Source organism: Oreochromis aureus, linkage group 14, assembly GCF_013358895.1.
Source record: "Oreochromis aureus strain Israel breed Guangdong linkage group 14, ZZ_aureus, whole genome shotgun sequence".
Lineage (NCBI taxonomy): Eukaryota > Metazoa > Chordata > Actinopteri > Cichliformes > Cichlidae > Oreochromis > Oreochromis aureus.
In genome coordinates this window covers 14,620,739-14,748,349 of record NC_052955.1, presented here as the reverse complement: position 1 = coordinate 14,748,349, position 127,611 = coordinate 14,620,739, and the positions used below count along the sequence as shown (strand labels likewise).

At 39.1% G+C, this 127,611-nt stretch overlaps 6 protein-coding genes across 8 annotated transcripts; 1 reads left to right on the top strand and 5 right to left on the bottom strand.

Moving 5' to 3' along the window:
- Positions 1–763: 763 nt before the first annotated feature.
- Positions 764–4,835, bottom strand: LOC116336401 (extracellular calcium-sensing receptor-like). Its single transcript, XM_031760272.2, has 9 exons — positions 4,696–4,835; positions 4,128–4,422; positions 3,879–3,965; positions 3,378–3,647; positions 2,955–3,161; positions 2,592–2,867; positions 1,979–2,206; positions 1,761–1,884; positions 764–1,674 (listed from the first exon to the last, which is right to left on the bottom strand). Exons 1-9 carry the CDS (start codon positions 4,803–4,805, stop codon positions 764–766), a joined length of 2,508 nt encoding a protein of 835 aa, XP_031616132.2. The 5' UTR covers positions 4,806–4,835.
- Positions 4,836–10,106: 5,271 nt separating this feature from the next.
- On the bottom strand, positions 10,107–14,265 carry LOC116336390 (extracellular calcium-sensing receptor-like). Its single transcript, XM_031760260.2, has 11 exons — positions 14,000–14,265; positions 13,489–13,721; positions 13,321–13,412; positions 12,794–12,973; positions 12,514–12,702; positions 11,956–12,414; positions 11,581–11,790; positions 11,371–11,494; positions 11,035–11,228; positions 10,620–10,901; positions 10,107–10,529 (listed from the first exon to the last, which is right to left on the bottom strand). Exons 1-11 carry the CDS (start codon positions 14,263–14,265, stop codon positions 10,107–10,109), a joined length of 2,652 nt encoding a protein of 883 aa, XP_031616120.2.
- A 4,339-nt stretch (positions 14,266–18,604) lies between these two features.
- LOC116336383 (extracellular calcium-sensing receptor-like) lies at positions 18,605–22,534 on the bottom strand. Its single transcript, XM_039622345.1, has 12 exons — positions 22,350–22,534; positions 21,977–22,215; positions 21,767–21,858; positions 21,478–21,657; positions 21,190–21,378; positions 20,848–21,069; positions 20,587–20,772; positions 20,264–20,473; positions 20,030–20,153; positions 19,718–19,911; positions 19,354–19,635; positions 18,605–19,027 (listed from the first exon to the last, which is right to left on the bottom strand). The coding sequence occupies exons 1-12, from the start codon at positions 22,532–22,534 to the stop codon at positions 18,605–18,607; spliced, it is 2,526 nt and encodes an 841-aa protein (XP_039478279.1).
- A 2,459-nt stretch (positions 22,535–24,993) lies between these two features.
- On the bottom strand, positions 24,994–96,340 carry plch1 (phospholipase C, eta 1). Of its 2 annotated transcripts, none has more exons than XM_039598071.1 (23): positions 96,207–96,340; positions 84,282–84,392; positions 61,673–61,819; positions 57,312–57,555; positions 56,816–56,945; positions 54,198–54,368; positions 53,542–53,635; positions 51,873–52,076; positions 51,124–51,244; positions 47,038–47,209; positions 43,815–43,922; positions 41,181–41,336; positions 40,387–40,449; positions 37,684–37,778; positions 36,052–36,149; positions 35,777–35,956; positions 33,177–33,284; positions 32,404–32,528; positions 32,106–32,190; positions 31,281–31,427; positions 30,818–30,897; positions 29,737–30,127; positions 24,994–28,841 (listed from the first exon to the last, which is right to left on the bottom strand). In XM_039598071.1, the coding sequence occupies exons 2-23, from the start codon at positions 84,358–84,360 to the stop codon at positions 26,155–26,157; spliced, it is 5,685 nt and encodes a 1,894-aa protein (XP_039454005.1). In that variant the 5' UTR covers positions 84,361–84,392; positions 96,207–96,340; the 3' UTR covers positions 24,994–26,154. The 2 variants fall into 2 exon arrangements, with proteins under 2 accessions (XP_039454005.1, XP_039454004.1); XM_039598070.1 differs by lacking the exon at positions 96,207–96,340 and adding an exon at positions 94,153–95,802.
- c18h3orf33 (c18h3orf33 homolog (H. sapiens)) lies at positions 95,945–98,089 on the bottom strand. The gene is made up of 5 exons (XM_031759762.2): positions 97,908–98,089; positions 97,572–97,631; positions 97,268–97,427; positions 96,556–96,716; positions 95,945–96,472 (listed from the first exon to the last, which is right to left on the bottom strand). The coding sequence occupies exons 1-5, from the start codon at positions 98,067–98,069 to the stop codon at positions 96,215–96,217; spliced, it is 801 nt and encodes a 266-aa protein (XP_031615622.2). The 5' UTR covers positions 98,070–98,089; the 3' UTR covers positions 95,945–96,214.
- Positions 98,090–99,236: 1,147 nt separating this feature from the next.
- On the top strand, positions 99,237–121,696 carry LOC116336276 (mediator of RNA polymerase II transcription subunit 13-like). 2 transcript variants are annotated; one of them, XM_031760128.2, is made up of 30 exons: positions 99,237–100,084; positions 100,954–101,188; positions 102,224–102,392; positions 105,117–105,262; positions 105,360–105,557; positions 109,323–109,517; positions 109,629–109,785; positions 109,877–109,984; positions 110,069–110,788; positions 110,905–111,121; positions 111,832–111,862; positions 111,959–112,080; positions 112,191–112,281; positions 112,376–112,572; positions 112,659–112,858; positions 113,269–114,158; positions 114,260–114,427; positions 114,533–114,756; positions 114,911–115,106; positions 115,211–115,592; positions 116,769–116,985; positions 118,083–118,274; positions 118,407–118,630; positions 118,917–119,059; positions 119,161–119,319; positions 119,414–119,599; positions 119,685–119,818; positions 120,101–120,265; positions 120,559–120,659; positions 120,759–120,891. In XM_031760128.2, exons 1-30 carry the CDS (start codon positions 100,019–100,021, stop codon positions 120,889–120,891), a joined length of 6,366 nt encoding a protein of 2,121 aa, XP_031615988.1. In that variant the 5' UTR covers positions 99,237–100,018. The 2 variants fall into 2 exon arrangements, with proteins under 2 accessions (XP_031615988.1, XP_031615979.1); XM_031760119.2 differs by having other exon boundaries at positions 111,832–112,080; positions 120,759–121,696.
- The last annotated feature ends 5,915 nt before the right edge of the window (positions 121,697–127,611 follow it).

The following is a 127,611-nucleotide window of genomic DNA, read 5'->3' as shown; positions in this document are numbered from 1 at the left end:
AAAAATGTTAAAAATGTAATTGTGGTTGTAAGGTGTAGGATTCTATATGATCTCTCTGGGAAGGCAAAATATGAAGCTGAAGAACCCTCTAGTAAAATGTTCAGATTGTGGAAGCAAAAGATACTCCACAGGTTGAATTTCCTTTTTACCCATTACCATCAGTATTTGCAGCTTCACAAACATAGCTACAGATCTCGTTTAGTAAATGTGTGTCTATGTTTAGGGAATTCTTAATTTGTGATAATTATTTCATACTCTCAGTACTCCAACTTGCCAGAATACCATTCAGAGAATTATTTAAGCTTCATGTCTAATTCACAAGAGACTAACGTAATCATTGAAACATCCATTCATATTACTGTAAAGATCGCAGTAAGCAATATTACCACAGAAGATGGTGTGTAAACCTGGAAGACATCTGTACAGAACTTCCTTGCACAATGCTTCATGTGTTACTGTGTTTTACATCATATACCACAAAAATGGCTGAAGCACAAAATTAAAGCTTAGTTTATCAAAGGAATTATAATTACATTTAACTTACATAATAGATAAATTTTGACAATGAAGTGTAACACAGTCAGTGCTTATATTTGAAAAGATTTATTTAAAAGAAAGACAAGAGGAAAAAGAGTAAATAACTCTATTATTTAGATTTCTCAAGTGGTTTTTAATATTTGCATTTATTGTTTTTATTAATATATTTTATTTTCAGATTTACTGCACAAAAAATAAATATGTTTTTAACATAAATTAAAACATTTTATGACACAATCCCACGGCCCATAATAGCTTTCTTTGTGTTCATCTCTGGTCTCAGCAGGATTATGTAACATTTGGGTCCAAACAGTGTGATCAAGAGTCCAAAACTTGAAGCAAGAATGGCGAATACCTCCACTGCATCTGCAAGATTTCCTGGTGAGCTGACATAAGCAGGAACAAAGGCCACCCACACAGCACAGAAGATCAGCATGCTGAATGTGATGAGCTTGGCCTCATTGAAACTATCAGGGAGATTCCTCACCAGGAATGCAATTAGAAAACTGAGGAAAGCCAGTATGCCAATATAACCCAATAACACTGCAAAACCAACAGTGGACCCAAATGAACACTCATACACTATCTTGTCATTGTGGTATTGGGTGTTCTTATGTGGAGTTGGAGAGGAAGAGACAAGCCAGGTAGTGCAGATGGCTGCCTGAATAGCTGTTAGAAACAGAACTGTTCCTCTCTGCTGCATAGCACCAAACCACTTCAGACTGGCTCCCCCTCCTGGCTTGGAGGCTTTGAACACAGCCAGAACAACCATGGTTTTCACCAGGATACATGAGACACAAAGCACAAAACTGATGCCAAATGCTGCATGCCTCATTTGGCATGTCCACAGCCTGGGTCGTCCAATGAACAAAAGTGAACACAGGAAACACAACTTAAGCGACATTAATAGCTGGAAACTAAGTTCTGAATTGCTGGCACGTACTATAGGTGTTGTGCGATGGCAGATAAAGATCCCCAGAACAACAACACATATAAATGTTCCCAGTAAGGAGGTTGCTGTCAAACAAATACCCAAAGGGTCATGATAGGAAAGAAACTCTGTCTTCTTAGGAACACAGTGGTCACGCTGTGGGTTTGACCAAAAATCCTCTGGACAACTGGTGCACTCCAAGGAGTCTGACAAAAAGGGGTTGATGTTGAAATGCATCCTATATTTCACAGAAATTAAATCAAATATGTCATACAGAAAGACAAAGACCTACTGCTCTTGTTAGTGATCTTTCCCTCAGAACAAGGGATGCAGTCAAAACAGCATTCGGGCTCCCTCTTCCTTCTCACCATGTGGGTACCAGGAGGACATCCCTCACTGCATACTGATCGAGGTGGCTATTGAACATAAAAATAAACATTTATTGCCTGCTACAATTCTATATACTCTAAATGTCATAAAAGGTACTTGTGAAATAAAAACATATCTAACCTTTTTGGATTCAAAGTTCCAGAAGATTTTGTCTTCATCAAGTATGAGTTCTTCACCTTTGAAAGCTGTCCTTTTAACCTCACCCACTTTCTGAAGTTTCGTACTTCCATCAGGGAGCCACAATGAGTTAATAACATCATAAATTGGTATCACATCACCATTCTCATCAAATGACACTTGATCACCAAATGGAGTGGTGAAGTTCACTCTTTCCATGTAATAAACAAGCTGTTTGAAAGAAATGTATAATAAGTAAATTACTTTTTTGCTCCGAAACTAATTATAGAACAAATGATTTATTCATAGATGGAGTATAAAATGATATTATATCTGCCATGGCTCCAGTACCTTTACAGTGCAAACAGTGGCAATTTTTCAGTTCAGTAATCAAATATAATATTATATCTATGGTACCTACATATATAAAGTGATTTATATCTAAGTCTTAATCAACAAAGGTGCATTACTAATAATCCTGTATAGAAGTTAATGACCTCCATGACTAAAATACCTTAACTACTTTTGCTCACAAGTATGGCAAATCCCTTTTCAGAAATTCTGAAAGCAAGCAAAAACAATGTGTTCAAAGGTGGAGTGTACAATGATACCGCACCTGCCAAGGCTCCAGTGACTGCAAAGAGGCACAGCTATGCCCACAAAAAGGCCCTCTTCCTGGCTTGCACCGCAGCATGTCATCAAGGGAATATGCCAGTGCATAAACAGCTTTGTACACATTATACTCAGGCCGCAGGTTGGAAATGTCCAAGTACTCAGTGCCCACATTTTCTAGATCTTCCTGTCCAGTGCATAGTGCACCTCCACCTTCCAGCCAGCCTGCTGGAGCTGGAGCAAACCTGCACTGAAATGTAAATTCCCAAAACTGATTCACCTGAAATATTTTGAAAAATGTTTGTTACACATTATGAAAATATATAACTGTTGTGACACACACACAGTAATAATGTTCAACTCTCACCAAGCTATTTCCGTAGCTAGTGTTGTGATGTAGCTCAGGATGTATTTGCAACAGAAATTCCCTGAGCCCTGGTATTTCTCCTTGACGAATGGTGATGCCCAGTGTACCACCCAGGTATGGCATAAAGTGAGGTGTTTGGAGCACAGCAGATTCTGTCCAGGCCTCGCTGGCTATCCACTGTAGGCCTGTCACATTTTGCCTTACTACCTGTGAATTAGATTAGACCAAATCTATTAAGTAATATTGAACCTCCATCTTCTTTACTGAAACAGTTTTTGATCTTTAAAATGAATTCTGAATGATTATTTTTCTGTATTCATTTTTGTACTCACAATGATACGTAATACGTGTTTTAAATAATTATGAAATATAATTACGAAGACCTCTGTAACTAGTAATTATTAAAGTGTTTTAAAGTGAAACCTCATCCATAAGGTGTATCATGCGACTAGGATCTTCAAAGACAATGACAACTCGAGCTGTAGAGGTTTTCATCACATCAACAATCCTCCGGAGTTCATCTGTGTCTTTGTCCCAGGGTAAAACCTCTGTGTAGGCCAGGCAACATTCACCAGACACACTCAGCTCAGACTGAAAGGATCTGGCTGCATGAAGTCCATAATCATTATTACTGACAAGCAGACCTGCCCAAGTCCAGCCGAAATGCTTTAGAATCTGGATCATTGCACGTACCTAAGTGAATACAGATTAAAGTGTAAGGGCATTGAAAAGAAAAAAATCTTTAAATATAATTGCAATTTAGCTTTATTCTTTGACACAATACAGAAACGAAATAGAGCATAATTCTCAAACCTAATTATATTCTTATTTCTAATATTTTCATATCTGTCTGTGTTCTTCTTTTACACAGATATTGAAGCATACTTTTGTTTTTCCATTTTAATTTTGATGACAAATTTTCACCTGGAAAGCATCACTTGGGATCGTTCTAAAGAAGGATGGATACTTTTGACGGTCACTCAGGCAGGAACATGTGGCAAAATAACTCACCTGTGAAAGATACAGACTGTATATTGTAGAGCTATCCACGTAGAGATATCTTAACTTTGTCATCATGACTGCATTATTTTTTATTTCACAAAATGGTTTTACATTTTCAATAAAATCAACGCAATCCAAGACAACTGTTACATGGTCAAGCAGAAAACTTACCATAGGTACTCTGTACAAACCTAAAACGTTGGAGATTGCAATAGAAATTGTAGAGGATGGATCACCCACAATCCCTACGACTGGAGGATTTCCAACACATGTATCATCTACTACAATTTGATCCTCTTGACCACTGGCTAATGACAATGCTCCACGGAATCCAATTCCAAGTTCAAAGCAGTTATCATAAAGAGTGTATCCCAGAGTCACATTTGGTAGCAGGTTGGAGTTTCTGTTGATCTCATCAATAGCAAAGGCCATGGTTTGTGCGAGCTTAAATCCTAGGACATACATACTAAGACAAGAGAAATTTAATTACTAATATATATAATACAATACAGATTTTAAATTACAAGAAAAGAGTGCCTTTTGAAAAAGTTGCAAAAGTAGAAATACTATAAACAATTAAGGAAACTGAATAACAATTAAAGACATATATTAAGGAAAAAAATAAAAAAGAAGATGCATTGTGTAGTTATTTCAGATATAAAATACATATTTATACTGGCACCAAGTTTGACGGTTTTCTTATTCTGTGTTTTTCATTCTGTTTCCCTGTCTTTGTTACCTATGGCAAGTCGGCTGTTGTGGCTGCGAGGTAAAAGACCGATCAGGAACACTTGAAAAGAAATGGACTTGAAACAGTCCACCCAGAACCACATCTCCAGTTTTGTGCATCTCATTTAGATGAAACTGTCCCTGCAGCTGACAGGACAAAGAAAACTGAGGAGTGGATAGAGTTGAAGAAACACAGGAACACAGTAAAACAACCACGACTAAATTGTTTCGCAAAGATGAGCACATGACAGCTTTCTGAATTGTTGAGATCAGTCATTAAGGTTTATTCTTTGCCATTCCCTTTTATTGACTTACTGTGTTGTTTAATCTTGCACACCACCCATTAGGGAAGGAGGAGTATACTTTTCATTTGAGATTGCTTTGTATCCAGGCAACCTCAGGGAACACTCTGTGAGTAAAGTAGTCATCAGTAATAACATACTTAAGAATTGTCAGAGTAACAGGTGTTTCTGTGTACATATCAAGTGACACAAAAGAAGAATAGCAAAAATAACATATCATTATTCATGTTCAGCAAAGTTAATGTGGAATGTCTCAACAGCACCATATTAAAAACTCCAGTCCATATTTGAGTTAAAAGAGAGAGACAACAACTTACTTAGTTGATCACTACCCAGAGTTCGTGGCCACAGTTGAATAGTAGTAATCTAAATCTAAGTTGTAATCTAAATTGACCTGTAAATTAAAAATTTAGCTCAGACTGTACAGTGCCTGTATCATTGCACATGTTTCCCAAATCCGTCAGTGAATCTCATGCTCCACTTTCCCCAAACTCGTGAACAAGACCCTAAGACATTTAAATTCCTTCACTTGGGGTAGTAATTTGTCCCAGATGGAGTTGGCATTCCACCTTTTCCAGCTGAGAACTATGGTCTCTGACTTGGGGGTGCTGATTCTCACACTTAGCCGCAAACCACTCCAATGCAAGTTGGAAGTCACCATCTGATTAAGAAAACAGTACCACATCATCTGCAAAAAGCAAAGATGAAATCCTGAGGCCATCATAGTGGAGAACATCCACCAGCCTGGACAGACCAAGATATTCTGTCCACACTTGCCCACTTTCTCAAACATCCTTGAGAGGATAAAGAGCTTGTCCAGTTCCACAGCCTGGATGAAAACCTCATTGTTCCTCCTGAATCAGAGGTTCAGCTAACAGATAGACCCTCCAGTATGCTGGTACAGACTTTCCCAGTGTCATGATCCCTCAGCTAAGTTTCATCCACACATGAAGCAAAAGGCCTAAAATCCAGCCTTTGTGGGTGTAATGTAACACAATCCTATGACAGGGTTTAATGCAGGGGTGTTCAAACTTTTTGCAAAGAGGGCCAGATTTGGGAAGGTGAGAATGTGTGGGGGCCAACCATTCAGCCTGAAATATTTTGAATCCTTAACATTAAATGCAAATGAATGACTTTATTTTTTTTTCCTTTTTTCACACAGATATTTTATTATAAATATTTTATTATGAATTATTTATTATTAAATATTTTTACCAAAGGAATGTATTTGAAAAACACAAAATGAAGAAAAATTAAACATCTAAATTGAAAACATGCGAACAGGAAAAAAACATTAAGAGTTAACTTATTCAAAAGTACAAAACATTGAGGGCCATATAAATCCGTACATCACTCGTTCTTTAGTTGTTGGGGGGTTTTTTGACCATCATTTTTTTTTTTTTTTTGACTTTGTTACAGAGTTGGGTTGTTAATCCATTTCTCTCCCCAGCCATGGCAGGTGCGCCATCCGTAATAATACCAGTGACTTTATTCCACGGTAGTTTCATGTCATCTACAGAGGAACAAACAGCAGTAAATAAATCTGTTCCTCTTGTTTGGTCCTTAAGGCTCTGGAGGTCAAGTAGCTCTTCACTCACGTTCATTTTATTGTCCACTCTTCTCAAAAAAATCAGTAACTGAGTGGTGTCAGATGCATCCGTGCTTTTGTCGCAAGCTAACGAAAAAAAGTCAAACTCCACTCTTTTTGCATCCAACTGATATTAGGTGAAACTTCTTCAGTTCTTCGTACCACAGTATTACGAGCAGTGTTGGGCAAGTTACTTTTAAGTTACTTTTAATTAATTATAGTTACTAATTACTTTTTCAAAAAAGTAAGTGAGTTAGTAACTGAGTTACAAGATTCTAAAAGTAATTAATTACTTGAAAAGTAACTATTGCGTTACTCGTAGCATTGAAATCTGCTGCAATGACCCTGTTACTGCGTTCACCAGATATCAGCACAATTTCGATCCACTCCTCACGTGTTAACCTCTTCGACATGTCAATGGCTGTGAACAAAGAGAAACTTGTAAATAACTCATGAAAGAATAAAGTTACGTTGAAACCAAGCACACCATTGTTTTTCTTGTGACATTACCAATAAGTTTGATGTGTCACATGGCCCTCTTCCTATTGAAAAAACAAAAGTTGTATCCAAGATGGCCGACTTCTAAATGGCTTCTTGAGGAGTTTGCCCCCTCACATATACTAATGTGCCACAAACAGGACTTTAATATCACCAACCATTCCCATTTTATTACGGTGTATCCATATAAATGGCCCACCCTGTAGTTTCACAGCAGTACTTGTTTGTTTTCATTTGTTTACTGGTTTGCGTCCACTTTAAGATTTTTCTAAAAAAAAAAAATTGATAACCACCACGGCAGACCCGATGCCATTTTCATGCTTCGCAGCATTATTTATTCTTACAATAATCACACAGTGTCTGTAACAGCACATTCAATGGGTGCAGTTCTCCCGCTGCCAGCCGTACACATCACCACCAACAACAACAATACAAGCACTGCACAGGTTTTAAGATGGTGAGGCGTGATTGCATCGCAGGCCACGCCCGCCACAATAATAAAGCATTTTTTATTTAATTATAAACTTGGTTCTAATTATGTCTTGGGCTTTAACTATTTATTGATAAAAAAGGAAAAATCACAAAAAACACTTAAGGTCATAAAAATTAATTGAGATTTACCAATTCAATGACGATTCCACCTTATTTATTGAAAAGTATTGGTATCGGTAATACTGGCCGGTATTTACTTGGTATCAGATCGATACCAAAATACGCAGTATCGCACACCACTACTGGGAGGGAAAGAATAAACAGGTGTGAAGTTTCTGTTTTTCTGGAAAGACAGAAAATTTTGTCTTTTGTCTTTTTTAGTGCCATTTTCCAGTGCCTTCATCATTTCAATTGTTATTTTGGCTCTTATGTAGAATTACAACTTAAGAATGAACAAAAAGCACAGAGCATACATTTAATTTATTCAAAACCCAATGTCGGGATTTGGATTGTGAGACCCACCCAAGCTCTGGGGCGGGTTTGGGGGCGTTGGGTTCTGGGGGTGCTCTGACTCCAGTCTTGGGATCTGGCCGGGCCTTGGGGGCTTGGGTCCTGATTGGTGTGTCGCAGGGGTTGTTGCGGGGTGCATGCACGGGGGGGGCCAGTTCTGGCACGGGGTGCCTCTTCAGCTTGTGGGGAGGTTGTTACATCCGTGCAGGAGGTCTCTGCTCTCCAGTAGTTCACTCTGCAGGTGGGAAAGAAATCTAGCAGAGGTGAAGAACGAAGTCAACCTGGGTGTCTATTGTCTTATGTAGTCTGGGAGATGATTGAATGATGGAGTGGGTGTAGTTTTCTCTGTGGTGGCATCAGGGGGGCTCTGTGGGGCCTAGCAATGCTGCTACTGTGGGCCCGGTCCGGATGGGCGTGGGTCCCCCAGCTCCAATGAACCTGGGGAATGGGGGTGTCCACTGGGGTCAGTGGGGGAGCCACTACATAGCATCCAGAAGACTGTCTGTGTATTCAACCTCACCTCTGGCGCCAGTGCCCACCTCTCAATTTTAAATACATGTAGACATTGAGGGTTCTCGGGAGGGGCTGTGCTGACACCTGCTGTTTTCTGGCAGAAAGCACCATGGCCCTACCGTGTTTTAAATGCACTTTAGAACAGCATGCAGCAACACCACATATGAGCAAGTGGAGAGAGGTATGGGGTCTTCACACCCCCTTTCTCTGTTCGCCATCAGGGGCAGGGGGCCAGGCGGAGGAGTTGGCTGGGCTCTGGGATCCTGGGTCCCCCTGCTGCTGCAGGACCGGGGGCGGTCCGCTTGTCTCCACCCCAGGGCAAAGGGCAACATCTCCTGGGTCTGGGGGAGGGCTTTCCAAACCAGCAGGCAATGGCTATACTGACAAGTCAGATGTAATAATCCTGTGCCGACCGGAGCTCCGCCAGACCCTTAAGTAGAGTGCTCCTGATGAGGCCATCAGCTGCAACTGATGACAACTGACGAGCGGCAGGTGTGGCAGCCCACACACACGTCACACTCCTCTTCAATAACTCCACATTCCTCTTGAGACACTCACACTCTTGTTCCACACACATCTCGCCACTCAACCACTCGCAGGTAATCCAAGGACAGGAAACGGGAACAGGTCCAGGGGTATCTATAAACAGGAGAACACGGTCAGAAAACAAGCTAGAGATTCACATGGGGAAAAACGGGTTTGCCAAGGTTGCACTAACACAGGTTACTCAACGATCCAGCGATGAGAAGCACTGAACCACCATCTTAAATAATGGTAATCAGGCAGATCAGCAGCAGGAGAGTAATCAGGCCAGGAGCGTGGATTAAAGTCATGAGCCCAAGATGAGCTCCACCCAGGGAGACAGAGGAGGCACGAAGATCATGACACAAATGTTGCTCATAATAAAGACTGCATGCATGTAAGTGTTCTGTCTCTCCAGATGCCATTTTACATATGAAATGTGAGTCAATTATTTATTTACTAGACAAAAATTTCATAAAACAGTATGGAACACTGAAATCCCATCTGTACTCCGATCGTATTAATCTTTTCTGTATAACAATTAACTTCTATTAAACTGCATATCTCAATAGAAGACTAAAGGCATTTAAAATTCTTATTTCTCAACATTAATGAAACATTTGTACCACAAAAAAAGTAAAAACAACACAACATTGGACTTCTTTTATAATGGTGTTTTTATTTTATGAATGTGTTTGTTACCTAAGCAATTTTTATAAAATAGATGCAATGCAGATTTTTTTCAAAAAGAGTAAAATTTAAAAGAAATTAAGAAATTTGTCAATTTTTTTCTTTGACAACCTGACATATTTTGTCAATTCATGTCTGAGTGAATATTTCTGATTTCATATAGCTTAGTAAACACTGATAATAGCTAGCAGACAGTGATGGAAATGCAGCTCTGTCATAAAATTTTAGGATATGTCACAATTTAATAAGACAATAAACAATCATATTTTTTAAATGATATATGACCAGATAAATAAAATGACTGTATTCCAGCTGTTAACATTTATAAAAAGGTGAATTACAGTGGCAATGGTTACATTTGCTTTCCTATCTACCCATCAGATGTTTTTTAGTGTTTTTCTCAGGCCTCAAAAGAATGATGAAGCACTTTGGAGCAAATATGCAGAACAGCAAACCATAGCTAGAGGCAAGGATGGCAAAAATCTCAACAGCAACTGCATATTTTCCAGGAGAACTGACATAGGCAGGAACAAAAGCCACCCAAACAGCACAGAAAATCAGCATGCTGAAGGTGATCAGTTTGGCCTCGTTAAAGTTGTCTGGAAGTTTTCTGGCAAGAAAAGCCAAGAGGAAACTGGTGCAGCCCAGTAGTCCAATGTAGCCAAGTACCAGAGAGAAACCCACCACAGAGGCAGTGGCACACTTCAGAGTAACTTTTAGCCCTGGGACATCCAGGTCAGATTTGGGAACAGGGGGGCTGATTGATAGCCAAATAATGCAGATGATAACCTTTATGGAGAAGCATTGTACAAAATCAAGTTAATTTCTGTAATCCCATTAAGAGTAATAGTTTATGGTTTCAAAAAGTGCATGTCACACCTGCACACAGGTGAAGAAGAAGACACTTCCTCTCTGTTGGCCTGGACCAAACCACTTCATCAAGGCTTCAGCACCAGGCCGAGCTGAGCGAAACGCTGCCAGAACCACAATGGTCTTGACTTTGAGGCAGGAAACACAAAGCACAAAGCTGATCCCGAAAGCTGCCTGCTGGAAACGACAAGACCAGTCTGATGGACGACCAATGAACACGAGCGAGCACAGGAAGCAGAGCTTGATTGACACAAGAAGCAGAAAGCTCAACTCTGAGTTGTTGGCCCGGACCTTAACATGAGATTTGGAATATCATTATTATCAGTTTCTGTGTATTTTTTCAAACGATTCCTATATGCTTAATGTTTTGGAAACTTTTCTCAAAACTGTACAGTGTCTCTGTTACACAGATATGCATTCTCACCATAGGTGTTTGACGATAGTGAAGGAATACCACAAACACAGCTGTTGTCACAGTGAGACCAGAAACAGCTACTGCAGTCAGGGTAATTCCTAAGGTTTCATTGAAAGAAAGAAAATCCAGCTGGCGGGGGATGCAGGCAGTTCTTTCAGCATTAGACCAGAACTCGGATGGACATCGGTCACAGTGAGGGGAACCTGGGAGAAGAAAATACATACAGTAAAGCGTAGATGTGCTGAAACTATTAAAGCCAGGATTATGATATAATAAAAGACTGATGAATTAAAATTGGAGTACTGAATAGATTAAATGCTTGTGAGGAAATTATATCTTCCTCACCAGTTGTATTGCTAATCTCCCCATCAGCACATGGGATACAGTCAAAACAGCAGACAGGTTGACCTTTTCTGGTTGCCATCCGTGTACCTGGGGGGCATCTTTCACTGCACACTGAAACGGGGACCTAAACAACAGCAAAATAAAATCCTATTCTCATGTATACAATGTATTATGGCCCACAAAACATTTTAATTCTCCTATTTTAGCTACCTGATTGGATCCTGTTGTCCACTGAACAGCTGACTCATTAAGGTGGAGGTCAAACCCATCCACACGACCAATCAAAACAAATTTTGCTGGGCCCTCACCAGTGTTCTGCCAGTTAAGAAGGTCATACTTTGCATGGATGTCAGCGCCTTGGAAATAAAGCTGTTCACCCTGTGGTGTGGTGAAGTTTACTTTGGCCACATGCTGCAAGAGCTGGAAATGTTGAAAGAGTAAATATTCAGTAACTATTCAGTGTTTTAGTAGAAAGTACTAGTCTGATTTTATGTGGAATTGTAAATTCTTAATGTCCCGACTGCAAATGTAGCTTTTGAAAAACGGTGTACATGGAAATTTTGGAGTGAAAGCAATGTTACTAACCTCTATGGGTTTAATATCTGTTGGAAAGGAGCAAGTGGAGTTTTCATTTTCAGAATTGCTGTCTGTGTATGGGCAGGAGAGTAAGCTGTGAAGGGCGTGTGCTGCAGCATAAACTGCAAGGTAGACATTGTATGTCACTCTTAGCTGGGAGGTGTCAGTAAAGTGATTCTGTACTTTTTCCAGGGTTTCTGTACCACTGCAGGGTTTAGAAGCATATGAAGAGACAGATGTGAAACCAGGACTACATTTAAACTCCTTTTCCCAAAATTCTCTTAAGAACTCATCATGAGGACGATGAGATGGATTCAAACTTCTGATATAATTTCCAAATCCAGGTATAGTTAAACTTCGAATGGCCACACCAAAAACACCAGCTGCCACTTTGCTTGTAACTGGATTTTGGAGCAGATCCCCACTGGTGCTCCAAGCCTCACTGGCCAGAAACTGCCTGTTAGTAACCTAGTGAGCAAAAGGACAAAGTCAGAATAAAAGGAAAAAAATATTCTGTTACAAAACTCAGTTCTGTCTTGCATTATGAATTTTATTATAGTTTCTCACATTTAACTTGTCAAGCTGCAGGAATAATTCCAACACATCTGTATACCACGTGAAGATCAAAATCACCCTTGCAGCTGAGGCCTGAATTGTGAGTGCTGCTCGTCTGGCATCATTCACAATACTTTCCCTTTGAAGAGTCTCTACAAATGCCAGACACACCTCAGCTCCCTGAATCGCTTCCTCAAATATCTGAAATGTACATTAAAAAGCATAGAACCTTTAGATTTGTGTCAAACAGTTGTGAAGATTTCTTGCAAAGATAAAATCGCAGATAAACCACCTTTAATGCAACATGCCCATAATCATTATCTACTATCACTGCTCCAATCCAGGTCCAATTGAAATGTATGGCAAGTTGGGCAAAAGCCCTGGCTTGGTAAATATCACTGGCCATGGTCCTGAAGAAATTAGGATATTGACTTCTATCACTCAGACAGGGACAGCTAGCTGTATAACTAATCTGAAAGACAAAAAAAAATCATACTCACCCATAAATATATATACATATAAATATACTGAAATATATAGTAAATTTAACACAGGGTTCTACTATATAGCTGTGTTGCTAGAGTCTTCGTAGTTTTGTTTTTTCAGCAAGAGTAAATTAATGCATTACTCGTGCACTATGATCAGTCAGAGTAAGAGTAAGTAAGTTGTATCACGTTCATTTATAGATTTGTGGGTGAAAAAAAACATGTACATTGTACATATATATATATATATATATATATATATATATATATATATATATATATATATATATATATATATATATATATATATATATATATATGTAGTACAACTCACTAAAGGTACAGAGAGAGGCCCCAGGATTCTGGCGACTGTCTGAGTTGTTGCAGATGAGGAGCAGCCAATGATCAAAGGAATGGGCTTATCACCTGATGACATTGGAAAATACAGTCAGATAAAGTTAGAGTTTAAAGAAAATTAATAATACTTGATTTACTGGAAAACTAGATTTATTACCTCTTTCTTGTCCATAACCAGACTGCAGGGCTGTTGTGTTACAGTTAGTGCTGTCTCCACCAACCAGCGACAGTGCTGCCTGCGAAGCCCACTGTGGGAGGCCACAGTTATCACGGATGTGGTAGCCCAGTTTTATACCTGGTAACAAGTTTGTACTATGATTTATTTCCTCCACTGCAAACACCATAGCATAGATGTACTGCAATGGAAGATTTTGCACCCTGGGAACCCAGGATAAAAGAAAAAAGTACAACATTAGGAACAATTATGAAGTTTTTTTATGAAACTGTTGCACTGTAACAGTTTGTAGATTAATTACTAGGTGATATTCATATATCATGATATTATTAACAAGAATGGAAAGAAAATAATTGACTGCATTTGGAATAGAAAAGACAGAAATAAAAATAATAGAGTTCATCTTCTGTTTTTTTCCTGTTTTTCCAAAATGCATTGAAATTGTACAGTTATAAGAGTAAAAAAATGCATATAGATTTACCCAGTACAGGTTTTGTTGTAGGGCAGCTGAGTGAAGTCATAGTTTATAGCTGGAGGATTGTAATGAAGATTAAAGAGCCCACCAATAACTACATCTCCATCTTCAAATAAACCCTGGTCTCCAGGTGTACCCCACCGAGAACAGGTCACCGTCTGAACCACCTGCACCCCCACCTGGAGCCCCAGCTGCCTGCCCACAAGCCCTACAAGGAGCAGGGATGGAGCAGTGCAGGACCAAAGAATGAAGATCCATTTGGCCCAGGACATGGACAGAGCTGTTCTGGATATTTCAAATATGCATATCATATTAAAATAACTTCTCAATGGTGTATCATACATTTATAAAATTTGCAAAAAAAAAAAAATCTGTATTGCTAAGGTTAAACAGTTCCCGAAATACCTAATTGTATTATATTTTTCTTTATAAAGTAAGAAAAATACTTGTTCCTGGATGTTTACTGCTGAAGGAAAACATTTCAAGACAATATGACAACAAAGATAGCTTCCACTAAAAGCTGGCAAGATATCTGAACTGACATACCTGTCTCTTGCTCTGCAAAACAAAGATGTTGTTCTAGGTATTTATAAGAGCTATAAGGCTGATATTTAAAGCAGTAAACAAGATGAGCAAAACATCACTGAGGGTGACTGCTGTGTGCTGCAGAAACTGGAGTATTTACCTGGAGGGCGGTGACTACGTAGACCAATAGATTTTCCTTGGAAACATTTTGTTGACCAGGTTTAGAAGATTTAATTTGAACTCAATAACAACGGAAAAAAAAACACACAGACCACACCCATTCAAAAGGTTGTTTTTATAATAGAAATGTTTTGTAATAGAAATGGAGCTATTTCACTGTATTATTTAGGTTGATGAAAATATTGCAAATAATAGCCAACAGTGTTAATGGAAACCACGTGGTGATGAAAGCCTGAAAATCTTCAGAGATTTTTGCAGCAACAGTTTTACAAGCTACATTTGACTCTAACTCAACATTTGGCACTTAAGCCGGGATGCCCAATGCTTTGCAGAGGCACCCCCATGTCTCCGGGGAATAAGAAACAGCATATTTGACCTGCTAAAATATCAAATTTGCACTAGACTGAAAACCTGACAGATGTTAACAAATATAACCAAGCAATGAGTTCAGGTCTTCCCCTACACCTGGAGCTGAGAGAGCCAGATCTGGTATCTTGTATTTTGGAAGGAGGCCATAGTGTTGACACTTAATCGCTACCAGCTGACGGTGAGATTTGCAGCTACATCTGTCACAAGACTGCTGCAGCTCTGGTGAGTTTTGCATCCATGAGTTCACACAACAGTGACAAAGACAGGGATGCCTATTCAGTGACTATTCCTGACTGTGTACAGATGTGAGCTGTTCACATAAATCTAATCAGTTATGATTAGATAAGTTAACATGTGATTTGACTCCAAAATAGGAAACAATAGTAATACAAAAATGCAATAAGCTGTACCACCAGGAGCAATAAAACATTATAAATCCATGCAACTTGGTCATGCTCAGTGACAAGTATGTGTAAAAAATATCCCTGTATTTACCCTGGGAGATCTATTGTGTTAAATTGGGTTTGGGCTGTTTTAAATTAAATTTCAATCCACATATTCAAGTGTGAACCACCAATGATTTGTCCTTCAGAATAGATACTTTTATATCTACATGCAGGCAAGTGTGCAAACAGTGCAGGTTGTGTCATAGCAGTGTGAGTTGTCAGTATGACTAGAAAAGTTTTATATAGTTGTCAGTCCATTTTATTCAGTTATATAGGTGCTTGTTCACATGTACCACACATATGATTATCATAATCCAAATGAGCTTGCACTTCTTATTTGAAAAGAATTATACAATGCAAAACAAAAAAGGATTCACAAAGGAAAAACGTTTGATTAAATTGTTTGAATCTGATCTATAGTTGAAGCTTTAATCCTTTTCTTTTTTCACTGACAGATTGCACCAGCAAACCATGTTTTGCGTGTTATTTCCCATGGAGTTAAGTCCTATTAAAAGGGTCATGTACAGAGTGCCAAGGAAGCTGTGAGGTAATTTTTATTGCATTGTGCTGTGTTTTATGGTTTTTCAGAAAACATGGCACATTATTCATATACAGGGTCATGAATAATCAGGGCCATTCTTATACTTCTTTGCCCTCAGACTGCTGATTTATTTGTCATTCCTAGGGTATTTAAACGTAAAATGGTAAGCAGAGCCTTCAGCTTTCAGGCCCCTCTTTGAAACCACCTTCAGGTTTTGCTTCAGGTAAACAGATACCCTCTGCACTTTTAAGATTAGGCTTAAAACTTTGCTTTATAACAGGTGTAGATCAGGTGACCCTTAATTCTCTTGTGCTGCAACAGGTCTTTGATGGGGGTTTCCCGTAATAAATATTTCTTCTTCAGTCACGTCTTTTCATTCTCTCTGTTTATACCTACTTTGCGCTTAATCATTATTATTATCTGGCTCTCTTCCTCTTGTCTTTTGTCTTGTCCCCCTCTCCTCACCCCCAGCTAGTAGTGGCAGATGGCTGCCCCTCCCTGATCCTGGTTCTGCCAGAGGTTTCTTCCTGCTAAAAGGAGATTTTTTTTCTTCCCACTGTTGACAAATGGTTGTTCAAAAGGGTCATCTGATCACTAAGATTTTCTTTTTTTTTCTTTTTGTAGCTTTTTCACCTCATAATATAAAGTGTCTTGAAATAGAAGTTGAGTAGAAGTAGAAATGAATTGAAAAAAAATCATGTAGGACACTTAAAAAAATAAAAAATAAAAAATAGAATAGTTTGGCTGAAAATCAGCATTTCGAAGAGCATTTTGGTCACTCATATAGGAGGACATCGTAATTTGAGATATTTATACATTAGTGGAAAAAGGAAGAGAAGCTCCAAACAATTTGTACTCCAGGTCACTATGACCCTTTCATTAGGTTTCACTGCTGGCAATCATCTGCACTAAGGTGTAAACAGCCTGCAGTATGTATAGGAATTTCACAATTAAATAAAAGAAAGTGGAACATGGCTTAAACATGGCAAGAAATGACACGGCCTCTACTTCTATTTGGCCTCTAAATGATTAATGTAAATGGATGCAGTAACAATAGATTAAAATATTATTACGGTTTTGCTTATTTATTATTATTATAAATGGACAAAGTGATATTCAGAATTCCTTATTATTATTAAACAGACTTGTTTTCTTTTCTTTAAGTATAAAAGCATAGAGTAGTTTCATATAACACGTTCAAGGTCATGGCAACAAATTCAAACGGAAATTACATCCAGCTTTTCAGCTTTACATGCAAATGAAAAATTGTTGATTGGGAAGGAACCTGTTCATGAAAAAGCCCCTGCAGATTGCCCCTGTCTCAGAAATGGCACTGTAAAGAATCCACTCAGAGAGGAAATTATCTGAAAATGACCTGCAGAGAGTGCCCTTACGCCAATATACATGAACGGCGTAGGCTCTCGTCTAAAACACGGCTGTGAATAGTTGTAGGGTGGTTAATGTACCAACCTCAAATCATTATTCTGTGCCACACATAAAACATACTGTCTATTCAAAATGGTTTACAGGAAGTGGCAGATGTCAGTGACTAAAATACACAGAGTCAAAAGTGACATACGGTGATGAGAGAGAGATGCGAGTAGAAACACAGTTAACCCCAAAATTACCTTTAAAAATAAAACATGGACTAACAGTGCAATCCATTAACTTTGTTGTATTGTTATTGCAAATTGTATTTGGACTGAGACAAATTTCTTTGGGTCAAAGAAAAGCCTGTTTGCACTGTGATAAGAGTGCTGTATGTAAGCCAAAGGCGAGTTATTGTACATTACTTTCAAAGCAACCAGAGGAAGGATCAGAGTACCAATAAATGGTATGACACTACCATCTGCTGGCCATTACTTGGTACATGCAGTTTTAGCAAAACCTACATATTACTCCATCTTTAAAGTTACTTGTGTATGTGACATCTACCTATTTATCATGAACTTTGATTGTGGTATATATTTATAATATATAAGATATTGAGATATGTGATCTGCCTGACAGATCAGTCCTCTCTGTATGGAGTGTGTATCTTCCATTATCAAAGTCCAATGCCATTTTATTTATTTACTACCGAATGATATCATAAGTTGCCTCAGCACATCTTTGAGTATTTGATATCTATAAGTGTTTTGGGTTGGCCTGTTGTCTTTAAACTGGTGTATAATGGTTGTGATAAGTTGTCCTGAACTCTCAATTTATTATTAACATAACATATTAGTAAGTTACAAAAGCAATCAGTTCTCACTGAATTTAAATCAGTTTATGTGGATGGCATAATGAAAAAACAAAAAAACTAAAAATGGCCAGGAACAAACAAAGTGGAGCATTTTACTTGGTTTTGGTGCAGGTTTTAATCAAAACTCGGCAAAAAAGAACCACTAAATACATTGATACAGAACACATAATTGCATTTATATTGGATTCTCTCCTCTATTATTTACTAACAGTAGAACACCACTACTTTTTCTAATTCAATTCAGTTATTAATAAAAGACAAATGTAAAAAGAATTCTACACTCACATTCGAATAAGAAAAAAAAACTATCGAGCCATAAGATGTTTCTTTGTGTTCTTCTCAGGCCTCAAAAGAATAATGAAACATTTGGGGGCAAAAATGCAAAGCAGTAAACCATAGCTAGAGGCAAGTATTGCAAAAACTTCCACAGCAACAACATACTTCCCTGGAGAGCTAATGTAAGCAGGCACAAAGGCCACCCAAACAGCGCAGAAAATCAGCATGCTGAAGGTGATGAGTTTGGCCTCATTGAAGTTGTCTGGAAGTTTACGAGCAAGAAACGCCAAGAGGAGGCAAGTACAGGCCAGCAGGCCAATGTAGCCTAGGACAAGTGAGAAGCCCACAACAGACTCCATGGTGCACTCCAAGGTGACCTTTGACCCTTGAAAACCAAGATCACTTTGAGGCCTGGGGGGACTGAGAGACAGCCATATAACGCAGATGATAACCTGTATGGAGAACAAACAAACCTCAAAGTTATTATTATTTAAAAAATTATTATTATAATGAAGCATGGGATTTCCAGTGAAATTTTACTGTAAAAATCATGCCCAAAAGTAATATTTAAATGTTCTTACTCCACTGTTGTTGCCCACATTTTTTAATGTACCTTATTTGTACATTAATGTCCTTTATTTGTACATTAATTTACTTTATTTGTACATTAATTTACTTTATTTGTAGATGAGACAGCTAACAGATTGTGAGCCACTATAGAGAACGGACACTATTAGCAAACATTCTCATTATGTCATCAATACAGGAATATGTGCACCTGTATACAGGTAAAGAAGCAGACACTTCCTCTCTGTTGCCCAGGGCCAAACCACTTCATTAAAGTTTCAGCACCAGGCCGAGCTGAGCGGAAAACAGCCAGAACCACAATGGTTTTTACCAGGAGGCAAGAAACACAAAGCACAAAGCTGATCCCAAATGCAGCTTGCTGGAACCGGCAGGACCAGACTGACGGGCGGCCAATGAACACAAGCGAGCACAGGAAGCAGAGCTTGAGCGACAGAAGAAGGAGGAAGCTCAGCTCTGAATTGTTGGCTCGTACCTGGATATGAGAAAAAATAAATAAATATGAAACAATGAATCAATACTTTAAACTCTATTTCACATTTTGTCAAAGACCTCACCATAGGTGTTTGACGGTAGAAAAGAAACACGACAAAGACAGCGGTTGTCACAGTGACACCAGACACAGCTGCTGTCGTGAGAGTAATGCCCAAAGTTTCATTAAAGGAAAGAAAGTCCAGCTGGCGAGGGATGCAGGCAATTCTTTCAGCATTAGACCAGAACTCAGACGGACACTGCTCACACTGAAGTGAATCTGGTAAAGAAGTGAGGAATAGCAGATTGACAACAGGAAAATAAAAAGTGCAGATGAACTAAAAGTAGACAAGGGTCAGGGTAAACACTACCCCAGAACTCTGCTTACATTTTCTTACCAGTTTTATTGCTAATCTCCCCTTCAGCACATGGGAAACAGTCAAAACAACAGACAGGTTCCCCTTTCCTATCTGCCATCCATGTACCTGGGGGACAGCTTTTACTGCACACTGAATCAGGCACCTAAATAAAAACCACAAGACACATGCCATAATCTTATAAAAATTGACAAGAACACTACTTTCTGCAGCAAATTTATCAGTAACCTTATGGCAGTTTGTTAATCTGACTACCTGATTTGATCCTGTGCTCCACTGAATAGCTGACTCATTAAGGTGGAGGTCAAAACCATCTACATGACCGACAACAACAAGTTTTAGCGTCCCCTTGGGTGTGTTCTGCCAGTTCACAAGGTCATACTTTGCTGGGGGGTCACCTCCTTGGAAATAAAGCACTTCTCCTTGTGGTGTTGTGAGATTCACTGTGTTTAAGTGTTGCAATAACTGAAAGCACAGTATTGAGAATATAAAAAGCCTTAATGAAAGTGCTTTATAGTATTCAATCTTTAAGTCCAGCACTCGTGTTTAATAGCTCACACAGTGATAATTATGATCACCTCTACAGTTCTGATGTGTTTTGGAGAGGAACAAGAAGAGAGGTTGTTTTGAGGGGGGATGTTTCCACTGGGGCAGGAGAGTAGGCTGTGAAGGGCGTGGGCTGCAGCATAAACAGCAAGGTAGACATTATACGCCACTCTTAGCTGGGTGATGTCGCTAAAGAAATGCTGCACTTCATTTATGGACTCTATCCCACTGCAGGGTGGTAGAGAAGCTTTTTTCACATGGGATGAAGTAGAAATATTGTGTGAGGCATTCACAACACTGCATCCAAACTCCTTTTCCCAAAATTCTCTCAAAAAGTCATCATTAGGATAATGAGATGGGCTCAACTTTTTTAGATAATTTTCAAATCCAGGTATTGTTGAACTCCGAATGGCAACACCAAGAACCCCACTTGCCACCTTAGAGATGGTAATATCTTGGAGAAGATCGTCACTGGTACTCCAGGCCTCACTGGCCAGAAACTGTCTGCCAGTCACCTAAGGAAATATCAAAATAAGGAAAGTTTGCAATAAAAAACTGTGGTTTTATTTTTCAGAACACAAGTTTGTGTTTACTGATGAACTCCTGTTCTACTAGTGTCAATATATTTTGCTCACATTTCTCTTGGCAAGTTCCACAAATATTTTCTGTACATCTGTATACCAGCAAAAGATCAGAATCACAGTTGCAGTTGAAGACTGGATCGTAAGCGCCACCCGTCTGGCATCACTCACAATAGTTTCTCTGTGGACAGTCTCAATGAATTCTAAACACACCCTTTTCCCCTTAATCTCTTCCTGAAATACCTGAAATAGGTCAAAACAACCACTATGTTATCTTTTATTATATAAGATGGACACAAAGATTTTATTCAGCAATTTACAGCATAATAGCAAAACATACACCTGTATTGCCATTTGACCATAATCATTGTTCGCAAGCACAGCTCCAATCCAAGTCCAGTTGAGGCGTATGGCCAGCTGTGCCATGGTTCGAGCTTGGTAAATATCACTGGGGATTGTTCTGAAGAAGTTAGGAAAGTTGGACCTGTCACTAAGACAGGGGCAGCTAGCCAAGTAGCTGATCTGTGAGCCACACAAATATCAGTTTTTTACAACTTACGAAACATATTAGCTGTTCAAAGATGACTATACAATATTATCATCAGTTGTTTTTCCCATTATAAAAACTTACCACTGGTACAGAGAGAGGCCCTAGGATCCTGGACAGTATCACTCCTGTTGTAGATGCATGACCTCCAATGAGTAAAGGAACAGGCTGAACACCTGATGATTAGATAAATAAATAAATAAAAACAGCATCTTTACACAGTCATAGGATCATATTACTTGTTGTTTTACATGAACTTTGCAAATTTTAACTTCATGACACTTCAAATCAAACCTGCTGTCTCTCCAGGTTGTTCATAAGCTTCAGAATAAAGTGTAGAGGCTGTTAAATTGCAGTTGTGTCTGTCTCCTCCAACCAGTGAGAGAGCACTTTGCAGAGCCCAGGGGTACCGGCCACAGCTATCAAGTATATGATAACCTAGTTTTATTCCTGGTAGCAGAGCGCTGTTTTGATTTACTTCCTCCACAGCAAATGCCATAGCATACATATATTTTAGTGCTTGTAATTCTAAACTGAGACCACAGGAGGAAAAAAAATCATAGTGAATTAAACAACCTGTGAAAGGTAAGGTTACAGGATATGATTTCATAATATGAAATGATACATATTGCAGCAAACAAACAAACATGCTTTGAGTAAGTTTTACCCAGTACAAGGTTCATAATGTGGCAGTCTGGTGTAGACCTGTTCTACAGCTGAAGGTATGTAATGCAAACTAAAGAGTCCACCGATAATCACATCTCCATCCTGGAAGACACCCCTGTTGCTTGGCGCACCCAACTGGGAGCACACCGTCACCTGCACCCCCTGCAGTCCCACTGGTTTACCCATTATGCTGACAAGCAGCAGGGAGAGGGCTGAGGAGAGCCACTTAGTGGGATGCAAGGGGAGCCAAAATGTGGAAGCAGCCATTCTGGATATGTCACACATGAATGTCAGAAAATTCATGAATCATAATTACAGTAAATCTAGTAAATGTAAAACACAATTCAGCACAAAACAGTTTCATCAAACCTGTAAACTAAGTCAAATACACTTTTACTAAATAAAAAAATTAAATTAAATCCTTTAGGGCTTCATCTGGGTTCTTCAAGAAGAAAGGGCATTTTAAACAAAAACATGATTTCACCTGGTTACAAAGTCCCCACTATCTCGACCAACACATATCTTCCTCCCTCTCTGCACATGTCAGGTGTTGATGTGGGTATTTATAACAGGTGGGAAGCATTTTGAAAGGAAGTAAAACTGATGACTCAAGCAGGAGCTAAAATAAAATGACTTCTCTCCAGAGTAATAGTGGAAAAACACTTGAATGATAACAAGTAATTAGCATGCGTGAAGTTGGCAGTGGTGGGTGTGTGTATGAGAGTACAGTATGGTTCCTGGTCCATGGTTTTGTCAAGATTGCTACTATTACTACAATTACTATTAAAATACTATTCCCCTGCTATTTGCAGGTTCAAAATAATATTTTAGAAATGCTGTATCATTTTTGCTTACAGGAACAGAAATGTATTTAGTGTACAAGGTTCATCCAGACTTGTTCACATCTGAACTATTTTATTTTATTTTATTTATCTGCAGTATCAGATGGCTCAAAAGTATTGGTGTTTGCAGAACTGTCAATGCAACACAAAATATCAAAATACTGTAATAATAATAATAATAATAATAATAATAATAATAATAATAATAATAATAATAATAATAATAATAATAATAAGTAGAGCTTTTAAATACAAGGAATGAACATCTGCAAATTCTTGTGAAAACCTTATTTGTCAGAAAGATTTCCAGTTATTTCCAGAATTCCAGTGCAACACCTTAACTTGTTTAATAGTTGTTTTATTATGTGTTCTCAAATTCTCAACATTACATTATTATAGATGATTCAAACTCAAGTGAAATTACAGTAAAGTGTAAAATAAGATGGGTGAATATTTTTTCTATATAATCTGTGGTCAGTGTAGCGCAGGAGTTAACCAAAAAAATAACTAGAAAACTATTTATCCTCGTTTGGATCGAGTTCCCAGCTGCCCTTAAAATCTTTCATCTGGTGATTTTTCTAATTGAGTCTTAATTCTTTTTACTTTTTCTTTACTTTTTGATGTATGTAGCTGGCAAAACCAGCTACTGACCAGAATTCTATAGACTATGTACATATACACTCACCAGCCACTTCATTAGGTATGGCTGTTCAACTACTTGTTAATAAAAATATCCAACTAGCCAAGCACATACATTTAAGGCAGTCTGCTGAAGTTCAAAAAGTGATTTAAGAAACTTGCCATGGTTGTAAGCATTGGAGAGGATAGTATGAGAAACTGCTGATCTACTACAATCTGCACACAATCATCTGTAGGGTTTACAAAGAATGATCTGAAAAAGAGAAACTATCCAGTAAGCAGCAGTTCCTTTGGGAAAATTGAATTACAAAATGTAAATAATGTTGTTCTGATGACTCGATATCAGCTGCAGTAATAACAACTTGACATAAACGACATGAAAGCATGGCTTCATTGTGCCTTCTGTCAGGTGTTCAGGCTGCTGCTGGTGGTTTAATGGTGTGGGGAATATTGTCCTAGCACACCTTTGGTCCCTTAGCACCAACTAAGCATCATTTCAACGCCACAGTTTACCTTTTATTGCTAACCATGTCCATCCTTTTATGACAGTGTATCCATCCTCTGAGGCTGGTGCTAGCAAGGTGTACCTAAAGAGTAGATCATGTGTATTATGCTGACATAAGAAAAATAACATAACGTCTCATAGCATTTCTAAAACCCTTAAATTAGCTTTATAATTAAGGCAATTTTCACTGTCTCTTGCTTTTAGGTGGCTTGTAACTTTAATATTCCATTTGGAAAGCAAAGTTTACAGCCACTGTTATAGATGTTGTGATGTTTGGTATTGTGTGGATGAACTAAGGCGACCAAGATACTGAGCCTTAGGGTAGAAAAGCAAAGTCTTGGCTCCAATCTTATCTTAATGAGCCTAAAGTTGAATTAATCAAAAAACATTCAAACTATCCAGCTGTATGCCTCTTTTCTCTCATATTTTCCTGGACGTCTGTACTGTGGGAGTTGTGTACCCAGAGCAACAGGTGTATCATTTGTCAGCTGTATTACACAGTCATTTCATGAGCAATTACATCCCATTATGTTTTAGGTGGCATATGGGGAAAGAAGAAGCTGTTTATGTCTTACAATGAATCGATTTTGAGCTTCAGCCGCATTCTTGATTGATTATCTGTTACTATGCAGAAAAAAAAACGTGTCATTTGTTGAAACCAAATATCTCATAATTTTATTGCATTGATAAGAAAATGCTCATAGTTCTTCAGTGAGCAGCCATACAAAGAAAAAAGATGGTGCAACACTGAAACAAAAAAGAAAAAACCCACCAAAACTGCAGTCTTACTACGCTCCTCTCCTCTGCTTGGCCCGGTGTAGTTGTCACTCTGCCTTTTCAGTCCATCACGTTATACAAAATAAAAATGAACAGAACTAAAAGATCATTTTTGCAGTCTGTATCAAAGCAATTATAAAAATAAAAACCTTTAAACTCAATTTTTTCTTAATTTGCAATCACATTTTCAAATTCTACAAATCAAAAAGAGCAACAAGTCCAAGCAAAGAAGTCTATGTACTGTATTGCACCCAATACAAACAAGCCTATGCCCTCTGTTGTATCCAATACAACCGTTTGTTCTGTGCAAATAAGGTTGGTCAATGCAACACCTATTTTATAAATTGGTGCATAGTCATGCTTGACATGTTCACAAGTAACATGCACAAACATAAATGTACAGTTAGAACTGATTCTCAACTAAAACTCATCTGAGATGAAAAATCATGTCAGGAATATTTACACACAACACAAATAAAGAAATACCGCTGGAAAGAGAAGGAAGACTTACATTTGATATGAAGATGAAACCCATCAATTCAAAGTAGCTGTTTGATACTACTACACATTCAAATGATACAAAGAAAGACATTCCCTCTCTGCTTAACAGCCAATACTTCTTTTTTTTTGCTTCATAGTCAGTGTACATATTTTGGACAGTACATCACAGAGACAAAGATAACAAGTATCTGTACAATCAGTCTAGGAAGCCGTTTGGAGGGACTCAAAGTTCCCAAGTACATTTACACATTAAGCAGAATACAGACGATACATAGCCGACTAGAAAGACCATTCACTATTGAAATAGTGGACATTTCATACAGGCAATTCATGCTGTCAGATCCAACCATGGATTATATGAGATGCTTCACTTTTATCTTTTCTAAAAACAGCCCAGAATAAACATTTATTCAACTTGGGGTTAACAAATATGAGAACAAGCAAGGGCAAGTGCTTATTTCATTGATCCCCAGACTTTTGGTATAACTGAAGTTAATCAAGAATCACTGGCAGATTCTTAATTTCATGTAAAGTTATCAGAATTAGAGTCTGAGCAGAAAGTAGACCTCGGGCTCAGACACTGAGTGGCTTGTGTTTGCAGGTGGAAGAGAGTCATCAGTATAGTATCGATCTCCATAATGGTCACCATTTCCGTAACGTAATGATGTGCAAGCTCCTTCGGGAAGTCCCCTGTCCTCCAGCTGACCAAGATAACCTGCTATGTAAGAACCAGTAGAGTGTCTGTTCGTTGGAGGATTCTGTGAGGCTGGTTTATTCCTTAATACTACCCCACCAATGCCGGCAGTGCTATTGATGACCACCCCTGAACGAGGTTTTAGAGCTTCTTGCTGTCTTTCCCGAGCCCGGCTATTGATGTGACGTACACGGCTTTGACTACGGGAGGATAGGCGACGTGTTAGGGGTGGAGGGGAATCATCTGTATCCCTGGACACAACAGGAGCTAAACTTGGTGCCTGTGGCTGTGACAGTGGGGATTTTGCTTGCAACTGAGGAGACTGGGGCCTATCAATATCACTGTCATCCCCCTCCAAACTGACCAGCTTACGTAGCTGTTCGGTAAGAGGATCACAAGACTGTGACTGGAAAGTTACTCCCTCTATGGTGCCCGACTTCTTTTGCTTCCTCATATGGGGCGTGATGAAACTGCGACTAATAATGTGGTATTTGCTCTGAAAGTTGCATGATATGTCTTCAGAGGTTAAGTCTCCCAGGGATTTGGATTTGCATGGGCTGGGGGCTGTGGAGTCTATAGTATCAGACTGAGAAAGAGGTGATAACGGCTTTAAACTAGACTGTCGTGTAGTTCTGGTTTCAGCCTGTGGCTGGTGCCTATAATTAATCTGAGAAACCTTTTGGTTCCATGACTGCTGTTGGTCAAATGATTGTGTTTGACTTTGGTTGTGTAGCTGGCTGTTCTGTGGAGCTGGAGAGGACATAATGCAGTCATAGTCCAGATGGCTGTATACTGCTTCAAAGTCTGAAGAGGGGGAATAAAGGCCTCTGTCTCTACAGCTGTTTACAGATGTAGCAGATTGATCATGGAGGCTTTCCGAAGAGCAAATACCATTTTGGTAACATCCTGCTTGCTCCCTCTCCAGCTGTTCATACCCCAGCCTGTCTTGATGAGACATGTTTAGGATACGATTCCCACTGTAGCTCCTCTGCTGGTAGGAAGTGCTGAAGTCTCTGGTGTGGTTAAGGGCCTCGGAATTTCTCTGAGGTATGGGGTAGCTGTTTTGACGCACTGGACTGGGATTAGAGGGTCTAGAGTTAAAAAGTCTATAGTGGAGGGAAGTCTGGGAATTGTCATGGTGTTCATCGTGACTGAACTGCTGATAAGAAGGTTGATTCATGGGGGAATGATGCTGTGAAAATGCAACGTGAGAGGAACGTGATGAGTACTGCTGTTGGGAATCATAATATGAAGAAGGCTGTTTTTGTAGGAAGCAGCTAGGAGTGGACTCATGGTTTTCATAAATAGCCTGGCGTTTGATAGGACTCATAAGCCCAAGCTCATAATGTCTTGGGGAAGTCAGCATCGTCTCCAGTGGATCCTCATCAACATTTAACTCCACTTCTGTAAAAACCTTTCCAGATGAATCGTGGGCAATGTGAAAACTGTGACCGTTTACAGAAGAGCCTATGTACCTTTTAGAAGTATTTTGTTCTGTTTCACTCATTGGTCCTGGGGGATCAGTCACCTCTTCATACACCCTCTCCTCTATCTCCTCATCTCTTTTTCTTTCCACACAATCCCAGCCTATATTATGACTTTTCCCCAGTCCTTGAACCACCTTTGCTGGAGATGACCCCAAACTGCTTGAGGGTGTGCTCTTTAAAGTGTCTGCCTGAACATGGACTGTCTGTTTCTTCAGGTTGTACACTGATACTGGCGACAAAACCTCCTCATCTAGAATGGTATAGACCTCCTCGAGCTCAGTGGTTTCTGGGCTGGAGATGAGGGCTGGTGCAGGTTGGGTAGTTTTGTGAGGTGAACAGATTTCCCAATTTACATTATTCGCTTTATGAACTGCCTTCTGGGGACTTGTGGGATTTTTCTTGTAGGGGGAATCTGCACTGGTTTTCAGAGGAGATCTGAACTCTTCCAGTGTTTTAGGGGTAGTAGGCCTCAAGTTTGAGTGATGGGACGGGATCATATCACGAGATGTGAAACTGTTTTGGTCAACAGTGCTTTCAAACTGACCAATAAGAGCTGAAACAGAGCCACATGTGTCTTCCTCATTGCCTAAGGATACAGCATCAATAATTCTGGAAATTGTGCTGTCATGCATAAAGCTGGGGCTCTTTAAATCACAGTACCTGTTGACAGGGGAAAGAGGGGCCACAGATGAGGGGACAGAGGAGGAGGATGAAGACACTGAAGGTGCAGCTGTGAATGTTGTGCTACTTGATGATGTTTCTGGTTTATCCAGTTGCATCTGGCTATTCATTGCAGGCAATACAAGAGAGTTTTTCTCTGTTCCTGTGGAGATGATCTTGGACTTGTTGTCTTCTGGCTGGTAATTCGCATAGTCTTCTTCCTTCCTCACTTCTCCAACACCAACAACCAGATAAGAAGTCTCTGACTGGTGAAATTCTTTGTTTCTGTATGTCTTAGAGGGAGAAGGGGCGTTTGATTCTGTGGCAAGTGATGATTCGATGAGTAGGTCAACAGAGGAAGACCTGGGCCTGTCAAAAAGGCAGGATCCTGTGGACACAGATAAATGAACAAAGGGATTAATAAAGAGATGCTTATATACAATAACTGATTTTGAATACCAAGCAGACCAACACTGACAACAATTAACAATCCAGCCAATACAAGGCAACAGCAAAACACAGACGAATGGTTCACCAAGTACAACTGTGAAAGGAGAAGATGGTGGAGGTTTTAAATAAAGAAAGAATCCATGTTTGCAAAGATCAGATCAGGAGGGAGATGGTCAAATGGGATAACATGGCACAGTAATATATTTCTCAGACCACTTTCCAACAAAATACACTGGGTGGACGCAATACTGGTATGTTTTTGAACGATGCAACCTTTAGACAATAGGTATTTTAGATTACCTGTAGGCATATCCTAGTCAGTTCTCTACTACAAGGAAACACACAAATGAAGATGGGACAGAAAAGGCACGTTAAGGTATTATGAAGAATAGGCTGTAGTCTGTCAGTTCACATGGTTACTGTACATGAGTTTTGTAGCATGAAGTAAAGCAAGGGAGAGAAATCAGCAAACATTTTACATTCATTAATCTGCAAAGCAAATCAAGGCAACTCCATGTAAAATTCACAAAAATATAATAGTTTAGAAATATGCTGTAGTTCTTAAAAAAGGCATTAAAAAGTTAAATGATTCACATTTTGACTCTGTTGTTGTTGCCACAGATTGCTGTGGCCTGATATGTGTTAGTATCCGATATTACATCACGAATCTTACAAATATATTTAATTCAGTTAAATTTTAATTCAATAGTGCCAAGTCACAAAAACAGTCTTTCAAGGCTCTTCATATGATGGTATTTAAACCATCTCAATAATTTATATAATTCCTGTTTTTATTTTCATCTTGGACTGCAGGATGAATGGAAAATACCCACCAATAACAGTGTCTGCACCCATGTCATGCTGTTCTTTGTCTGGGGAGCAGATGGAAAGCTGCCCTTGCAGAAGTCTGTCTAAGGGCATGGAGATCGGCCTGTGAATAAGTGGGGCTCGGGGCTGGAGACGTTTCTCCATCCCTCCTTCCTTCCCAGACACACCCTCTCCTCCTGCAGCAGCTGCACCTGTGCCATTCTTTTGGTCTGATATTGAAGCCACTGACTCTGACAGCATCATCTTTGTCTTCTTCCGTCCCTTTGCCGGGGCACTTGCCGTGCGTCGCAGGAGGTGATCACTGATGGAGCGTTTTCGAGGACCACTGGAATTTGTATCAACGGAGGACTTGGAAGAACGGTTAAAGAAACCTCGGATACCTCGTAGCTGATTACTCTGAGGACAAGAGCCAAACAAGAAGAAAAATGTATAAGTAATGCCTGATCAGCCAGTGTGTCGACCTAAAATAATCTAAATTCATTACAACATTTCAGTTTGAAGTTAAAATGATGATGTGGAATTTTACATAAACGATGAGAGGTTTGGCATGTACTGGATATGAGCAGTTAACAACTACCTGCTTTAATGAACATTGTCTATAGATGGCACCCTTACTCCTTAGTCACCACAGCAAACAAAATGCAAAAAGCTGTTGTTTGGTTGTGCACACATGCTTACATTCAAAATAATTACATGTACACTCATAATAAGACAACAACAGGTAAAAATAAAATCTGAATGAAAACTTAATTTGTAAGTAAACTGCATGACTCAGTCATTGAAATATCACAGACAAAAAGTCACTGAAGATAAGCCAGACTGCACATTTGCATCATGCATTGCTTTTCCATGCAGCACCACACAGACCCTAGTAAATGGGTATACCTTATTAGATCCTAGAAAGTGCATTATGGTAAAGCTGGGGTTCAGCACTAGAGGGCTCCACTAGAAAGAAAAGGTATTGAGCATAGCTTAAATGGACTGGTGTGTTGAGGAAAAAAAAGCAATTTCCTGTTTACCTGTTAAAAAAAATCACTTGATGAAAAAGGCTAACAAGGGGATTCCCCAGGCGTATAGGGCACTTACCTTCCCATAGACATCATGCACTGACACGTGCACAAAAATGGAAGCTTCAGTTAGCCCTTCCAAGTAAACATGTCTGTAACCTGTGGTTAGAGATGAAGGGAGAAAGCATGTGAGCTAAACAGTGTGTTTAATACAGATAACAGCTATTATCAAATGATGCAAGGTGATCTTCAGGATTTCAAAACAAATTTAAATGGATTCAAATTTAGAAATGAATAAAAAGATAACCTGACAAATAACTTTTTTTTCACTATATAGTTACATGAAATCATGGTTTACCTAATACAACCAGGAGATGATATATCCTTTAGCAATATCACCATCTAATCTACAAAGGAAAATGATCCTAGTACTGTAGTGATTCTAGCCATCAGTGACAAACAGTGTCCCCTCTTATGTTTATGTCATTCATGCGCAGTAAGTAAATTTTTTTAACAATATGTAAAGCAAAGTCTTTACAAACCAGGCATCAGGCTGGTGAAAGCAACAGTCCGTTGACCAATAAAGTCCCTTCCAATCGGGTCATGGTCCCAGACAAGAAAACGCACCAATGCCACCTCAGCCATATGAAGTGTAAAGGTCAGAGTCTCCTCCCATACTGGGTTAAAACCTGAAGAAAATACACATATATATACAGTAAGCTTATTATCATTATTATCATCCATTTCATTAGTATGCTGTTAAAGCACACACCCACACACCACAAGACTTCCGTCGAGAAAAGGTAGGATTTCACACTAATCTTATAATACTGTTGAGCTCCCAGGCTCCATAACCTTTCCCAGAGGACGCATTCTCCCTGCCCCTGCAGAGTGCTCTCATCTGTGGAGTCACGTTTGAGGTGATACCCGAAGATCACGCCTTTCTGCTTCCATTGTTTCTGTAATTAATTAATTTGATTTTTTATCCTGGCTGTGCTTCACAGCCCAGAGTAAAATCTAACATCTGTGGCATTATTTCATTGGTTTGCTCTGTTTTTAACAACAATGCCATTGATTACTAGAATATGACAGAGGTGAAAAGAGCTGTGACTATCTGCTTTTTTGCATGCCATACATGCATTTTGTTCTATAGTATGAACACTGTAAAACAGAAAATATATGCAAACAAAACTCACAAATACACAAATATTCCACATTCATCCCTTTTACACAACTTCAAAGTAAAATACAAAAGCATGTAAAACAGTTATGAGAAAATATTATAATACATAATTTATACTCGTTGTATATAGTTCAGGTTAGGTCAGTGTACAGAAATGTGCAATAATGGTCTGTGTGTGTCTAACCATTGTCATCAACAACTCGGGTCTGTTCCTTGCAGCAGTCAACTGGCAAACCGATTATTTCCACTTCAACAAAAGGATCAATAATCTGATGGAGGAGAAAAAGCAATAAAATGAATTGTATTTCATTTTATGACCCTGGCTATATTAAGAAAGAGAGCAACTGGAATATCTCTAAACAGTCAAATATAATTGTCCAAATGTGTGCAATAGCATGTAAGAACAAGAGACAGAGAGGGGGAGAGAAGAGATGACAGATGGAGAATGTGGAAACAGTGCATGTGTTTTGGTATGTTTTTACCTCTCCACGGTCCCCCAGCATGGAATCTGGCGGTTTGGGCAACTGCTGTCCACTAATGATCTTGAGAATGAGCTGTTTCTTGGGATAAGCTGGAAGGGGATCATCACTGAATGGGTTGAAGGTGCCTAGAGGGAATAACAGACAGCAGCGCACCAACTTTGATTAATTCCAGCAGTAAATACAAAAAAAAAAATCCATGACTTGCTTTCATGCTGCACACATTTAGTAAACCGTAAAGAAATTGTACGGACCAGAACTGCAAACTACATCTGAAGCAAGCCTGCTAAAAAATTCATCAGTGCCTCTCTCATGTCATGCAGCTAAATCCCAGTTGGATAGATAATTATAAAGCAAACAACGCTGTACTGTAAAATGAAATCTCTCTAATGAACTGAGGTGGATGAAGAGAAGGATACCTCAAACTTACAGCACGTTAAAAACACAGCAGAGTTCCCAAACATTATGCTGAATTATGTAACATGATCAGAAAGTTCTTCCTCTGATTGCTCTAGCAAAACTAAAATTTTAGTTAATATCGCTTACAGTTAAATTCTTATTACGCTTTCTTCAACGAACACTGAGTTAACATGTTCCAGTATGTTTCCATTCCAACTATAATGTACAATGTAATGTATAATGTACTATAATCCTGGGACTTGGAGAAAGAAGAAAAACAAATAGGCACTGATTTAATTATCAGTTAATGCTATTCGCAAATAATCATTTATAAACGCTGACTTATTTGTGTCCATGCAGTGAGTTTGTTGCTGTACCTTTACACATTGGAGGAGGCTTGAGGACATATCCAATACCTCCATTCACCATAAACTTGGCTCTGTTCAGCTGCATCATCCTCCCCTCTGTCTGATAGTTGAGTGCAACTAAAAGAAATAATAATAATAATTATTAATATTATTATTAATAATAATGATGTTAATGGATTTGCATCTTTTGTATTTTTTTATTATTATTTCATGCTCCAGTGGGTTCTGTAGTTGCCACAATGGAGAGTAATTCTTCAGATTAGCAATAGGTGGATCTCAGCTTCCCAATTCCAATTAAAGTCAAAAACACAAAAATTACAGGAGAGGAGCAAAGTTCTATGCCAGCTGTTTTATTGAACAGTGTAGCTCAGCAAAACAGAAGGAAAAGCAAAGCTCCCCTAGGGTGTTCGCAGTAAGCGCATGCAGGTAGGGACCAACCCCACGGACAGACAGCAGGAAAAGCCCAGAGGGCTGTCCCCGGCCCCCTTTTAAAGGTACCAGTAGTCCCACCTCCTGCTGCTGAGTAACTTTCCCACGCACCCAGGAGCAGCAGGTGCAGGGTCAAATGCCGGCCAGAGTTCACACCTGGCGCTGGCTGAGCGCCCGGTCCAAAGTGACACCCCTAGGTTAACCCTTTGCTTTACCCTCTGACAATAGGTCACAACATGGTCAAAGGTCACACATTAGTACAGCAAATAGCATAGTTTTTAAAAGATAATTATGATATTAATGTGAATAATACTTGGCCTAACTACATCAAATATATGAGTTAAATGCATAACATAAAAATAAAACACTCCAGTGTAGGTTTATAGTGTGTGTGTGTGTGTGTGTGTACAGGACAGTGAAGATATGCCTCATGAGTGTGCTGCATGACTTGTGGGCGTGTGTGTGTGTTTGTGTGTGTCACCGCGTGCCTAAAACCCCACATGAAAGTTAGAATATATATATTCAGATAGATATATAGGTACAAATCCACCACATTAGATATATAAGTATACATGTCATACAAAAATCCACTACAGTTCTTAGTTAGTTAGTTAGTTTATTCTTGATCATTATCTGTAATATGAATTCTTGGTTTCAGTTAGTGGGCTTCGGTTAATATTTTGCTTAGGGATTAATTTTGTGTAGGCTTTTATTATTTTTCATTTATTTATTAATTTGTTTTTGGCCTTCCCTTCTGTGTCACTGTCACTGTTTTTTCTATTATTTCCTGCTTTATTTTGGTAGCCTGGGTCTTGTGTGCCAAGTATTGAGTTTTACATTCCCTCTCTCGCTATCATGGATATGTTTCAGTCACCCTCCTGTGTCCACTTCGCTTGATTACCTCATGTGTGTATTGAAGCCTCAGTTTGCCTTAGGTCTTTGACATGTCTGTTTGTCCTGTTTATCCGCCTGAGTAGTTTCCCTGGTTGGATTTTGGGATTCTGTTTTCATTTGCCATTTGCTCTGTTGGCTTCCCCTAATGAACGTTGCCTTTTGCTCATTAACCCGATCTGCAAGTCTGCATTTTTGGTTTCACATTATCCAGTAATAATGGCATAACATGAATACAAATAGACTGCAATGATTTCCCAGTACAGTAAGTCTAGCCTTATATGTAGTTGAAAATAGTACAAAGATAACACATCAAATATATATATATATATATATATATATATATATATATATATAGGTCATACATCTGACACCTGTTTCAAAGATGTTTGACTTCAAAGGCTTATGAAGATGTTTCAAACGTTTCAAACATGTATGACTAGGGTCACAAATGACTGACTAAGCTGTTTAATCTAAAATAAAATAAAATGAATGAATGAATGAATGAATGAATGAATGAATAAATAAATTCCTCGTGGAATAACTCAAAACAGTTGAAATAGCAACATAACTCAAAAAGAGAGCGTCCCAGAGATGGTGAGTGTTTCAAAAGCAAAGATGGGGTTCTGAAAGCCTGCATAGACAAATAGTTTAACAGTTTAAGAAAAACACCTTTAAAAAAGTAAAATTGCAGAGTATTTTGCAATTCTGTATTCTATGGTTGTGCATGATACTATAGAAATTTAAAATATTCCCTTCTTTAGATGGAACTGTTTTTGTTTTGCTTAAAAGAAATTAACTGTTTTAGATCAAGAAAAATTCCTATCTCTTCTCAAATAACTTCAGATTAACTTTCAGATTATATCAAGTGAAGGCCACAGATAAGCTCATTTGTATGTGTTCATGCATTTGTTAAGCAGTGTTAATGTATAAATAAACTAGTAGAAATGGACTAGTTCTTATATAGCACTTTCCTACTTTACTTGAGCACTCAAAGCACTCTATACAACATGTATGATTCACCCATGTGTCCTTTTTGTCTGTACTTTTTCTACCTAAGTGCTTTTATCTAACATTCACACTCTCGTGCATGCATCAGAGAGCAACTTGGGGTTCAGTATCTTGCCCAAGGATACTTAGGTTCTAGCATGCAGATTAAAACAGCCAAGAATCAACAAATCACCCTTCCAGTCAGTATGTTGAACTAGGAGTATGGCATTTTTTTAAACAGCTGTGTTTTCTCTCAAAGTTTTCTAGAACCTTATAAGATCTGTAATTTGTCATCTTACCCAACTGACAACCCACGTTCCAGTAGAACTGAGGGTTGAAATTGGAAGAGTCGATGCGATATGCCGAGGGATAAATTCGAGACAGCTGCCTCTGGTTAAAAGCCAGGAACTCTTCTGTTCTGTGATTCACCAGAGACTGTGCTCTGGTCTCACTGAAAGACAGAACGTCACCTGCAGTGCCTGAAGAAAAACGTGGAGTTGTTATAAGAAGATACCATTAATACGAAGATTGCATTTTGCTTGTGTGTGCATGTGTCATAGCTCTGGTGTTTCACCTTCATTAAGACACTCCTGTGAGGCAACAGAGTTGGTGAACACCACGAGATTTGACAGATCTCTGCTCAGTTTCATCGTCTTCCTCTTTCTTCCACACCTGAAACAATCGTCAGATGGCCGATTTTAAAAAGAGGACAGAGATGACAAAGTGAGATCATCGAGGCAGATGGAATAAAAGGGATAGTAGTTAAGACTTGATCATTCATCCATCCATTAAAGTATTTATAGGAGAAAAGCATTGAAGGATAGAAGATTGTCCACTGGAGGCAACTTGGAAACCACAGGAAAAGAGCATCAAAGGCAAAAAGCTTAATAGGGACCAGAGGATATGCAGTGCAGAAGACTCACTCAGATTCACACACACAAACAACTACACTGTCAGGCACCCACAGTCTTAAAAAAAGTCAGCCACTCAGACACATGCTTGCGGGAATCTGTATTGTGACAGTTCCCTGGGACATGCCTATATGAATATGCAACAGAGACTGGAAGAACAAAGACAGACAAAGGTCTTAGTTGCAGACAGCCGCTGAACAAGGAAAACAAAGCTGGATTTCCACATTTCTTTGCCAGGGTTGACTCAAATAGAAATGGGCGGAAAACAAGACCAACATGGACATAAAACTGAAAAAGAAGTGGACTATATTCAAAGTGAGGATGAAAATGGACTACAATTTACTTTGGTATGATTCCTTTCAGATGTGAGTCTAAATAAAATACAGACCAAATTAGTGGCAACAATAAGACTGAATTATGTCATTTTATCACCCCTTCCTCTGTTATTTTTAAGTACATAATGAGTTGAGAGGATAGATGGGGGACTGCAGAAATGAAAGTAAAACATAGAATCCTGCATTTTTTAGTTCTCGATAATGATATAGCAGTAATAATTACCACTTATTACTGTAGGTGAAAACAAGAATTGTAAGACTACTCATTAGTGACAGGTAACATTTGCAAAATATGCAAAATATTGATATGATATAAGAGAAGGCAAAATACCTAGCAATACCAGAATTAGAGAAAGGTCAGGAAAAGTATTTTGAATATTTTGAGTTTTACTTCTGACAGATAATGTGGCATCAACAATTTTGCCAAATAAATGACCAAAGTTTTTCTAATCATGGTTTTGGATACAATATCCATCTTTGACTACAAGTTAATAAGCAGATGAGCTGTGGGATGTGTTTTTATTATTATTATTATTATGTGATGTATTCTGTTATGGCGCCACTTTCATGCATCCTAGACTCTTGGTATTATTGTGCTTTTGTAGTCAGTAAAATCAGGGTAAAATCAGGGTAGGGAAGGCATAATTGCACAGCAGGGCATGCAGGCTGAACATTACAGATAAATTTGAGAAAAGTGGAAAAGGGTGACTGTTAAATATAGACTCTAAATAAGAAGAGAAGAAAAAAAAATCTAGGTTCTCTGCTTTTATGCTGGTGGTAGCTCCAGATTTGACTCCTTAAACTTTCCCCACAAAAACAAAGTCTTCTCCAGCAAACATACAATATTTGCATGGCACGACCAGTGACCTGAATTGTTTCATGCTCCCAGCAGTCAGCAAGTATCCAACCTCTCAGCTGTCAGAGATTGTCAGTATTGCGATGAAGTGGTTCAAAGGTCACCTGTTGAACTGTCCTCCAGCCTCCCTCCCAGACCTCTCCTGACCATCTTCTTCCTTGTCCATGCTTTGGCATGTCAGCCTGGATTTGGAGTGCCTCTGGACAGTGAAGAGACAGGGATATGTAAACAAACACACAATTACACTACTGTAAAGGTTTGCCCTCTAAATAAAAAGTATAAACCAAAACATATATAATATCCATAAAGCCACCCACATTCTCACAGCACATGTTCTTTATGCCCACGAGTTGTCGCTAGTGTTTTTTCAGCAAGTCCTTTTCACTGTGGCTGTTGCAGTATGTTTGAGTGTGTGATTGTGCATGCCAGGGATGTTTCATACATAGCATACTCAATCACTGCAAGACTTTTTTTGAATAAATTGTTTCTGTTTTCTTAGTTTTGTTGTGCGTTTAGCTAGTCTGTTCTATCAGCGGTAAAGTGAAGTTAAGAAGAGTAATTACAGGGTTAAGGCTGCCTACCAGCAGATTACTTGCACCCATGTGTGCACAGATATATACACACACGTGGGAGGGTGCACAAAATGCAAAGAGGGAGGCATAAAAGAATGAAGAGTAGATGTGTGTGGGCAGTAGAGGAAAATGAGGAAGGTAAAAGGAAGCGAATGGCTAGAGAGAGAAATTCAGAGAGAGAAATAACCAAACTGAGGAATGTGGGAATGTTTAGGGAATCTTTTCAGAAACCACCACCCACTTAAAACTGACCCGAACTTACATTATATGCATGGTAAATTGAAATCATGCTGAAGAACGAAAGCACTGTTCAAGAAGTTGGTACAAAATCTCCTGCAGAGGGTCAGCTCTGTTAAGATCTGATGAGTTCAAAGGCTGTAACTTAGATTCACATAATTTCATACTCATTAAACCATTCAGTGACCTCTTTTGCTCAATGGATGAGACTACTCCCATCAAGATGGAAATCTCTAATCAAAGGATAAAGGTGATTACTCATAAACTTTGCATGTACTAGTTTATGGTATGTGCAGGGACCATTCTCTTTATGTCAAATTTAACATGTCAGAAACTAAGCTTAACCATTCCTCTAGTGCCAGAGTTAAAAATTCTGGGGTTTTTTCTTTAATGTGTCATAAAGTGTAATTTACATTAGAATTTGCTATAAATGACTTCAAAAGAAGCTTTCAACTGATAGAAAGCAGCAGTTGCTTCTGTTTCACTTCTTGTAAGTGATGCTTATCAGTTATCATCTCTGATGATTAAATACAGCAAACAGTGTGGGAAGGCTGCACCAAATAAAAGCTCTGCTTAATAAAAACATATGTAGTCTAACATAACAGCTTTGAGGTAAGCACTACCTTCAAGAAGGCTTTAAAGTTATTTGGCTTTTTTTCCAAACTATTTTAAACAAGTGTTGATAAAAAATTATGTTCATTTTCAGGGTTGTTACTAAAATGCATTGCAATATTGTAATTAGATGATGAGCTGGTATAAATTTAATGTTAAGTTTGTGTAACACTAGCTCTTGCCTAGAAGAAGAGTTGGTCTCTTTCTCATATACAGTGAATACAACGCAGCACTAACACTGTCAGGCTTGGCGTAGCACAAAGACTGTAAGAAGATCCACACACAGTTACTGTCACTGTTTTGTATTTTGTATTATTATATAGTCTTTTATTTCACTGCTACTTAGGTTCTAGTCTCTTGGTTACTGTTCTGTGCTCCGTGCTCTGTGTCTCCTCAGTCAGTGTCTAGTCTGTGTATTTGTGATTCCTGGTTCTTAGGTTTTGTTTTGTATCTATGTTTAGTTATGTCTTCCCTGTCAACCGTGTCCCCTTGTGAAGTCTGCGATGTCCGAACCTGTCCTGTGTTTCCTGTTTTATTTTGATAGTCCTTGTCCTGTGTGCAGTGCATCTAGATTTGTCTCCCCTTGTCTCATTATGTCTAATTAGTCCCAGCTGTGTTTCCCTCCTGTTTCCTATTCCCTCGTTACTCCCTTGTGTATTTAAGCCCGATATTTTCCTTTGCCCTTTGTTGTGTCATACCTCCTCATGTACTGTGACTCTCTGTGTTGCTAGTTGCCCCGTGTTTTGTTCTTAGTTTTATTCTCAGGGTTTTGGTTTGTTTTTCTGTGAGTTTATGTCATGAAGGATGTTCCTCTAGCAAGAAATAAAGCTGCTGTTCTAAGGTTATTTTCCATGCACAAGTGTCTGCATTTGGGTCCACTTCCTGCCTGCTCCAGCCATACATGACAGTTACAATATCTACAGTAAAGTCTGACTAATTAGCATTCTATATCTAGTTTGGTTCGTGGTTTAAAATAAAGAGAAAAACATGGTATGAATACAACAAACTGCAATTGTGCTGTTGAGCGGATGGAGCATTAAATCACCAAGCTGGGTGAATTCAATCAGACTGGCTGCTCTGACGAGAGACTCATTGATTTCAGCCGTTTAGTACAGGCTTGCACATTTTTCCTTCATGCACAAAGACAGCATTGATTTCTTGAGGCAAGTTTGGTCTGCCGTTCAAATAAAACAAAATCTCATCCTGCTGAATATTAGTTTCCCCTCCCAAAAAAGATCATGTGAAAGTGGTTTAACATTCTAAGAACTAAAATAAGTGATTACAACCTAACCTGAAGCTGAACAAAGATGAATTACATTTTGGGACCCCAGATAAATAGAATAAGAAACAAGCGCATAAAGCCACCTCCTTTTCTATGCTTCTTACCTTCTGTTTGAGTGTCGTGATGAACGATCTGCTTTGGGATTTCTTCAGAACCCCTCTGGAGCTCTAAAATATATATTTAAAAAAAATGCATTCAGAGGCTTTCATATTTGTGTTCACGTGCAATTTTTTAGATTTGTGCATGGGGATCATTTGGTGTGAATCTTATAACAGTCACATTAGCACCCAAGTGAGTCACTTAAAGCCTAAATCTCAAGAGATAGGTATAAAAGACATTGGGCAGTACAGTACAATACAACTGATAAGTGGGTGGGAAAAAGAAAAAAATTACAGTAAGTAACACCTAGAAATAAATAAGTAAAAAAGTGTGGTGACAAAATGAGGTGAAGGGTATCACCAGCCAACCATGAGTAGAATAAAATGAATAGGAAACCCCGATGCACAACACCCACTACATTAAAATGGCTGTCAGGAAACTGAAGCTTCTAAAAATAGCACAAGAGGCAAGCAGGGAAATTAAATATTAAGTAACACTGCAGACATTTAGTTTCTCATCACTTTCAGTCTGTTTTGACATCCTTTGGATGAAACACCACTTACGTGGGTGGAAACATAAGATCTCCTTCAGACAGATGTGTGTGTCTCTGTGTTTTCATGTGTTTGGTGAGTGTGTTTGACCTATGAGTGGTGCAGTAACTAGTCTGCTCATTTATTTTCTCCATGACTAATCCCATGGCCTAGTTTTATCCCCTTCTTTTTTTGATTTCTTCTCTTCATCTGTTAACAAGTATAACTCTCCTCCATACTCATCCCCACATATCGCCTTGGGGCTTTACCTGCCGCAGATTCTTCTGAAGACCCTGGTGTGTGGCTCGGAGCAAAGCTCTGATGCTGAAGCTGTCAGTGTCTTCCTTGTCTCCGATCCGAGACTCCTTTAAAAGAGAGTCCAGTTTCTTTCTGATGTGAGACTCCACCTGGTGGTGACCATTGCCCTAGGTGAAAGAAGGGACAAAAGGAAAACGTTTTCAGTATGGTGTAGAGTAATGCCTTTTTGAAGCAGGAGCACACCTTATCGCTAATGCAAGGCACCTGAAATTGCAACACCAAACTGCCATAAATCAAACCTGTATACACAGTACCATATATTTGCAAGAAATAGAAGTAGAAGATGATAACTGCATATAATCACATATAATCTTGTGTATATCTGAGGAGTATCGATTTCCTTTCCACAGGTCAGAAGTGCATAAGTGGTAATGATAATGACTAAACATCTCCCTCTTGTATAAAACTGTACACCTGCTAAATGAATGGCTGAATGTGAATGAGCAATTTTCTCAGTGAATTATATCTGGAGCTCAGTATGTGCATCATTCCATTCAAAATGACAATAAAAATAAATATTTACAAACAGTCTGAGTAATCAAGACCATGCAAGTCACCTTTTTACAAATCCGATGCATCATTACTGTACAAAACTTACACCACACTATTATTGTAATGTTCAGCTGTGACTGCTGTGAAAGCAGACTGGTTTAATGAGCTCAATACAAAACCTCCCATCAGTGGAAACCTGCCATCTCCCGTTTTAAATTGGCAATGATCATCTGAAGTGGCATCTGCAGCCTCGTGCCTCTCAGCTAAATGTGGAAAAATGATGCCATATTTGGTTACACAACTATACCATCTGGAAGAGTCTTGTCCTCTTTTAAGCATTGTAAGGAGGACCATGGCACTATTGTATCACAATATGATGATGATTAAGAATAGCTATGAAAATAGCTCAGGGAAAACTAAAGAGCAGTTATCATAAGCTGGCATTGATGGCATTCTTGGACATATTTTCTAGCAGGCTGAGTACTGAGTACATCAAAAGTATTTTTTTTTTTCTGTTTACTTTTGACTTAAATCTACGCCTGCTTGATTAAGCACCGGTTATTTCAAAACATTACAACAATGACGATCATTAAAACTTTGCAAGCAAAAATTATTGAACTCATTACCTCTAGAACAACAATACCATTTAGATCTCATTATCTAACCTCTGTTTATGGTCTCGTATGTGGCGGTTGGGATTAATTCAGTCCAAACTGTTTGGTTTTTTTTGGTTCGCTTGCCTGTTTGCTTTTTGACAGGGTGTTGTTTTTGTTATTATTTTTTGTTATTAATTTTGAATTAAGATAAATCATTTATCAACATCATGATTTATCATAATTTAAGTTCATCGTTAATTAATCAGTGTTACTTGCCCTGATTGTTTGATTTTCATGGTACAAACAAGTGTGGCTTAGAAACTTATCTGGAGACATTTCTTACACACAGCTCAGTAATAATATGGTAACAGTGTGATAACAACATAGAAATGAGACTGTAATAACATGGAAATGACAAGTTAATTACCAAAGCAACATTCAACTGAAATCCAAGTAATATCTTGTATCGACAGTGGTTCTACCTGAGTAATATTACATCTTTTTATTTTTTTTTTTAATGTGGAAATGAAATACGCAGCTTTGCATCATATTATAATAGTCTCATAATCATATTATCATCATATTATAATACTGTTACCAACATAGTAATATTCTGTTACTAACTGGTTTTGCCTAATAAGCATATATTGGTTTCCATATTATGACCCTTAGTTTCTGATCCCTTATAACCCAATTGCATAAATTTCAGGGTAATATTACTGTGGTGCAAATACTGTTGGTACAAGATAATACTTGTTTAATAATATGAAATTATTTTGATAATCAAGTGATAATAACTTGCTATTTTCATCTTATTACCTTCTTGTTTCCACTCTATTACCCACTATTAATATTGCACAGCCGTTATAAAAAGTGCTACGACTTCTGATTATTTCCATAGAGAATATAAGTAAATTCATTTTTTGAATTTTATATTTTTCAAGAAAGTTAGCGTAGATGCCATTTATTTACATTTCTAATAATTGTCACTAGTGTTTTGATGGAAAAACAATTGCAAAGAAAAGCTATTCTTAAAAGCAGAAACTTTAGCTTTGCAATTTTGTTTTCTTTATATTTGTGCCAGTCAAAACATTGTCTGAACGTGTTGATAATAATCATAATTATGGATCGTATAAGAGCATGTTGTGTTATTATGCATGCTGCTAAAAAAGTGCAAACCTTCAGTGACAGGGAAAGACAGGAATATTGGAGTTGTCTGAAAATGAGTAAAATGAAAGGTTTTCTTGGGTGACTGATCTTCCAGTGTGCTTGACCATCTTATTTTCATGTTATTATTTATGATACAGATTTTTTAATGTATATATTAAGTGCATAGATACAAAAAAGTCAAGAAATGATGACAGCATCTAATTGAAAACAAGCAAGAAGGTTTCAAGTAATCCAAAACAACATGTCTATTTGGACGTGATAATTTGAGGGTTTATGCTTCATTGTGTGCACATCATCATCATTCATAGATTTATTCCTCTCTCTTACATTACTGCTCTTGAGCTTGAAGTCGTCCTCAATTTCATCAGCGCTGTCATCATCGGACACCTCCCCTTCTTCAGCATCTGCAGACAGATATGCAGGCAGGCGTTTTCCCTGCATGGGAAAAAAGCACAGACAAAGACATAAGAGGATAGACATTTGACCCATGCATATGTCTTAAATGCATTGCTCATCCCTTTTATACACATGAACGCCCACACTGCTTGGACTCCTAAGATAGTCCAAGAATAACGCCTCACATTCAATATGTTTGACTTCAGAATATATACAGGCAGATAATGAGCATCCTCGTAATTTTTGAAGATGCTTTACTAGATTCAGCAGGCAAAAATTAAAGGATATAAACACAGAAGACAGCACACATATGTGCAACCACATACATTCTAAACAGTCATCTGCAGTCTCTGAGAAGCTCTCTGAGCACTCCTTTCAGCACACAGTGGAAGCCCATTAGTAAGCCACTCTGGAGGTGTGAGTGGGAGTTAAAATTTTCTAAGCTTCTCCTTCCACTATCAATGGCATACTCTATGCTTACTGCAGTACATCACCACCCTCACTTCAGCAAGTAATATATCCCCTTTCCTTCTATGTATCTGTGACTGTCAAAAATCTTTACGCCAGTTTTCTTCATTGTCTTGTGACTCTCTGGCCTCTTCTGCTCTTGCTCTTCTGGTTTATTGAGAAAGTTGAAAGCCTCTCAAACAGAGGGACAAAAAAGATGGGGGAGCAAAGGGCCTTTGTAGAAAATCAATAATGCTCTTTAACTTTGCAGACATCTGACCATTTAAGACAGATCCAGGTTTTCTTTTCACAGAGAACAATGCAGACCTTCAACATTACAGATAAGCTGCACTGTATCTCATTCTTATATATATATAAAAAAAAATCCAACAAATGGTGAAAGCTTTTGTTGGACTCTCTCTTGGAGTCTCTGGGAAACTCCTACTGCACTGGTGGATAAAGATCTTGTCTTTTTAGATCAACCACAATTTACAGATCATTTTTGCTGGACACCTTTACTGCATCTCGGGAGACGCTATTGCTCTAAAGAGATAAGCTTGTGAGGCTAGACATGGTAAGCTTTTTAGATAAACTTGCAAGTGCAACATCCATTGTAAGGTCACTCTAAATTGTTGCTTTTATCTTTATGATTACATGGACTGAAGAATATATCTGATTGCTGTGGAAGTACACCAGTTTAGTAATACACAAAAGATTGTGTGTGTTTAAAAAAATTTGGTAAAGTATATTTAGTTATTGCTTGTTCACATTGAGGTGTACTGTGAACAAGCTTAAAAGAAACTTCAAAATCAATCATGTTTCATCTTTAAATGACGTAGTACAAAATAATCATAAAGCATATTGTGGTAAGAAGCCTACTGGCTGCTGTTAAGATGCAAACTACAACAGTCACATGCCAACTTAAAAACTATTAAAATTACCCCAAAGGAAACATTTGTGTACCCTAACCAGGCACTCTTTTATGTACATCTGTCAATTTCAAATGTCTCACCAGCCAATAATAATGCATGGATAGATTTAAGTATATGCACATGGTATATGCATATCTGCTAAAGCTGAAACCAAGCATTGCAATCTGGAAGAAAGGTGCACTTTGACCTGCTGGTTGGTGCCAAATGGGCTGTTCAGATATTTCAGAAACTGCTGATCTATTGGAATTTCCAATAAAACTATCTCTAGAGTTTACAGAGTATGGTCTGAAGCACAGAAAATATGCACTTTTCTTGTCTGACTTAAGACTTGTGGATGTCTTAAGTCAGACCAGACTGATTTGAGTGGAAACGAAGTCAACAGTAACTCTTACAACAACTTGTTTTGGTATGCAAAAGAGCATTTCTGAATGCATGATATGTCAAACCTTGAAACAGATGGGCTACAGCAGCAGAAAATCACACCAGATGACACTCCTGTCAGCTGAGAACAGGAAACTGAGGCTACACTTTACAAAGGCTCACCTAACTGGACTGAAAAAAAATGTAGTCTGACAGGTCTAGATTTCTCTTGGAGCATTCACATGGCAGGATCAGAAATGTAAATTGGTGTAAATATCATAAAAGCATGGATTAATACTGACTTTGTATCAATAGTTCAGGCTGCTGGTGATAGAATGGTGTGAGGAACATTTTCTTGGCACACTTTGGGCCCCTAACTACCAACTGAGCATTGTTTAAACACCACAGCCTACCCGACTATTGTTGGTGACCATGTCCATCCCTTTATGACCCCAGTTTACCACCTGCTGACAGGCTGCTTACAGAAGGATAAAGTGCCATGTCACAAGCCTCAGATAACTGAATTTTAAGTTAATGAAAAACTGCATTTTTTGTTATCATCTGTCATTTGTGGAAAATTGCAATGTATTGAGTTGCTTGAATAAGTACAAGAAACTGTTTTGGGTTTCATTTATTCAATTTGCTTAATACAAATAAATAAATAAGGATGATAAACTTTGATATTTCAAGGATTTGTTGTGATGTTGTATGTGGTGGGTTGTATTATAAAATATTTTTCAATTCAACATTGCTAGTTACAATTAGTTGTCACAGTTGTTTTAAAACCTAATCACACATCCAAGCACAAAAAAAGACAAAATTGTCACAACATCTCAGAAAAAGCTTAAAGACGGTACAAGGTTGGGCTGCAATTTAATAATTTATTCTCTTTGAAAGTTTTAAGGATACATTTTGATCCAGCACCCTGAAGAAGATTTGATCCTCTGAATCAATGTTGCCTCGAAAACTAAAATAATTTAATCATTAAACTGGAGCTCAGCAGTTCTCCAGACTTTTCTTTTTTGTGTTTTGTAGTTACCAAAACTTAAAGCCTCACTCATCATATACTAGCGTCTCGTTCTTCTCTCTTTCTTGCCTATGATTAATACATTGACCTAGTTTTTCACCACTTCCACACCCTCTCCCTCTCCCTGCTCCTCTTCCTTCACTTCATGTGTTTATGGGAAATAATTAGTGGCCTTGCAGTACCTTCTGAACTCATGCACATGAAGTAAAATTGGCACATGCACACTTCTTTCTTCACTGAAGTGAGAGGAGAGCTGATGCAGTTGCATTCATTCACAAGTGCACTAACTGACAAGTCATATTTGAATTCAGTAAGACATTCATTCATTTAAAAGCATGCACTGTCAGTCCATCTTCCATTCGTCTAACCACTTTAGATTTATTCTTACTTTGATGAGTATCTTGCCTTGCAGGCTGTGAGGACTGGGTAATGTTTTGCAGTTTCCACTCAGTACATCTCCTATGTCCAGTTTGTCTGCAAAGATTTCTCGCAGGTACTGTGCAATCTTCTTTTGCTGCTGGATGCTACAGTGGTTCTCTATGGAGAGAATCACTGGATACCTTTAAAATAAAAGAACAAGAGACATACTCAGCTTTCTTTAAGTTACATGAACGCTGTCCACACTCTCAAAATGTGCCTTAAACGAAACCAATGGACTGAAGTGAGATGGATCTGCTGACATGATCATAAATCACATTTCAAACTGTGCTCCCATTTCTCACCTCAATCCAACAGAGCAAAGAGGAGGTAAATCATAAAAATACAGCTGCACCTCTGTGGCATGGCATGGTGTATGCGAGTCAGTGGGCTGTGTGTGTGTTTTTTCATTTAGAAAAGGTGAAATGACTTGTGGCCACACAGCAGCACAGCTCAAATGTCAGGTTTGTCAGACTGACAGCTGTCCCTCAGGGGACACAGCCTCGCTTTCACTCGCACCTCTGATCCTCGAAACACACACTTGCATGAACAACACACACAGGGACATGTGTGCGCGCACACACACACACACACACACACACACACACACGCACACACACAGACGCAGGCACTAGTTCTCTGCCAAAGAGCTGAAGACCAAAAGAGACAACAGAGAGAGAGTCATTTCATTTCAAACATCTAGCAGCTCCTCTCAGGTGAAACACCGAGGCAGCCCAATGAACTGTGTAATGTGTGCTTGTGCCTGTTTGTGTGTGTGCGCATGTGATGCGGGAGAGCAGAGACTCACTCTCTTCCATTATAGCCTCGGGCCCATTAATCACATTAACAGGTGGCACCGATGATAAAAAATGTATTGAATATAGAAAGTGAAAACGGCAACAGGAGAGAAAAGAGAGCAATAAAGCACATGACATTCATTTTATTAGTCTGTTCTTGCTGTCATTATTATTATAAACACTTAAGTTAATTAGGATCAGCAATTTTTTCATAATTGGCAAGTTTCACATGACAACACTAAACATTTATTTTAAACTAGAGCATATCATCATGAAATCTTTGTTTTATTTCTTGGGTCATTAATGGCTTAGTGACTTGTACTCAGTGCAGTTAGGTCCACAATTTGCTGGATAAAGGCACATTTTTTGTAGTTTTGCTGCTGCACACAACAGTGGAATCAAACAGTTACATGATGGAAGACTCTCTGTTTTAATTTGAGTCCCCCCCTTCCCCCCAAATAAAAAATCCATTATCTGTCATAACTGCAGTTGTAGGTGTGTCACAGGCAGAGTTGTGGACCCAAAAGGACTCAGCAACACAGAACCAAACTCAAAAGCACAACTTTAATGCTTTAAAATAATTTAAAATAAAAACAGGAACAAAAGCCAAAAGACCCAAGTAAATGGTCACAAACATAAAATAATCTGACCCACTGACAGGACGACAAACAGATGGACAGAACCACTACCCACAAGGGGAGAGAAGAGAGGGACATGTACACAATAGCTGTGTCTCGTTTCAGGGGCTGCATCCTTTGGAGGACCCGACCTTCGTGGTCTACGTGGGCCGGGTCTTCTGAAGACCGAGAAGGCCGGAAGTGCGAGGCTGTGAAATGGGACAGTCTACCCTTCTGTTTAGTCAGTTTTGTGTTTGAAGTTTATTCAGCTGTGTGAAAACTATGACTTTAATCTCAGCCAAACCGATTTACTCACGAACAAATGAAACACTGAAAAAAGCCAAACAATAACATTTTTAAGTTATCTAAGTGACTTATATATCATGTTTAACCTGAGTAGGGAAAGACCGGGGGGGTCTGAAAACGATGTGCTGGGAGTCCGGTGTTCTCGCCGGCTCTAGTGAGCCTTGACTTCCTGGTCAGCTATCAAGCTGGTGGGTAACAGACTTCTCAGAAAATGTCGGAGCACTTTTGCAAATATGTGATGTCTTGATAAACCAAGCAGATATTTGAAGTTTACACACCTACATTCTCACCTGAAAATATGTTAAAAGTTTATTTTGTGACCCAGAAAGAGTAATATTTCAAACTCTTTAGCCACGCTCCTCCGCCATTGCCGCGTTTGAAAAGTATTTTTATATTATTATACAAATAATATAAATAATCATTTAATTAATAAAGTATTGAAAAGAGTGATAAGAGTAATATTACAACTAAGTAGCTGCCGCCATTGTTGGAAACTGGAATTGGCTGTGCCACGCTATGAATTCTGGGATAGGTTGGGCCACGAAGGATTAACCCGACCTATCCTTCAAATTCAGGGAAATGAAGGACGCAATTGTCGGCCGCATTTGGAGCAGCCTTCAAATTGATAGACTTCGTCGCGTCGCTGTGACGTAATCGGCCTTCAAATGCGGCCTCCAAAGGATGCAGCCCCTGAATTGCGACACAGCCAATATACACACAAGGAGGACAATGAGGGAACAGGCCACAGCTGACATTAATCTGACTGACGAGACAGGGGAAGCAAAACTAAACAAAATACACATGAAACAGAAGACTATCAAAATAAAACCAGGAAGTACAAACACTGAGGCCATGACTAAAACACGTGGGCTTGACACTGAGACTGGGGGAGAACACAGAAAGTAACTATAAAACACGAAGACATTATAACCGAAACCTGAAAACTAAAAAACAAAACTAGGGCCCGAAAAAAAAACTAAACATAGCAAAAATACAACAACAAACAGAAACTAAACCTTAGAATATTAAATAAACCGGAATCAAAAAGGTCCAATTACATAAACACTGGATCACAGACCCAGCGCCATGACATTACCTGTTTAAGAATTACTTACAGAAGCTTTAAGTTTTAACAGTTAGAGGAAAATCCTGGAGACAATTCAGTTTTACTTTGTAAGTTTTTATTGGATTTTCAAATATGGGGCCTAAAGAGATGGTAGTGCAAGAGGTTAAAAAATAATGGATAATCATGGTATTATTTCCATCGTTAAGAAAAACAACATCGTAACATCTAATTGAATAAATGATACATCTACCTCAGGCAGGCAGATGTGTTCAGATGTGTAGGGGCTATACTCTTTGCTCAGAGTTCACCAAATACTGCAAAACTGATCAGACAGTCTTTAGCGATGCAAACGGATAATAACCGATTATTACAAATTTTGATCCAGCTAGGTAACATAGTAGTTATACAGGTCTATAGAACATGTATCATGAATTTTAAAAACACAAATTTAAGCTTCATTAATATCAGTGTTCAAATGGTTTAAAGTAAACAGTTACAAACTCTGAATAGGACACGCCGTCAATCTGGTCCCTTTAAACTCAAAATAGCCGTATATTTCTGCCAACAATGTCTCAAAAATGAACAAAGTTAAGTTGAAAATAAGTTAAACAACAGGCATACGACTTTTAATTAACTTTACCAGACATTTCAAAATGCTGCCAAATGTAGTCACACTTTTTGTTTACTTACAGAAACTGAGGGTACTCCAATATTGTCTTTATTAGAAACAGATAAATGGTTTTATAACACAATCGCTGCCATCACAAGAAGCTGCAATACTGGATGTCAAATTGAGCCAATGTGGCAGCAGGAAGCTGCATCATTCAACACTTTGTTTGGGTAATGTTGGACCTAACAGAGACAAACTGTGGCTCCTCGGGGAGCTAGAGGAAGTGCTGCTAAACAGATGGCTGGGTAATAGGTACTATTTAGTGCCAGGAATCACAGTGTTCTCTTATTATCTACTTTCTGCAACTTCGTATTTAAACATTTCTGGGGAAACTTTCAATGTAATCATCAATATTTCATTATAACAGTGTGTGAAAAACAGAAATTCTGTTTATGTCATGTTAGTGAGTAAACTGAAGGATAAATAAGGCAAACATCATTTCCATTTGGTATTCAAAGCTGTTTTCTCCCACTAAAGTAATGGGATAATGGGATAATGGAAGTGTCTAGTTTCCATTAAGCATTCACAAACACTCTGTCTCTCTCCTGCAGACACACACACATAAAAAAACACACATATAAACACAGAAGTTTTGACTCACTGGTTATTTATGAAGGCGTATTTATTGATGGTCTCTATGACAGACTTGAATGGGATCTTTGAGGTCAGAGTGTAGCCATGCTGGACCATCGGCTCTCCTTCGGGACCATCCCAACAGTCCACTGTAGGAGAAGAAGAAGCAATGATTCATAAATACCGAAACTATTTATATACAGTTCTCTCCTCGGAAGAAAATACAGGAGCACAATGCTGCTGTTTTACGTTTTTAGTCTGTTATCACTGTTCAGCTTTCCATATGGGAAACACAAAAGATATTTGAATAACATTTGATTTCACAGGTTTTCTGCATGTTTTTAAATGTTATGACCAGTAGGGGTATTACAGTTTGTAAGGTTATATTTTATGTTAAAGTGAAGCTCTTTTGTCCCCAAAAGGATCCATGCAGTGAGAAAAAAAACACACACAAAAATAATTTAATACATGCTGAAATCAAGATCCCTTTTTACAATTATGAGCCACCAAAAAAATCTTGTCTAATTACATTTTCACCATAGACATACTGATTAGTTACAATAAGAAAGGCTCAGGTGTTACTAGTTACATTAATGAGGGTACTGTTCTACAGCATGAGAACCATTAAGCAGTACACCCAGTGATGTAGTGTAATGGAAGTCATCTTTCATCTATTTAAATATTTTTACCTTCCTTTTTCCCACTTTTTTCCTACATGCTTAATTGACTTCCGTGCAATGGGTCAGATCACACATTTAAATAGAGATATATCTTTACCTTCCACACAGCGGCAACCAGACTGCAGCACCCAGGCATACATGTCAGTCTTGGAGTGGGAGAGGAGCTGATCTCCGGTCAAGTAGGTGTTGTGAGAGGAGGCGATGAAGTAGTTACACAGAGGCTGGTCCATGTCTTGATTTACCTCGTGGTGCAGTGGGTTGAAAATGTCACACGTTGGACAGCGCATGAAATTTGTAAAACCTGAAAGTAAAATATGAATTTTAATTAACAAAAAAAATTATAGGGGAAAACTAAACATCCATACTAAAGGAAGTACTGAAACCATAGTTTCAGTTATGTTTTACAGCTTTTGTGTGAAATAAAATGACCCCCTTTTTTATATATCTTTATTTCTCCTAAACTAGTAAAACGTTTTTTTCTTTTTTTGAATAACAACCCATAGGGATTATTTCATAACTTCTACCCACATCTCTTGATCACCAAGTCAGTCTCTAGAAAAACTACAAATAGATGACAAACAACTCTAAAAACCACAGTGCTGTGGTTTCAAGCCACACTGTTAGATATACTTAACATTGTTAACTTTTGGGGGTGGTACAGCATGAATGGGAGTAAGAAGGAAGTTTCCTTTCATCCAGCGAGAAAGCAAAGAAATGAGACAGGAATACCAAGAGCAAGCGAAAATAAGGAAGAGAAAGGAAGGAAGGAAGGAAGGAGAAGCAGAGAGTTAATGTGGGAAAGCAGACTGAGGAGGAGAATTAAAATAAGAAAAAGATTAAAAAGATGTAACACAAATTTGGTGATTGATCACATGTACCTGACCATGGTATATTGAGATTAAGTTTAGATTTTAACAGTACACTTGGAGGCATGAATATTAACATCTGTTGGAAACACAGATGTTAAGAGACCAAAAACTGTACAGCACATCTTATTCTTCATGCTATAGAAAAACATGTACATTCTGTGACTTCTATTTGAACACCCATAATTCAGAGCTGCAACAGGGTCATACCGATCTGGGTGGCCAGACATACAGGCAACGGCGGACTTCATGCCTCAGACGACAAGATTAGTCTTACCCCCTTGTCCTCCCACCCCTCATCTACTCTGGCCTCACTGACTTTTCTCTTTTCCACCACCCGCATTCTGATTTGCCAATTTTCACACTTTGGCTGTCCTCATCCATCCTCACGCCTTCTCCTCCTTTAAGGTCACCCTTTGAGTACATGGGATGTTACTTAAAATGACACTCAGAGATAAAACCAGAACCATTCATGGTCCTCCTTTTATAGTTCCCATCATTTCTTGCCAGCAATTTATAGTATTTCTATTATGAGGACTGGAATTTACAGTCAATAATAAGAAAAATTGTTTATGAATGTCTAATATCTTTATGAATTTTAACCTGGAGACATATAAAGGGTAAAATAATATTTCATAATTTTATTTTTATTTTTTTAACTGGCCCCTTTGTCACCTCCAAAAGACCAAAATGGCATCAACTCTATCAATAGCTGGTCTTGATCTTAAGAGTATGAAAACTACTTGCAAAAAAAATAATTAGTATTAAGTATTAAGTATTAGTGTTGCAAAGTGATGATGTGCCATGACGAACACAGTGAAGGAAAGAGAGAGGCTGACACCAAGATTTAGAAATGCAAACAGCAAACTTTGAAAGGGAGGATAAAGAAGTTAAAGTTACCTTCAATCCCCATAACACATTGTTGTTTATTTTCTTCTGACACTTCAAACTTGTCAATGATTTCTGCAACATACTCTGGAGTCACATTGGTCATCTATACAGAAAAAAAGCAACATAAAATGTGAAAAGACCTATATTTGCAGCATTTGAAATCCAGTAATGCATCTAGTTTTATTTAAGCCTAGAAGGTCGAGGGAGTCAATGTGACTTCTCATTTTTGAATTAAATTCAGCAGCTCAATTTTAGAAACATATTAACCTGAGCATATCGGTATGGGAAAAAATGGAGCGTGATGAAAAATTACACCATTGAAATGTAAGAGAAGTAAAAACTCTGTTAGAAAAAAGAAAACCTTGAGAAGAAAGAAAAAGAGCATAGAAAAGTCATATAAAACAAGTCAAGTGCTCCCATGACACAAACCAATTTTAGATGCAATACATTGGCTTAGTGGAGCAGATTCCTCTGGGCACACAGCTTAGGAAAAGGGAGTTAGACACTGGAGTAACAAGGAGAGAGTGAATAGGAATATAATGAATTTCTTTTCTGAGGCCGAATTACAAATTAAAAGAGCTGATTTTTGAGACTCTGGTTTGGACTGCTCATTATAAAACTGTGGTGGGTTTTAACATCCTTTGCTGAGAATTTGATTGGCGCACCTTTTGCTCGTTGTGCAGGAAGTTGGCCAGTTCTTCTGCTGTCAGGTGGTCCTTCCTATCGCTGTATGCCATCATCAGCAGATACAGGTCCCGTCTAAGAGACATCATCTTGTAGAAGACAGAGAACTCCTCGTATGTGAGGGTGCCCTGATGATCATCTGTGTCTGCTTCCTGTGATGATGACAGAGTGATATGTCATTGGCAATATGACTATAGCTTGGAAAGCCTATTATTTTCATGCAAACTCATGCTCTGCAGTGTGATTATCAGCACAAAGCTTCTCTGGGACAGAAATTACAATTGAACATTGTTGTACTGTGTGTCATGTTGAGCTCATCTTCTTCAGTTCTGAATAAATCTACCGTTGGTGCTTGTTCTTCCCAGTGAATCTGTAGTTCAATGTGACATTTTGTCAGAAGTCTGAAAAGTGCCGTGAGTTCTTCCCACCTGTTAATTTATGTGTTCCTTGATATTTGATGCAAATGATCAAAATGCAAGAAGTTGCATATTCTATGTCCTATAAGTGAAAAGCTATTATCAATCCTACCAACATACAAAACAATGCAAATAGTCTTAAACTGTGCAGGGGTACACACGGCAGCTGCATACTGGCTCATCCTTTAACACTCATACAGCACAGGTTCACACCAGCAGCAAGCAGACACCATGGACCAGCATTTTTTATATATATAAACACATTACTACTTCCTCTTTTTTTTTTTCCTTTACTCATATCTCACTAGATGTTTCCAGGGGACATACACAGCTGGGCTCGCTGCTTATTCTATCCTGCCACCACGCTCCACCGGCTCTGTGGGATCCAATGTCTCATATTACCTGGATCTCACGGAGGCCAATTCGACACTAAATCTAATAATACTAGCTAATGCCTCCATCGCAATCCCATAATGAGCTCACTGTGAGCATTGGGGACTCGATCACAGACAGAATCTACACACAACGAAAGGGATAAATCACTGTGATTGACTTGGAATACATTGACAGAAAACAGACAGATTCTGGATATTTTAAGCACCAAAAGCTGTTCAGGTGATGATGTCTCCTGGTGCATCACTGGAAAAAGATATATTGAGGAAATTTTCTTTCTAATCTAAACGCAGAGACTGAACACTTTCAATTTATTCCATTGTGAGAGGATGAAACATTCTGAGATTCACTGTATCATCTGTGAACTAATGAAAGATTGGAGAAGAGGAGGCTTAAGAGGGTTAACAATGTTCAGATTTTTCTTATCAGCAAATTAGATTTATTTAAAAAAATGATGTAATTCTTGGCTTAAATAGGGATTTACCACACAATATGTTCTCACGAAGAGCGATTTAAAAGCTTAAAGGCACTGAAACCATTTCTCAGCCTCTACATTTGAGCAATAGGCCTACCAATGATTTCATCAAGTATGGTTTCGCTGAGTTTTTGTTTTTGTTAAATTGAGAGAACAACAACACTTCTTTGATGTAGTCATACCTGAGCAACTTGACAGTTGTGGCCCTAGTTGCCTATTGTGCCAGGACACCTACACAGGTAATCAAGCCGTTAAGATGAGTTTTATTTTTTTGATGATGGGATGTGAGAATGATTTAACCGTCCCAGTTTGGATCTTCACAGTAACAAATTGTCAGATTGTTGTAATTACTTCTGATGTCTTTGTGGCTGGATACATTTGTTGGGAGGGACTACCTTGTGTCATTTATGTTTGTTTTTGTGGTAATTAAAAGTGGGAGCTTTATTTTTAATGCTGTACCTTCCTAAAGTACACAATAATTAACATTAGAAAAGCCTGCAGTATATACAGTCTGTGGCAGGGGGGCTACCAGAGGGTCGAATCCTGCCCACAGAATGGCTTTGAAAAATGTGGACATTTCACATGAGGAGGGCATAAAATGTCAATGTTTAACTGTATTTACAGTCTTCTTGCTGATAAAGATATTAAAAAGTAAGAAATTACTGATCCATTTAAGGTAAATAAAAAATAATAGAAATTATCTGTGAATTCACATATAATCTATTGCTTTATTTCTGCCTCTGCAATCCCAGTGAACAACAGTAACTAGTTTCCTTGATTTACTCCAGCTGCATTTCTTTATAATGTAGAGAAACTAAAACCAAGTTGAAATTGCAATAATCTTTCTCAGGGCATCTCTTGGATTGAATGTGTACTTAAACTTATTTACACCGAAAGTAATGGGAATCAGATGTTTTATATGGGTTGGAATAGTTTTACTGGAGCAACCCAGCAAAATGAAATTTGTCACATGAAGAAAAAGGAGACTGACATTCCTGGTTTATGCAGCCGGGACATTCCTCACTATCACTACTCTTCTTACATTAAAATATTCTTTTCCTATAAAATTATCTTGTGCATAAGGGCTAAAATACTACTAAATATCTCTAACATATATATTTGAATTACACATAGGCATAATAATTATAGCAGTTGAGCTCCTTTAATGTGCTTAAATGCAAAACCTTTATGTTGACCTAAATATTGTAAATAAAGGATTTGAAACTGACTGTCTGTTTGACTTTGTTCAATTTGGCAGCAACGCTTCAAGTGGACTGTAATGGCTGAATGATTTGCAATGGTTTCATATTCTAACCTGAAACATTTGCTTGACCTTCCTGCGTGGCAGATTGACATTCAGCTTGTGAAGAAGTTGGTAGATTTCGTCAATGTTTAGTAGGCCATCTCCGTTCTTATCGGCCTCTTCAAACGTCTGCTTCATCCATGTGAAACACACACACATTAAGGAAAAAGAGGTAGGTTTTATGATTATATGTTTATAAAAATTGTCAGGATAATTTTGGGCATTTCCACTTGTTTAATAGAAAACACAGACAAACGTGGATGAAAACAGTTTAGGCAAGAATATGCTGATTGCCAGCTTTAATAGTAGAAACAATTTTTTGACAGTTTGCGGTAATGCAACGTTATTTTCTAAAGGAAAACAATTATACTTTGCATTGTGGTGAAGCATTTTCTTTTAAAGTATTAAATGTTTCCTTCTGAGCTTAAAAAATATGAATACAAAACTGTTTTCCTTCCTATAAAACCGATGTTCATGATTTCTGTGTAGCTATTTGTTTAAAGGATATTGGTCGTGTGTACGCTGGCGCTTGGCCAAAGAGTCCTCATCACTAATTCCGGCCATTAGGTAGCGAAGACCAGTTATCCAGGTTCTGGCTTCCTCTGCATTTGATGTCACCAGGTCAAGGGACTCCATGTGGTTTCCATGATAAACTGTGAAACAGCAGGCAGGGTCGAAGGTGCCATCCGCATGCCTATGGAAGATGTCCGACTGACCGCCCTCTGTCACCTTATACAGTGAATCAATGGTGACTGACAGTGAAAAGAAAAGATGGAAAGAAAGGAGAAAAATAATTAATTAAGAAGGCAGCTTGTAGGTATCATTAATAATTTTCTCTCTGGTTAATACTGAATAACAACTTAAATGAAAGGCTGCTGATATGAAACTTTTTTTTAAAAAGGATCTAGTTAGTTACCTCGTATAATAGATGTATTATAGTAGTAAACACTAAAGCTTTAGTATAACATTGTTGGCAAAAAATATATTGAAAAGTGACAGAGTTATGCCATCTGTTTACATCTAAGACACAGACATTTATCCCGTGAATGCCAATTTGCTCTAAATTATAGTGTACAATAAAAATTTGATGTTTAATCTATAGCAAAAATGAAAAAAAGCAGCACCCAAATGCTTTTAAAAAAATCAATAAAAAATGATATGCATTTGGTTCAGTTTAAATTTATTTATATGGAGCCAGTTGTCTCAAGGCAATTTATATTCCAAGGTAAAGACCCTAAATTGTTAAAGAGAAAACCCCCAACAATCAGAGTATTTCCAGTGAGTAAACACTTGGTGACTATAGGACAGAAGAACTCCTTTTTAACAGGATAAAACCTGTGGCAGAACCAGGCTCAATGAGGGGCAGCAATCTACCAGGTGGGGGGTGAGAAGAGAAGGGAAAGAGAGGGAAATAAGAAGAGAATAGAGTTTTTAAAGATGAATTCTTAAATAAGGTTGAATGGGTTTGAGGGCTGGAAGAGACAGGATGGAAAATTTAAAGTTCATTATTTGCTGACAAATTGAAAAAAATATGAATTAACAAAATTAATTGCCTTCAACTTCAAGAAAAAGAAGAACCTACAGAAGCATAATGACAAAAATGCGCAGCTGGCAGAATAAGTGCAAAACATAAAACAAAGGATAACATGAAAAGAACATGAAAAGCTTTTTGAAAAATCACCATGATTAAAAAGATGCCAGTTCCTTCACGCACTGCTTTTATGTGAAATACATAAAGGCAGAGAAAGAACATAAGCTGCTCCTATAGGCTTCAGCATATCACAGCCTAATAAGATTTCAGTATAAACCCAGCTAACTATGAGTCTGTGCCTTTGTGAGGAGAGAGAGAGTGCCTGCAGTAAACTTTGACCTTTGCTGACTCTAAAATCCACTCAATGCAACGCTTGTTGCTGCTTTTTTCCTTATGTCTATAAAATGTTTTGTTAATGACCCTCATCAACGCACAAAGCCTTTTACTCAGGACAGTAAACCTTTTTGTTTTAGCATAATATATATGTGACTAATTAAAGAATTGATGAGTTTTTCATTAAATTAATTGCCTCTCTACTCATCCTAAAATACATTTTGTTATGATCCATTCGAAAATTATCCACCATCACACTCTTACATAATCTCATCTCTGAAATCCTGCTACAGTATGACAGAAAGTAACAATATGGCCGCCTTGTTTTGATACTGCTAAGAAACACACACACACTTTCAAAGAAATATTCAGGCAGTTGTTGTGTGTTTCTATTAATCATGTCAATGGAGATTATCTAAGAGGCTTATCTAATGTTGACAGTCTACTCACAGACACACACAAACACACACACACACACACACACACACACACACATGTAAGGACAGGTCCATAGACAGATGTATGCCTTAGTGGGTTGATATAAAATAAAAAAGTGCCAACGATGCTTTGAGGGGGCCGTGAAACATATAACGATAATCCTCTCAGAGCCAGAGCAATGTGGCAAACTCAGATTATTAAACTTCAACAGACATTCCAGGAAAAAAAGAAGGTTTACTGCTGCAAAAAAAGGAAATAGCCACAATCTGTCAAGCACTTTGAAACATGATACGTGCTAAAAAATAAATAAATAAAAGTATTATTAGTGCTATTATTATGTAAGTAGAAATAATCTTATGCTGATAGCTTTTTATAGCTTTAACTGTTGAGTATTGTACTAGAAACAGTAAAATATCAAATAGTGCAACATCTGCGTGATCAGACAATTAGGCATGCAAAGAGCAGAGTGGGGTTTGTAATCTCTCTCTCATTTGTTCAGATCTAAACAACAAAAGCGTCTTGTTTCAACCCATAGCACATTATTTTTTTCTGTATTAAACCAAATCACAATCTTTCCAACAAGTTACACAGGTGCAAATGACAATATATAATATCGATGACATTATTCTAGGATTTGTTTTATTTCGTGATTTTAAACCAAATTCAGCAATTCATATTAATTACCTAGTGCATGCTGCAATATTGTTTGGTCTTCTTCAGGCCATTGTTAGGAGGCGGCTATGCAGCATAATGATGTCATAATATATCACAGCCAATTAGAGTTTTGGGTATGTAAACATGATGTTACTGTTGTGAAATAAAAATGGCACAATTCTTTCCTAAGGTGCTAAAGATGTATAAAAACAAACAGGTCAATTTAGCCTGTTGGTATGTAGTTGCTAGGCAGTATTTTGACATCATAATATCTGTATTCATAATATACATAGGAATGTTGAGGGGCCAAATATGTACCTTTGTGCAAATTTTGGTTGTTCAGCTACTGATTTTTTAAGAGAACTTCGTTGAGATAAAACATTTGTGTGTTATAGTAAGATGCTGTAGAATATTACAGTAATGTATGACACAGTACTTTAATAGTAGCATTTTATAGCACAGTCTTGTTAGAACTAGCAGTGGGCGATATACTCAATGTATTACGATGGTTAAAATGGCTTTATTCTAACCACCAAGTATAAATTGCAAAGGCAATATTAAGCTGTCTGCATGTAATTGACTGAGGTTTTTTTTCTACCACAAACTGCGAATGCATCATTAACCCACCCCTCCCAACCAGAAAAAGTTCTACCTGGCACACTGCGTTGAGCATGCGTATTTATATACTACCAGATAGGGAAAAATATGGCAACAGCGGGAATTTCAGACGAGCGAGGGAATGAGACTCACTGTCGTTTGGATATAACGAGGAGGATGTTGCACAAAATGTGGTAATTTGCAAAGCATGCTGTAAAATTGTTGCCGCAAAAGGCAGCAGTACCACAAATTTATTCCACCAGCTGAAAAGTCATACAGTGTAAAATGAAGAATGTTTTAAAGTCCACATTTTCCTCATATCGCCTAGTTGGAACACAACTGAAGAAAATTAAGAAGGACAATCATCTCAGCAACTAAAGGAACGGGCCAGCAATTTGAGGCGGACTTGAGCAACTAATGGGAAAATCAGAACATCAAACAGAGAAATGATCTGGTTTTCATCAATAGATATATCTCATGCTGCTACTGTAAAATGTCTGCACTCTACTTCGGTCATACGGCATCTTGTGGTAGCAGCCACAAAGACTCTACAAACAGAGTTGGGGTTGATGGATGGGTCAACAAATCACTTGATTTAACACAAAAGACTTCTGCTCATTTCTGATTTTTAATCAAAAATATACACTACTTTCAATCGTGAGTATTTCTCAGACTTTACTCCTCATTTATATTGTAACAAAAGAGCCTTTTTCTACAAAGAAACCTTTTAACAGGATTTAAAAACTTTTGGATTCATTACTGAACTTGCCTGGTTGGTCAACTCCTCTCAGCATTTTTTTTTTCAGTCACTATTTTGCACTCTTGAGTTACAAAAGCAACCATTTGACTGATAGACTAGGTTAAAGCATAGTATGGTTGCCTGTAAAAACTACATAAAAAATTTTTTTTTTGATATGTCAGGGGATTAATGTGCTTGACATTTAAGCTTCAGTACGAATCTTTGGACCATAGTGGAAATCGCATGCTCAGACTCAAGGCAAATCACCCATATGGTCACTTAGGTTGAAGGCTTGTACAGTGCTACTTCTTGATGTGCACCCTCAACTTAGACAAACTATGAAAAAAAGTTGTAATAAAGAAGATTTTCTCCATTAAATGTATCCACGATGTTTAGAAATTATACCATAATTTGATAGAAAGCCGGACAGAAGGACAGATGCACAAAGAGTTTGTGTATGTTATTTTGAATCTGTGTGTCGATGCAGAGGAGTGTGTGTGTGTGTGTGTGTGTGTGTGTGTGTGTGTGTGTGTGTGTGTGTGTGTGTGTGTGTGTGTGTGTGTGCACGCATACTCACTCTTGGCCTTCTCACTCTTGCGTGAGGGCTTCCAGCGGATGCAGGAACGATGTTCATCCAGGTAGAAGAGCCTTACCAACCCTTTGGATCCAGCCTTCAGCTTTACCATCTGTGTCCCTGACTGCATAACACTCATGCATCGCTCCACTACAAATAATGCAGACACACAAACACAAACAAGGTTAGCAGAGAACCATATCAAGACAAAAAAAGGAACAGGTGTTTGGCTTTAACTGTATTTTCTCAGGAAGAAGTGTGGCAAAGTGTCACAGAGTCACACAGTTAGTAGTTGAGCCAGCAGCTGATGTGGGTCAGACACCAAAATGAACAGAGATTCTTCTGTGTAAACACACAGGGCTGCTTTTCTGTTACCCCGCTGACCTCCCCATGAGAGCAGCTCAGAGAAGGAAGAAATAGAGCGATCTCAGAGAGAGAGAGACTCATCTAATGTGTATGTCTCTGTTCTAAGTTTCACAGAGAGCCTAAAGAACTGTTTGTGGAAAAAATCTTCACATTATGATGAAGCAGGTGGAAGCTAAGATTGGGCTTCATTAAAGGCTGCTGAATTTGTTACATACCTCTGCAGATTTTTTCAGTTTTAGTGTTTCAGTGGTTTCTGGTGTCTGTCTCTGCATTTTTCCCTCTTCCCCAATACAGCTGGATTGAATGCAATTCTCTTTGAGGGTCTCACAGTATTGAATGGATTTCTGCAATAAACTGAAATAATTCAAAAGCAGAATCCGTGTTGCTGCTATTCTGGATTATCTACAGACCTCACTGTGAGCAATATGATTTAAATCTATGATCTGTTGATGTTGTCTTTGTGGAGAAGGGTTTATGGTGACTGGATTTAGATGAATTCACTGCCAGGCTTCAACGTTTTGGTATGTGCACCTGCCATCATTGCTTTTTTTTAAAGTACTGTGGAATTTAAAAGTCTCTGCCCATCAGCTTTAACATGAAACACACACACTTATTGCAAACTGATGCTTAACATTTTCACATTAAACACATTAAACACAGGCAGATAAAGGTTCACTGTCTGCCCCTGCATTACATTGTACATATGTGTGTCTACACTATACTAGGAACTGAAAACTCAATTTCTGGTAGTTATCTACTGGCAAAGGTTCAATTAAAGACACTTGAAATGAACAGGAGTATGGCGAGGAGGGGGGCAGGGTGTTCTGAAGAGAAGCACAGAGGGACTGAAATGATGGTAAGAATTGACTTTGTGTTTGATTGCTTGACTGTCTAGCACTGTCCAGCTTTGAGAAAGGATAAAAGACAAAGCTTCAAACTTTTTACTTTGCGTGACAGCTGGTGGCAGAGATATAGACAGGGATGACAGCAGAGAGAGGGGAAGATTTCCATCCTCATTAGTGGAGTGTGTGCACGATTCTGCGTGTATGTGTGCATGCATGGCTGTGCATATTTCATGTTTTCACATAAGTATGCATCATTTCTGTGTTAACATGCATCAGTCCATACATACATGCATACAACACTTATATAAAGTAGAGAGGGGAATGAAGAGGTTAAAAAGAAAAAATGTTATGAAATACCTGAAAGGTTAATATTTTAGTGACAGGTATTCACATGTTTGGCCTTAAAACAAGGCTGATACACTTTTAAAAGCATCCCCCTCTCTTGACAAGACTGCATTTCCCAAATTTTAATAATCATTTTAGTTTAATATTAAGTTTTGACAGTGATAGAACAGAAACACACGGTTGGAGAGTAAACTCTGATCTCTCAGGGACACTTATTTACTTACAAAGATCAGACCCGATAAGAGCAATTTTATAGATATAGCAATCCATGTGTAAAAGAGACACAACAACAAGCATGACACTGTAGTGAAGATCTGAAATATCCTGTGGTTCATGTAGTGACAAAGACTAGAACTGCCAGCTTCGCTGCCTGCTTTCTGAATCTGCTATGAGCTAAATTACTTTCTTAAGGAAAATTCAACTAGTAAGATGTTTGCCAGCACGAGTGCTGGAGCCAAGTCCTGAAGGCTAAAGCAATCTCAAAAGGACACGAATCATTTGCTGCCACTGAAGAGTAGTGATAGTAAAATACCATCATACTCCTTGTTTGTTCCCTGTTCCCTTTTTCATCCTATGGAAACACAATTTACATTTCAACCAGAAGTCACATTTTTTTCAGATAAAGGTGAGAGAAAACACACCAGACAATCAGTGAAAACTTTAGAATGGGATACAATGATTCTATTTATTATAAGGGCTACTTAGTGAAAAAAAAAAAAAGATTATAGGAGGCAGATTAAAATTTGAAGAATGGAATTAAAGCAGCAAAACTTGTAACATATATAAAACAGCTTAATCTTAAATTTTCCAAGTTTGTGCTCCCCCACTTTGAAAAGCAGTGAAGTAGCCCTTTAACTGTAAACTATAAGCTATTTCAGTAGATTATGGTGATGAGTTCATGTCTGACTTTAGATGTATAATGTGGAGCCACACCACAGGCTGGAGCTGAGGAATTCACTTCCCAACCCTTCGAGATGGGAGGTGATTACTGCCAAGCGTAACACTTTGTATTAAGGTACAAGTATTCATGGTCAACTAGTTATTAGGATACATAGTTGTAGCATTAGGGCCATTTAGAAGTCCTTATTCAGCACTTATTGATGTCTTATTGAGCATTCTGTATTCTATGATTGCTTGGCCATTAAGAAATTTCCCCACAAGAACCCTCTGTGTCTAAAAACTGATGAATTAGTCATGACGAAATTACTTTGGGATTGGGACCAAATTTAAGGGTATATGGACAGCTGTAATAGGCCCAACAAGATGTAATTCATGTACTTCTGCTTTCCAACAAGGGACTGTAATTAGGAGGTTACTGATAAAGGAAAAAAAGCCTGTAAATACTATGTGAACATTAATTTTATAAACCAAAGTGGATCGCTGACAGTTTAAAACAAGAAATAAAACATACACATCAGAGTTTACTTGTAAAGAGTTGCCCATAAACCATTAAACATTTAGTGGTGCATTAAGGTAAATGCCAATTCTTCTTCTAAACACAGTATATAAATGAAAGCAAGCTCAAGTTCTCATGTCCCATTTCAATGTCTTGGATCAAAAAAGAAAATGTACTCAGAGAGAATACATGCTAAACAAAAACTCTCTATATATCAAAACATTTTTTCATATTACAAACACAGCAATGATATTATTTAGTAAAATTAACATGCACTGCAAAAAGTAATGGTTAAGATGTTAAGAAGAATACAGTTAAAAGCATACATGATAATAACTAGTATATTTTTCCTGCATCAAATCAATGGTGAAGGAACCTAAAGACTCAAAATCATCAGGGTTTCCAAATAAAGAAAAACTGCCTAAAGAGTCCATATCAAAATTTGAAAAAGGTAAAATATAGTTAAGTTGTATTATATTTGTAATAGCAAATACACAAATACACAAAAATAAATTTCAAAATGCATTTTTTGATGACATGAGTGATTATCTTCAAAGACAGCAAAAGTCAAACCTCTTGTGGCTCTAAAACACATATTTAAGCATACTTGACAGAGCACACACTCAGCAGAGCGCTGAGTACAATCTGCACTCTCTCTATCCTGAGGACAGGCTTAGCAATGGCACAAATTTTGCTTTCTATACGAGATGAGTTCTTTAGTCACAGATGCTCACTCCAGGGACGTACGGAAACACAACCATAAACATATGAGTCCAAAAGCCGCGTATCACTTCTGAAGGTTCACAGCACATTATGAATGCAAAGATGGTCACACAGCCTGCCATGTTAATAACACAAAAGAGAACAAAGATCAAAAGATACATACAAATATGTGCAAATTACACAACAAGCTATTTACTCTAACCGCCAGTTTCCAGCAAATCAGAAGAAATATCAATAGAGTTGGGGTAGGATTAAGTTTTAGCCAACAGTAATGGACTGCAAGGGTCACCTTTTATAAATGATAAGCTTGAATTTAAGTAAAAGGATTAGTAATGTGAACATCTGATATGACAAATGGGCATGACTAAGATATAAAAAGGGAAGGGCAGCGTCACCGAGTTAACAAAAATATATTTACTCTTATTAGATTACAGTCACAAATTTTTTCTTGTTTTTATGTAAATATAAAACAAATACAGTTTTTGTTCTCTGTAAATGACCCACCTCTACTTTTGCTTATTATACACCAGATGCATCTTTTACACCATTTTGAGCTCTTGTTACATAAATGTTACCTAATGCGATACTTCTGAACTTACTAATATTTTTGCATGAACTGCTGTTTTGGTCTCTTTTCAACTGTTTGTTTGAACCAGAAAAATAGATAAATAATAGTAAGCAAAATTGTCTCTTTTAACACATTGGGTATCTTCAAAAGCCCCTCACTTGACTTTGAAGTTATACTTCAGAAATTTGGGCTGTGATTCGTCCAGTATATCTAAAGCTTCATTCCTCTGCACTTCACATACACAAAACATTAAAATCTATTGTTGTATCCAAAATAAGGCCCCAGTCAGATAGGCCTAGAAACAGTTGGCAACTCCCAGGCAACCACTGGTTGCTACTGAAGAATGTGTATTCTCTAACTGGTTGGCGAGTGGTTGATGGAAGTTACTAGCAGTCACTTGGTGAAATCAATCGCAAACAGCTAAACTTCCTTGTGATTTCTTTGATTCTTAGCAGATTGCTGCAGTCACCAAAAAACTGTGTGGAAGGCACCAACTTGTTTGTAAAAATAAGTCAGCTACGCGCTAAGTGACAACGAAACCGCGAAGAGAACCAAACAAACCAGTAATAGAGAAAGTTTGCCTTCAAAGTAAAATTTTAAACTTTTACTTTCAAAGAACTTTACTTTTTGGTTTGCGTCTCACTTTTATAAGTTTCACTACCAGTCAGCAAGCAGTTGGGGAGTGTTTGTAGAAAAGCCAGTGTCTTCCACGCCAACTACAAGTGATTGTGGCAATCATCGAACTAAAATCAGCACACTCTTTGCAATCTTTTTCACCAAATGACTGGCAGCAGCCACTCGCCAACCAGTCAAGGAATAAGCATTTCCTCTAGGGACCACAGGTTGCCAGGGGGTTGCCAACTGGTCTTTAGGCCTGTGTGACTAAATTTAAACTGATCAAACTGTCTAAACTTGTTTGGGAGATTTGCTCATTAAGCGCCTCAGTGACAATGCCCTAATGAATAAATTAATTCACAATGACATTGAAATATTCTACAGTACATACACCTATCAGCTTTAATACAACCAGAACCTGGATCTTTTTTTTCTTCCATCAGCATTCACTAATCACTGTAGCCTCATAAATTCTTTTTTTGTTGTTAACTTTGTTTATCACTGTTATAAATGAATGACTGAGTGCCATAACTATTTTTCCTCAGTGTTGTATTAAGTCCACTGTAGTTCAGAAGAAATAGAATCTCAGGCACAAGGTTTCATTAGACCCACTAACAGTTATATAAACACTATATGCTATTTTTCTATACCCAGCTTTAAGCCATTTTTAATCATTTATCACAAAACAGGGAATACCACAAACTTTTATATCAGCTCATAATGGATGAGTACTTTATGGTGTTGTAAAAAGCCTTCAGGGCTGTAGAAAATAATGGGACACTGAAGACGCAGAGAGATTTAGAGAAAAGAATTAATCAAAAACAAGAAAATAGGCCATGTTGCATTATTTATCTCTCATGGCCACTTATGAAATCCACAGCTTCATTAACAATGGATTTCAATGGAAGTCACTGTCACATGTGGGTTTCCTGTAATGCTAATCACATCCACAATCTTTTTTCCGGGTCTTCTCTCGCTATGTCAGACTGTAAAATCCATGACTCAGACTAGACAAGCTCACAGCACCACTCTGCCAGCAGTTGGATGTGAAACATCACAAATCAGCCCCAAAGTGAATAAATGCTATTCAACAGCCCTAGAAAGTACATGCCCATTCTCCCACTATTCCCTCGGAGCATAAATATGTAAAAATGTTTTTCGGAGAGGCAGTCAGATATATTTCACTAGAAAAATCTCAAAGGGGATACAGAAGTCTTTTTTTTATTTATCCATCCAGCTCAACATAAAAAAACAGGCAGCTTTCCAGAAACAGAAGACTGAAATCCAGGTATCATTTCATCATCAGTTTGCGTTGAAGCGCAACCTAAAATAAGTTCACTTCCTCCCTTGTTGCATCTCAATTTTTACTCCATTTTCTTCAGTCCATCCCTGCTATTCCTTGACCTTTCTGCAGGCATTCTCCTGTCACTCTGTTTTCCATCTGCATGATAAGCACCACAAAGAGCCAAATCTCAAACTTAGTTAGGCCGAAAGCTGAAAAGCAGAATGGAAGAGAGCAGGTGGGTTAATATCTACACAGGAGAGGGGAGTCAGCTCATAATAATAGATGAGAACTAATTTAAGTAGCTCTTTGAAGATCAGTGATGTTGAATGAAATAATCGGCGGCCTGAACACCTTGACACTCATCTCTTGTCCAATTTCCCTGCTTAAACCATCTGAGGAGCAGATATGAATTTTACCATTTCAGTTCAAATTTGTAATTCTAGTCTGTTTCTTAGAGACACCTCTGCCAAAATGAATTCACTGCCTTTTTAACCCCACTTGACATTTTTATGCGAGTTATCCTCTGATGGTGGTCTTTGTGCTTTGCCGGCAACCTTCCAAGAAAAAGGATTTTAGACACGTAGCAGCTCCATCCAAGTGTAAAAACGTGATTTTTTTAGCTATACAAGAGTAGGGAAAATATGAAGAGCAGCCTTTTTTCTACTTTTTTAGCTTCCATTTCCATTGAATGAAATACAGTTGCTACACATGCATGTGCTGTTGTGTGAGTGTTTATGAGCGTGCACGTGTAAAATCTCATCATCTCTGTCGGCGCACAGCAGAGAGTAGATCAAAGCTTTGTCTTTCCACAGAGGCCAAGGAAATTCAAACATATTTTAATGGGGTAGGTGATGAAGACGCCTCTGTGATAACCTGATGAACAAAGCCTGTTCTTACTTAGATCCATATTATAAGGCCTGGAATCGCAAACACATAATACCTGGTATTCGATTATCAGCTACAACAGCTTTCATTAATCTTTTTCAATCTTAACTGTCATTTTTTTAATCTCAACACTGATGTGAGATTCTTATCAGCCGTGGCCTCATTTGACTGTCTAATCTACTCAGGCTAATATTTCAATTCTGTAGTATGGCCCTACATGAGATCTCTGTTAAGATTTGGTCTAAGGGTGACGACTAGAATGGACAAGAGTCCACAGATTTATCATAATTTATTCATAACTACATAAATTCATATTCACCAGCATCTGCCTGATACTTCATGCACTATTCATGTGGCATAAGGCACCAACACTCAAACTATCTGAGCCAGTTTGACTACTGAAAAACAAATGCAGCATTCAGACAAGAATAAAGCTGTCCGAATGGAGACTTCTGCCCGATAGCTTTCATGACCTGCAGGTTTTGTTTTGTACACGCAAGTTTGAGATGTGAATTGGTCTCGGTTGATTGGCTGTCCGAAGGACAAAATGAATTATATTTACGCAGCATTACAATGTGAGATAAAATATGCAGAAATCAACACACAAACTAGACAAATCTTCCCTCATGAGGGCTCTTCTGCTGGTTCAAAGTTATGGTAGCTGAAAGTGAGCAATTTGATTATTCTGGGGATATTCCACTGCATAAACATGAGCTCCTGCTCTGCTCCTGTGCTATGAATAGCACCAGGATGTGATGTGTTCAATATGCAAGATGTTTGTCTTCATGCGCAGTTTTAGAAAACCTGTACAGAAACACGAAGATACGAGTTTTCCACAACATATATCAGTTTAAATATAGAAAGTCAGCAAAGGATGATGAAAATCCAGTCAGCTCTATTTGTTTGCTTCAGTCTGCATTATTGTCTCGATCCATACACATACCTAAATCACACAGACATCACAGACATCAACTTACCAGTCTGTGTAAGCCTGCATTTCTGTGGTACAGCCACGGTGCCACCAATGTGGTATATGTTACGCGCCAGAAGGGTCGCTACTGTTAACGCAGCAGACTTTTCAGCAGGACCGTGAATAAAGGTGGATTGTACTTTATGAGCAGACAAAGAAGTTGGACCAAAAAGTGAACAAATTTCCTCCATTTCCTCGGCAAAAAAATCCAAATTCGCCTGTAGGAGTGTGCCTCAGCTCAGTCCCAGTATGAAACACACTCAGCTTTTACCTGTAGCTAAACCCTCTGAAAACCACTTGCGCTTTTCCTCAAATTAGGCTTGACGGACAGCACACACTCTCTTCAGACAGTAAGCCTCCACACTCAAAACAAGAAGCAAGCACACCAACACTCCTGCTGTTCATCTTCCTCTGTGCTGCGCTCTGATCTGTAGCGTCACCTTCATCTGACAGCCTTCTCTCTCTAAAAATACACATTTCCACCTTTCGGTTGGTCATCTGTTCACCACTCCCGCTCTTCCCATCCACCTCTCTCTGATGTTCGCAGGTCTTTCAGAAAATGTGCAGCTGTGTGACTGTGGCTGCCAACATGCTACTCTGACACACAGATTTGTATTGTTGTGCAGTTTGTGGAGTGATTATGAAGAGCATGGGAGGAGGATACTGCAGATTTGTGTCTCTGTATCGGCAGGGTTCATTAAGGTCAACTAGCGGGATGCAGGGATAAGAATGATGACATAACATTCATGATAATGCATTACCAAAAGTAAGATTTAATGGGCTGGCATGTGGGAGGAGTGTGTGTGGGGATGTGAGTACAACAGGAAAACTCAGAGATGGCACATCTGTCTATCTTGCACTAAATGCTCTGCTATTATACACAAGCCCCCTCCTGGGGGTAAAGTCCTCTTCTCTCATTAAAATTTATTTGATCAGGCGATGAATGATGCCATTTGTTAAGAGCAACGTAATGCGGTAAAAAAGGACTCTATAATGTCATTTAATTAATGTGCTCATGTGTTGTTTTTCATACCCTAATCTGGTGTTAAAATCAAACTCAATAAGCTATAGAATAGCTGGACGATATGAATTGCTGCAGTCAGGGAAGGCTTGGGTCTTTCAGGCTATACTAAAGCCCAGCTTTTTTTTTCTTTTCTCTTTTTACCCTTGAGCAGAGGAGTCTTGGACTGATGCGTCTCTTTTCTAGCACTTACAGTTTGTTTAGAACAGCTGCACTTAAGACAAGAAGAGCATGCTGTGATGAAGAGAGGCCAGATGCAATAAATGCTCAAATACAGAGATAATAGCATTCGTTATCGGTCACTGTCTCCTTGAAGATTGGACAAAAAAGCTTGAGAAAGGAATTCATACCATGCTTAATGTCACACCTCCACATGCATTAACTATAGCTGTTTAGTTTAATAGAACAAAGCTGAATGGGATCATCTGTGCCTGCAATCGTGAATGGCTGGACTGATAGGGTGCTAGGCTTTGTCCACACACACAGGAGAGGAGGTACGCGAGGAGCTCCTTAAGTACAAGAAAGTCATGCTGTCCTTTACTGCTGACTGTCTTGAGTCTCTGTACAGCGCCACTGGCACTAATGTAGACATTAATGTTACACTGTGGTCATTGCAGAAGGGAATCCTGTGGTTTCCAGGTTCTTTCTGCTCATGTTTCTGCTGAGGCTGCAAAGCCTCTGTTGGGAAGAACCAATCTAATTTTTGTTACATGTTAATATAACTTAAAAGTAAAGCTGTTTTTTAAAAGCACATTGTGTTAGTTGAATATATTTATTTTTTCCAATACAGCCTTAAATTTTTAATCTTTCCATATTTAATCTTTCTTTGCCACAAGTCAGTGAAAAGGTAGTTTTGAAGTCCCTTTCCAAAATTGTAAAACTGCATTGCACAGAAGTTGAAATCAGATTGAAATCTAATATATAAATAAATATATATGTGAGGCGAGGACTTTCCCTTTGATGGAGCCAAATCTCAAGAGGGGTGAAAGTCCTTATGCCAGTTTTCAGTGTTTCACAGAATATTATTTCTGGTGGTATTTTCCCTGTATGCAATTTTCTTTATGCTCTAGGTAATATAATATTATATAGGATTTTTTTTGGAATATAACATCCACAAGAACCAGTCTGTGTTTCTAAGATTAGATAATCAGGCAGATTGTTTGTTTTTTTTCATATCACTGCAACAGAATAGATCAAAGATGATAAACCGCAAATTAAACTTCATGTAATCCTATCATATCTTCTTCTTACATATACTCATGCGTTATATCATCCAGTCTCCATCCTGTTTCGCTGTTCCTCTCAGGATATTCAACAGCTTATGAAATTAAATTAGTGAGGTGCACAGCTCTGTGACAGATGACGACTTCTGGTTAAATTTGTGGGGAAATCAGGCCGTAGCATGGTGGGATAAATGCCCCCAGCTCATTTGTGACACTGCTGTTTCTAATGCCTTGGCAAATTCCAAATTCCATCACCTGCTCCATCAGTAAGCTTTCCAACAATGTGATTACTGTATGGACATAATTTTTAGGGTAACAAATCCTGATGTGGCATTTAATTGATTCACTTTGTCTTGTTGCATGTTTCTGTTCATAGTGATGGTGGCCTGGAACCATTCCGAGTATGTATGAGGTGGAAAGCAGGTAAATAGCCTGAATCTGTTGTCAGTCAATGCTAAAACAGAGAGACAGGCCCTCACATTCCTACCTGTGGGACAGCTGGAGTATAATCCACCTGATGTGTGATTGAAAGGAAACACAGGGGAAACCTGTATGAATGCAGACCGCATGCAGGAAACGCTAATTAAAGAACTGCAAAGCTGCTATGTCACAACAGTTTGACCAACAATATCAGCATAAAAAAAACTCCATTGTATTTTTAAAAAGTACTGAAATCTACAGTGAACTCATTGTCATCTTCAAGAAACCCTTTTGAGATTGTTTGAGCTTTGTGACACAGTGAGGTGGAAGCATCTAGCAGAAGATGGGTACACTGTGTTCATAAAGGCAGGGACATGGGACTCAGTTGGTCCTAAGGGGTCTAAAGAACAGCCTTCTGTTATGACATCATGACCAGCAGACGGACCGATTAATACAAGGCAGGATGGGTCCATGCTTTCACATAGTTTATGCCAAATCCGACCCTGCAGCAGAACTTGAGAAGTTTAAACAGAGTTCAAACAAACCTCAACAAAAAACTGTTTTGCCTTCTAAAAGCAGACATATGACTGATTTATGATCTACTGCCCCCCGCTGTTGTTTAGCAGTGTTGCATTGTGCAATTTCATACTAACACTAATAATAATATCGCTAAGGTTAAGGTTAGGTTGCGCTTCAGAAACTAAAACTACTTACTTCTTGTTAAGATATGAAAAGAAAATATTTTATCCTACAGTGGAAAAATAACTGAGGTGTAAGTTTTGATCATAGGTGCAAACCAGTCTAAACCGACTATCCTGCGTCACCACAGGAATGGTAGCGTGGATTTATGATACATAATTATGGTAAGTAATTTTCTTGTGAAAGGCATAAAAACAGAAAAAGCCACAGAATTATAATCCTAATCTAAAAACTAAGTCATAATTAACCAAACTCTGAGGTAATAACCTCTTGTGTGGTGCCTGTACTGGCTGGTTCTGTAATCATCTCATTGCGACAGCTTGAACTAGACTGCATCAGTCCCAAACTTTTGAGCAGAATGAACAATTAGCCACTTTAATATCTACGTTGATTTGAACAATTAGAAGTGTTTTACTTAAGAATACTGCCCATGAGTCAGAACACGCAGCAAAACTGCAGTGAAGTCAATAAAAATTATATTTTGCTATTAATTCAGGCTCTCAGTTTCACTGAATTGTTGCGTTTGTGTCTTTTTTCTGGCTGTAGACTTGAATGTGTATATGAATAGTTGTCTCTTTGTCTTAGCCCTGCAATAGACACCATATCCACCATATCCAGGGTGTACCTGACCTTTTACCCATGACAGCTGAGATAGACTCCAGTCCCATTGCAACTATGAATTGGATAAGCAGAAGAAGACTGATGGAAGGATACAAGATATGTGACATTGTGAAGAATTTCTTATCGCTAGTAAATGAACAGATTGTGCAGAATTTAACCAAATAAAATGTAAGAGCCTGCATACAAATTTCTTAATTTATTTTTCAATTCTCCCACTCCACTCTCACAAGTTTGCAGCAGAAGCTCAAATTAGTTTAAAAATAGAGTCTACACGCAGACAACTGTCTCTCAGCCCCAGAGTCAATCACAAACACCTGGTACACAAAAAAAGCGATCACCATTTGAAGGGCATTAAATTCATGGTGGGTTTTGATTCATTTGTTTCAACCCAAAGATTCAAAGCTAGAAAAATCACAGTTGAAAAACTATCAAAAAGGTTATACCCATAAATGAATGAATGAATGAATGAATGAATGAAGGAATGAAGGAAGGAAGGAAGGAATAGCTTAATTTGTTAGTCTATATTGTACTAATGCCCAGGCTCTACAAGGCTACATAATAATGTTATGATATGAATAATGCTAAAACATCACTAGTTTTCAATTTTTACACTTTATTCCTGTGTCAGTGCTAAACAATCAAATAATATTCATGTGTATCTGAGATCCGTGTGTCGGTGTTGGTCCTGCCTCATAACAACGTTTGTCTAGAATCAGACCAATCACGTTTCCGCTGTCATAGGTTTGCACTGTGGGAGGTAAAGGGAAAAAATATGTCTTTGTGTATATTAATCTCTGTTTTCTTTATTAATTTATTCAATATAATAAATATATTATTAATTTGTGTTTGCTGTAAGCCAAATTTAGGTTACCCGTGTTGGCTTGCTAATGAGAGTTTTTAAAAGCATTAGTTAACTTCCCGGCTAATGATAACTAAATGCTCAGTTAGCCAACTGAGCAATAATGATGCTCCTGAATCATTATTATAATGATACAGAAACAACACCAATACGGTGATTTCAGATTGTGTGACTCCAAATCTGATATTATTATGCAACTTTACTCTTACAGTAAATCAAAACAGTCAGTGCCTGAGATCGTGGCTGTACTATGGATGGCTGCATTTTCTAACAAAACAGCCCACACTAATGTTAAAATTCTGGACATGTATTTATGTATTTATGTCTACATTTCCTGCCTATATATAGATTGTAAATTGTAAATGGCACTAAAACTAATCGATTTGTCACAGATAAATGGCTGCCAAGATAAAAATCTGCAGTACTAATCATTTGTATACCTCCAGTGCTTAATATTTGACAGCAACACAGTGCCGATAGGTTTTAACTAGGATCTGGAGTGTACTTTCAAATCGAAATTCCTTTTAAAACAAAGTCATTACACAAAAGTTCTGGGGTAGAGTTAAGAACACTTGGTAAGGCTTCTTGTTAGCAACATAAAAGAATACACACTCACTCTTATGTCACAGTTGCTTACTCCACCTAATTAAGAGCTCTTAGGGCAATGCTCACACTGCCAGTGCTACAAATGGGTTTCCAGGTTCCCTCGGGTGCAGTGTGGAGCAACACCGGAATAAAAATAAACACACGACAACTGCGGCATGATAATGCATTTGCCAAAGCTGATACAGGGGTCCCCGAGAGGAGGAGTTCAGCAGTGACTTCAAAGGCGGGAACTGAACCCTGCATGTGTGTCAGTGCGCTTTTTATGTGTACATTTGGTGTACGATTGTTGGCTGTTCGTGCAATGATTGAGCTTCTTCTTTTTTCTTCCCAATGCCAGGAAGGATGATTGAGATGTAGTATCTCTAGCAGAGCCAGACTGTCATAAGAACCTGTGTGATCTCAACAACTTCACAAAAAATATTTGAGAGAAGATATGATTGCCTGCCTTGTGCTTCTTATCAGGGAGGTCGAAAAGTGTTGAATAAAAGCAAACTGGGCCTCTGGGTAGCTCATTAAAGGATGAAGGGATGAAAGGAAATTAAATAAAAGCCTGTATTTATGGATAATTTCCTTTCTATTTCCCACTTAAAACGCTAATATGGTGTGGTAAATGCGCTGCCTGGCTGCAGATTCATGCTGACAATTACCAAAAGAACCCCAGTAGGTTTAAGGAGTTTAATTTTTTACAATCCAAGGCAAGAACAGATGTGATGTGCCAGTGTCTATGTCAGCACGCAGGCTGATAAATTAACCCAGCAGCAATTAAATTTTACTCATATAAAAAAATGATCCTTTTGGAGAAAGAAGAAAAGGAAAGAACATTATTAATAAACAGGAAACTGATTATTGTTAAACTGGATACACTGGAAACACCTCTGCAGTGGAACAGCTAAAGAGACATGGGCCCTTTTTCCAGCAGTACTGTGTTTCAGTATCATATTTTATATAGTCTATACCTTATTGAAAGATTGCCTATTTAAAATTGGACAAGATTGGTGGTATCATATTTATTTCATTTCTGTCAGAAGAGAAGAGAAGAGAAGAGAAGAGAAGAGAAGAGAAGAGAAGAGAAGAGAAGAGAAGAGAAGAGAAGAGAAGAGAAGAGAAGAGAAGAGAAGAGAAATACTTTTGGAGAACAGAGAAGATCTAAAGGACTGAGAGTGTGTTTCTTCCTGGTGTCTGCTTGCTGTTTCTGCCCCAAAGCTACAAAAAAGGAAGAGGCAGAGACAAAGATGACGGTAGAGAGAAGACAGGGGAACGTGCTGTGATTCATCATCATCATCATCAGTGCAGGAGAGACACATGAGGAAAAACACATTTTACATGGAAAAGCCATTTCCTCCATGTGGAGGAGATTAGTATCTATGCATGCTCCTCCATACCTTCCTCTTCCTTTCATTTTTTGTTCAGTTTCTCTCACAGCAAGAGCTGGATTGTCCATGAAGCACACGAGTTGTTCAAAACGAATAAAGAGCTAGTGTCGTGTCCAAGGCTAGCAGGGCCCTCCCTCTAAAACCCCAAAATGAGAAAGAAAGAAAAACACACAAACCCTGGCACTGCAAGGGGTGGTGGCGGGGGCTGACAGCTTGACGTATTCTGTTTTTAAGTGCCAAGGATTCTCCATATTTTTGACATCATAAAAGGGCTGCTGTAATAGCCCGGGGATTGTTAGGGCTTCAATTTGGCCATCAAGACTCAACCCAGAGCTCTGCCACATTGTATGGTGCTTAACATCCCCTGCCTGATTTTCAAAATGATCCTATTTCTCTTGATGCCACCAACAATCAAGCCCACCTCTTTTACTGAGCATGTGGTAATGCTATGTGGTGTGTCAGTTTCTGAGACATGTTCTCACCGAGGCATTGTACTGACAGAACTTGTGAACATCTCAGATATGGATAGATTTGTGTAACAGTGCAGAAGATCCGGATCTTACAGGATGCAGATCTATATGGACTGAGGGCAGTGTTATCCAATCGAGAAATTAAAGGGGTTTTCTGCCCCCTAGTGACACGTACAAAGGGGCATTTTCAGCACCAGGGACAGTTTCCCGCTGCTGCTCCTCATCAACATTTCTCATATAAACTGACATAAACGCTCAGCAGTTAACAAATTAAAATTAAAATATTGCCCCGAGTGTAATTAATTCTTTCTGTATTTGAAACGCCAATAAACATCAGCCTAAACACTGCCTAATGAATCCCTCATGCAAATGACAATGCGATTAGGTTCATTTTTCCAGCGTTTGTAGCAGAGTGGGTGATGAAAATTCCCCACAACAAGCGCAGTGGAGATATTACGCTCCAGCCTGCTTACGATTTAGGCTGGTGCGCACGCGAAGGAATGTGTGCACCGCACTGTCTTCTGTGAGACTGAAACACTATATAATCACAATGTCCAAGTACTGAAAACGATCACTTACCCCTCTCCAAACTAAGATTTCTGCAAACTTCAAGCTCTGCCATTTAGGACTGAAGTTGTTGGTCTCACAAAATCCCTCCATGCGCTTCGGACATCATTTTATACCCTAATACTGGCAGTTTGAAATGCCAAGATGCCACCAAAAAGTATCCGATTAGTCCATTTCTCCATGATGACTAGACTGTTCACAATAAGCGCGTCATAATCATAAAGTGACACTTGTTTTAAGAATCCAAAAACAAGCCCCAGAAGCAAAGTGCTCCTCAGTACCTGCCTCCCTGTACTGTCTGCAGAGTGGATTCACAAATCACCAAAGCTCACATCCACAGCCTGTGCGCGCACATCCTCTCCTCTCACCAGGCGCAACACAGGAGCAAAACGATAAGCCGATTTCTCACACGCTCGATGGGTTTGGCGGAGAGTGGATGTTAATGAGCGAGAGCTCAAGACGGGCGTGGAATGAATGAACGTGAATGATAGCGCACAGCGCGTTGGCTTTAGCCACTGGAGTTGGTCATTTGGACATTTTCACCAGTTTTTTTTTTTTGTTGTTTTTTTTTGCCCGATCAGCTGCTTGACGACAGTTTAAATTCCCCACCAAAATCAGCTCGTGCAACATCCGTTTGTTTTGTTACAAGCATATGTAACAAAACAAACGGTCAGTGATTGACTGCAGCCTTAAACGATAAAAACAAAAAACAACAAAAGCGGCACAATTGCGCAGCGATGCCAGCGCTATGACCCACTTTACATTGCCTGTCTCTCTCCATGCTTACCCCAAAACACAACAGGAAGCAGGCTTCGTGAAATAATAGGAATGCAGTAAACACACTGGGACATATTGGTTCCCCAGAGAGAGCGACAGAGGCAGAGCAAGTCCCGTGTAAACATTAATAAATAGGTAGGGTTTTTTAGCGTTTAAATTGCGTGTGAGCGTTTTTATGTTTGTGTGTGTCCAGCCGGGAGCGTATCATCCCAGTAGAGTCATTTCCCTAATGAAAGTTTACTCAGTCTGAATCTCATAGATTAGTTTCGTCCACTGGTCCTCGTTAAAGCCATTTCATTTAGGACTGCAAGAGACAATTTCGGAATGACCGAGCAGACACACAGACGCGCAGTGTTCAAACACTGGGAGCCAGAGGCAGAGGTTACCAAATCGATTAGTGCTGTCTGAAGAAACAAAAATGCATGTCTGAACACCAGTGTCACCCTCAGTTTAGTGTAGCATCCTGTGTATTAGAAGGTAATTGGTGACTCTGATTCAAACACAAACTTTTCTTCATTCACACTTGCCTGATCACAGACAATTAATGGGCCCAGCCCCAAACACCTTGCAGTGTCTAGTTTATACATCATGATCAAACAAAAACAAAATCAGCCACCTTGAAAATTCACAAGGCCGCAAACAACTTGGAAGAAGCAAAAGAGGCAGAGTGAAGAAGTGAAAAGGGAAATAAATATATGTCCTGACACTAAAGGACAAACATGTCAGGGACATTAATGGAAAAATAGAAACTGAGATTTAAAATAAATCTTAACCCCAGAAATGATGCAGCAGATTTCATACAGCGTGTGTGATTTTTCTTCCTTTTTCACCTCTTAAAAATGACACAACAGCTTAATGTCACCAGATTAGTAAAAAAAAAAAAAAAAAAAACTGAAAATGCATTCTCATTTTGTGCTCAGCAGGCTACTCTTTTTTCATTTTCACAACATTATTAGCTCCCAGATTCTAAAAGAAAAGGCAACTTCATCCTCAGAGAAATTACATATACAAATTATAAATACATGGAGAGAAATTGTCTGAAATTTCATACACATGGTGATTTCTAAGCATAACAGATGGGAAAACAAGCAATTGTGTTTTCTCTCTTTGTCAGTCAGCTCAGTCCATCATCCACAGAAGAGCACTGAAGCAGTCATGCCTGTTTTCTACTACAGTTCACTGACAAGAGATGGTACAGCCAGAGCATAGCACACAGTCTACCGAAGTAGGATGGAGAGTCGGGAGGCAGTTTGTCAAGGTGAGGCTGTAAATGGTTTGTCTGCTGTAGGTGTGTCAAACACAAAAGCAAACCGACCCATCAGAGATTTTTCATGGATTTTTCTGACAGAGCTGTCAGTGCAGAGATCAAGAACAAACTGATGCAACTGCATGTCTGGATTTAGTTCAGATTAAGAAAAATTGTAAGGAAAAACTGACTTAGATTATATCTAACGTAAACAGTAAAGTCTCTCAATGTTTCAGATGATGTGTAATACAAAAAAGGAAAATATGACATTTCCAAAGAAGTGAAGTGTGAATAAAAATAAAATGCCGTGATGTCCCCGTTACTTGAAAATGCTATTAATGCAATACATAAATGTTGCAACCTAATTTTTTTGTGAATGTGTTCATTTTGAATATGATGACGGGGGCATTTTTAACACCACGGTGTTTCAGCACCTCTTCTTTTAACAACAAGCTGTAAATGCTTGGGAGGTGAGGAGATGAACTGCTGGAGTTTTAAAAGCAATCCATTTCAGCAGCAATTTTTTCAGTCGTCAATTTTTGTCATTTTACAGCAATATGACAAAAACTGGGTGGGTGGCAGGTCTGGACTGGAGGCAGGTTAGTTTAGAACCTAGATTCTTTCACTACAAAGCCATGCTGTTATTTGAATGATATAGTTTGACATAAGCAAAGCTTTAAAAAAAAGAAAAAGAAAGAAATTGACTGGAATGCAGTATATGTTACTCCAAAACATGTATATATTGTCCGGCACTGACACAGATGAGGGGTACCCATGCTAAAGGCACCAGTGCACTCTCATAGGGTCAAGCAGGCATTTGCGCTGTTAGCTGCTAATAATCTGGATTGTTCTTCTTCGCTGTAGCCTCTATGATTTCCAAAAATAATTTCAATGCATCAAAGAACAGAATACGTTTTCACCTCTAGGTGTTGCACATATAAGGTGTGGGTGGCAGTTTTAATTGTGGAGGGGGGAATGAACTGTGTTCTCTGGCAATCACTTCCTGAGTCCATGTGCATGCCAAGTGCCCAAATGTCACAAATATTTCATCTATTTTTTTCCACATTGTTTCTTATACAGACATTTGTTTTGGTGACACTGTGTCCAGTAGATGTTTTTGATTTCTTTCCCATGCAAAGTTTCAGAATGGTGACTCCCTCCCTCCCTCCTTCTTTATTTGAAAAAAGTCTTGATTCTTTATGAATCTGAGACTTCTCCACCCCGCACTCTTACAAATTAACCTACTTAGTAGTCAAATTTTTCAAATTGGTATTTTATAATTCCTTGTTCCCATTGACCCAACATATTCGAAAAATCATCAAATCTATATTTTTTTTTAAAAATACCAGCAGTTACAATATCTTAGGTATACGTCAGTTTCAACATTTGATATGTTGTCTCTGTGATCATTCCAATTATGTATATTATTAAATGGTTTGAAAATCATTGCTTTGATAACACACTGTAAAATGTAATATTGTGTTTAATTAAAAATATTAAATAGGCTGAACTCAATTTTTATCAATTTGTTATTAGAACTCAATTTAAATAAGTTACCAGTACTTTTTATGCAAAAACGCTGATAAACTCCATTTATTTGAGTTGTCTTAACTTAGAAAAACTAAGTAAGCTGGAAGTTTTGCTTCTCAGTGCGGAAGGATAAAGATGTGTTTTGAAAATGCCACGTGACTACCGTCCTCCTCCCTCTCAGATCAGTCCGCATGTTCACGGTGCATTTTTATGGAATATGTTGAGCAAACCTGGAGAAGCGTCAGCTCAAGATATTATTGTTGTCATTGCTGTGGATCTTTACCTGATACACTGACTTGGTGAGTAAATGTTTACTCTTATTCAAACTGATTTGTGGCTTCTCTTAGTTTAGCACCAGGTTTAAAATCTTGCTAGCTAGTTAGTGTTAGCCTAGCGTTGCTGCTGCCGCTGGGCTCATGTTACTTAAAATTAACACCACAGCCTTAAAAACCTTACATAAAACTATGTGGTGAAATTTTCTGTTGATTGTTTGAAATAAATAAGTGAGATAAGAGCCCAGACAAAATTCTTCGGGAGGTGCAGCCCTTAGGGGTGGGGTAGGTGTGAGGGGTGGATAACAGAGCTCTCCGAAAACCTGGAAGCACTTTTGCAAATATGTGATATTTTGATAAATTAAGTAGATATTTGAGCATTACATAGCTACATTGTCGCCTGAAAATATCGTAAAGGTTATTTTGTGACCCAGAAAGGGTAGTCTGGGGAAAAGGAGGATCGCATTTGTCGGCCACGGTTGTCGGAGCCTGTGCGCATTTGTAAGTAAGCGGCAATGGCGGAGGAGCGCCGCTGAAAAACTTATTACTTTTTCTGGGTCACAAAATAAACTTTTAAGATGTTTTCAGGCGAGAATGTAGCTGTGTAAATTTCAAATATCTGCTCGATTTATCAAGACATCACATATTTGCAAAAATGCTCAGACGTTTTCGGAGACGTCTATTTTTTTTGTCATGCTTTGTGGCAGCTTTAGAACATCTGTGGCATCTATTAATGTCAAATCTAGCCTTTATTTAACAACATAAGCAAACTCTATGTTACAATGATTGCACAGCCATTAAGGATCAAATCAGTTTCTGAAAAATGTTCTGTTTTTTCTCCTCTGCTTGCTTCTTACTGTCTTTGAGGCTCGGGACCAGCACTCCTGCTGTTGGACAGAAAGACATCAGTAAGTATTTTGGTTTTCCAATATATTAGCAACTGTCAGTGACATTTATATTAATCAGGCTGAAGTTTAATCATACTTTAGATCAGCCTGTTTTACTTATTGTTTTATTTGTGCTTTGGTTTGGGGAAGTTGTTTCTTTACTGATCTTTTCCTGTCTTCTGTTATTAGACTTGAGATATGACTGCACTATGCTGTTGCTGGTGACCACAGTTAATTCTACAAGACATGCTGTGCAAGTAAAAAAACAACAACAGTTTGGTCTGCATTTCTTGAAAGATCACATCCCCCAAACTTAGTTTAGAGGGTCTACACTGTATATAGTGAAGTCTGCAAGTTTTCTAACAGCAAAATCTGTTTTGTGCCCAAAATCATTTTGCACATCATTAGAATGAAAGTTATTGGCCATGTTTGCAAAGCCCTTTTTAAAATGATGCTTTCATGACATTATTGTGTGTTGGGTGGTGGTCAGGGCTATCCAGACTGACAATTTGGGACATTGAAAGTCACCTCTCCGGTGGGGAGGGGGCCTGAGATCGTCTAAATTGGAGTCTGTTTTATACCAAATGCAGAAAAAAATGTTTTAAGAAAGCAATTAAGTTCATGTTCCAAAAAATATGATTGTTTGCTTGCAGGACACCAGGAGAGATGAGTCCTCCGTCACAGATGGCGTGGTCAGTGAAGATGGTCGCCTGCAGGTTCAAGCTCATTGCATCTCCAACCCACATCCACTGCCACTCTACTTAAGGGAAGTTAAAGACTTTCTTCTGCACCTACATTTGGATCACCTCGATCCATGACAGTCATTCAGGCAGTAATGCCTGGACTGGAAACAAGCATCCTTAAAATAATACAACATTCCAGCTCATGTGTTGGAATGGAAAACAAATGTGTTGTTTAAATTAGAGACTGCACTTGTGACAGAACAATAAATATTTTATTTTGATTATATAAGTAATGTAAGTACAAAACAAACTGTGGTAGACCTAAACTTATTTTCAGAATAATTAAATCTGAGACTTTGTTTCATTGTAAGATTATAACAGTGATGGCAATATAATTGTTTGTTGTTCAGCAGAACAGTGTCCAGTATGTTGGCTGTTATACTTTGTTGTGTTTGAAAATAAAAGTTGGGCTCATTTTAACATCATTACAAAAATTGTTGTTAATTATTTTTAATCATATTCAGGTTACCACAAATTGTTTTTTCATTTAGTTGAACTTAACATGTTTGTCAGTAGGTAAACAATTAGTATTGTACAGTCAGAAATATCAAGTTATTGTTAATACTGCAGACTTGCAATGAATAAGTTGTCCTAACAGTCATCTTAAGTAAGCTTTACTTAGTTTTTTTGAGGCAACAAGTTTCCATAATTTTTTTGAGTTCTGGGAACTAACAAGGCTGTACAGTGTACTCAAAATGAGTAAGTTGCCCTAACTTGGTCATCTTACGTAAACTTGATCCAATTTTTTTGAGTTCTGGGAACAAATGAGCTTGTACAGAGTACTCAAAGTAAATAAGTTGTTCTAACTTAGTCATTTTTAGCTAAGCTTTACTCAATTTTTTTGAGGCAACGAGTTTCCATAATTTTTTTGAGTTCTGGGAACTAATTAGATTTTACAGTGCAGCTTCATACAAACATTACCTTGTACTGATGGAAATGTGAGAAACAGATAAGAGATATCTTGTTTTCATTTCACAGATATTCTTTTCCATGGTGAGCAATTCATGCAAGGCAAAGAGATGCTTTTCATCAATAAAAGAAAGAAAGCAATAAAAGAAAGTCCAATAACCTGCCAATACAAACATCTATGAACAGCTTTTCCATGTACGTTATGCACTGAGTCAGTTGCTTGCAGTTATTTTTTTATACCATAATAGGGAGGGTTTGTTGTATTGGCTGTGCAGTGTGATACAAGTCTGATATTACTTTAAGCACTTTTTTTGGCAATGCATCTCCCTCTAGTGTCCATTCTCAAGACATGCAGCTGTCAAACTATTCTGTGTGTCTATTTGATATTTACCATGAAAGATGCTATTGTCTGCCAAGAAGTGCCGTCGGTACTGCGGCTCTCCTTTCCTGTTCACCACCCAGGAGCTCATTTTGAGAGGAGGAGGACAAACAACTGGATGACCTATGAAGGAGAGGACAATTTGATTATCTTGTGTCAACATTTTTGCAGAAATCTGGATAAATGTAAAAAGTAATATGATGATATATGTAATATAATAAAATAAATCTGCTGCATTTCCTTAGCTGTGAGTCAAGTCACAAATCTCCAAACAGCAAGTGATTCCGTTTCAAAATAAGGCTTACTGAAGGTTTAAAGACTAAATGCTTTCTGGACATGAAGACGTAATTACAATAACGGCAAAAGTCAACATGAAAGTAATCTTTCGGTAGTCCTTTCCTGCTTCTGTAATCAAAGCTTGAATTGAATTAAATTATCCGATTGTTGCTATTTAGACACGACCCAGGCTCCCTGCTGTCTCGCCTGCTCTGCATTCACCAACCAGGTCCCATTTCTCTAGCCAGTTCTCTTCGTTCAGTTTTTTTGTCTCCTTTGATTTTTCCCATCTACTTCTCTACATGTGTTCCCATTTATCTTCTTTCCATTTCTCTTCTTTTTCCTTTACTTCCTCCAGATTACCTTTCATTCCTACCATTTCCATGGCAGCTCTTAGTGATTTCCCACCTGTTGCTCATCTGTCTTTCTCTGATTTATTGCGTCATACTACACACACATACAAATACACACCAAAGCTGTGTAGTTCTGAAAAGGCTTGGAGCCCCTGAGACAGTTATTGGCGTCTGGTTTCAGCTGACCTGAGGAGAGGTGACTGTTGAAACACACAAAGCTCAAGGGTCAAGTGTCTTGAAGGTGAAAGTACTTTCCTGTGACCCTGCAACCACCTTGTTTTAAAACGGACCTGTAATGTGAATGGTGTTTATCATAGACCACATGGATCGAGACTCATGTATCCTGTTAATACGAGACCCGTGTCATTCAAGCCAGAGTGTGCATAATCCAAAAATGGCAATGCCTTGTAGTGTCAGTCGAAAAGTTTCATTGTTTTAAACTCTTCTTGTAGTAGACAGTTGGAATACTATACTTTCAATAAGGAGTCAGATTTTACATTTATTGGTTAGGTGTGCACTGGCAGCTGCAGGAAGTTAACTTTACAAGATATTTAAAGAAAGAAAATTAAATGTAATAGAAACAACTGACTTAAGCACAAACCATATGAAAGCACAAATATTCACCTTTTACTTCAGGGTATGGAGGAAAACAACAAAGAAAGTGTTTCAAGAAGAACAACAAAGGCACAGAAAGGAGTTAAGGAAAGCTTTGATAGCACATATTTCAGCTAATCAGTGCAGCCTAGTGCACTGGTAGTTGGCGGAACACAGCTTTGAATTTGTGTCATTATTCCTACTCAACAAAAAAGCTTTTTAATTAAAGGAGATGAGACAACCTTTGCGTTGCTTTCATGCCAAAAGCACAAAAATCTGAGGCTTCTCTCAGCTCTGCTCCACCTTATGTCAGCAAAGTCTCTTAGGGGCTCTGAATTCACTGTAGAGCGCAGCCCCTTGAGGCTTACTGCTTAATTATAGAATAATGTTCCTAAATTCTGTTTGTTTTCATAACAGAGTCGAAATTAGAGACAGGAGTTGAGCAGCTGAGGTAGATGATGGGGGATATTGTTTGCGCAGCTTTAACGGGATGTCAGGTTGCAATGCAGATAGATTACGAAAAAAAGACAAATCACACGGCAAGAACTCACCACGTTTGCACTTACAAGTCGGCAGACGTTATAAATGCTGTGCAAAGGCGCACAGCAAAATGATATCAACAATGCAATGACCATCTGAACTGACAATTCTTTTAGTAAGTGGTGTTTCTGAGACAGAACCACAAAGCTGGAAGAAACAGGGTTTCGTCAGTTTGAAGAAAACATTTAGATGCTTTCTTAACAGAAGATACTATATATGAAAACACGAATATTAAATGTAAAGCTACACAGATAGGTACTGAGTAGCTATAGCTTAGCACACTGAAAACAGGAGGAAGCAGGATGGCGCACTAGCTCTATCTTAAGATAAAACTTCCATATCCCACCATCTCAAAAGTTTACTAATTAGTACAGAAATCATCCATTAATTGTCCAAAACAAACAAAATTAAATGTAAAAGTTAGTTGTACAGTGGGGTGTGTGGCAGGCTGCTTCTAGGCTGGGTATATCAAGACTTGCCATCATTGGGAGGTAACCAAGAAGCAAACAATAGCCTTTTTTTTGTACTAAACAAACAAGACCATACCTGTAAATTACTGCGTTTGCGGTCTTTGCTCTAAGCCGAGCTAAGCATGTTTATATGCAAAATAATAAGCATCATTGCATCATCATTCAGCTGTTTGTGCATGTGTGTGGGGGTGCTGTCATGCTTATGTCTTGTGAGTTAGTAAAATGAGTCTTATTACTGCATGTAACTGTAGTACCCTATACCATGGAGTGCAAAAACCTCAAGGGAGTACAGTCCATTCTTTCTTTTCCATTGGGCTACTGACTGGGAGAGAGAGCAGAATAAAAATAGATATTTCACTGCCAAACTGCCAGAGTTACTCTATTTCAGGTCCTGACAGGAAGTAGGTCAAAGATATCTGCAAGTCAAAAGCTTTATTGTAGTAGATATTTAAATCATACCGGAGTAAGATTACCTCAAATATATGTGTGCAGCATTTCAATACTTCCACTTGTCCCGTCTTTTTTTATTTAGAGCCAGCTGCAAATACATTGATGTTTCATGCATGCAGTGCTAATGCAGAGGTTACCTGTAGTATGTTGAAGCTTCTGCTTGTGGATGTGGGTTAAATCTCCAGGGTGCGATCTAATCAGAGTTAATAGAGTTTTGTATTTTCTAATCAGTTTTTTTCATTTCAATTTCATTTTGACTTTCTGTCTTTAAGTCAGTTTAGTTTCAGTTAATTTCCAGAGCATGTTTACTCATTTCAGCTTAATTTTTGTTTGAAAATGTTCAGCCTTAATTTAGTTTTTGATTCGCTTTGAGTGTTTTAGTATTTTTAATTATTATTGTACGGAGGGTATATGTCAGAGGCAATATTTAGGAAAATCAGTACAGTATTACAAAAAAAACAGAAGTGTTGAAAGCCGTCGGCTCACAGTCTCAGACACACCAAGAGTCTCAACACACATTCATGAACGCCCCAAATATTAAACCTTCCTCTAAATTCTTAGATTATTTTAGTTCATTAGAGTATAGCTTTTTCTAGTGTTTTCTTACAGTTCCTCGCTATAATGGTAAATTGCAGTCATTGCATAACCATTCCTTTTCAGATTTAGCATCGAATGAAGTGATTTAGATAATTTGCAAACAGAACTGTTAACACCTTTTCTGATAATACTTAAAGTATCCTGTAGTTCTTTAAGGGCTTGGGTGCAGCTAAAGGTTTTAGATATATAATAGATTTTTTTGTTTTGTGAGGTAACAGCATAACAGATCAGGAACAACAAAAATGGTCACATATTCAGGATGCGGAGGATGTGTATGTTGAAATTATAACAAAACCGCAGGCTCACGCCATTTTCTGCACCTGCTCTGAGATTTTGCTTTACTCCAACCTAAAGATTTTTTGTTTGTGAGAATGTGAAGCAGTTTTCAAGCATTCATTGCATATTTTATTGCCAGTGTGAGACTGGGTTGTAACATAGTTTAGAAAATTACCTTTTCAATGATTTTCATTGCTTTTTGCATCAGACTGATTTCTGCGTGAAGGACACATGCTGGATTTTCTGTGAAATTGTTGTGCATATGTATGTTTCACAGTGCCTTGCCTCATTGCCTCCCTTTCGGTGTGCTACAGTGTCAACAGAATACAACACTCGCTAATGTCTGCTTGGGAACACTTGGGAGTTCACTAACACAACAAATAACTGGATCTCAGTACAACACAGACTCCAACACAAACTCAGCATGTGGATGAAAACAAAAATTTGTATTGTGCCAGCTAGAGTATTAGCCAGGAAGCAAGCTAACATCAACAAGCTAGCTGTTACATGCAGAATCAAGAAATTCATCCAGTTTACTTTTTCCATTCCAATCAAGTGATCTACAACAGCATTTCTCTAGTATTTCTGAAGATCTGAAGTTTTTCTTTGGATTGTGGCCTCTGTTTACTCATTTTCAATCCAATCCTTGTATCTGACCATTTCAAGAGGAATGAACCTCTAAAGGCTGCTCCTCAAGGGGTGAACCAATGTTGTGTCTACACAAAAGAGACAACTTGGCAAAGAACAAGTTTTAAATGGTGTCTTTTGGTACAAATATATAATTTAGTCCCCTTTCTTTAGTTGAAACAATGAAAAACAACAAAAATAATAAAATTTGACAGTCAAAAATGTGCATTTTTGCATCAAAAAGGTGACTTTCAAGGAGTTGTTAACCAGTCAAACATTGAGTTGTCAAACATTTTGACAAAACTGGGTGTGGTTGATAAAATAACAACTGGCATGCCTATAAAACTATCTATAGATAAACAGTGCCTTAAGTTTTTTGAAGTTTCATTAGAAATGGTCTCATTGCAACGGTGGCTGTCAAGAAGCCATTCTTACAGGAAAAAACACAGGGATAAACAGCTGAAGTTTGAGAGATTGCACGAGAACTGGACTGAAAATCAGTGGCAAGAGGTGTTATCGACTGATCAATCAAAATTTTAAAGTTTTTGGTTAAACCTCATCAGTATGTATGGATAGGGTCAGGAGAAAGGTTCAAGAGTGAGAGTCTGCAGCCATCTGTAAACGGTGGAGGCTCTGTCATGGTTTGGATCTCCAGTGGTGTTCGAGATTTTGTCAAAATTGATGGAACTATGGACGCAGAGAAGAGCCATCAGACTTTGATCCATCATGCAATAATCATGCAATACCACCATTTGGAAAGCAACTGACAGGCAACAGCTTGATTTCTCTGTATAATACTGATCCCAAACATACTGTCAGTGCAGTAAACGAATACCGAAAAAAGAAAAACACACAATGGAACACTATCAGTCATGGGCTGGCCTCACCAAAGTCTACATCTCAACATTATTGAAGCAGTGTGGGATCATCTTGACAGAGAACATAACAAAAAGGCTTTGAATGTGCCTCAATAAGCCTGGAAAACTATTCCTGAAGACTATTTAAGAAATTACAATTACAATGAAAGCTTCCCTGAGAGAGTTCACCCTGTGTTGGAGAATAAAGGTGGTCAGTTACTAATTTTCATACTGGTTAGAAATTCTATTTGTGCCGTACATACTGTATGTCCACAGATGTTTGCACATGTTTTAATAAGTTATATGTTATCAGCCATTCCCATGTCCAAATGCTTTTTTAATTCCAATACATATAGTATTGCTGCTCTCCCAGGCTGTACAACCAAGTATAATGTCAAGACATCCATAAAAAATCAGGAATTATGAGGTTGGAAGAAATTAGAATAAAGCTGTAATTTAGACAATGTACCTAATCTAACAGAAATAGTCCTTAAAATAAATAAATAAATGAACAAATAATCAAACATGTACAGCACTGCTTAACTGTGGAAGTAAAGGAAGTCAGACATGTAAATAGCACTGACAATTTGGAGGGTTAACATATAATGACCTGCTACCTCTTGGTCAGTCACAGAGCTATAGTTAGGTTAATAATGAACATTAGCACAGGAAAGATGAAGGAAGGCGGTTTTATAGTTTTCAGTAACAGTGTGGGTGTCCCCACATCACAGAGACAGAAAAAATAGGTTGAAGACACAAAAATGGATAAAATGTAAGCCAAGAGAATGAGGTTAGTCATTGATATGTTTCTGTATAATGTGGATTAGTGGCTATGAAAAAGTCCTTAGGCTAAACATAATGTCTATAGTGAGACTGAGAGTTTTTTGAAGAATTAAAATATTTGATTTTGGGGACACCCTGAACACAGTATGCACCACCAGTTTATTTAAACGGCAGTGAAACCACACTTTACATAAATAGTGCTAATGAAAAGCTCTACAGGCCTAGAACAAAATAGTTTTGGGGGCAGTGATATTAAAAAAAGGGCAAAAAACAGCATCATGTTCCAAAAAAATGGGAGTTTTTTTTTCTTGAAGGCCACTTGCAACGTTCTTGAGACATGACTTAAATATGTGCCCATATATCAGTACATCGAACAATGTCCCCCTCTCATGACTGTGACACAAAGACAGCAGCATCTGTTACGCCATACTGACACATTACAAAGAGTGTGCTGCTCAGACATGAATAATGAGACGTACAATGATTGTTCTGTTTTATCTTATGAGGCCATCTGTCAGTCATGTTTAGAGTTAGTACAGCTACACTTACACAGAGTACATAGTTTGTCAGATTGCTTTACTCTACCGTATAATATCCTAAAATCTGTAAATACACTCCATAAAACTGACTCCATGAACACAAGCAGAGGTATTCTGTGCATACTGAAGACAGCTGTGTTACTCTCTAAACACTGACCTTAACGACAACTCCAATGGGAATGAAAGGGATCCTAATAGCACACTACTTGTAAAACCTCCATGGTCAATGAGTACCTTGCAATTTCTTGTTAAGCAGCTATCAGAACAGAGTAAACAGTCTTGGTATGCTGATGGCTAGACAGATAGTTTTGTATTGGAGGCTGAGTGACCTACTAATTCAGTAATGCGTTATTACAGACTGTACTGGAAGTATGGGGAACAAATGCCAAAGAATTGGCATTTGAACACTTATGAATACTGTACACTGTAATGTATTGTTTAATACATTATTCCAAACTAGAAATTTGCTTGTTTTTTTTTTTCAAACAGGTTTAAGTATACGTTCCTAATTTGGGTGTTTATGTCTGTGCGTAGAATTGTGTAATTCGGTTGGCTGACAAGTGAACTCATTCTTTAAACAACTACAAGATATTTTAACCAGACCGCAAGGAAGTACAAGGAAGTTGTAACATCTTGATTGCCCAGTCAGAGCTGTTTCACAGAGCTTTGACCTGATAAGGATACGGGGCGGAACCTGAGGTTACAGAGGGGTCAGCAGGATAAGTCCACCCACAGACAGGTGATAAATTAAAAGAAAAGCCTGGGCGCTTCACTCCTACGGTGAGAGGACTTGCTCTGTTTTGGTGTAGGGGGACTTTTTCACTAGAATGATTTTGTTCTAAGAGTTCAGGTTATTGCAAATCAACACAAAGTTGTTCTGAATAATCACTTTTGAAATATTTCTACCCTAATGGGAAATGTTTCTGGGAGTATGACAACGTCCCCATCCACAGACCACAAGGGGAAACTGAATGGCTAGATTAGCATAAAAAATGGTCAGAATAATATGCAGCCTTCACAGTCACAAGATCTACACCCAGTTGAACATCTGTGGGTTGGACTGATGTGGTAAGACAGCACGACACCATCATCGTCAAAACTCTAAAGGAGGTCATATCTTTTGGAAGAAGGGGAATACCAGAGACCTGGAGCACAATACCAAGGAGTACTGGAGTTTTTCCGCTGTCCGTAACAGTCCCAAAGAGAACTTTACCTTTGAATTGAGTGTTGGGTAAGGGTTAGAAGTCATGCTTATGTCAAGCAAAGCCATCCCTCAACTTCCCCTCCTAAATCTTCCCACTCTCAAGTTAGACTCAGACTAGGGCAGCTGTTGCTCAGGTGGAAGAGCAACTCATTTACCAATTGGAAAGTCAGTCTCTGGTTCCTGGCTTCTCCCATCCCATGTCAAAGTATCCTTGGGAAAGATACTGAACCCCAAGTTGCCCCTGATGCATCCACATGAGTGTGTGTGTGTGTGTGTGTGTGTGTGTGTGTGTAATTGGCTGAATAAGATTTGCAGTAGGAAGCACTTTGAGTCCTTGACTTAAGAAGAAAGGTGCTATAATAATGCCAGTCCATTTTCCAGGCTGTCCTACTTTAGCAGATAGATGTCACAGATGATTTCCTATTTCAATGTGATGAGACTGATATGAGGAACAAGTGTTTTTGCGCAAGTTGCGGCTATGCATTTTACAGCATAATTGACTGAAAGTTGTTAGAAAGTTACATCCACAAAATTAACAAAGTTCAGTCCTCAGCTGTTCACTTTATCACCTCTTCCTTTCTTTTCCACCAAGAAATGTAAATTATTCATGATCATGAGTGATCCCAGCACTCATAAGGAATCATGTTTCCACTCCTACAACCCAACACCAGCAAGCTGATACACTGTTCACAATACTTTAACTCACACAACACAAGGAGTCACTTTACGGCTAATGCATTCCTTCACACACACACACACACAAACACACACATACAAAGCTTTTACAGTGCATGTGGGTGTGTGATAGAATAGCTGCAAAGTGGTATAGCTGTTACCAGTGCGTGTTTATTGTGACAGAAGATGAAAAAAACAGCTGACTCATTCAATAGAAAACTAAGCTCACAAGACAGAACTGCACATGAAAAAAAGATATACTAATGACAGTATGCTGACAAATTAAAGATAAAAAACAACATACTAGCTACATGCTAGTGTAGTTTCAGTGTGTTTTGCCATTCTACATTCTATGCTATATTAAGTCTTTGGGGAACATGGATTACCATTTTTCCAACAGATATTTCCAATTTGGGGATAGCGAGCTCAGTCTAACCTTATGGACCAAAACTGTGGAATGACCTCTCAGCCCATGTTAGGACGGCCTCCTCACTGCCTGTTTTAAAATATGTCTTAAAACTAGAACGATGTGTTCTTACCTTTTATTTATTATTGTTTTTTAATGTTTCATTGATTAGCTATCTGTTGTTTTCTAAATGGCTTGGGGGAAAGCAGCTTAACTTCTTTAAGCTATGTGACACCCTTTTACCTCTCATCAGCACTTTGTCAAACTGTGTCAACTTTATCAAGCTTTAATGACACTTTGTTTGTTGTGGATGGGGGGGGTTGTCATCATAAAAGACAACTACAAAGATGATAAAAATGTTTTATCGCAGGTTACAAAAACCCAGACTTTACCATTAAAATGTCCCCCACATTCGGATACTCTCATTGCACAGGTTAACGTTTTTCCTTTAATTCGTCACCCGTCCGCGTATACTTCATCCAATAAGCACACAAAGACAGTCCCCAGCATTCTGTAAAGTTTATGAGCCAGTAGCACCAGAGAGGAGAGTTACTTTGTGCTTCCTGTGTGTTTAAATCTCTTTGTCTTTCACATAGGGCCAGCCACTCACAACAACCCACTCAAATCAAATCAAAAATCCCCAAGGAGTATGCTCTGGGATGGGGGAGTGCCCCATCTCTTTTTTTCTGGGATGGCTACCGGCTGAGTGTAATAAAGGCCTTTGTTATGCTGCCCTGCTGCAAATCTGTGTTGTTAAAGCTCGCATGGCAAAGAGCACTGAAAGTGGCCGAAATTGAATGTCACAGAAATGTTTAATCGGTCACACTGATTAATTACTGACTGCGGCAGCATTCAAGCCAAAGAACAAGACAGAAATGTATAAATGATCACATGAGCCTATTCACTTTGGTTTGGTCAATGTGATCCGAGATACGTTTTAAGCCTGACTCTGTCTTACCTGGAGCAGGACAATAAAGATAAGGTTGGAAATGTCTTGAGTTTTGGTTTTATAGAGCTTGTGTCCAGGTAGACACACAGGTTTAACAGGTGCACAGCTGCTTGGATACTGCATACAATGTCCTAACAACAGTATTTAAAGTGACAGCAGACTGAGTGCAGATTGTTTTAGTCTTAAAGTGCACAGTTGGAAAGAAAGCCTTTTAAGTTAGTAACACTTAATGAGTTGCTGTCTTGCCGTATTTATTTAAGAAAGAAAGAATCCATCAGCCCACTTACGTCTTTTACTCCAGTTTCTGATTTTGAAGTTAAGTTGTCCTTCTTCACAAAATCTTGCCACTTTCACTGGTAGTAATACAGCAGTCCTTCAGGCTCTGGACATCCATAGCATTAGGCACTAGTGCACTGTTATAGTCCCAGTGGTCTGGTTTCAGGAAGGGAAGACTCCAACAACTTCACTGTGTGGGTAAGAACCCACCACTAGATCAAGCATGGTGCCTTTTCAAATGACTACTACTGGTGTGGGACTAGTGAACTGGGGAAAGCCTGGAATGGATTTCGGACTGGATTGTGTTTCATAATTTATTCAGATTTCAATTTACTTAAGTTAAAACTAAAAAGACACAACAGGCTTTTTAAATACTTCAACATTTAAAGGCATAAGGTTCCGTAAGCTGGCGTCTTTACTGATACTTTCTCCACTATGACATATCCATTTCTATTTTTCTTTATCTGCACAAAATGTTAACTGTAGTATACTTGTCACTGTAACAGTCATCAATGTTTCTGGTAGTGTATAAGAAACAGGCTCTTCTAAATCAAGGTTACCTTTGGACAAATGTAAACTAATTATTAACTATTTACTATATATCAGTACTGCTCAGCTATCTCCAAAAATATCAAATTACTATTATTTAATTGAGATACAAGAGGAAGTTACACCAACAGCTAACTAAAACATTTAAACATCCTGATTAAACGGCACACTCTCTCTGTGATCACTCGCTTTAGAAACGTTGCCCTCCTCCTGCTGTCTGTCACAGCCGTGGTTTCCCTCCCACTCCTCCCTCAGTGACAGTTCAAAGTCTAGCAGCAACAGCCATCAGCCTGAAATGCACCTTACAATTTAAACCAGCCCACCAATCACCAGCCTCTTAGGCAGTAACAGTGGCTAGTAACATTTGCACAACAAAAGAGAAATCTGATTCATCATCCCCCGCCTTCACTCCCTTTCCCTACTACTGTGACTCCTCCTCTTCTGCCTTTGTGTTCAAACTCAAAATCCCCTTCTACCCCAGTGACCCTCCTCCTCCTCCTCTGCACTAATCTCCTTGTGCCCCACTGGATTGACTGCTTCACCTCTCGCTACACTGTGACTCCCCCACCCCGCACCCCTCAGGACGCATCGCTGACTGGCCTCATTTTTGCAGGACCTCCTCCTCATCTGCCTTGCTCAGATGAAGCATGAGTAACAGCCACAGGCACAAGGTGTAATGTTGGCAAAGAAAAAGCAATAACAGGAGCATGATCCTCAACAGGAAATTAGCTTTGGTGCAGGTGTCAATGTATGCTGATTAGAATAACGTTTGCAGATAAATATCACTCATGAGATTTTTCAATCATGCCTGCAATAACAGCATGTAGCATTCTGAAACAAATAGATTTGATCTCCCATTTCCCACTGTGCTTAGTGCTTAAATGTACTGGTCACATTACAACTAAAAGGGCCCTCTTTATAGGTACTTAAAAGCCCCCTCACACACACACACACTCAATATATAAGGCTCCCATGGGGTTTGGGGGCCACCAATATAGAGTTTAGCCTTGGAGTCGCTTTGTATTTCACATTTGGTGTTTCTATAGCAACTGTGGACAAGTTGACCCCCCTTTATTTTGAACACCATTAAATACCCCACCCCCGTCTTGAATTTAGTGGGGTTTCCCACACACACACACACACACACACACACACACACACACAGACACACACACACCAATAGGCGAGGCTGTGTCTAGCTCTAGTTTAATTGGTAATGAAAGCTCAAGGATTGAAGAAGAGCGTTCAACAACCTTTTTAAGAATTTCAAGCTTTTTATGACTGAGAAACACAGTAAAACACGTTTCAATCGTTTGCAACAGGTGCACTAAGGATTTGATGTATAAATGTACTTCTTGGGAATTTTTTTTAAGTATTAGAGAAAATAAAGCAGATCAAAGACTTAAAGAAATCCTAAGTGCACAATAAAGGGAATGTAAAATATCACATTTTTGGCTTCCACTTCCACACTTCCAACAAACTTTTTTGTGATTCTGACTTGGAAATCATCGCTCACTTGGTGCATCAGGTTCTTTTAAAGATCCTCTTCAACAGTCTGAATACAGCGTTGTCCCTGATAGCTTTGGAAGTTCTCTCCCACAGGGTGTCCTCCTTCCACATACCCCGACCCTTCCTCTCAGCTTTCACCTCTGCCCTGTGCAGTCGTCTGTGGAGACGCCAGTAGAGGCGCGAGTCAGGGAGGACACCAGCTACGGGGGCAGTGCGAGCCAGTCCGAGCCTGAGTACCTCTTCGTTCATACAGTAGCTCCTCAATGACCCCTTCTGGAGAGATGCGAGAAGACAGGGAAATATCACTTTATAACTTGAAATTAATTACTCAATTTTCCACATAAGGTTTCTCTTACCCTGCTTTGAGACACCAAACAATGCAATATGTCGTCCTCTCGGCTGATAAGCTTCAACCACACCATTTGGGAAGGGGCCACGTTCTTCTCCAGCCATAGTTTCCCCTGTGGTGTCAGCTCCACTCCTGCAAGATGGACCAGCAGCAGGGATGTAGACACATCTGAAAAGAAGAAAGACAAAGCATTTACCTGACATTTTATGTATTCTGTTTAGAATATGAATTTTGAGCAAGGCCTGAAACTGTATTTTTTTAGTAGTGTAAGCATAATGTAACAGTTTAGTGGTGTCACTACTGAAATGTTGCATTTTACATTTAATAATAAAGAAAAAAAATTGTTGTTAGATGCAAAGACAAATTGAACCCTCTCTATACTAAATGACTGATCAGGTTTGAAATGTTGAGTCAGGTGGGGCAAACGTGTTATCTGTGTCCTCGGTGAAGTAGCTGATGCTGCACCTTATGATTTCATTGCTCAGTGACTACTATGACTTGATATAGCAGCTAACAGGCTTACCTGCCACTTTCAGTCATGGCAATTTAATAAAATATATCCGACTTTGCAAAGTAAAAACGCCACAATTATATTATGGTGCAAAAAGATTAAATAATTACGCTGCTAAGCCATAGATTAGTGGCTCTGAATAGTATAGACCGTGTATTTCTAGTGTGATAGTGCACATGCTTTCATGATCTTCTCTCTCCTGTATTACCCTTATACTTTGAAAGTAATGGAGAGATAACAGGCAGATAAATTGGGACGTGCTCCACTTTAAATCCTTTCTCTGTGATGGAATGGACTTTCCCACGAAGGCTGACGTTCCTCTCAATAAAACGTGTGGGGATGTCACACGCAGCTTGAAATTTTGTGATCTACAGAGGTGGAACAGACAACTGAATGACTCATTCTAGAAAAACACAGAAAAAATGACATCCTATGTAGTAGGATGTCGATTTGATAGAGCGAATTGAGATAGCACACAACATTTTGAACATTTGAGGGTCTTTCTCCCTTACCAGTTTGATACTCCTTGCTATGACAATTACACCAGCAATGGCCAGTCCAGTGCTTATATTCTGTGGGAGACAAGGGAAAAGTAAAGGAATGAGAGTGATGTTGCCAACCAGGCTAAAGTGCTGGTCACTGATAATGCACATGAGCACTATACTCTGCTGGGGACAACTAGAGAAAGGACATCTGGTCAGCGCCATGAAGGCTTTTGCATGAGACCACAGTCCTTCCTTTCAACATATAGGGTACCACCAAGTGAAAGATTAAAAGCAGATGCAGGCTGACAGTCAAGTAACCATGCTGTCTATGCATCCCAGCTTTCAAACAAAGGAGACTCCTACCCGCACGAGCGTTAAATTATCATCTGCGAACTGAGATATTAAAGTCACGATGTTATGAGACACCGGGGTTTCTTCCTTTCTTTGTTGTCTGTCCCTCATTTCCTCCTCACTTTCTGTTTCTCTGGAAGTCTGCGGCATGTTGTTGACATTTTCTCGAAGCATCCGAAGCCCCGCCCACTCGGGGGAGGGAAGTTTCACCATTGAAGGCTCGTGCAGAGGCTCCGCCCTGTGGTCTGCTGTGGAAATGACAGGAAGGTGTGCACGTCCAATGCGTGTGAAAGCATCAAGTTCACAGCCCGTGTGACATAAAAAGCACCAAAATAACCAGCCCGGTGGATGGCGAAGCTGTTTACTTAGCGCTGCAATAACGTTGAGGAGGGGGTAGAGAAAAAGTTGTCCATGCAAAAATGCAGCTGAGGTTCACATTATTGAACACCGCTGGGATCAGTGACGTATCCATCTTTGTCTACACAGTTTGACCTAGATTTCTTCATTATTTAAAATCTTCCCTTGAATTTATCTGTTTATGTCTGTTTTTGTTGTTGTTGTTAGATTTAAAAAGTATAAAGATTTAACTCGTGATTAATGCCTTTTCTATCAGGTGCAATCTACCTGTTCTGAAATGCACACAAATTTAAACTGCAGTAACATATTTGCAGATTCATCTAGAACAAAGGGGTTTTATTTGATTGAACTGAGTTTGCTTCTTAAGGGTTGTTGCAATGCATGAAAAAGTTTGTTTATATTAATTTCAAAGTAAATTTCAAAAATGCACTTAAATAAAATCTCACTACTGAATGTGTTTTTTTCTTTATTGTTCATTTTCCCCATATATACATATTAATTTGTCAACTATATGTATGTAGCCTGATCAGTGTTTGTGTTTCATGCAAATGTTGGTTCTTTATTTGCACCACTGTATTCCTGAAAGAATTTCAGTAATAATTATAAAAATAATAATAACTAGATGACTTCGTGTCATCTAGTTATTATTATTCAATGCACAAAGCAAACGCCCCCAGAAGACAATAGAATAAGTCAGTTGGTTTTTTTTTTTTTTACCTTTACATAACAATGCAAACAAACACACATGTTCCCACCACCAACAATAATTCACCAAATATTTCCCATAACTGTCCATGCAGCAGATGTTGCACAGTGAAACATGCACGTTAACAGGCATCACTGAGGAGTGACCACTGCATGACAGATGCACTGGAGCTTTCATCTTGTAAACTGTGAAGTCATGGAGCTACTTGAAGCTGGATCACGCCCCCATTACCACAAATTGGCCAATAGGAGCTAAGAGGCAGAGTTGTCCTCCTGGCCGCCATTAAAGAATTCAATACATGAACTGAAATAATGGAAATCTGCAGGACCTATGGAGCAGGCAGAGAAGAGTAGCTGATGAGTAGTCACGCTAGTTTGGGGTGTTTCATTCGTTTTAAGGGTAGTTTTAATATGACGGAGCACCATGGTGGTTTTGGTGAAAAGGAGGGCGGCGTAGCGGGTTGTTTTATTTAGCTGGCGAGCTAACGCTGGAGCTCTGGTATGTTAGCGAATGTGTTAGCAGGCTAGGCTAGCTCAGGGGGAGGAGGGGCGAGTTCCTCCGCTTTGAAATTGTTTCAGAGCAGCTAGCTGCCATTAGCATTAGCATACCAGCATCTAAGTTTTTCTTTTAAGTTTTTGAGCTCGTATTTTTATTGCGCATTTAACTTTTTCCGGTGGTGTATTTAACGCTAGTCTTTCTTCGATTTGTTATCGATGATTATTTAATGTTGAGGTGATGTAGCCGCAAGCTTGCGGCTAACCAGATCAGACAATACATTTCAAATAGGATTGATGAATCGTATAGCGAGAAGCTTACAGTTGACGCGTTCTGACTGTCTGTCTAACGTTAGCTTAGCTGCCAGGCTAGTGGTGGTGGCTAGCGCCGGTTAGAAGTTGACTGTTTGGCTAGCGTCAGCTAGCTGAAGCTAGCAAGTTGGCAGCGCTTTAACGGGATAATTAGAGCTGAACATAGCTTCGCAAGCGAGTTACCCAGATCGGCTATTGCCCCCCGAAGGTGATTGAGAACATGGATTTTAACGTTACAACTACGCAGTGAAAGGATGAGTTCGTGCTTTGTACCAAACGGGGCCAGTTTGGAGGACTGCCACTCCAACCTCTTCTGCCTGGTAAGACTCTGTTCTGTGAGCTAGCGAGTGTTAGCGATCCTGAGAGGCCAGAAAGCCATTTTGGCTAATAAGGCAACAAGCCTTGTAACGTCAGTTGCAGATTGGAGTGAAGGCATCGGGCCTGCAACTAACAAATCGTGATCTGAGCCAACTTTCATAACAGAGCCAGCACATTCTGCATGACAACTATTTTGAAGGCTGGTTGATAAATATGGCACGATCTTGTGTTTACACTGCACTGAGTGCTAAAATATTCCGCTAGCAATAACGTTATTTACATGGTGGTAAAAAGAACAACTAAACGAGCAGTTTCTCTAAAACCAGCTGAACATATTGTTTTTCCTTGATTTAAACTGCACTGCATGCAAATTAATTGTGGCTGTCACCAACCATTTTGAGACAGACCAGTCTGGTTTTAAACTGACAGGTCTGTCATTGGTTGTTAACTTGCTGGTTGTAAATTATTTCCTTATAGTTGGGTGTTATGGCTTCAGGTGTGATCATCTTGGCAAGTGTAAAGAGGACAGGAAAACTTTCAACAGTGTAAACAAACCTCAATTTTCAGCTTTGCTTATTCAAAGTTTCCTTTTTCTGTTTTCTCAATATAATTGTAGGATCTATACCTTTACAATATAAAGCACCTAAGGCAACTGTTGTTGTGATTTTGCACTATATAAATAAAATAAAATTAATTGAATTGAAAGTAATTTTAGCAGCAAAGGCTGTCTTGTTACTGCAGTGTGTTAGGTCAAGATGCATGAAGAGTTGTGCAGCAAACAACTGGAAAATGGCTTTATGCTTTGCAGTTATTCTCTGTGTCTCTGTGTTCATTCTCACATTCTCACATCACTATTCTTCTTCTCTTTAAGGCTGATTTGACTGGAATAAAATGGCGGCGTTTTGTGTGGCAAGGACCCACCTCCTCGCCTATCCTTTTCCCTGTGACTGAGGAGGACCCAATCTTGTGCAGTTTCAGCCGATGCTTGGCGGCAGATGTGTTGAGTGTTTGGAGGAGGCACCACACCCCGGGTCGCAGAGAGCTCTGGCTTTTCTGGTGGGGTGATGACCCCAGTTTTGCAGAGCTTATCCACAATGAGCTCTTAAGTAAGTGCATTTAACCTCTCCACGAATACTGCAAGATTTGTGATTCTGACAGCATCAGAGTTTATTAGATGAAAATGTTTATTTCACTTCACTGAATTAAATTCCAATATTATTTGGTGATTTACCCCAAATTATATGTGGACTCTTGTGCTTTCGCAGCACTTAGTTCAGTTTGTGCCATCTGAACAATTTTAAATTGAAGTGTGTAATTGTTGATATTAATAACATACTTCCTAGAGATTCTGTCCTGAAATGCTTACTGTATCAAATATTTTTCTTACACATTTTTGATGATGCAAAGTCTGATTAAAAATAATTTCTAAGGCCCTTGAATTTGTGGCTAACTGGTCTTTGAATGTCTTTAAAGCCTTGTGGAATTGATTGGCCCACGGCCACAGAGGCACAGACTTGCATGGTAGGATTAGAACAAGTTGTTGTGCATCATAGTCACCTGACACACCTCTGGATTTCTGGAGATTCAATCCTGCTTTGTTGATATTCATATTCTTAGAGAAAAAGTACCCTTAGGGGCTAACACACAGGTATTTTGTCCCAGGTGGGGTGAAGTGTTACTTGCAGAAATTGCTCATTAAAGAGACAGAGTTGGCAACAATTTTTCAAATCTCTCTTGAGCTCCAAAGATAGTTGGAAATTTGAATTTTCCACTATGCAGGGAGTATAGCTCTTGATGATCAGAGAGGAATGGCATGAGTAAGCTTCACCTAATCTAATAATTTCTCTGTAATTTAACAAAATAGTTTATTTTCTGTTACATAAGTCAGTAACTGGGTTGAAGCCTTTTATTTTGGATCACGTCATTACATAACAGCGACTAAGACTTTTATTAATATTAAATGTTTTCCTGTATTTATACGCGGTAGAGCAGGTGTAACTGTGGTCTTCTTCTTTTTTTGCACAGCCAAATTAAGGCTACGCATGTATGACAAAACCAAGTACATTTAACACTGGTTAGCTTTATCAGGAAAAAAAGCTTTGATTGTTAAAGTCATCATGTTTGCATCTGCCTTGTTTCAGGTGAGGAGGATGGTGAGTGGGAAAGTGGCCTATCCTATGAGTGTCGAACTCTCCTGTTCAAAGCCATTCACAACCTGCTGGAGCGCTGCCTCATGAACCGGGGCTTTGTTCGTATTGGCAAGTGGTTTGTCAAGCCATACCAAAAGGAGGAGAAGACCATTAACAAAAGGTATGTCCTGCTTCTTTCTAGAAAAATTGTAGGATATTCTGTGAATTGTTAAATTAAGACAAAGTTCACTATGAACCAAAGACGCAACAGAAGTTCCTTTCCACATTAAGCCTGAGCTTACGCATACGTCAGGGTGTTTTTTTTATAACACAAAAGGGCTAATACAATTGCTTAAGGTAAACATGTCAGTGGAGTGAAATGCCATGAATTGTGATTGTGCTGAAGGGTAAAACATTAGTCATGCTGGCTGTTGGAGTGTTTTTTGAAAATTCGATGTATGTATGTTTTTGTTTTTTCCAGCTTTCTTTAATCAGAGCGGCACGCATGTGTTAGACATGCTAAAAACAGAGGGTAATTTAAGTACGTGTGTACTGTTTAAGTTACTGGGGAAATTCAGCTGAGCTGATGTACTCTTTATGGTGTGAAGTTAGTATAACAATATCTGGCCTTTCACATTCTTTAGTCATTCACATTCTCATTTGTGACGCAGGTTGGGAAATGTTGCTTGTGTTGTTTTGACTATGCTGTGGTCAGCTTACATCTGTTTTTAGGGTTGAGACACCCTTTTCTTATAATGAAAATAGTGTTTTGCGCACTTTTTAAGTCTTTCTTTGAGCACTGTAATCACAACATTAAAGTATTGCCTTTAACACGACATCTGCATCTCTGATATAACCCCTTAATAGATATATGACTGGTCTGTACCTTTTTATTCATGTACAACTGAATCAGTGTTGGTTCGCCTCTCTGACATCCTTCAGTTCTCAGAAAATTCTGATTCGTGGAATTGCACAAGATCTAATGATGTGATGGATTATGGCAGCTTTCGAATCACAGCACTGGCATGGCACATTGTCATGCTACGCTGTTTCATTTGCTGTGAACCAATCCATCTTTTTGAGTCCAAGCACTGATACAGATACTCGTCCAATACCATTGTTGAATTAATAAGTTTACTGGAAACATCCAAGTTGTGTAATAAATAAATAACTACATTTAAAAATGTAATTCATTGATTCTTAATGTTATATTACTTTGGAATAAATAAAAGATCTAATTAGATTTAATATATAATTACATTTATCTAGTTTATTTGCCCCTTTCAGCTCAGTGTGAGTCTTTGTGTCTTGTTGTAATTTACAGCCACCCCGGTGTCTCTGCTCTATTATTCTGCTCTCTGTTTCACTGTGTGCACTTCTCGCCACTCATAAAGCAGAGCAGATGAGACAGTTGATTAAGGAAGGTGATAACAAATTGTTACGGTACTTTAAGTGAAATAAATGGTTCTGTTGGAGTTTTAAACCTAACATAATGAAGAAAAGATGAATGGAAAAGCCATGTGAGAAGGCACTGTTCACTGCTTGCTGTAAAATCAAAATTAAGTAACAAATAAGGTGATTTGTTGTTGTAGCCAGTGTGAAATGCCATTGAACTGCTGGTGCCCTTCATGCAGCGTTGCTCTGCTTCTAGCAAAATGTGCTGCTTTAACTACAGCACTGCTGACATGTGATGTAGTTAATGTGGAATGACATAAAACAAAATAGAATAAATAATTCCCTTATCGCAGTTACTGATCTCACTGGCTCAGACAGCAGGAACAGTATTGCATCCATAGTTTTCTGTGAAATTGTAGGCTTTAAAAAAAAAAAAAAAAAAAAAGGTTAAAGAGAGCCATTTATTGTCCACATCTCTCCAAAGCCCAAAACTGGGCTGTTGTTGTTGTACAAATACAAGCTTGAGGTGAGCTAGCAACAGCAACACATAAATATCTGCCTGGTTCAGAATGGAGTTGTGTAATGCTGTACCATAAGGGTGGTGACATAGATTTAGCATCTGCTGTTGAATAAGGAGCCTGGAGGACCCCAGAGTTTCCCGACAAGCTCATTTGAGTCTCAATTTCTTGTGTGTGTTCATCCAGGGTGACTTTGTGTTTGATGTACAAGCCTTTGGCTTAGTTCCCTCTGGCTACTTTTTCAATGGTTTTAAAGAGTTTTAGCAGTTGTATAAAAAGGCCGTTGTGTTGAAGAGGAGGTGATTTATTGCTCACTGGTTTTTAGCTTCTGTTTTTACATAAAGAGGTCCACAAGCGTGTTTTGTGGCAGAGAAGCTGCACCTCTAACAGAGGAGTCTGGCAGCCTTGCTGTCGCCTGCCCTCTCTGACTGGTAAACACAGCAGTCTTTGGAAACTGCTGAGTTTGCGCTGTGGTTTTACAGAAATCATGTCAACGAGTACTATTTTAGTGAGTTTAGCTGCCTGGCCTTCCAGACGTGGTTAGAAAATAAAGATGGCTTTGTTTTCACATTTCAGTGCTATAAGAATTTCCTATGCATATTTGTGCTTCATATTGTCAGTTTGCTTTACTGCAATTTTTAAATCAGTGTGTATACTGCGTGCACCATCTGATTGGCGGTATTAGCCTTGTGTATGTGGAACCTACCATTATCACCTGAACACGTGATATGAATCAATGAGGCCAGTGGAATATGAAAGGAACTGTATGGTTTCCATTATCTTCACCCTTATCAGCCCTGCCTTTTTTCTTTGAGTCATTCCTTAACAGTGAATGAAAGAGAATACACCGATAATCTCAGTTGCCCTCAGGGAGTTTATCTTCTAGGTGTTTGAGTCAAGTGTTTGTTTATTCATTTACTGATGAGCTTCTGCTGTATACCAATCTTTCTAAGCATAACAGTACCTCTTTCTGTCTTTGATTCACCTTGCAGCGAGCACCTTTCTTGTGCATTCAACTTCTTTGTACATGGGGACAGCAACGTGTGCACGAGTGTTGAGATTGCTCAGCATCAGCCTCTTCAGCGACTGAGCGAGGAACACCTAAGCCTTGCACAGCAAAGCTCCAGCCCCTTGCAAGGTAAGATCACAAGAGTTGTGCACAGTAGTGATGTGTTAAATGGAACTAGACCAAAGTTTTGTTTTTAGAATTAAAGTACTGTAACTCTGCCCTACAGTCATCCTGAGCCCATATGGCTTGAATGGGACCCTCACCGGCCAGGCTTTTAAGATGTCAGACCACCCTACTCAGAAGCTCATCGAAGAGTGGAGGCAGTTTTATCCCATCAGCCCCAATCCCAAGGAGGTCCAGGAAGAAAAGTTGGAAGATGCAGACTGGGAGGATGACTCCCTGGCAGCTGTGGAGGTCCTTGTTGGTAAGGCTTCTTAATATGTTAATAATGTGGTGCTGGATCACTGAATGCAAGCAAGGAACAGAAAGGTAAGTTTATTGATATTCATTTATTTAGTTCTGTCAGTTGAAAAATACAGTACTACATTTTCAGCTATTCTTGATATGAGGATGACATACCTGCCAACATTTTGGTCTAAAAAAAACCCCAGAGTCCAGGAGGATTATTTATTTATTTGTTTGTTTGTTTGTTTTTTTATTTGTAGGAAGGAGGGTGATCTTGGTGGCACAGTATCACAGTGAATGCATTGTTTAAAAAAAACAACAAAAAAAAAAAAACGAAAACCTTTAAAACAAAAAAACACTAAGTTCCTATTTTAAAAATGTTTGCGGTTTTGCACTTCAATCCAGTTGGCAGAGCACAGAGAGTTTAGTACTGTTTGTCCAGCTCAGGGGGCGGCTCATTCTGATGGAAAATTTGAGTGTTACTCATCTAATTCAAAACGGTTGGAAAATGTGTTGTTTGTGTTTTTGTTCACATTTGAGTTAGCAGTCTAGCAGGTTTGATTTGGTGCATAGGTTTCCAACTTTACTTAAATCAAGCTTCTCATGTGCTCAATAAGAAGAGCTCAAGTGATAAAGCTACAGCTAAAATATCAAGCCATCTAGATACCTGTGCCAAGAATAACTGTACATCCTTTGAAGTAGGTTGTGGGTCACCAGGTTGGATTGACAGATTGATTGAAATTGCATGTGGGTGGATTGTGCGTGTGCAGACTGCAATTCATACCCAATCTGGCAATTTTGGTAAAACTAGACAAAACTTAAAGTTTGCTTTAACATCCATGTTGTGCTGCATTCCTGCTAATGTACAAATATTTGGATCAAAGTAAAATAGATCCCCCTTATTCATCTAAATTCAGTACATTCTTAAGAAAAAAAAAATAAATCAAAATTTAAAAAATTGTACCAAAACTTGAGACAAGATTAATAAATGAACAGGGCACTGCTTTCACATTTACACTGTACTACATTCCTTTATTCACCTGACCAGTGCATCTCTTGGAAGCAAATGTAGTCTTTTTATTTCATCTATTGTGCATGCAGGATGGGTATCAATAAAACCTCTAAGTAAAGTACTCGACAGCTGTGTATCCCTGTCCATGTCCCTTGTGATGTTTTGCATACAGTTCAGCTTTTGGCACTCTGGAAAAATAACTGTGCAAGGGGAAAACGTATCTGTTGTCCAGTATGTAGACAATTTTCCTGAAGCCCTTGTGATTGCGTGTTTATTGGAGATGCATCTTTGGCCAAATGGAATCAGATTTCATTTGTGATTTCAGTGCATATTTGTGAGCTGGATGGATACGCCGGTTTGCTTTTATGGACGTCTGAGTTGATGTTGGACAATTCATGTTAGCAACCATTGCATTGTCTTTCTTGGCTTTCATGCTTTCAGTATACTGCAATTCGTGGTGTGTTTTTTAGGAGGTTCAATAAGACACAATTCTACAGCACTCCTTGCATGCGATTATGGCTGCAACGATTCGTCGAGTATTTCAAAGAATTCAATTATTAAAAATTCGCGACACAAAATCTTGCTTCAGAGCTTCATTAAAGGCATGGCTCTGTAGTGCGGCACTGTTACCATGGAAACCAACATTTACGGCTAAAAACAGACTTTCAATACAAATGTATATAAAAGCAGCGTGTGAATCAAAAGTTTGACAACATTAAGCCCACACAGCCCCCAGTTTTAAACAGAAATACTGATAACACAGCAGTGGTGATGAAGACGATGGCACAATTTAACGTGGAGCCGGAGTCTGTTTACACACCGCAAAGAGGCAGAGCCGGTACCAAAGATGGTGAGCTCAGGGAGAGGGAAAGAAACGGTGTTTCTAGCATCCAAAACAGCAACACTGTTCCTGTAATCACCATTAAAACCTTTACTGGGGAAAATCGAGTCTTTCATCAAAGCACCTGATCAACAAACACTGACCTCAAGAAAGGCAAACTTTGTAGCTGCTTCATCCACCGCCATTTGTTTTACATAGTGAAAAATCTGTAGTAAGCCTCCAGAAGTTGTATTAAAATATGCAGATGAACTTTTAACTTAGTCTGATACCATGTTTAAATTATACAACTTGCTGAAGGCTGATGGCAGCCATCCTATTTTACATGGAAGCAAACAAGGATGAGTCTAAAGCAGGGCATGGTGTCTTCTAGACCAGATTTATTTCAAGGTTTTCAGAACATTTTTCAGATTGAAAGTGAAATAATATAAAATACTGTCTCAATTAAGTTGTGTTAATATTTAAAAATATAAAAATTAAAGCGTTTTTCACAACCCAGTAAAAATGAAATGAAATGTGAAACTGAGGGGTTTTAGATTGGACAGTGAATTATTGTTAATATTAAATAATGTCTACACCATCATAACATCTTGTTTTTAGCAGCACATAAGCTTTGCATCAAAGCACAGGGCAAACTTCAGAATGCTGATATGGTTGCTTCTTTGTTGCAGCCACCACATTCTCCTTACAAACAAAAACTTACTCATTCACTTTCACACTTAAGCACATGTACCAAAACACATAAGCCTTCCAAGAAGACAGAGTAAAGATTTTTTTTTTTATGCCTTAGTTTAGATGGCATATTTATCTTAATTTATTTGACTTTGACTCTACTTGAGAGTATTTATGTTTCTGCATTTAAGAAAATGTTTTCTTTAAAAAAGAAAACTTAATGTGGCACGTAAATACCTAGGGTTTTTTTTCGATGATGGATGCAACAAAAATCACCGCAATTTCTAAAAACCAAAGGAGCTCTTGAGCTCTGACTATTTATTATTGCTCATTAATAAGATAAAATCATTTCTTATTCTATTAATCGATGGAATAATCTGTAGATTACTTGATTACTAAAATAATCGATAGCTGCAGCCCTACACGTGATTTTTGTCTTTAACATCACTTACCATAAATCTGAATATTTCCAAACAGATTATCTTCCACTTCAAGGGACAAGGTCTTCACTTTGTGCTTTACTAGACATTTGAATTTTTTGAATTTCTTTCTTTAAACGTGGTGTTACTGATACAGACTTATCCAGGAAAACCTCAAGCTTTACGGTGCAGGGAACAGCTGTGATTGGCTGTGATACGTCGTTGTTTATAGAGCAACTAATTTGCTTTTGGTTTGCGTTCTGTTGGTGAAGCACATGCTTCCAGTATCCCCCGTTCATTTAACTGTGGGAAGCCAAAGTCATGGTTGAGATCACAATCAAATTAATTGTGCAGCCTTACAATTATTCATAATAAAGTTTGAATCTCGTGTAAATTACGAGTGTATCCTGGGAAAACGGCAAAACAGGAGGCACCGGAGATGTTAAATATGGGAAAGCCCGAGAAAAACGAGAGTGTTCCCACTTATGAGATAAATAGATTGTCCACGGCTATAACAGAGCCCTAAAATGTGTCTGGTTTTTTTGTTGTTGTTTTTTAAATAAATCAGTCCAAATTGTTCTCTCTGTCAGTGGTACTTTTAAGAGACACTATCTTTTTTTTTTTTTTCTTTTTTTTTTAATGGTAGTAATCTGTGGACTTTTTATTCTGTGGAATTTGGTATAAAAACAACTTCAGAGGGCCTTGATTTTTAGAGTGATGGTGAATAAATTAGTCAGTTATACCAAAACATTGTTGCATTTAAAAACGTATATTTGGTTTGTTCAGTTCTGTTTTGAATTTTCATGCTGAATTTTTAAAATTAACAAATGTCTTTACTTTCAGCGGGAGTAAGGATGGTTTATCCCTCCTGCCTGGTGCTTCTCCCTCTGTCGGACCTCCCTACTGTGGTCCCTCAGGGCTCAGCCAACGCCTCAGGAAGCTTGTGTGGTGCTCAGCAGGGCCAGGCTGCTAACAGAGATCCTGCCATGTCCTCTGTCACTCTGACTCCTCCAACGTCACCAGAGGAGGCTCAGACTGGTAAGAATTGCAGAATTAAAAATACATGTTCATCAGCATTTATTTTTGTGAGACTCTGAATACCAGTGCGGTTGTATTTATTTTTATCATCTTTATTTTACCTTCTCACAGATTATCAGCCTGCCCAGAAGTGGCTCAAGTTGTCTTCTGCATCTGATGGCTACAGCTCTAACAACACTCTACACGGTGGTAAAATCCCTCGCAGGATGGCCAGCCAGATGGTGGAGTCTGTATGGCAGGAGTACAACCTAAACCATACAGGGAACAAGTATGTTTCATGCCATCTCTTTAAATTTGCATTTGTTCTGGTTTTACCTCCATCCAGATGGATAATGTGTTTGTATTCCCACTCTTTCTAGGAATAAGTTTACTTCATTGACAAATGGAACCTGTGAGGAGGAGACAGAAAAAACAGGACTCTGGGATTTTGTGGAGCCAGCTCATAGGCTGCATTGTAATTGCTCAAGGTATGTTTAGTGAAGTTAATTCACCAGCAATTTAGTTATTTATTTAAAATATTTTATAACCATTATTTGTTTTATTCCAAACAGACATAAGAATTCGAAACAGCGGTCTAGCAGCACCTCAGGACACCCACCTTCATCAGGACAGCCTGTCCTGCCAGCACCCAAGCACAAGCTGGGCGAGAAGCTGGAGAAGGGGGAGAAGCAGCAGAAGAGGCCACAGACACCTTTTCACCACCGCAACTCTGTGAGCGAGGAGCAATCCCTGGAGCCTCAGACCCAGAGGCTTTGCCTCAGATCGCAGGAAGAGGGCTCATATCCCAGCTTGCACCATGTGGACACGGTGCAGTCTAAAGCCCCTACGCTGCACGCCCATGGCCCTCCTGCAGACCTTGTTGGATCTCCACCTCCCCCTCCTCTCAGCCCACATCCCTGTGATCACGTAGAAGTTGACATGACTCCTGGTGGCATGAAGAGCTCGTCAACTCCCATTCACCAACCATTCTACCCACCATCAGTGGAACCTTGTCAGATGCCACCAAAGGGCTCATCTGAGGAGTCTCAGATGGAGAACATGCCTATGCCTTTGCCCTTTCCCTCAACCTACAATGAAACCCTTGAACCCACCATCTTTGTAGGTTCTGCCATCAGCCCCAGTGATGACTCCACCCATAATCCATGGAAGTATTTCCTCCTCCCTCAAAAAAAGCCCTCAAACTTCCTGACACCCCAGCTACCTTTAGATAAAATGAGAGAGGATTCTGCAGGTGGTGGAGGAAGTGAAAGTGGTGTAGTCTCTGTCACAGAGTGAGTATCTGATGATCAGCGGATGCTTTAAAAAAAATTATTTTTTTTCTTTTTGTGAATTTAAAACTAATGTATCTGCATGCCTTAAAAATGACTCTCCCCTACGCCCCTCCCAGGTTGATGTCAGGATCCTCGCATCCCCTGAAAGTGTCCCAAGAGCTCGTCAAGACTTATACACAGCGGAGAAACAGCCATCTTGCTTCCACCTCAGGAGATGAAGAGCCCAGTGAGGAGCCAGACCCTTATGCCTTCGTCGAAGGAGATGAGGAGTTTAGCTTTACTGAGAAGAAGGACAAGTCTGGAGCTGAAAAGGACGGAAACAAGAAACACAAGGTGGGTCCTGACAAAGGCTGAAATCCTTGTTTATTATGATATTTGATGAAATCTACTTTCAGTCCCTGGTAAAGTACATGTTGGAACTAGTTATTTTTTCAACATTTCTGTATTTTATATTAAAGGAGGTGAATAATTTAAATACTTTCATTCTGTTCCAGTGTTTATTTCCTTCATTTCCCTGAGCTGCATAGTAGTAGTTGCCTTTTGAGAGCACACACTGATATTGCTGGATATTGACCATTAGTACTTAATTAGTAACCAAAATGTGTCTCTATCACAGTTCCTGTTAATGAAATTTGCTTTTACATACTTGTCAGCTTCACAGTCATGTTTGCTTGCTCAGATATTTACTGATTTAAAGTGTGTTTTGGTTAGAGTGGCAGTATGTATACCCTAGGGAATCACTAAAAATCTGTTTAGTCATCTTCATAATTGAGTCAAATTTTTCTTATCAAATTCTCTTGTGAATTTGTAGAAGAAAAGTTGTGTAATGAGGATCAGCAGATGATTTTAGATGTTTCAAACCTCACCCTGTTGTGTTATGGCTAACTCTTAAAATCAGCACTCTATGGCGTGCAAAATAGTGACCTTCATTTTAGGAACATGTTTGATAATCAGAGCTTTGTATACAAGTACAAATAGTGGAAATTTTAATGACAAACAAGTGGTCATGACGATAATTACTGTCATCTTTTTGTTTGACCAAGGTGGATGAAGGAACTGGAACTTCTGCAGATGGTAAGAAGTTTATTCATTCTTGCTTGGAGATTTCTATGTATGTTTATTTGTTTGCTTTAATTCAAAAAATGTCCCTCAATTTGTTTTGTGGTGTAGATGGACAATGTCCTACAGGCAGTAAACCCTCAGCCTCGACCAGCCTCATCCACGAGAACGACTTGGCTGTGTCCTACAGCGACCTGGATAAAATCTTCAATTCAGATGAAGATGAGCTAGCAGTAAGTGCATGTTGTGGCATATTCAGGAGCTGATGGTGATGTCTCCTCATGAAGCCTGTTAAAACTCCAAGATGTACTGAATATGTTGACTTGTTTTCCCCGTTGCACAGCCTGGATCCAAAAGAGCTGGTGTTGGTACAGATGACAAGTTTGGCTCTAAAGATACTAAGCCAACTGCACTGGATCCCCTGTCTTGCATAAGTAGGAAAATTAATCATCAATTACTCATTGTGCATCATGGATCATAACTACGTAAGTTGTTGTTTCAAGAGAAGTAATAATGTCTTTTCCTTAGGCTCAGTAGACCTGCACACAATGTTTCCCACCCCACCCTCCCTGGAGCAGCAGGGTTATTCTCCCATGAACTCCGGCAGCAAGGACAGCTTAGAAGCAGGGGCGGGGCTCACCCTGTTGGATGGCAGCCAGCTTAATAACCACTTCAAGATGGAGGTGGAGGAGGGTTTCTGCAGCCCTAAGCCATCTGAAATAAAGGTAAAACACATCACGCAATTAGCAAGTAGAGAGGAAACTGTGATCATTTTTCTTTATTGTTAAGTGACCTGCGTTTTTGCTTTCAGGACTTCTCCTTTGTGTACAAACCAGAGATGTGTCAGTCATTCGTTGGCTGCTCTATGTACGCCCCCCTGAAGACACTACCCAGCCAGTGTCTGTTGCCTGTCAAACTACCAGAAGACTGTGTGTACACGGCGAGCTGGACCCTGGGCAAAATGGACCTGATACCCCCAGTGTCCAACACTAGTCTTCTCACTAAAGATAGGTAAATGCATGTACTGAATTAACTTTTTCCCATCTTGGATGTGTGATCTGTTGATCAAGAAGGGGTTTTCTTGAGTTTTAGTCTTTTACAGTACAACTTCAAATTTCTACTGAAAAGTGACTTATTACACTTATTTCCAGCTCTATATTTTTATTCATTCACAGTTCTGCAGGTTTCACAGTTCAAAGTGATCATTATTTATCTTCCAAAGGGCCTACCACCAGCCATCAGGTCATCCTGTGTCTGAAACAAGTTTATTATGTGCAGCTATCATGTCGGTGGCTGCACATAATTAACATTGCAATGTATGTAGAACAAGAAGGAATGTAAAAGCATGTAAACTCTTCAGCTGCTATATAACCAAACATCACAACATGAAACCCTAATCACTGTTTATCTTTATATAACAGTAATGTCCCCAGTGTGGAGCCTGACTATAGCCAGACCTACACCCCGCAGACCCACCCGCCCTTCATGTCCAGCAGTGCTCCTCCCAGCAACAGTGGTGCAGGTATTCTACCATCCCCAGCCACACCACGCTTCTCTGTGCCCACACCTCGCACGCCCCGCACTCCACGGACTCCACGCGGCCCATCCAGTGTCCAGGGCTCCCTCAAGTATGACAGTTCTGACCTTTACTCTCCTGCCTCCACGCCTTCCACCTGCCGACCCCTTAGTTCTGTTGAGCCAGCCACTGTGCCCTCAATTCCCGAGGCTCACAGCCTATACGTCACGCTCATACTTTCAGAGTCAGTCATGAACCTCTTCAAGGACTGCAACTTTGACAGTTGCTGTGTATGTGTCTGTAACATGAACATCCGTGGGGCAGATGTAGGCGTATACCTCAAGGACAACGGCGAGGCCCAGTATATATGCACTTGTGGTTTTAGCGCTGTCACCAATCGGCGCTTTGGCCAGTCAGCTGGGCTCTTTCTAGAGGATGAACTGGACGTAGTTGGGCGAGGCTCCGATGCTGCTCGAGATACAGAGCGGTGTTTCGAAGAGCTGCGAGCTTCTACATCACACAAAGCCAGCAGCCTGAAGGAGAAGCCTCCAGATGAGTTAATCCTGTTGCTGCAGGACCAGTGCACCAATCCATTTGCCGCAATGGCCGGTGTGGAGTACCCCAAACCAACTTCAGCCCCCAGTTCGTTCCTAAGGGTGGAAGAGAGAGACTGTTATAACGACTGCTACATGGCACTGGAGCATGGCAGGCAGTTCATGGACAATATGTCAGGAGGCAAAGTCGATGAAACACTAGTGAAAAGCACCTGTCTTCATCAGTGGCCCAAACGCAAATGTATGTATTCTCACATCACTACTTGTTTAAATGTAGAATTCTTCCTTATGTGTTTCTAGCAGAAATGTAATACTTGTTTCCTATTGTTTCTCCACTTGTAGCAGCAGACATGAGCAAGCTATACTCTGTGGATGTCCTCCGGGTGTTGTTGTCCCTCCAGCCTGTGCTGCAGGACACCATTCAGAAGAAAAGGAGTGTGCGATCTTGGGGCGTTCAGGGGCCACTTACCTGGCAGCAGTTCCATAAAATGGCTGGGAGGGGATCATATGGTGTGTCGAAAGCGTTTTTTGTTGTTTGTTTGTTTTATAGAATATTGTGGAAGTTTATGGCTTTGTTGTCTTCAAAGACACTAACTTGTCTCCTTACCTTCACAGGTACTGATGAGTCTCCTGAGCCTCTGCCCATCCCAACCTTTCTGGTTGGTTACGAATATGATTTTGTGGTACTGTCTCCTTTTGGGTTGCCCTACTGGGAGAAGCTTCTCCTGGATCCTTTTGGTTCCCAGAGGGATGTGGGATATGTTGTCATTTGCCCTGATAATGAGTCTCTGCTCCGCGGGGCCAAGACCTTTTTCAAAGATCTAAGTGCAATGTATGAGGTATGCACCTGGCAGTTTATTAAACTCACCCTTCTTGTGCTGACATGTCTGCAGAAACAGTTTTGTAGCTCTGCAAAAGTGATTCACACTGTTGCACTCTTTTTTTTTTTTTTTTTTTTTTTTTTTTTTTTCCTTTTTTTTTCCCTCTCGACAGGCATGCCAGCTGGGGCAACACAGGCCCATCTGCAAGAGTCACCCAGAGGGCATATTGAAGGTTGGCACCAAAGAAGGCAGGAACATGACAGAGCAGCCTCTTAGTGACTGGTTCGTTAAGATGGCTGCCAGAGAAGGAAACAATGAAGCCTTTAATAAGCTCAAACTCTTTGCTCAAGTGTGCTGCTATGATCTAGGTAACCTGATTGCTTGTAGTGCTGAAAACCTAAAGTAGGTAAAATCACATGGTTTGTAAAAATGATGATTTATCATTTCATTCTTATTTTGGGATCCATTTCAGCTCCATACCTGTCAGAGCAGTCTTTGGATAGCTCTCTGTTGACCCAGAGGAACCCTACCACAGCCGCCACCCCCTCCTTCCAGACCTCTAGCTCTTCCAGTACTTCATCAGGACTCCAGAGCACCAACACTACCGGCTCCAACACCAGCTCTGCCCAGCCTGCCCAGGTCAACAGCACCCCTCCCTCTTCATCCTCAGGCTCACAGACTATCGGGGGAATGACCTCAGCCAAGCCAAGTTCGTTCTCGCCATTTGGAACAGCAGGCTTGCAGGGTGGAGCGTCTCAGAATGGACCCCAGCCAAACTCGCAGGGCACAGGGGGCCTGGCTGAAAATGGATCATCTGCTTACCCGTCTCAAGGACCCACTGAGAGCCCAGAGAGGTAGGTAGATCTGCTGTTACATCACCTGGCCAAAGGACCTGTGACCTTATGCCGTAACGAGGCGCCTGTTGTCTATCTGTCCATAGTTCTCAAAAATTGTTACAGAGTCATATTTTTTTTTATTTTTTTTATGCACGGTCACTTGGGATCTGTGATGGTTTATGAGCCAGATTATATTTTGAATCTTTTCCTAGCAAATGCCAGTTTGCTCATCTTTCTATTTCACAGAGTATTTCAAGTAGTAGAGCGTTGTAGTTTGGTACTTAGCTCACAAGCCTTTTCATAACTGGTATGCATTCACGGGATAGATAACCAGTGCTCAGTTATTATTTTTAGCTGAGATGGAGATCGTTTCTACAACTGCTTTACAAAGACAATCTGATAAAAAACACACTGACGTGCTCAGTTCCTCGACAGTTCTGTGAGACACCTTCTTTCAAAGGTCACCAACATGCACACATGGTCTGTTTGATATATGGGGGTTTTAGGCATTTATTGACCAAATAGTCTTATCAGTAGTAGATTATATTTAGGGTTGATGAATGACCACATTGGTAACACTGCACAATCAGCAGGGTGTCACATGTTTTGAAGGGAGTATAATATTAGTGAGATCTGAAGTTTTGTTATGCCAAAACAAATCTCATGAGCGCTGCGTGTCTCTACTTTCATCTCAGTAATTTTATTTTTACACTTCTTCTGATGGGAGCTGCGCCTGCCAAGATTTGGCTTGAGCCATTTTCATACATGATATTTGGACAGTTTCTTTCACATGTAGCACACAGCAGGTACAATTATACTGGAAATACTGGAGTTTATGTCAGGGAGCTACCTAATTAAAGTGTGCACGAGGCAGTATACAAACATCCATTTGCTAGAGATGAATACACTGAACAACTAAAAAGTGTGGATCAACAGAGCCCAGAAAAGTGTGGACTTTGTATTTGGGTTGGCAGGTTAAATAGTGGCTAATATCTAATCTGACTGCTCTGAATGTTAATTTTTGTTTTTTCATGTGCATGTCTTTCTAGTAATGTCTAGAAAAAGGTTAAGGCTGCAGTGGACACATGCAAAAAGCTTCAGTTGCACACTGTGGACAGTAATATGAACATTGACAGATCTGATGAAGATAATTTCTTGGCCTGTTTTAGTAATTATCTGCCTAATTTTTAACAGCACAATGGAGAGAGACAAAGTGGGTAAGCCAACAGACGGAGAGTCCCACGCTGTCTCTTACCCGCCTGCTATAGTGGTGTACATCGTCGACCCCTTCAGCTACGAAGACGCAGACAGAGAAGTCCATTCGAGTACCTACACAATGGGCCTGCTGCGCTGCTACATGGAAATGCTCCACATCTTGCCTGCTTGCATCAGAAACTCTGTCTCTGTGCAGGTAGAACAGCACTCTTTATGGTTTTAAAATTTCGCAACTGCAGATTAAAGATGCGGCTAAATATTCAGCGTAGTGTATAAAAGAACAGACTCCAAAAGTCAAAGATATTTCACAAAATAAGTTCATTTTCTAAATATAATCTACAGTTTAATAACATCTGCTCAGTTTTCTACTTTGGTTATAACAGAGAGGGTTACCAGCTGCCACAAAGGGAGGTGAGAAGGAGCAGGGGAATCATTAGCAGGCACTAATGGAGGTGGTAACTGCCACACCTGTGATATAGTGGCACAAGATTGCATCAGTATGCCAGAGGGAGTTCTGAAACACAAGAGGTGTGAATGTGCTAATGGTTTCAGTACAGCAGCAGCATAATGGGGTGTGCTAATATCCATTCAGTCTTATCGCTGCAGACATACTAATCTCTCAGATGTGCTGTCATTAACTCTGCCTTCGAGCCAAGATGTGGCAATATTCTTAGTTTAGTAAACAAACGGTTTGGTTTGACCTCCGTCTTATATGAACAATATAAGATTAAAGACACCCGTACTTCTTATCATAATTAGAATTACCATAATCACTCACACTTGCCAGTATAGTAACGGTACTGGTAATGTGGTGCAGATGTTTACAAGTACTGATGTGCACAAAGTTTTAATATTGGGAGGGACAAACATTTGATCACTCAAATATAAACTGCACAGATTTGAAGGTGTGGATGCCTTTCATTGGGAGCTACAGAGAATCTTACAGCGTTTCTCTGGATGAATACTTTTAAAATCAATTCTGATCTTTGGGTGAAGCAGAAATTTCATGTTGGGATTAAACTTACTCACAGCAGTGTAGTGTGTCGTTTTTGAAGTTCAGGGTTCACTAACGTTTTTTTCACCACAAACTATTACCAAAAAGTGGGTAATTGTCAGAAAGACCTGTTTTGAGATTTCCATGTCCATGACTTATCATCTACAACACAACCCAGTCAGTAACACAGAGAAACTTCAGTAAAAACAAATGTGTAGTGAAGCTTAAGTCTAACAAATCCATAAACATCCAGCACTACAGGCTGTCCTAAAATGCCTTTTTTCCTCCTTTTGTGTCAGATTGTTCCCTGCCAGTATCTGCTCCAGCCGGTGCACAGCGCAGGGCGCCACGTCTACAGTCAGCACCTCAAGTCGCTGGCTTTCTCTGTGTTCACTCAGTGTCGTCGGCCTCTTCCCAACTCCACCAATTTCAAGGCTCTGACGGGCTTTGGTCCTGGTCTTGCCATCGACATGGCACTCAAGAACCCAGAGGTAACTACATGGTGCTGAACTTCTGAGTTTTGTTGAAGCTGTATGTGTACAGACAATTATGCTGTTGTACCTTCTGTTGTCACTCTTAACTTGAATATGTTTTTTTTGTGTGTGTGTTTGTGTGCTGTGCAGAGGCCCGAGTGTCTGCGTCTCTACACGCCACCCTTCATTTTGGCTCCAGTGAAGGACAAGCAGACTGAGCTCGGGGAGACGTTTGGTGAGGCATCGCAGAAGTACAATGTCCTGTTTGTCGGCTACTGTCTGTCACATGACCAGCGATGGTTGCTGGCCTCCTGCACCGATCAACACGGAGAACTGCTGGAGACCTGCATCATCAGCATCGATGTGCCGAACAGGTGCCTGTTCACGAAAGATTTACCTCAGTACCACAGAATCAGTTTGGTTATTGATACCTAAGTCTTTGTAGTTAAGTGTAAAACAATCTTATAGTTAACAAAGACTAAATACTAAATATGATAAATGTCTTTGTTTTAAGACTGAAATGAAACATTTTTAAACAATAAAGGCTAAACCCACTCTGGCAAGTAAATGACGCTAAATGAAACTGAAAGGTAGAGATTCAAAACTAATTAAAAAGCAAAACTAACTCATAAATGCATGTCTGTACTATTGTTGCTGCAGGGCTCGCAGGAAAAAGGGCTCAGCCCGACGGCTGGGTCTGCAGAAGCTGTGGGAGTGGTGCCTCGGCCTGGTGCAGCTCACGTCACTGCCATGGAGGGTCGTTATCGGGCGGCTTGGAAGGATGGGCCACGGCGAGCTGAGAGGTACACACTTCAACAGTGTCTGCAGAGTGGGCAGTTTATACACACACACACACACACACACACACACACACACTTATGTGCTTGTGTCTTGTCCGTTTCAGACTGGAGTATTCTGCTGAGCAGGAGGAACTTGCAGTCCCTCAGCAAGCGACTGAAGGAGACGTGCAGGATGTGCGGCATATCTGCTGCTGACACTCCCAGCATCCTTAGCGCCTGCTTAGTTGCCATGGAGCCTCAGGGTTCCTTTGTGATTATGCCAGGTAAAAGAAATAATATTTAAAGTTTGGCTAGCTTCACTTCATTTAGAAAAAGCCTGTAAATCTGACAGCGCTCTCCTTCGTCTCGTGTCTGCAGACTCAGTGTCGACAGGCTCCGTGTTTGGTCGAAGCACCACCCTTAACATGCAAACATCGCAGCTGAGCACCCCTCAGGATACATCCTGCACACACATACTGGTATTCCCCACGTCAGCCATGGTGCAGGTCAACACTAACACATCAGAGCCCATCGACATCGACACCTTTAACCAAATAAATCCCGGTATGTTTTCACAGCTCACAGAGCTGCTACAATATATTTCTGCTCAAAGCTGGAAAGCCAGAATGACATTTTTCCCTCTCTGCAGATGGATCGGAGGGAATGAACATCTTTGAGTTGTTTGAACAAGACATGGATCCAGACTTCATCAACATCCTGCCCAACTCCCCCACAACCTCCCCTGTTCACTCCCCGGGCCCCCAAGGGGGAGATGGAAGCAAGGTCTGCCACCTTTTTCATGTAGACACTCGTCAATATAAAATGTCAGATCCAGACTTTAAAATTATTAACAGGCTGTGTTGTATGAACCACTCGGCAGTAATTAAACAACTTCTTCTGTTTTTCGTCCTCAACTTAATAGTTAGATTAAAAAAAAAGGTTTTTTTGAATGAAAAGCACACTAATGAGCAAAAAGAATTAGGTGCCCCTTGGTTAGGAAAATATGATGCCTGTTTTGGCTGCAGCGATGCCCTGATCAATGACTTTATCACCTTCGTTTCGCAGGGTCAGAGTACAGATCGGATGGAGTCTCACGAGGAAGCGCTCAACATCTTGCAGCAGCCGATGGCTTTGGGTTACTTTGTCTCCACAGCGAAGGCCGGACCGCTGCCCGACTGGTTCTGGTCAGCCTGCCCCCAAGCCAAGAACCAGTGCCCACTCTTTCTCAAGGTAACAGTCACGTTCAAGTAATATTAATCTGCTAATTATCTGTACTACTAAAATTATATGTTTATGAAGTCTTGAGTAATCACAATAATGCCATTCTTCAACAAAATGCCTCTTTGTCGTTGTTGTTCTGACCCATCAACAGTGCTGCTTGTTTGCTGGTTTAAGAATACTGACTCTTTTACATCAGTCGATAAAATAATGAGATTTTACAGCTCTACATGCAGATGTGCTGAACCTGACGCTCAGTGAATGAATCTGAAGACTCTGATTTCATTTGTCTCTTTCTTTTCCAGGCCTCTCTTCACCTGCACGTGTCTTCTGTCCAATCAGATGAGCTTCTGCACAGTAAACACTCCCACCCCCTGGACTCTAACCACACCTCTGATGTGCTCAGGTATGAACTATAACCAAACTCAATTTTTAAGTAATTAGAAAGACATTTGTTTCACTCCCAGCTTTATTAACATTTCCATGTCCTCCTCTTTCATGCCAGATTTGTTCTGGAGCAATACAACGCCCTCTCCTGGCTGACGTGCGACCCTGCCACCCAGGACCGGCGCTCCTGTCTGCCTGTTCACTTTGTGGTGCTCACCCAGATGTACAACTTTATCATGAACATGCTCTGAACTCTAATGGGATCAAACTGCTGAGATTTGATTGGAGGGATCGCTCAGACATGTTGTGGATTTCCTGCTACAAAGACACCCCGACACTCGAAAGGACCTCACACTCCATCAGGGTAAATGTGGACGAAGCACCCTCCTCTTCCTCCTCGTCCTGGTGTATCTCTCAGAACTCTAACTGGAAGTTTCCAATGAATCAATCAGATGCCAAGAATCCATTTTATCACTTTGGATGATCAAGGGACATTTCATAAAGGAGAAAAATGTCTTTTTAATGACTGTAGATTGCAATCTATGAGATTTTATCATAATGAAATGCCTGCATATATTATTTATTGTAAGTTTTTAAATGTGGAATTTTTAATGCTTAATATCTTTTATATATTACAAATCCTAGAGGGTGTGTACATCTCACTGTACAGGAATTGGTTTCAAAAGTGTAATTTTTCTCAAATACAACACGAAAATCCTGTTCAAGTGAATTTGCTGTAGATTGCTTTTAGAATATTATTTTTTCAAAGGGGTACAGACCTTTCTATTGCCATGCTGTAATAATGAAGTAAAAGCTGGCCTGGGCATTTGTGTCCCACCCAATGAGTGGATGAGACTTACCTCTCTGTCTACTTTGGCTCCAGAGTCTCTTGCACAGTAACTCAGTGAGCTCTGAAGAGGAATTAAAAGGTACATTGTCAGATTATATATTTTATATAACAGATTTAGGTAACTGTGTGTGTATATGTGTACATAGTAATTGTGTGCCGCTACTGATGGTGCAGCTTCTGTTTTAGGAATAAAGTGTCTACCTTACTGTCTTCGTCTTTATCTGTGTAGCTGCTCGCAGCTGTCATATAGTCGTTTTGTATATAAATACAGCCTCAGATGAACAACAACGATACATGTGGCATGCTGCCTCATTATTTGACAAAACCAGTGTGTGAAAAATTAATTACATACTGACTGTATCCATAGGAATTAAGAGGACAAGAAGCAGTCAAATGTACTTAATTTAGTGATCGTCAGCAAAACGGTAGTGTTGGACAGTTTGCTGGTCTGGAGTAGTGATGTGTGTTAAAATGATACTGAGGAAGAAAGACCTCAACGGTGCTCTTAATGAACTAACCATCAATCTGGAAATGGCCTTAAAATCTTTCCCAAACTGTGAAAAAAGGGGAAAATGTTCAAGACAGTATTGACAAATTCAGTCGAGCAATGTTCAGAGAAACTGCAAAACACAACACAGGCGCTACCTCTCAGACTGTAAAAGGCCTCAGCATGTTAAAGTTCATGACAGCACTGTTAGAAGCGTTGCCAGCAGAAAGCCCCTTGTCTTTAATAACAACATGGCAGCACAGCTCAGGTTTGCAAAGTCGCATCTGAATAAATTAGAATTCCTGCATAAAGTCTCTGGACAGACAAGTCAGAAATGGAGATGCTCAGCTGTAACAGACAGGGCAGAATATCAGCCTCACACTAACTGTTAAGCACAGTGGTGCTGATTTGGGGTTGTTGGCTGGCCACAGGGCCTGGGTAGCGGGACTATGGCGGAGAACTAGGGGCACATAAGGGAAAAAGATAAAAATTTCAGATTAAAGTCTAAATACTTGTTAAGAAGCTGCCTTGTGATATAAATCTTCTCTACTGCACGAGGCTGACCATCGGTTGTCTTTGCGTCTATCCGCTGCCAGCCGTTTCATGTTGCGCAAATCTGCCAACTTTTCCAGTTTTGTTTGGTTTTTTCCTTCTGACTAGATGCAGCTTTTTGCGCCATCTCTTCCAAGTCATTACATTTATTACTACACTGTGTTTATGTGTTAAAAGATAAAATAATTTCCTTGTTATTGAAACTGATTCTGAAGCACACTTTCACTAATTTATCTATGCAAGGCACAATTCTCTAAATATTATTTTTACTTTATTTGCAAAAAGAGCAATAGCATTTTTTTTCTTAATGTGTCCCTAATGCACCTTTGTAGTCCAACAGCTAAAGCTTGGCCCAAATTGGGTCATCTTAAGGTTATTGTTAACAGTGGTTCTATAAGCTTCTGAATCATGGGGTAGGTAAGAATAAAATAGAATTACTCTAGGAATTTAAAACTAATAATAACTAAGATATTAAGCAACATATACATATACATACACACATATACATATACACGCTGACACTTTATCTATTGTTTTTTTACTTCTAAAGCACTTTACACAAGATAAAATGGGTGCAAATCAGAAAATCAAAGTGAAGAATGAGCATTACCATAAAGGCAATTTAGGCATGAAGCTGATCACTGAAACCTGGAAAGGCTCCGGGTTTCAGAGACCTGAGCTCCTGTTTGCATGGGAGGCAAGGTGAAATATAAGGCGCAGAAAAGTCTTAATAAATAACATTTACAGAATGTTTTAATCTGAACTATCAAGGGGAGAAAAAATACATTTTTCATTTTAACACAATGGTGATCAGTCACATTGAAATCCTTAAAATATAATTAATCTCTGGAGTAAGGCATGTAAGTAATGAACAATAACAGGATTCTGAAAAAGAGAAACTGAAAATTTAAACAGAAAGGACTGTCAGGTATATAAACAATGGCACCAAAACGGTTAAAGTGGTTAACCACAGCTGGTTCAGTGAGAACTTGGAAGTTCCTGTTTTGGCCTCCACCTCTGAGTTTTTCTTCTCTCTGCACTTGCTTCATGTTTGTCTGATAGTTCTGCAGAAACAGGAACATCGTGAGGACACTGCGGGCCATGAGGATAATAACTGTGCAGATAGAGGATAAAGCACCAGATAATTTAAATATATATTTTATCAATAATAGTGTTAGAAATGGCTTTTGATAAGAACTCCTAAAATCTGACCATTAGAAAAAGCATGTTGAATAATATGGTTATTGGCGCCCTCTAGTGGAGACAAAATGTAATGGTTTCTAAACACTAATTCTTGTGCTGCCCACACAAACCCTCAGTCACATCTCTGATCATCAAACAAGCATATATGTGGGCATTTCTTTTCTTCTTCTTTCAGGTGACCATTTTAGGACTCGCCTCAGTGGAACTTCTATTTTACCTTATTCCTAACAGCCTCCTCTGTCACGCCAACCCTCCTCCTTCTCTGCATCCATGAATTTCCTCTGTGCTCTCCCCCCCCCCCCCGGCAGATCCATCTTCAACATCCTTTGTCTAATAACTGAACTAATCCTCCTCCGAACATCCTCCAAACCTCAATACCTGACCTAAGTACAGTACTCACGTCTTTTTCACGTGAAGCTAAAGACACAACAAAAAGGTCTGAAAAGGAAGGACGTCATTTTTAAATGTAGGATTTTGCTTCATCGGTGGAGTTTCTCTTTAAAGTGTTAAAATTCATTATAAAGATGATCTTTAGGATCCAGAAGTCCGATTTTAAATGAGGAAATCTGTTTCATTTTGAAACCAGTCTCAAAGGATTTTACAGAGAGAGGGCACGAGAGGGCAGCAGCTCACTGTTTGTTCATCACTGTCCTAAAATATGCATTTATCAGGTTTCTGAGGGGTTTCCTTTAACACCTTTGATTACCATATAGAAGGCAGTTTCATACCAGTATGCCAGTCTTATGGACTGAAAAAATAAAGAAATGTGACAAAACAAAAACATAAAAATGATTTAAAGTTATTTATGCAGCTCATTTTCCCCCAGTGGAGTTTAATAATCCCTTATGTCCTGTAAATGTACAACTGCTTATCACAAACATAAGCACCAGTTATTAAATGAACAAGGCATGCAGGCACAAAATAAATTCAACTCTGTGTAAACAGGTACATGTGAAATACTTGCATAAATGAAGTGAAATGCTTAAATTGAATTTAAGGTTCAAATGATAATTTAATTTATTTAGCCTTTGATTGTTGTGGATGGTTGATTTATTTGTTTGTTTGACAGGAAACTGCTTTCAAAACGTTGCCGTGACTGAGATCCCTCTAACAACTTCCAGTGTTCCTGTACAGCTGTGGAGGACAAAGAATGCCACATTTAACTTCCTAAAAACAATAAATAACATACTAAGTGCATTCAGCATGCATTTCACTTTTCTAATATACTCATCTGAGCTGTTGAACCAAAATTGTGCAACTCCAGTGTCACACATTTTCAGCCTTGTGGCCTTTTTTGCAAGTTGTTATTTTTAGGAGCTTATGAGTTTGCATGTTTCATGTAAAGTCAGCTTCTCATATTGTAGATTTTAATCAAGCTAATTATAATAATGCACCAGATGACACAAAGTAATGGCTATACAGTAATGAAAAAAGTGAATCGGGTTTTATGTATCAGACAGATCAACTGTTGAACAACCCCACGTGAACCAGAACACATGAAACTAAAAATGAAACCTAAATGCAGAAGCAGTGTCAAAAGTACACTCAGGATTCAGCAGCAATAGCTTGAAGTAATCATTTTCTGTATGACTTTAACAGTCTCTGACAAGGTTGCAGAGGAACTTTGGCCCACTCTTCTTTACAGCGATGCTTCAGTTCACGATATTTATGTGTATTGGTTTATGCACAGGTCTCTTTAAGGTCCCACCACAGCATTTCAACCAGGCTGAGGTCTGGACTTTGACTCAGCCATTGCAGCACCTTGATTTTTTTCTTTTTCCAGACATTTTCCTGTTGGAGCCAGGCTTTATCAGTCGGACAGATGGATTTGCTGGGGCGTCCACTCCTGGGAAAACTCCAGTATTGTGTTAACACACACCTGAAAGCTCCAGACCAGAAACAGACAAAACATCAGCTTTGATAGAGGTGCCCACACCTGCTGAGGATCAGTTAACCAAGTGCATTCAATAGGCAGCACCTGGCTGCTACTTACCCTCGCGATTCCTGTGGAAGCAGGACTTTCTTTTCTCATTTTGGCTTAGTTTGTGTTAAACAAATAACAAAAAGTTAACCTTCTGCACTAATAAGTAATATGTGGGGAAGCTCGTTTGGCAATTTAGATTTAAAATCACCATTTCATAGGCTCTGCAAACTAACACAGGTGTGTTTAATCAACCACCTGATTGGTGCCCAGGCTCACACTGTGCAGAGCTGTGATGGGAATTTTGTGTAAATACAAATAAAATTATATAGAAAAGGATTCTTATTCTATAGAAATCTCCAAATCTGTTTTAATCAGTGAAAGGTTTTTAATAGCTAAAGTAGTCTTTGTAGCTCCATTCTGAAGAAGCCGCTTTAAGTTGTCTAATTAGTCTTGGCGCTTGAGGTTAAAAAGGGCAATAGATCGCTGGCTGAGTGAATAATGTTCAGTGCAGGAGCAGTTTTAACCCTGCCCACACTAACCGGATTTTGATGGTTAGTGAGAATGGAATTAGCTAATCGAGGAGAACATGTCATCCCAAAGCCTCATCCAATCATCGTCTTATGTTCTGCTTAATGGGATCCAATTGAAGGGTAGCCCAATTTGTCTGGGGCCATTTGGGACATGGAGCTTGAGCCACATGACAGAATTCAAAGAATCCGAGTATTTAAGCCCATTTCATGTGGAAAGCCGAACACTAGCGCTATACTGGGAGTAGATATGTTCGGAGCCAGCCAGAGTTTCTTATGCGGATGATGGTGTCATATTAGCGCTGACGCTGCTTCCATATTGAGCCTCACAGTAACATCATGTGACCACATGCTTCTTTCTGGCTGAAACACTAACTTCCTGTGTGTCGAAGTGGGGCAGCTGATAGATTTTTACAGAGTAACAACATTTTCTGGATGAGTCCAGCTTGTGCTTAGTTTCAAAAAGGTGTGGCAACATAGTGCGTACTAGGACGCACTACTGTCCCAGGTGTTGGGGATTTTACGTTTTAAGTAAAAAGTTACCAAAGTAATTAAAAATTGCGTAACTGTATTACTTTATTATTTACTGTTTGGATTCAGATGTCTCTTTTTAAGTTGTTAATGAAAATCTGTGAGTTCAGGAGTATTTTGACAACATAATAGCTGTAGGAACAAACAAAGAGCATGAAAATACATGAACACAGCATCATCAGGCATAGCGCTGACCTGCTTGCTGGTATCAGCTCATTGGTGATAGGAAGTCACCAACCACTTCCTCCTAATGTGGGAGTCAACCAACAGGGCCCCTCCTGTACATCATGATCATTGCCATCTAAAAGGATGCATGTGGCATACAGCACATGTGGCAAAGCAACGAACTCCTTTCTCTGCTATGCTGTGCATGCAAAATTTATCAGCATGGAGAATCTCATGTTAAAGATGGTATGTGAGCAGCATGCATGAAGCTCATGCTGTGAAAATAGAAAAGTGTCCATAAAATGACAAATGTGGCCTTGACCTTGAGCACAACTTGGGTACAGAAACATAATCAGAGGGGCACATGAAGCCCACTTTGATCTAATGTGGGTTGGACAAGTGAAAGTCCACCTGTTTAATTTTGTGCATGTAAATTTGTAAAATCAGCTCACTTTTATTAGTAACCAAACTTTCTGTAGTAGACGAAAAATGTATCCATTATGTGACTCCTGTGGTGTAGTATGGATGGCTGCGGGGGAGGTCTTTAACAGCAGGAAAAGCTGTAAGACTAAAAAAATTACAGTTAAAAGTCCAAAGATTTATGGCCTCTTTCATATTTTCCAAAGCCAGAGCCTTTGCCGGGACAATTCTGGGCCCCAGGCCTGATGTTTGACACCCCTGCTCAAGGAGGAGTAGTGATTCTTTGTGACTTGTGACAGGACAGACAGACAG

What these genes read in the sequence shown, in the direction of transcription:
- LOC116336401 (XM_031760272.2), bottom strand. Translation starts at nt 4,805, where the DNA reads ATGCACAAAACTGGAGATGTGGTTCTGGGTGGACTGTTTCAAGTCCAT. An exon ending in GGAACTTTGAATCCAAAAAG is followed by an intron (nt 1,885 to 1,978) that starts GTTAGATATGTT and finishes TATGTTCAATAG; the next exon opens with CCACCTCGATCAGTATGCAG. An exon ending in AAAGATCACTAACAAGAGCA is followed by an intron (nt 1,675 to 1,760) that starts GTAGGTCTTTGT and finishes CCTTTTTGTCAG; the next exon opens with ACTCCTTGGAGTGCACCAGT.
- LOC116336390 (XM_031760260.2), bottom strand. Translation starts at nt 14,265, where the DNA reads ATGTCCTGGGCCAAATGGATCTTCATTCTTTGGTCCTGCACTGCTCCA. An exon ending in CAGATATTAAACCCATAGAG is followed by an intron (nt 11,791 to 11,955) that starts GTTAGTAACATT and finishes CAACATTTCCAG; the next exon opens with CTCTTGCAGCATGTGGCCAA. An exon ending in GGAGATTAGCAATACAACTG is followed by an intron (nt 11,229 to 11,370) that starts GTGAGGAAGATA and finishes TTCTTCTCCCAG; the next exon opens with GTTCCCCTCACTGTGACCGA.
- LOC116336383 (XM_039622345.1), bottom strand. Translation starts at nt 22,534, where the DNA reads ATGGGTAAACCAGTGGGACTGCAGGGGGTGCAGGTGACGGTGTGCTCC. An exon ending in CATTATGAACCTTGTACTGG is followed by an intron (nt 22,216 to 22,349) that starts GTAAAACTTACT and finishes CTGTGGTCTCAG; the next exon opens with TTTAGAATTACAAGCACTAA. An exon ending in ACAACCTGGAGAGACAGCAG is followed by an intron (nt 21,859 to 21,976) that starts GTTTGATTTGAA and finishes TCTAATCATCAG; the next exon opens with GTGTTCAGCCTGTTCCTTTA.
- plch1 (XM_039598071.1), bottom strand. Translation starts at nt 84,360, where the DNA reads ATGAGCTCCTGGGTGGTGAACAGGAAAGGAGAGCCGCAGTACCGACGG. An exon ending in ATGTGTTATGGGGATTGAAG is followed by an intron (nt 52,077 to 53,541) that starts GTAACTTTAACT and finishes TTTTACTTTCAG; the next exon opens with GTTTTACAAATTTCATGCGC. An exon ending in AAGGCAAGATACTCATCAAA is followed by an intron (nt 43,923 to 47,037) that starts GTAAGAATAAAT and finishes TTTCCCATGCAG; the next exon opens with GGAAAACGCCTGCCTGCATA.
- c18h3orf33 (XM_031759762.2), bottom strand. Translation starts at nt 98,069, where the DNA reads ATGCTTCGAGAAAATGTCAACAACATGCCGCAGACTTCCAGAGAAACA. An exon ending in TAGCAAGGAGTATCAAACTG is followed by an intron (nt 97,428 to 97,571) that starts GTAAGGGAGAAA and finishes CCACCTCTGTAG; the next exon opens with ATCACAAAATTTCAAGCTGC. An exon ending in GTTTGGTGTCTCAAAGCAGG is followed by an intron (nt 96,473 to 96,555) that starts GTAAGAGAAACC and finishes GCATCTCTCCAG; the next exon opens with AAGGGGTCATTGAGGAGCTA.
- LOC116336276 (XM_031760119.2), top strand. Translation starts at nt 100,019, where the DNA reads ATGAGTTCGTGCTTTGTACCAAACGGGGCCAGTTTGGAGGACTGCCAC. An exon ending in CAGATGAAGATGAGCTAGCA is followed by an intron (nt 112,081 to 112,190) that starts GTAAGTGCATGT and finishes CCCGTTGCACAG; the next exon opens with CCTGGATCCAAAAGAGCTGG. An exon ending in AAGGGGGAGATGGAAGCAAG is followed by an intron (nt 119,819 to 120,100) that starts GTCTGCCACCTT and finishes TTCGTTTCGCAG; the next exon opens with GGTCAGAGTACAGATCGGAT.